The 142,569-nt window shown below is 40.7% G+C and overlaps 5 protein-coding genes and 1 pseudogene across 16 annotated transcripts; 3 read left to right on the plus strand and 3 right to left on the minus strand.

Annotated features, from left to right (window-relative positions):
- The first annotated feature begins 617 nt into the window (after positions 1-617).
- On the plus strand, positions 618-37,209 carry il16 (interleukin 16). 8 transcript variants are annotated; one of them, XM_034581637.1, is made up of 27 exons: positions 618-830; positions 7,676-7,919; positions 8,250-8,529; positions 11,860-11,999; positions 15,112-15,229; positions 17,176-17,313; positions 17,515-17,620; positions 18,673-18,821; positions 19,272-19,385; positions 19,928-20,042; positions 20,701-20,774; positions 22,272-22,518; positions 22,995-23,112; positions 23,450-23,582; positions 24,937-25,024; positions 25,466-25,689; positions 25,907-26,044; positions 26,973-27,125; positions 27,903-27,959; positions 28,824-28,917; positions 29,288-30,429; positions 31,305-31,459; positions 31,699-31,864; positions 33,900-34,001; positions 34,753-34,996; positions 35,220-35,348; positions 36,008-37,209. In XM_034581637.1, exons 1-27 carry the CDS (start codon positions 818-820, stop codon positions 36,178-36,180), a joined length of 4,854 nt encoding a protein of 1,617 aa, XP_034437528.1. In that variant the 5' UTR covers positions 618-817; the 3' UTR covers positions 36,181-37,209. The 8 variants fall into 8 exon arrangements, with proteins under 8 accessions (XP_034437528.1, XP_034437529.1, XP_034437530.1 ...); XM_034581638.1 differs by having other exon boundaries at positions 29,291-30,429; XM_034581639.1 differs by having other exon boundaries at positions 28,827-28,917.
- A 2,903-nt stretch (positions 37,210-40,112) lies between these two features.
- stard5 (StAR-related lipid transfer (START) domain containing 5) lies at positions 40,113-47,462 on the minus strand. Its single transcript, XM_034581703.1, has 6 exons — positions 46,967-47,462; positions 45,168-45,217; positions 44,802-44,934; positions 44,200-44,317; positions 41,546-41,639; positions 40,113-41,414 (listed from the first exon to the last, which is right to left on the minus strand). The coding sequence occupies exons 1-6, from the start codon at positions 47,054-47,056 to the stop codon at positions 41,264-41,266; spliced, it is 636 nt and encodes a 211-aa protein (XP_034437594.1). The 5' UTR covers positions 47,057-47,462; the 3' UTR covers positions 40,113-41,263.
- Positions 47,463-47,614: 152 nt separating this feature from the next.
- Positions 47,615-84,683, minus strand: LOC117759498 (transmembrane channel-like protein 3). Of its 2 annotated transcripts, XM_034581649.1 has the most exons (23): positions 84,261-84,683; positions 82,198-82,344; positions 74,863-74,938; positions 72,899-72,980; positions 69,301-69,407; positions 66,112-66,210; positions 65,659-65,801; positions 64,880-65,027; positions 64,657-64,700; positions 63,830-63,977; positions 62,819-62,928; positions 62,645-62,723; positions 60,999-61,262; positions 60,279-60,407; positions 56,080-56,147; positions 55,576-55,704; positions 52,292-52,402; positions 51,386-51,511; positions 50,785-50,863; positions 50,265-50,307; positions 49,879-50,152; positions 48,061-49,076; positions 47,615-48,019 (listed from the first exon to the last, which is right to left on the minus strand). In XM_034581649.1, the coding sequence occupies exons 1-22, from the start codon at positions 84,380-84,382 to the stop codon at positions 48,077-48,079; spliced, it is 3,528 nt and encodes a 1,175-aa protein (XP_034437540.1). In that variant the 5' UTR covers positions 84,383-84,683; the 3' UTR covers positions 47,615-48,019; positions 48,061-48,076. The 2 variants fall into 2 exon arrangements, with proteins under 2 accessions (XP_034437540.1, XP_034437541.1); XM_034581650.1 differs by lacking the exons at positions 72,899-72,980; positions 82,198-82,344; positions 84,261-84,683 and having other exon boundaries at positions 74,863-74,939.
- A 13,553-nt stretch (positions 84,684-98,236) lies between these two features.
- Positions 98,237-109,954, plus strand: LOC117759514 (annotated as a pseudogene).
- Positions 109,955-117,988: 8,034 nt separating this feature from the next.
- Positions 117,989-129,816, minus strand: LOC117759519 (serine/threonine-protein kinase ppk4-like). 4 transcript variants are annotated; one of them, XM_034581694.1, is made up of 4 exons: positions 128,039-129,816; positions 120,405-120,486; positions 120,096-120,319; positions 117,989-118,436 (listed from the first exon to the last, which is right to left on the minus strand). In XM_034581694.1, the coding sequence occupies exons 2-4, from the start codon at positions 120,465-120,467 to the stop codon at positions 118,292-118,294; spliced, it is 432 nt and encodes a 143-aa protein (XP_034437585.1). In that variant the 5' UTR covers positions 120,468-120,486; positions 128,039-129,816; the 3' UTR covers positions 117,989-118,291. The 4 variants fall into 3 exon arrangements, 1 of the variants encoding a protein (XP_034437585.1); XR_004613494.1 differs by lacking the exons at positions 117,989-118,436; positions 120,096-120,319; positions 120,405-120,486 and adding an exon at positions 127,495-127,543; XR_004613495.1 differs by lacking the exons at positions 117,989-118,436; positions 120,096-120,319; positions 120,405-120,486 and adding an exon at positions 127,638-127,712.
- Positions 129,817-131,342: 1,526 nt separating this feature from the next.
- On the plus strand, positions 131,343-133,694 carry LOC117759380. Its single transcript, XM_034581464.1, is given in 3 exon segments — positions 131,343-132,223; positions 132,354-133,141; positions 133,143-133,694. Coding segments are annotated over 3 exon segments (2,106 nt in total). The 5' UTR covers positions 131,343-131,457.
- The last annotated feature ends 8,875 nt before the right edge of the window (positions 133,695-142,569 follow it).

Raw genomic sequence — 142,569 nt, forward strand, 5'->3', positions numbered from 1 at the left:
GCTCATCCAGGGGGTGCATGCCCAAAAATTTGATGAACAAAGTAGTTGGACTGCTGCTGAAAATAGCCAACATTTAACTTTCCTCCATATCCTAAAGCACATACCAGACCCTCATTAAGGCTTCACCTCCCAACACAGCCTGTTTGAATGAAGTGACTTCACTCTGAGTGGTTCTCTCCATCCACTGGCTCCACCAACATCAACCTAACATCCGTATATTTACTGTCCAGTGCAAACAACACTGACCAAACTAAAAACTAGATCCATACTAATACATATAGACTCAACTGAGGGGTGTGTGTCGATGTGTAAACTGGAGTGAACCACAGAGAATCTATTCATGCAGCACACACACACGCACACACACACACACACACACACACACACACACACACACACACACACACACACACACACACACACACACACACACACACACACACACACACACAACCAAAAGACTACAACCAGTATGTGATGCAAAGTAGGTGTGAGGTCAGGCCCAGCAAACTGTGGTGTATTTTCCTCTCTGGAGCTGACTCACAGGAAAGGGGCAGTGATTTTGGGGAGCTGTGCCTCACTGAGACACAGTGTTGTGTTCTCCACAAACGAGGGGGAGGAAAAGGAGGAGGGAGACGAAGGAGGAGAAGAGGTACAGGCACGTTAACCCAGATGAATCGCAGGGAGGAATCTTTGCTCTGAGCTTTTAACCCGATGCTCAGCCTGGACCTCTGCCTGTTTGTCTGGAGTGAATTCATCCTTTGGACCTGCTGTTTGTATCTTAGGTAGAAGCTGTGGATGCTGGCTGCGAGGCAACATGATTGACTACGGTAAGTAGAAATCCCACTACTAATGTGGAGGGCAGGTTTATTAGTGCAACTCCTTAATTATCGAAACCATACGTCTCTCAGACTGGAATCCAACTTCATGTAGCCTATTAAGATGAAATGACAGGAAAGAAATAGAAAAAGTTGTTTCTGATGACATGAGTATTGTGTAACTACCAAAATTAGTTGCAGACCCAGGAAATTAAATTATGCACTTGTCCTGAGGACTAGATGTTTGAAATAATCAGTTTGTGTGTGTGTGTGTGTGCTTGTGTGTTTTTGTTTATGTGTGTGGATTCATGAATTCACGCAAACATTACATAACATTGCATATGTCCATTCTAAGGCGACCTTTATGGCCCAGATTGCCCACAGAGGCCAGTAAGAGACGGACACAGATTCCTCGCTACTCCTCCCACAGCCAATCAAAATCCCACGAGTCCAGACTTAGATACGACCACATGGTCATACACAGCCTGCCGTTGTCATTCCACAGAGTGACAACAGCAGCCAGACCCATGGAACCTCCCTTGAGTGGCCCCTGTCGGGCAAACCAACTCTGACTCTGGGATTGTCCACACTGTAAAAGTGGTGATGTGCACATTTGCAGCGTGACTGAGGCGTGCTCTTGGCTGTCATCTAGGTCCTGCTCCACCTCTCAGTCTGGAAAAAAATCCCCAGAGAAAACTGCAAACAGCACACACGTTGTTCGGCTGTGCAGCAACTCCACCCTCTGCTTTCTCTCAATCAGGTTCTGTTAGGCTGGTATTCCTGCCTTACTAATGCTACAGGCAAAAAGTATGTTTTCTCTCAGTGCACACACACACACACACACACACACACACACACACACACACACACACACACACACACACACACACACACACTATGCAAACATGTGTGTACACACTGTTTATCAAGCCTCTACCCTAAACACGCAACGTGACCCACGCTATGCTCTCTTCTCCTCCCCCAGTTTTTCTTCTACGTCCATGTCCTAATAGTGAACAGTGTTACTGCTGTGTGCCATTACATCAATAAAGTGCTGTGTGTCAGGGGAAAGTTGGACTCACCATGTACCAAAGCTGACATCACAGGAGGCAGTCAGCATCTTCAGGACTCTGAAACAAGTGCTTTTTATGAAGCTTGAAATATACACAATAACCACACACACACACACATATATATGGCCTACATGGAGGGGCTCTAAATGCTCAGAGCAGTGAGTCTCAGTGAAACAGAAGCTGTCCTCTCTGGGCCTGGATGGCACCTGATAGCATGAAGATAGGACCTGGAAACTTGGTAAAAGCCATGTACTGTATAGAGATGGATGACATGACCTCGATCACCCCCTTGGCTGGTTGCAGTATAGGTCAAAAACAAGTTAACAAGATATGATTTGGCTTAAATTATTGATTTGATGCTTAAAAAAAAAAGGTAAAGTATGATTGACATTTGAGACTGGCCCGTGATTGGTCGAGCACATGTATGGGCGGGACCTTGATACCACTCCATGACGACGACGAATGTACAAGATGGTGGAACCCATATCTGTAATATTTTTTCATTTGTATACATCAGAGGGAGGTAGCAACATGTAAAAATCTGTTGAGTTCAACTTAAAGTTAACACCAAATGTATCCCTAAGGAGCCTAGTCAGTGAAGTAGCTGTTCCCTTGATATCGATATTAATTTCAATCTGATGTCTGTCCATTAAAGAAGGAGATGAGTCAAGACGTTTAAGTTTAATGAGGGCTAACATAGTCTGCATGGCTCTGTCTAAGGTAAAAACAACATCTATCTTAACTGTGTCCATTTAATCTGGACACAGATAAAAACAATGACTTGCTCCAACTATTTCCAAGTGAAGAGCAGCCAGGCACTACATAGGGAGGTCGCCAAAAGCCTTCAACAATTATTGTGTATGGAGACCAATGTGCCGAAACCTGGGTTCACTGACTGACTCAGGTATAACCAGACGTGCAGCGGTGAACTGGGTGGAAACTGAAAGTCTCAGTAACTACGCCTGAAATCACAAGTGTTCATTTTTGAATTTCTGTGCATGTATGGATTAAACAAACAAGATGCACTCAGCAGTGCTCAATGCACAGTGAGCTTCTGAAGTATTGCTTTGTGTAATGTTAACTTGAAACCAAGTCATGCTAGCTACTCCCTCTGCTTCCAGTCTGCTTTTATGCTGAGGTGCTGAGTTTTCCTGATCTCATCATATCTCATGTTGTGTGAAAGATGCCCTTCAGGCCTCCCTGTCCTCTGTGGTGTCTAACCATTTTAGGCCTGTGGAAAATAGTATTAAGCAGAGGCGGAGAAGTAAGTGTCATTGTGTTTTTTTTCTTTTTCTGTGCAGTCTCCTGAGCAGGTTACTGTTGTCGGCATTCCAGCAGTTTATAATGGAGAACTGCTGAATAGTGCATAAGATGAATGGTCATAAAAAAGAAATGAACATTGATACATCTTGCAACTTCTTTTGCATTGGTTTAGTTGATGTGATGTATTTACAAGTGATACTTGGTTATAAGTATGTGCATAAATATAGTGAAGTCAAAGTACAACACTACCCATCATTCACTCTTCTGACAGTTTCTTTATTAGTGATGCATTTACAGAGATACAATTCAAAGGCCTTTCAACTTGGACGGTTTGTGTTGCATCACATTGCTGCTGGAAATAAAATCTACCTAAGCGACATGTTTATAGCTATAGGACAGATGCACTGCAGCTTCTGCTCAGAAGGGATGTTTCCAATGTGGCTTCGTTTGTTCAGCAGACGTAAATTAAACAATTCAAAAATAAACCACTCGTGTTTTTTGCCTATGCTGTTTAAGGCCAGACTAATTACAACCTACCACATCCATGGTCTATTTCTACTTGACTGAGTCTGATGTTACATTCTCACCATGATGAAACTATTCACAAAGTCAGCCTAACCTTTGAATGTGTGCTCAGTAGTTGACTAATGTATGTGAACTTGCCATGTCTCTATGGCACAACTTCTCCGTGATCTTTAACAAATAGCACTACACCCCTGGCTGGTTGGCTGCTTGGTGGCTGCTTGCAGATGTATTAAAGAGCAGCTCCAGAGCTTTTTCTCAATCAGATCAGTGAGAGGAGAACATTGCTGTAGTGCTACAGGTCCGACCTGATGTCATGTAAATGCACATATTCACATCTTCCAATATGTTTGAATGGTTGGTGTAGAGAAAGAAGCTGAGACTGAGTTCCATAAGTACTTCTGTAAAGGTTTTCCATCAGCTGGCAGACATCCAGCTGGAGAGCATATCAGTGTATGAGAGGGAGAGATGCAGTCTATGGGGCTTACAGGCCTCCAGCATAGAGATCATGTCTCTGTTTCCTGTCTATCTGGCCAACACAACAGCACACTAATGCCTCATAATTGCTAACACACTTCCAGGATCAGAGCCACTGATTCACCGGGAAGACAAATCTTTCTTCCATACTGTTTGCTGGAACCTGAGGGTTATTACTGATTGATTGATTTATTTGTTTATTCAGATGTCTATTTTAATTTCATTCAGCCATGCATTCCCTGCATGTGCTGCGCTGCTAACTTTTGCTGGTGCAGATGGTAAAAATCTCCTGTGGTCCAAAAGGCATTTTTCCAATCAACCTTATAATGGAGATGCCCTTAAAACTGTTGAGAGGACATATCCAACTTCAATTGAAATTGGTTCTTTCTGTAAGTAACTTTTCATTCATTGATGTTTCCAATTTTTAGAACATCCCCACAGGCCGTGAGGGAAACACTAGTGTGCTTGTGTAGTGAGCGAAACAATCCAGAAGCAAAGCCAGAGTTTAAATTCAAGTCCAGTATCCAGTTCCCTAATACATTCATTAGTTGCTGGGTTAAAGCAACTTATTATTGTTATTTTCACTGTTGCATATTTGTATTAATGTAGCAGAAACACTGGGCTTTGATTAATGAGAAGAAAGTTTGAATATGGCAACCTAGTTTAGGCAATATTTAATTATCTTCACGAAAAATGAGGATGAAAGTACATTCAGCACTGATGTTGACATTAAATACACTCAGATTAAGTCTGAGTTTAGTTAAGCCTGAACATTCTGCTTGTTTAAAAAAAAGAGATAGTAAAGCTGAGCTGCTGGATGAAGTGTTTTTTCTCTAAGTAAATGAAACTGTCCTCAATGGTTGGATTAATGTACCAAACGAGACCTGTGGATGAGGTCCTAGGGTCAGGTAGGGTAGAGCGGGTCATCCTCTTACCAGAGGGTCGGCAGTTTGATCCCAGTCTTCCCCATTCCGCATGACAAAGTGTCCTTGGGCAAGATACTGAACCCCAATAGAAAAAAGTGCTGTTCATGATGCACTATTTGAATGTGTGGGATGGGTGAAGGGCAATAAACTGTACCGTAAAGCGCTTTGAGTGGTCATCAAGTCTAGAAAAGCAGACTACACTTACTACAAATATGCAACCAATACACTCCCTCCCATCAGCCTCTCATCAACCTGACAACTGCTAGAAGCCGACTTTTCCGTGACTCGCTTACTAACTTTTAACTATCGTCTTTGCTCCAGGCATGCACAGTGAGAGCACGGGCAGAGTGTTCACAGGCAGGCAGGTCAGTTAGTGACAGACACCAGCAAATCCTTTGGACCAAATTCAATTCAATTCAATTTTAGGGTCATAAGCGCCAAATCATAATATACATTATCTCAAGGCACTTTATATAGAAGGTCAAGTCCTTCAAAATTATAGAGAAACTCAACAGTTGTCACAATTAGCAGCACTTTGGTGACTGTGGAGAGAGAAAACTCCCTAATTAGCTGGAAGAAACCTCTGGTAGAACCAGACTGAATGTGGGCGGACATCTGCCTCGACCGGTTGGGGTGAGCAGGGGAAAATGGGGAGGAGAGGAGAGGTGGGTGGAAAAAAGAGGAGAGGGGAGAGAGAGAGCAGGAACAGCATCAGATTTCAGCTCTGACTAGTTGTTATAATGAAAACAATAAGAGTAATATTTATAGTTTCCAAAATGTTCTAACCCAAACAGGACAGGTCCTGACAAAGTATCAGGTTCTGTGTTGCTTTTGGGTAAGGTATAGAAGAACTCCACAAACATTGATTATTTGCATTCTTAAGACCTACTTTACAATAAGTATCCTGTTGTGGGGCTTGCCAGGAAGTGATTAAGAAAACTGCAGCTCAAACACACTGTGCTAATTTAAGGTAATTACAGAAAAACTTGCCTGCTAGCTAATTAAACTCAGGGATTATTAGTCCACGTTTTTGTTGAATCAAATCATTTTCTTGTGGCTTGGTTCGTGTCCACAGGAACTATTGTTCTAATTATATTTTGGAAAACACGCACATAGAGAGAGAAATGTTCCTAAAGCTTCAAAGTTACAGTTTGATGTCTTTTGGTATGTCGTTTCATTTCTTGGACATAATAACTATGAGCCAGAGTTCACAGGTTTCTCATGAAGAGAAACAAATGTAAACTGACACACCACATTTGATCAAAATCCATCAACAGACATGAGAAATATTCTGAAAGTCAAATTCCACAAGAACCAGGTAAGCGGAGTAGAATAGAAAAATTGAGGATATGATATGATCTTGGGATGTATTGTGTTTTCACTGTGTTATCCAGAGTCCCATGAGATGACTGATAACATTTTGTTATTATGGGAATTGTACTTATTCACTTTCTTTGGAGAGTTACATAAGAAGAGTGATACCACTTATGTGTAAGTTAAATATGAAGCAAGAAGCTCAGGTGCTGACAAAAAGAAATCTGCCGACCTGCACGTCTGGAGCTCACTAATTGGCACATTAAATCTTGTTTGTATTCAGCAGTTGTTTTCCTTCTCTTGCCTTCTTGGATATTGACCAGCGGGACCATGGATTACTTTTACACACTCAACTGTAAACATGGTTAAACAAAATTTAAATCATGTTGTTGGTTGTATTAGATGAAATCAAAGTCTTTGGCACCTCCTTCCTGATTGAATTTGCTCACAAGTCGTGAGTTATTCTGGTTCAACATGTCCATTTACATGAAATCGGATACAGTGACCATCTTGAAAGATAAAAAAAGCCATGCTGACTGATCCCTTCCTGTACGAGGGTTCACACTTTTTCTTGAGGCTTATTACTGTAAGCCTTATCTGCTCAGCACCGCTCAAACCTTCTGAGCCAGTCAGGTTCTGACTGCAGGTGGCTGGAGGAGAAGATAACAAGATAAGGGTGCCAGACCAAAGGCCTTATGGGTTTCAGAGCCTTTGCACATTGTTTACTAAGTGTTCATCGCAAATGTGAGAGGGCATCTACACTAGCATGTATAATGCATTTGAGGGTCATCCTATAGTGCTCTCTGGAGTGTGAAGCGTTGATGTATACAGAGCATCATTCACTCCAGCCCATTAATGGGATCTAACATCATTATCTATTCTCACATAGTGTAGGTTATGTGGATCTGAACATGAACTGACCTAAGTGAGCCTCTACCACCTCATCAGCTGCTGCTTTCACTTCACTTCAGTGATTTGCCACGCCATTTTGTGTACGTGTGTGTGTGTGTGTGTGTGTGTGTGTGTGTGTGTGTGTGTGTGTGTGTGTGTGTGTGTGTGTGTGTGTGTGTGTGGAGTGTTTGTGGGTTTCTCTCAACAGTAGTCTGATTAAGCTGCAGTCATGAGGACTGAGAAAAACTCCACTTTTGTTTTTTCAAAGAAGGAAAAGAAAAAACACTTTTATCTCCGCTGAGCTCCACAATTGCCTCAGCAGTTTTTCAGAACACTTATACACACGGATGCAGTCAGACTGGCCTAACTGAATTTTCTAATTGCCCTCCAGAGCGTCCCTCTCCATTAGGCTTCGGGCCGGCTGGGAGGAGTGTGCTGGTTCCCGATCTCCCGGCACACACACATGCACACACACTGACGGCCATGCCTCAAAGATACTCCCACCAGAGGAGGAAAGCCAGCACAGCGGCTGCGAGGAGGATGGAGAGGAGACGCAGGGAACAGGGGAAAAGCAACAACAACAACCCAACTAGCAGCCACAACCACCGCTCCAAGAAGCTGGCCATGCTCTCCAGGTACCAACACCACTCAAAAGCTTACAACTAGGGCTATACAGAGTGCAAGACACATAAAGATAGGTTACTAACCTTTTAATTATAAAGCTTTATGATATCTTTTTATAGTCTAGAATAGGCTACATGTTGATTTAAATTCGCCTCATGATGACCAGAAATAGATAGAATACTTTCATATTTCTGTTTTCTGTCCTGTTGCACAGCATGTATGTTAACATCAATATTACTTGAATGGCTGCATTAACCCACTATTTTATGGTCGTGCAGGTTTACTATTTATGTGATTTCATGCCTGGAACTAACGTTCTTTCCTTAACGGTCTTTGTCCAGGTCCCTGATCCTGTGTCACTCCAAGACTAATGATGACGGCGTGGAAGAGAGGAATGCTGGGGACATGGCAGACGGGTGCAGGACGCAGGGTTCAAGCTGGAGGACAGATGTGACAGCTGGGGTTCAAACAGGGTACAGAGATACAGAGAATGGACACTGTAGGACGACCCAGCAATCAGACCTGGAGAAAAGAGGAGAGAGCAAAGCAGAACATCAGCTCCATCATACCAACACACTCAGGGAGAATAAACGGAGCATGAGGAGATCCTTCAGCATCAAGGTATGACTGCAAGAGTTGACAATAACATATATCAAATTTAAGAAGATTGGCATATGTCAGACCAGTTCACTTAAAACCCAAGTGACATAGAAAGTCAGTTGAATCCATCCATTGATAGTTATTATTTAACCCTGCTTGTGGCATTGCTCTTAGGATAGCAAGGGCAGTGTTTTGGTCAGCCCACTACTTCAGTCCAGATTGTAATATCTCAAAAACCATTGAATGCGGTGCAGACTTAAGGTTCCTACTTAAAGAATCTTACTGAGTCCTGTGATCCTCTCACTTCTCCTCTGATCTGTCCAGGGAGGGTTGACCTCGACAAATGTTGAGGCTCTATATTATGTGATATTTCTCTGAAGTATTTTGCTGAGCCACAGATCCACAGAGTTACAAAACCTATTTTATAAAAGAACTTATATAGAAAATTGGTTCATGTTAAGATGATATCTTTACGGGATGTTTGCATAAATCTTCACAAAGGATTAAAAGTAATACTTTGGAGGATAGTTGGCTTATTACAAGTCGCAAGTTTGTTCCGCTTGCCGTCATGAGAAGTTAACATTGTTGAAATCACACAAAGCTGGAGAAGAACAACCATGACCCACTAGAGTGTATACCTCTGTCAAGGCCAAACAAAGTCCTACAAATACAATAAGAGCTAAAAGGAGGAAGTCTGATCATCAGTACCAAACTGTTCTGACTCATAGATTCCAACACCATAAATAGGTTGTTTTTTAACATCAAGATCCAAATGTTATTTGCTGAGAAATTTACGAAAATGTCTAGAAAATGCTGTATTTCTCAATGTTAAATAATGTGGTACAAATAATCCTCAATCCACCCCTTTCATCAGATCCACACCAAAATGTGATGGGTTTGTCCACAGCCTATACGCTCTATCCCTCTAATAAGTTTGGTTGAAATCAGTTCGGTCAGCCTACCTTTTATCTAGAATCCTGGTGACAGTCTCAGGTAAAAACAGGACCTCAGTCAGTAATTAACAACCTTGACCACATTTTCCCTTTTGATTTGGGAGAATTTGCAAATTTTCTAAAATTTCATGTGATGCTTCACCTTTTACTTTTCGACCATTTCTACAGTACATGGCCTTTGAATTCACACAATCTTCTTGTCCTGTGACATAAACGCTTTCAACATGGGAATCTTTACCATCACCACCATCTATCCGGCCACCATCTGTCTGGCAAGAATGCAACTTTAAGCAGGATTTATTCTCTGTGTGCACGTTGAATTGTCAGTTTTTGAAATGCCCTCTGCCCTTGGAATGTGCATTTGATTAGGGACACCTTCAGAAAACACGCCTCATGAGTAAGTTCTGACCAGACCATAAACATTCAAGTCATCTATGATGCAATTAAAACAACTAATTCAAGAGAGTCTTGGAAAAATTTGTAATTTTTCATTATTGTGTTATGTGAGTTATGTTTTACAGTAATAACAACATTTTTGGCATGTTTTAGCGCACGTGGCTCCTGCAGCCTCCCAGTAAAGGGCGTTTCAGCCCTGTCAAATTACTGCGCAAAACATGTGCTGTTCAACAGGCTGTTCTGATCTGTCAGATTAATTACTATATATATATATTATATAACTATTTCCTCAATATTACTATAAACTCATATATTCAACTATTTTCATTCTTGATAGAATAATATGTAGAAAAACGTGTTTGTTGTTTATCTCCAGCCTCCAATGGTATCAGCATGCTAACACCGTGATGTACTCTGTGGAGAGTGTTGTCTAAATGTAATGATAATCACATGCCCTGTGTTGGTGTGTTAGGTTGAGAGCTGTGACTGGCCTGAATGTCAAACACTCAGACAAAGACAGGGTTTGTTGTGCTGGGTTTCTACAGCTCGCCCTCATGGCACATTCCCCTGATGTCAACAAGGGTTTGACTGTCGGTCACTTATCGCTCACCTCATAAACAATATATACTCAGAATTTATTGTGCTAAGTCAGAGGTTACTGGGAAAAGCTCCCTGCCTTAATACTTTTAATATATTAAGCATCGACAATAGAGACTGAATCATGGTGGAGACTTTACAGTTGGACTAAAGCCCAGGCTGCTAAACACCCCTAACCGAGACTGAGCTCAACAGTAATTTAATGGAGCAGTGTTTTCCTCTGGGGCTAATTCATGCCAGGTTAGACATCAATCACCTTTAATCACCTACTAGAAAGAAACAATATCATAGTAATCTTTGACAATTCAAAAAATAAATAATGAATTAAGTTTTTGTGTATAAAGATGAATATATTCATGATGTCATAAGATAAATGATTTTAAGAACACAATATTCTCCATATTGGATTTCTATGTTTCATATGATTATATGTTCACCTTTTTGAAAATGGTTGCTCCATATTCAAGTCAACTGAACACAGGTACATTCCACCAATTTGTTCAGTAATCGGGATCATGTTTTTTACCTGTATCCTCATAAGTCATAAGTCTATGAGAGCGATATGTAAATGCAATGTAAATAAAATAACTCTTGACAAGACTGTCAAAACTACTTATAGTAGTCATAATGAAAACTGTGTAAGCTTAAAACCTGTGTATTAAAAATAATACTGGTTTATTACAGTGTTTATTCTAAACTACACATCATGAATAGAGTGGAATCTGCTCAACAATCTACAGTAGTCAGTGTCTTCTGTGAATCATAAGAACAGTTCACATGAATCGCGACTCAAACACTTAGACACTACAGTCTGACTGAATAATCTGGCATCCGAGGTTACAATGACCCTCGTGAGTTATTACAAAAGCCAGTATATATACTTTTTAGTAACAGTTGAAGACATCATTTTCATGATCATCTAATGATCTGGTCACATTCTGTCCACATAAGAAGCAATCAAATATAGAATGATTATTAAAACCGGTGACTGATTTTAATGTTACGACTGATCTTTATGTGAATGGTCAATTCTTAAAGAGTTCATTCTGACCCTTTCAATAAATGTATTTTCTAGTTTCAGTCATTTCCCATAGTTTCATGGCTTCATGGTTTGACTAAAAATGCAGCAATGAAGCAATGAGCCACAACACTAAATCTGGGTAATGGGTTTTAATACTGTGGCTGATCGTTGTACATGGTCTTGTCCCATAAAGGCAACCTCCAAACACTGTGGCTCAATTCATGCACCTATAAAACTTGCTGCTGTTTTTCTTTTTCCTGGGCTTCCAACAGATGATTTATATGCTCTTAAAGCTGGCTTTATACCTACTAGCATAGAAGTTCCCTTATACTCAATGACTGTGTGTGTATATGCATGTATATGTAAATGTACGTGTTGTTACAGGAGAGCAGTATTTGGAGGATGTGTGTAGCCACAGGGCCTGCTGAGGACGTGTGTGGACCACAAATGGCAGATAACAGTGTTCAGACACAGAACAAATACACTAATGTGGAGCCAGGGAGGACTGGAGGGAACCTACACAGGTGATAAAACCCAATACCTCAACTCTAAGTGCCTTGTTTCTTAAGAATGTCCTGGAAAAGTGGTGAAAGATACACTGGGTTACATACTAACATACATTCCACTTAATGTGAAATATTTGTATCTGGATATATTATGTGGATTAAGAGAAAATGCATATTAAATCCTTATATATATATATATATATATATATATATATATATATATATATATATTTCTGTCAGAAACCCTTGGTTTAAAGTATTGTCTCTTTGACAACTCCTTCCAAGTCCAGAACTGATTACTTTCTCTACCTGAAATGCCAGCCTGCATGAAGGCCTATTTGATTTAGTGATGTAACACCTACACAAATAATGTGACTTTGCTTCGGGGCAATGATTCAGCCAAGTCATTTTCTTTTGCTGTACAACTGTATTTTATTAATCTCGATAATCAGATTTTTAAGCATGGGACAAGATCTTGTGGTTTCCCTTTCTAGTTTGACCAATCACATTTGACACTCTTAGTCCGTTTGAAGAGCAAAAGAGGTAGAACACATTCACTGAAATTCATCAGCTATCTGCCTTTTTATTTTATTTGCATTTATATGCAGATAGCTGTTAACACAGAGTAGTAAAAATGTCTTCTGCACCTAAAACACTGCAAAAGGTAGTACTGTTTGTGATAAAAGAAACTAATGGGACTATTAACAGTGTATGGTGAATCTTGGCACAGATTTCCGCTGTCTGCCCTGGAAGCCCCAAAATATAGACCATTGTACTCAGTGGCTAATTCATCCTCAGAGGATAACCAATGGGCTACGAGATTGGTGTTTTCTTACCAGAGTTTGTACTCGTACCCCCTGTATCCATGCAGTCTTCTTCAAATAATAATGGCTTTGTTTTAACACATTAAGGCTATGGCTTCTAAAGGCTGTCTGAAAACAGTCTTACAGTAAGAGAATTAGTTAGCAATGCTACTAAAAAGTCTACCGATGCCTTTAACTCTCTTTTGTTCGCTTCGCCTTGAGCATCATTGAAGAACATTGAATGTGTCCCACAGGATCTCTTCCTCTCACCTGAGACAGGCTGTGTTTGAGGATAATAGCTGAACCTTCCTAATTTGTGTTTTCACTGCAGGTATCAATCAAGTGCTTATGAACATATGTCAATGTTCAGATATCATATCCAGGTGTAGATTGCAGGTTAATACCAGGTGGAACTCTCCCACTCCTCATACATAGGAACAAGATTCCTACAATGAAAGAGACAAAACATGACTGCAAACAACACAACCATATCACTTGTGTCTCTAAAGTCGTATGATTTATTTTTCCAAAAGAAATATAACATTCACTTCAATCCGAGGCTCTGGCCCATTGGTCATTGACTGTGTAACTACTAGGCAAAGGCTGTGTACTACCAGGCTCTGTCTATGCCTGGTAGAATATACATATATATATGTATGAACTTGCCATGGCCAGGTATAAAGTCCCCAGCCGACCAGCTTTGCCTACCCTACCTACACAGATTGAAGCAAGTCCTGTAAAGTCAGCTGAGTTCAATTGGGTGTATGGCGTTTGGTGGCAATATCTTCATTTCATATTAATCCTGATGTGAGGAAAGATGCTGCTCCAGCTGTTGACTGCTGCAGCTTCTCCCATTTCTAATGTTTGGCCAAAGAACATTTGAAGGAGAAATGTTATAATCTGAATCAACTGTGTTTGTTCTGGATCAGCATCACCATTCACAAAAAATATGAGCACAAGCAGTAATGTGCATGAAATGCTCTTTCAATGAATGATATTATTCAGCAAACTGTGACAGTACATCTTCCTGCACTTCTGTGAATGCAACTACACACACACACACACGCACGCACACACACACGCACACACACACACACACACACACACACACACACACACACACACACACACACACACACACACACACAAATATATATATATATATATATATATATATATATATATTTATGTATATTGTGTATGTGACTATATCTCTGGTTTGCTATGAGAGCAGCCTTGTGTTTCTGGGCCAGAAAGGCAAAAATAGAAAATCAAAGACTGTGACAAGCAGGGCCAACAAAGTCCAGATGCGTTCAGGGCTTTTCATTTCTTATACAGCATTTGTACCATATATATACAACTCTACATTAAGTTCATTAAGTTCATTATGTTACTTTATTACATTATGTTCCTCATCATAAAGTGAGGTCTCTATTGTGATGGAAGCTTTCTGGAAGCTGGTGAAAGGAGAACTTATTTAGAAGATTTTAATGTAGACTTGATGCATCAATAAGACCAGAAGGTACAACAATAAAGAAATGCTAACAGAGTAACATGAGCAATTGTCACCCCCAAGTCTGAAGATGTCTCCCACAGCATCCCCATATATCTTCCTCTACTTCCGTCACCCATTCCAAAAGCACATCCATGAATGGCTAGAATTGCTGTCAGTCTATATGTCACATGTAGATGCTCTCATCCTATTGGATAGTCTGGAAAGTCTAAATATGCATTCCTAAATCACATTGTGTCCTTACGTCTTGCCACTGCTGAAATACGCAGAAGCGATGAAGTTGATGCCTCTCTTTCTGGAGCATCTGAGGTAGACACTACAAGGTGCTGTTGGTTGGTCCTTTATCTATAACCTGACCTTGGGTACTGATGGAGAGAAGAGAGTATGTGTGGAATTAGACAGAAACCTTTCTCTCAATGGTGTACAGATATAATGTGTAATATACATTATATGCATTATATATAGTGGCATTGACAGTAATGTGTGAGGATGGTCAAAAATTCCCCAACATCTATGACCTAATTCATTAGTCTATTGGCACTTTAACACAGGTTCCCTGTTCTTAGTTAATGACCCAGTGGTTAGAGAATGAAGACTTGCAGAATACAACATAAATAAGCTTTATAATGACTAATAAAGAGCCAACAAGCTCCTCATATGTATGTTAAAAAGCAGCTAGTTAATGGTGAAAGTGTGCCTCAATATTACGTGTTACTCCTGCTGTTTACCTGAATGTGACATGTTGCAAGGTTTTGTGGTGGAGACTTTTGGAGCTTCTCGGTTTTTCAGCTGTCTCTGTGTGTTGTCTCTCCAGAGGCTGCAGCTTCCCGAGCCCAGACAAGCTGGCACCCTTTAACGGACACTTTCTAAGTGGCAGTGCTTGGATGGAAGGGGAGGCAGTGAGGAGTGTTCACATTAAACCCTACAGTGAGGTAATGGGAGTTCACACATGAAATGGACTCAACAGTAAACACAGCACACTTAGCATGTTGTTGTTTATGTGTTGGCTAAGATGAATACTTTTTACAATGACAGTTCATCGGTGAATACAATCATCTCTGCACATACAGCTTCGACCTGCCGGTGAACGTTGGTGCACAGCTTGAGCATGAAGTATGAAGTATGAAGTAATCAAGGCATGAGTAATAATCAGTATCAAGCGTTATCGTGTGTGTGTGATCCACCCAATGATCACATACATAACCTGCGTGAGACAGGGAATCAACTCACTGTCAGTATGTTGAAGGTGACAGTGGAGTGAAGGTGTCTGCTACTATGTCGGCATGCTCTCATCCTGCAGTCAGATTCCCAGTCTTAACATTCACACATCCACGTCTTTCTATAGTTGTGAGGACTTGTATCCTAGCCCCTTACCATAACCTTAACCATCACAACTAAATGCCAAACCCTAATATAAACCTAATTCTGACCTGAACCCTAAAACCAAGTCTTAACCCTCAAACAGCCCATTGAATTTGTGAGGACCAGCCAAAATGTCCTCCAAACGTCAAAATGTCCTCACAATGATGGTATTAAACCAAAAGTGGCCCTCATAACTATAGATATACATGCGTACGCACACACACACACACACACACACACACACACACACACACACACACACACACACACACACACACACACACACAAGGCTATATATGCAGGTTTTTCAGAAGTGGAAACACATTCAAAGAATTTTTATTCAGTCAACAAAAAAAGACTAAAGTGAGAGGACAATTCAGTAAGGTTTATATAATTGTTCTACATTGTGGAATTTCAGGAAGTCTAGAAAAGACTTGGGGCATTAAAGGCATCTGACACATTCAGGAACAAAGAACCAGTCATGGGAAGTAAGGAACATGTTATGTCATTTTACAGGTCCAGTAAAATCCCCAAATTTGTCAAAATACTATTTTCAGAATAGATATCCTTAGTTAGCTTTTAAGGAGATGAACCGCTTCAGTGAGAATGAGCAGCACATGCTGTTTATGTGTTGTGTGGATATGTCATCAGAGGTGTTAGTGCTGAACCCAGCATGATGTGTTTTCTTTGCTCCTCAGCAGCCACAGGGGCTCTATATGAGTTTTTTTTTAGGTTTCAGTATTTCTGTTGCTGCTGGGCAGTGTAGAACCTTAGCATCCTGCCAGGTCTTTTGGGGTCACTTTTAAGAGGCTGTGGAAACCTGAACAGCAGAATGAAGGAGGAATGGAGAAAAAGATCAGTAGGAAAGAATGTCGAACATGTGACGACTGGGGCTCAGCTGATTCTGTTTTCAACACCGTCTGTCTGGCTCCCTCCCCAGTGACGAAATGCCAGCTTCCACATGGTTCTAGTGAACAGTTCACAATAAGACAAGCACACATAGTCAGGTAAGAGGTTGGGGGTGAAATCAGCAGACAGGAAGTGGTGAGTGCCAGACAGACAGGGTCACCATAAAAGGCTAGAGCTACAGTTGTGATGGTGGCTCAGGAAGGAGACTGGGTAGTCCACTAGTTAAAAGGTGGACGGTTCGATCCCAGTCGATCCTAGAAAAGCACATACATACATACATATATATATATATATATACAGACAGTATTTAGTATTCAGTATTCAGTATAATAGGCTGGTTCATAATATATACATACAATAATAATCAGATGGGTGTGGGGGAATTAGAATGATTGGTAAGGCTGGAAACAATGGGAGGGCAGGTGAGAGTGGCCAGGTCTGTAATAACCAGACACTCAGGCCAAGTCTACATTAATACATCTTTTTAAAATGCATCACTTCAGCTATGGAGAGAGATTTCCAGCCACTAAAACTGAGACTGAGGAAGCTTGTGTTGCTCATGTTTAGGCCACAGTTGAAATGTATCTGTGGTGTGTTCTTACTTTAGGACGTTTCCACACATGAAGACCCTGTCCATTCACTGACTAAGAGCCCACAGCACCCGGCTCTCATTTCCCCATCAGACCCAATATCATTGCCTGGGTACACAGATGAAGAACGTGTAGCCAACAACAACCACCTCAAGGTAAACCATCTTTCAAACTCTAGTGTGACCCACCTCTATATTTACAATTATGGCTTTGTTTGCATTTTTTTCTTTACTCATGCTGCAATGGCTGTGTGTGTGTGTGTGTGTGTGTGTGTGTGTGTGTGTGTGTGTGTGTGTGTGTGTGTGTGTGTGTGTGTGTGTGTGTGTGTGTGTGTGTGTGTGTGTGTGTGCGTGTAGTTACCCATCCCAGAGGTTAATGAGGAGAAATGCTGGGGAACAGAGAAGACTGAGCAGAGCCCACCAGGACAGACAGCCAGCAACAGGACACGGTCAAATTCAACCAGTGAGTACAGTTGTCCCCCCAAATGATGTAAGGAGAGAGAGGTTTAGGGTCTGTGTCATACTTGGTATACATAACGAGGCATTTTATTGGATGAGGAATTTTGACAGTTATTTCACAAATATCCGAGAGCAGAAGTTTCTCGAGAGCACACAAGCTCCCTGAGCGCGAGGAGGAGGAGTCAAAACGAGGCTCAGACCATTCTGAAACTGTCTGTGTGCACTCAGTCTGCACAGAGAAAATCAACATTTGAGGAGGAGAGAAAGCAAAAACCTTACAAAATCTGTATGTGAATTGAAAGAATAATGCTCTCAAAATACAAAACCATAATCTAAAGATAGAAAGTACTCCTTTTTTTTCACAGACACAACTACGTGCTTATGGGAAATGTTGTCCTGATTGTGAAAAGCTTATAGTTCCACTGGTGTGAGGCTAAACTGAACAGACTGTAGAGAGCAGTGTACATTAGTGACATAAAGGTGCAAACATTAAGATGGTTATTGTTCATTCTGCATGAAGATTGCAGATGTAATGTTACAACCCATCACCTCTGGGTTCATATAAAATCAGATAACTGATGACATCTTTATATTTGCATTGTTCAAATCTATAGTTTTATTGTTTTTTTAATCTTTTGAAATAATTAAGAATTAAAAATGGGTTTTTTCCTAATCAGTATAAAACTGGATTTTAGTATCTTAAAGCGTGGGTGGATACTGACTCAGCTTGAATAGACAAATAGAGTGGGTGTGGATTATAAATGGTTGTGGAGAGTGAGCTATGTCACATGGTGTATGTCACATGATTGGAGCAGCTCGAGTTGGCTGCCTGAACTAGCTCGCAAGCATCACTCCATTTATTTCAATGGAAAGTAAAGCCTGTGTAAAAGGTTGCTATATGCCACTAGATGCCATCACGTGCTAATTTGCATATTAGTGACACACATAGCAACTGCATTGACATACATCCAAAAAAGTAAAAGCAAAGAGTAAAATCTTTGTTTCCCTTAACCCTGACCCTTATCCTTGTTCTGATGATACTGTGTCTGTGACCAGGTGTTCAGCCATACTGGATCGGGGATTTGGACAGCATCATCATGAAGACCCCGGATCTGTACAGCAGTCATCCTCATGGGAGTAGTGGAATATATGGAAACAGGAAGTCTTTGTCCCAGCAGCTGGAGTTTCCTCACACCACCACACAGGTATATATATATATATATATATATATATATGACATTTTCTTTGTGTTTAACAGAAACAAAAAAGTTAAAAAAAGTTAAAATCCTCCTATAAAGACAAAGACATCAATGTTCAGCACGTAACATTGTCTTTTAGTATTTGGTTGAATTTAATCAAAGATTGTAAAAGAACACAGATAATTGACACAGGTAAGGATGTAACAACAGTAGAAGACTAGGGTTGTTTTATTATTTGATGATACATGCTCCAGCAGCTACTGCAGCTCAGTGTTATTGTATGCCAAATTGCTGTGTCTAAGCATGTCACTAGTATCATGTCACTACTTACTGGTATAAATAAATTGCCATTTTGAATGTGGTTTGTGTGTGTGTGTGTGTGTGTGTGTGTGTGTGTGTGTGTGTGTGTGTGTGTGCGTGTGCGTGTGCGTGTGCGTGTGTGTGGGTCCTCTCCAGCCTGTGCACCGTCCCTCCCGCTCTCTCAGCTCTGCCCAGCTGGTACACTCCTGCAGCAACGTGCAACAAGCCTTCATTATCTGTAATATCGTGCTGATGAAGGGCCACGGCAAGGTAGGAATCACACTCTACTGCCACCTTCTAAATCTGCTGGGTTCCCTCTGTGCTGCTCTTCATTCTGTTCTCAGCAGACCATAGTAACTGCTTAACAGACAGTATTCTTTGTGCACTACTGTCTCTGCACCAGGAGAAGTCACCTCACACACTTGTGATTTCCTGCCAAAGCTGTTACATCTTGATTTTTCATCTGCAGACACGAGACTCTTCACCCACCACAAGATTCTAGTCCTCAAGTGCAGTGTGTTAACAGCCCAATGTTTCATCAACTGGTCCACTCCATTTATATTTCACAAATACACTTTGTATGTGGTGTGAATAGTACTTTTAGCAGTTTTTAACAGCAAATCGAGCTTTAAATGTCTTCACTGTGACTCTGAGCAGACTCCATCAGCTACTTTTGACATGAACTACTATATCATCTATTTTCACTCTAGTCTCAGTCCATTTGTCATCTCGTTAAAACATGAAACCATCCCTTTAACTCTGATTGTGATGTTTCAAAATGTTATTAATAGTGTTTCTCCTGCCGTTGCCAGGGTCTGGGATTCAGTATTGTGGGCGGGAGGGACAGCATGTATGGACCAATGGGAATCTATGTGAAAACCATTTTCCATGGAGGAGCAGCCGCTGCTGATGGAAGGCTGCAGGAGGGTGAGGACAAACATGAACATGAAGCTCATACACACACTTAATAACAAGTGTCTTCACGTCATGACTGACAGGAGAAATGCCCAGAATAACAAACATCAATTCCCATATTAACCTTTAATGTTCCAGGAAAACAAAGCAAATTACAAACAAAAGACAAATCTTTAACCTGAGCTCCAAAACCATCTGTCATGTTACTGTTGGGGGGGAAGATGAATAGAGAAATCCCTCAAGAGCAATTCCTGGATGTGACACAAGGGGCACACTAAACGTACTGTATATAGGATTAGATATACATATGAACAAGAGGGAGGTGAAACCCTTTGTCACCTCTTCAGAATAGTTTTTAACATTATTAAATATGTTTAATAGGTTAGGTAATAAGTTATGAATGCTATAATAAAAATGTTGCTGACTTTCCCCTTTAATTGTCATTTGAGGTCTCAGTTGATACATGAAACCAATTGTGTAAGTTAATGTGTATGTGATTAAGGTAATTAGAATTTCACTTGAAAAGTATTTTGTGGAGTAAGACATTAAAAGTTCCCAACATATAATAATGTTGTTATGTGTTTAGATCCCTGTGTAGTGTCAGCTGGCATGTCACAGACTAGCTGTTTGGCCTTCAACACAAAGGTTGTCTGTTTGTGTGTCTGCACAGGTGATGAGATCCTGGAGCTGAACGGAGAGTCTCTTCCTGGTTTGACTCATGATGAAGCCCTGCACAAGTTCAAAGTGAGGCCACTGCATTATGACCCTATGAGCTCTATGCGTCTCAGTACAGGGTTGGCAACACAACCATGTGCTGATTTATTTATTCAGACGTTTGCAGAAAAACACTCACAATCATGCATTTAAAAACAACAGGACCACAGAAAGAAACTGCTACAATTAAAGATGACATATAAAACACTCAGTTGTTAAAATGCATTTTAGAGACCAAGTATTCAATGATGATTCTTTATTTTCTGATAATAATTATAACTTTGTCTTTCTTGATTTATAGTTTTGATAAGGAGCCTTAGTCTGACAGGGATGAATTAAGATGTATCTATTCAAATCCTTTTTAAAACACTGCGTGATTGAGTGTTTTATAATTTGTCACAATCTGTGAAAACAAATTGTACATAGACATTTTTTTTATCAAAAGGAACCACTGCTGCAGACCACAACAAAAGTCAACTCAATTTAAGTGAAATGATTTCAGATAAAAGTGTATTTTCATTTGAAACAACTAAGCAATTAAAATGAGAAATGTCTGTAATACTGTAGCTTGTAAAAAATGGTTCTGTCCAAAACCAAAACAAAATGTTTTTATTGGGTTAGCATTTTCTTAGTTTATGGCATCACATGACGTGTTTTGTATAGGTAATATGCTTAAATGTGAGAAATTAATAATTGAACATGGCGTGGTCACTAGTGTTGTTTCCAAGGAAACAGCAGCTGGATCTTTGTGGTTATTTGTTCAGTGTTAGTGTGTGCACCACGGAGAGCTCGATGTGAGCAGAGATAAACTGAGGCCTTAAAGGGATAGTTCACCCAAAATGAAAATTCACTCATTATCTACTCACCACTATGCTGATGGAGGGGTGGGTGAAGTGTTTGAGTCCACAACACACTACTGGTGTCTCGGGGGTGGTGTCAACAGCGTTGCAGCCAAATCCAATACAATGGAAGTAACTGGTGACCAATTCTTCAAATGTAAAAAAACAACAGAAAACAAAATAAAATGCCTCCATACTGCTCCTGTGGTGTCATCCAAGTGTCTGTAAGCACCAACATTCAAATTTGACTCAAAACGGCGTCATTTACACCGTGTGTTTAGCCTAAAGGTCTCATATCCTCCTCTGGAGCCGTGTTTGAGGCTTAAAGACACTTGGATGATACCACAGGAGCAGTATGGAGGCATTTTATGTTTATTTCTGTTGTTTTTTACTGTTTGAAGTATCCATCACCTTTTCTTTCAATTGTATTGGAATTGGCTGCAATGCTGTTTACCCCTGAGACTCCAAAAGTGGTGAGTAGATAATGAGTGAATTTCCATTTATGGATGAACTATCCCTTTAAAACTTGACACTTTGATTATCACGTAATCTGGTTTTAAAGCATGGTTATCCTCAAATGATCAAACCCATTTACACAAACAAAAAGGTCTGATGTGGAATAATTCTAGCAAACCAACATTTCTAAAAGCATGTAGTACTGACATGAAATATGAAATGTCTTATGCAGCAAATTAAAAAGGGTATGCTGTCTCTCGTGGTGAGGACCAGCCTACGTGTCGGGGCCCTGTGTGGTCAAGCGCAGGTGGCTCAGCTGTGCAGGTCGCGCTCCCTCAGCTCCACCACTGGCATGGCCAGGGTCAGTGCTGACATGGGAGACTTCAACTACCTCAACACCTGCAGCAACACACTGAGCGTCCCCGGTCAGCCTGCTAAACCCAGAGACCGCATCATGATGGAGATCATCCTGCACAAAGGTCAGCCCTGAAAAATCCACATACAGTTACTACAATGGGATGAGTTGCTTTTCTGAGGTTCCTCTGAGGCTTAATCTAATATTCAGTTCATTTTATTTTCCTGTCAACAAAAAAAGTTGTAATTACAGATTAACACATCAGGGAATTCACAAGAAGAGTCATTTCCTTTTGGTCCCTAATACAAGCCAAGCTCTAAAGAATGTCACATAATGCAAACATAGCACATTTTGGTTATACCCTACCTTCTTCTTAAACATCCTCATCTGTTAAACTGAAGAGAAGTTGGTCTTCACCAGGTCCTTGCGAAATTGATCCCATCACTTAAGTAACTTGTGGTGGCTGTCGATCAATCAATAAAATATGTGTTAATGGACAAAAGAACAACAGATATCAGTGGCTCTGTGTGTATGCCTAATCTCTTTTCAGGGAAACAGCATCAAGTTATTACAATAAAGCTTGATTTGCATGTGTCTCAGAGGCTGGTGTTGGTCTGGGTATTGGACTGTGCTGTGTCCCATCTGGTGACGGATGTCCAGGGATCTACATCCACACCCTCTCTCCTGGATCTGTAGCACACATGGATGGTCGACTCCGGTAAGAAAAAACTACTAGTGTTTCCCATTCAGCCTCAGTGTTAACAATACAGTGCATACAATATAATACTATTTCATTAATCCTGAGGGCAATCTGGTTTAAGGCAATTAATAGAAACATGATTTTGTATGAATGTTCACTATGTCACACTAGATCTTATATATATAAGATTATATATATATATATATAATGTAATACGATATATATTTAATGTAATGCAATGATTATACTGCTGTATACAATATGCATGTGTTTGTCAAATAGTTCCCATGTTCGTGTTTCTCCTCTCAGAGTTATTTTTTGTTTCTGTTCCTGAACTTTTGCTCGCTACCTTTAGGTGTGGAGATGAGATCATGGAGATCAACGACACTGTGGTTTACAACATGGCGCTGAATGACGTCTACACAGTCCTGAGCCAATGCACACCAGGTCCAGTCCACATCATCATCAGTCGCCATCCCGACCCTAAAGTATGCAACGCCTCCACCTCTTTTATTTCAGCCATCAGTCGATTTAATTGGCTGAAGGGGCCAAAGCCTCTGCTGGTTCACTGTTAATGTTTCTTCATGGGTGCAACTGTGGGCATCTGTGCTGCTAATGTGGATTTCCTTTCACTTCCTCCCTCATTCCACACTCCAACACATTCAGCTGGAGACTCTACACTGTGTGTGTGTGTGTGTTTGTATGTGTGTTACCTCTTTTTACATTTGCAGAATAATCAAGGATCAGATCATTACTATTCCTTTCCCGACAAATTGAATAAAAAAACACTGAAATCATGACATCGGGGACTTTAATGGTTCCTACAGCCCTGAAAATCACTAGTATGTGAGTCTAATATGTAAGAGTAGAAATCACCGCACATAAAGTACATCATACATTTATGTTGACCAATGCATCCTCAGGGAAAAGGGAGGAATTTTACACATTTTCACTCACATTTTTTCGGAACTTAAACAGATGTTTTTTGTCTTTTTGTCCCTCCATGAAAGGCTTTGAAAGCCGCTAAGGAATCAACCACAAAAAAAACATGTGACAAATTCTGAACAGAAACACAAGCTTCAGTGCACAAAAAACTAAACTACACATACGAAACACTCCACAATCTTCACAAGAAGATCATAAACTATGGTATTTAAATATATTTATATATGAATCTATATATTTAGTGTATTCAATAAATAGATTTTTTGAAAGACCCTCATTTCCTTCTGCCTTTTATTTTCTAGCTTGTTAAACTGCATCTAACATGTTGTTTAGTGATTGCTATAGTTTCAGCCTCTAATTTATTCTGAAGATGGCATCATTTTATTTTTTTTATCATTACATCAAACCCATGAAATGAGCAAAACCAACAACACGTTAGTCCATCACCGACCTGTGAGCTACTGTATTTCCAACAGTAGATTATTTCAGATGGTGCAGTACCAAATGGAAATCTTCTTATATATGAGGGTTAAGGGCAGAGGATGTCACACCATGTTAAAGCCCTATGAGACAAATTCTGATTTGTGAATATGGGCTATACAAATCAAATTTGATTGATTGATTGATATCTGGTAATATTTTGGCTTCATCACTTTTTACGCATAAAAAATGTAATGGTTTTTAGCATTTTATCAGAATTATATTGATCAAGCTCATGGACTCTAATACAATAGTGATGGTGGAAAAACTCACATTGGGAAGTTTTTGTGTGCTATTCAGGTAGAGTGAACGTGAACTCGCTTTGGGACACGACCACAACCTCAGCTCTTTATGGTGAGCAACAAGATGTTACTGTCATGTTGACATCTCCCATCCTCTGCCCTCTGTGTGTCACAGGTATCAGAGCAGCAACTGAATGATGCCATCACTCTAGCAGTGGAAAGCAGCAAACTGAGGAAGGATAAGAGCCAGTGGAGTATTGATGGTAACATATTCATTTGTCCATTATTCATTTTCAATAGTGACATGTTCCTACTCAGGCTATCTTTCATTTCCTCTGTCCTAATCCCCATCTTTTTCACTTCTGTAAAGCTGCGGAAATCACAGAACATAATTTCTTTGCATAATCCTCCACTTCCCATAATGCTGCCCAGCAGTTAGCAACCTTAGAAATTGTCCTTCCTTAAGTGACACAAAATACAAACATTAAACTCATCTTCATATGTTAATTCAGTGCAGTGGTCCTTTAGTTTTGAAAATGTTCACATTTCAAAACAGTTGTTTAGCACTGTCACGACACAGCCAGGTGGGAACCATTGGTTTGACTGTGTGGAGTGGGCATGTTCTCCCCACATTGATCAAAGTGGCTTCTTCCCACAATTCACTTGATATATGATTTACCATCGTTTGTGTTGTTCTGTCCCAGGGCTGCGCAGACTGGAGTCTTGCTCTCACAGTCGGCAGAGGTGTGAGCATTGTCTAGAGAGGAGTTTCAGTCAGCTGACGGTTCGACGAGCACAGAAGACCATGACCCGCTCCTGTAGCGATAACACCAACAGCCACCACTACAACCGCTGCCTCAACATGCACAACCTTCACAACACACACCATCAGCCATCATCACGTGTCCACAGCCTGGACACACCAAAGGTAAGCAAGCACGCCACAGGTTGTATGAACAGGTTCAAAATACAGATCAGTGAGCTCAAAGTGATTGTTGACATTTTCACATACAGTGTCTTACATAGAGTATGTGTAGATTTTTTTTTCTGTGTTGATATATTCGATTTTTAAATAAGCAAGATCATTGTCTCTAGATGTTTTCTCTTTTGATGTAGTAGTGTGTCTTATCTTCCTTGTCCTGTAGTCTGTGACAGACACGTGGTCGGACAACAGACTGTCTGTGCCCATGTATCCTGACGAGGACTATAATATCCCATACAACTCTCCTCCTGCCAATATCTCCAGTCAGCAGGCCCTGGATCTGGCCTTCAGGGGCAGCAAGGTACTCCATCCATCCATCCATCCATCCATCCATCCATCCATCCAGCCATCCATCCATCCATCCATCCATCCATCCAGCCATCCATCCAGCCAGCCAGAATGAGTTCCCCCAGCATTCTAGGCCTATAGCAGCATAACTAAAGTCGTTTTCACACATGACCTGCGGATAAAGCCCGGAAGGTTGGGTCCGGACTTTACCCCCAGTTGGCCTTTCACACATACACAAAGCAGCTTCCTGTGGTTTTCTTTAAAGACACGTTAAAAACAGCAACAAATCCCCTATCTCAGTATTACATTGCAGGAGGCAGGGCCCAGCAGGGACAAGTTCACAGCTCATCATACATTACAGTGGAAAATAGTCAATTGTCCATATCTATATAGTACTTTCTAGTCTTGATAACCACTCAAAGCCTTTTGCAGTAGTTTTGCCATTCATCTATTCACATACACATTCATACAGTGCATCAATGTGCAGCACTTCATCACACACATATACACTCATATTTGGGGTTTAGCATCTTGCCCAAGGACACAACATGCAGAATGGGGGACACTGGGTTTAAAGCTGGATAGTGGACAACCCGCTCTACCTCCTGAGTGACATCCGCCATGTAGTGGGTGAGGAAAACGGTAGTACCAAGAGTCCAGGTAATGTAATTGTGGACCACTCTGATGGACATGTGGGAATACACTGCTGAAGCCTTTACCATTTACCAGCCTGAGGGAGACTGAAACAATCGCACCGTTGTCACAGACATTAATACAGTGTGTGTGTGTGTGTGTGTGTGTGTGTGTGTGTGTGTGTGTGTGTGTGTGTGTGTGTGTGTGTGTGTGTGTGTGTGTGTGTGTGTGTGTGTGTGTATATGTGCGTGTGTGTATATGTGCGTGTGTGTATATGTGCGTGCATGTGTGTTTGTGTGTGTTTGTAGTCTAACTGCAGGATGCGTGCTGTTCCACGTCGGTACTGTTGGCCTCAGGATGTGACCAGTGAGGAGGGCTACAATGGAGACTCCAGTGGTTCTAGTCGAGGATCTCCAGTTAGAGACGAAGGACTGGAGTCTTCATCACACACCAGCTGCCAGGTACAACACTGTGACTACAGCTGCTGAACAACAGCGAGTCTGCTGTTAAAATTAGTCACTTGTGCACATTTTGCACATTTACCAGAATTTGTTTTAAAATTGTTTTTATTTTTCTATCATGATCTACTGTCTCACAATATAAGGGCTCATATTGTATCCGTCCGTTTACCCCATGACTACACAAGCATAGACTTTGGACTAACACTGTGGAAATTGACAAAAAAATCTATTGTTCTGCATTGCTTTTATACATGTGTGGCATTGCAGCATGTGTTGTTGCAGAGAGTCATACGGAAAGAAAACAAATGTATTATTACATTTGTGAGTTCTACACAAACAAATTCAACCCCGAACTAAATGTCAGAAAAGTCTGAACCAATGTCAGCCATCCATCAATACTTAGTGTGTAATTTGTGTAGGTTTCTCCTTGGCCATTAAATTGATCTATTGGGGTGGTTGTGGCTCAGGGGGTTACGCAGGTCATCCTCTAACCATATCACTTTATACCTTCCACTGTCTGAGAGACAATGATAGCTATTTGCTTTATCAAAGAGTATCTACCTACAGAGCCACAAGACCTGCATCTCCATCTCAGTGTTTTTCACTTGTCCAACACACATCAGAAGAGTGTGTGTGTGTGTGTGTGTGTGTGTGTGTGTGTGTGTGTGTGTGTGTGTGTGTGTGTGTCTTTCTGAATGTACTGGTGATATGATACTAACTTTGTTTCCTCCTGTGTACCATTCATGCTTCTCACTGCTGTCCCTCCACTGCCTGCAGCTCTTCAGCAGTATATACAAAGCCTTGCAAAAGATCCTGAGGTTACTCTTCAGGAATGTATGTGAAGTGATGGTGGCATTCAGTGTCGTCCAATAGTGAAAGCATGCTAAGTGCATTTAGCTTTTTATTATCTAATAAAACTAAACGCTTTCTGCTCAGTAATAGACAATACAGAGAATGGGGAAATTATTATAATGCTCATTGTGGTAACTGTGGAGTTTCTCTCTATAATAGTGTGAGATACTCCTAATATTGGGGAAATGTAAATCATATTTAATGAATTGAATTATAGTAACTAAAATATATAATATTATATATGTACTATTTAGGCCTCTACTCTGTAGTGTTTATATAATAATAATAATAATGATGATTCTTATTACGAATGGATTATGTTGTAAAACCCTGGATTACGCTCTATAATGTTATTTAATGTTGAGTGTCCCTGCATGACAACTGTGAGATGGTCTGGACTGCTTACTTACCACCTCACTACATGTAAGGACTTGACTGTCCATATACTTTAATGTCACTACATGTGAGGTGGTCGTGAATGTAATACTGCCATACTGTACTGGAGTGTACTGCACAGGTCCTCACTGTGCACATTAGTACGCCTCTGTGTGTGTGGGTGTGTGTTTGTGTGTGTTCATGACCTTGTAAGGAAAAGTTGTGTAAATGCATATGGTGCAGACAAAACTTTGTGTGCATGTCAGCATGAAAGCATATGCATGTTGTCTGTCGGTGTGCATCATACTTGTTGTTGAGCATGTTATGAGCCATTAAATGACTGAATCAAACAGTGTAAAAGTAGCAGATGAATGTAGATGAACGTCAGAGCGGAAGCTGGGTACATTACTGCACCTTTCTGTGGTTGCTGTTAGAGAAGCTATCGTGACACAATACTTCCTGTTTGTGTAGCAGGAAGGAGAACGAATAAGAGAACAGTTAGAGGGGAGCAAAGACGACTTCACTCATCCGGACACTGCTGCCTGCACCGACGACAGTCACATAGGTAGGTAACAATGCTACCATCTTACATTTATGTACCTGAATGTAACTTCACATATAGTTTATAGCAACAATGTGACAGCAAGCCAATCCTGGGGCCATGTTTGTTGTAAGTATGTCAGTAGAAAGTAAGTGAGGTTCCATTTCCTGTTTGAGGCAGGGCTTCTATGTGTGAGTGAATAAAACTGAATCAGGATGTGATGGTGGTGTTCATCTGAGGCCACAGCAAGTCGGTGATCACCTGTTTTAGTTACACCGGGCCTCTTCACCATATTGTTATGTGAATACACAGTAATATCTATCGAAGAATTTTTGCCATCCAAATCTCTGAAACACATTTTCTTGTCTCTAACTTTCCTACTTTCCTCTCCTGGCAGAGGATTCATCAGTGGTGCTCTGCTCACAGCCTAAAAGAGGAGCTCTGAGGAGGCAGGCTCGTATTGAACAACGCTCCCAAGAGCAGCTTCAGGATCCTTGGATTCGCCTTTCAGACACATCCCCTGAAAAACTGTCCGAGACCCACCGCCAACACGCCGCTGACAGCACACGGGCCGTCGACCTCAAGTCTGCCACCATGAGCGATGAAGAGAGCCCCGCTAAGCTCAATGGTACAGTCACAGATGTGACTTCAGATCCTCAGTCCAACATGACTCCTGAAAACACGTGTGAAACTCCAGAATCAAAGAGGGGGCCCCCGGTGGCACCCAAGCCCACCTGGTTTCGCCAGAGTCTGAGGAAAATTCGAGATGAGAAGGACCAGAAGAAGCAAGTTAAACCCGCAGAGCAGAGGCCTGCTGTGGGTTTCAGCAGAAGCTTTGCAATCAGATCTGCCTCATCTGCAGCCAACCTGTCAATCAAACAAAAGATCCACTCATTTGAGACTTTTTCCAGTCCAGAGAGTCCAGACAAGGGGGGGCATAGGAGGCCTGTGTCCCCTTCCACCTCCCTTCCTCTGGTGGAGAAGGAGGCCAGGAGGGATCATGCCCCACTTGAAGACTGTGGGAACAGCAAACATGGAATCACCAAAGAGATCCAGTCAAACCAAACTGCATGTGTTCAGGAGACAGAACACACTGTCTCCACGTCACCCTCTGCTATCACCTCCTCCTCTTCTCAAGCTTGTCTTCAAACAACAGAAAAGTCCTGTGAAGATGAACCTCCCTCTGTCCAGACAGAGACCGATCTCCCACTCACTGACTCCATCAGTGCTGATCTGGACCCTGGGATAAATGATTCTCATTCCCCTCCAGCTCATGATGACAGCAATGTCTCACCATCCAAACAGTTGTCTGAGCTAGAGAGAGTGGATCTCAGCGAGGTCCTACCCCCGGTGACATCTATTAGATCCAATCAAGAAGATGGGGAAAGTCCTCCAGAGGGTACGGAGGGGGGTGCAGCACTGAGCCAAGAAAAGCTGCAGAGCACAAGTCTGAGTGCTGGTGTCCCTACAGACAGTACCTCCCTGAGAAGCCTGGAGGGAGAGAGTTTCGGGAAAATTCTCGCCTTCAGTAACCAGGTAATCTGTCACACATGTTAGGAACTATAGTCAGAGACGTAAGGGCAGACTCACATTCCTAAACCTAGAGATCTCAGTGCCCAGGATTTGTTTCTTGTCTCCATCTTACATCACAATACCCAAACTTATCTTTTGTGTTTCCCCATTAGGATAGACAGACAAAAAATGTCCTTTTAGTGCTAAACTCATTTATTAAAAGTACTTAGTTTTCCAAACCAACTGTACACACATCAGACCTTATATGGAGGTTGATATCAGTTCATTACTGACTGTAGGCCCCTGCACTGTTATTTTCAGCTGCTAAAATTGTGGAAAACTACCTTAAAAATCAACACAATGCATGATCCAATGTTACTGACTTTATACTTTCATCAGGCAGAAGGTTTTACATCACAGTCAGCCACACATCAGCTCAGTAGTATGTGACGATATCAGTAGGTTGTAACTTTGAACTCCAACCACATTGTGACAGTAGAGGAAACTTTCAAATAGCAGCTTTAAAACAGTTGTCTCGAAAAGCTTGATTTGTCTCGATAATTATTTATAAACGTATTGCTTTTGCACAATTGGGCGGCTGTGGATCTGAAGGTAGAGAGTAGGTTGGTGGTTCGATCCCTAGATTCCTGTAGGACTCCTCTTGTGTCCTTGGGCAAGTTAATAAACCCCAATTTTCCCCAGACGGCTTTGCTTTGCAGACAGTGTATGAATGGTGTGTAGAAGTACTGTATGACTGGGTAAATGCAACTTGTACTGTAAAGCATGTTGCGTGTTCTATAAGAAAGTATAAAAATCCAGTCCATTTACTAGTGTAGTACAATGATAACTAGATTAAAATTGTCTAAAATCTCTTTTTTTGTATGTTGTTTCTATTCCAGGTTTCACAAGCATTGATGCGTTCTCTTCCCATGTACTCCGGCTCTAGTGACCCTCGCTCCCCAAACCTGCAGGACCCCTCATCAGTGGATTCTACAAACCCTGGGTGTGATCCTGCTCCTGCAGTGGACAGCAGCGACAGAGGATTCTCTGTCAGGTAAGATTTGCACTGAGAGGTATTGAAAAGGGACTCACAGAAAGCAAACTTTGTCTGTTTGAATTCATAAGGAAGTGGGTCCAGGTTAAAAAAAAAGACTTCCTGTTTAATCGGAGAAGCAGCATTTTTATCACCAACGTTTATGTTAACAGCTCAGTTGCACACTACTGGTATGCAATATGCTCAGATTTGTGTAACTGATTATAGCGTAATCTCTGTTTTTGTTTTTTTAAACGCAGCTTGGCCACACTGAGAGAGTGCACCATTGAGCGAGAGGAGGGGGGATCTCATGACGATGCAGGAGTCACTTCTGCTTCTGCTCATACTGTCATCTCAGCCATCTCTTCCCAGGAAATACAGAGGATGATCCAGGAAGTCACAATTCTGGATCAAGAGACGCTGAAGGTAAAATCTATCATGCAGTGGTGGAGAGCCTCCTGTGCTAAGGTATCTCTGGATGGTTTGATAATTTAACTATATGGTCAAAGGCCCAGATCAACCGGGTTATGAACACAGCCATGAAACCCACGGTGAACATCCCAATTCCCAGGTCAGTCTTCAGCAAACTATAACCAGACAGGCCCAAAAAAGTCATCTCATTTCCAACTCATGTCGTCTATAGTGAGTAGCAGCTCCTCCCCTCGGGCAGATGGTCCATGATTCCCTCAGTATAGGCACCACCTTCTTAAACACTACTTTGTCCCCTGTCCATTGAAGCCCTTTGGCAGAATCACTGTTATATACTGCACTATACGTTAACGAAAAATGTAATTTATTAAAATGTATTAACCTCTAATTGACAAACTCAGGGCTGTAGTCTGGATTCTAGAAATACTCAGGTTGTTTTTCAGGTAAACAAGGTTAGCCTAACCCTATTCACATTACATTAAACAAACAGGATGATGTTGATCAGTGAGCTTTACAAGGGTTGGAGGTGTTTCTTTTAACTACGGTCAGAGCCTGGTTTCTGTTTCCTTCCCTTTTTCAAGTCATCACACAGAGTTAGTCTAAACATATTTTTACCAAGGCTCCATACTCACTGATATCAATCGGAACATCTCACTCTGTGACCAAAAGTTGAAAGAGTTAGTGCAGTTTTTAAGAGAACCGTTTTAGTTTAGTTATGTTTAAAGATAAAATTGAAATACATTTGTTGGAAACAAATCCCCAAATAGGTATCAGCAACGTAAGTAGTAGGAATTAACATAACATTAACATTCAGTAACATACTGTAAATGAACTTAGATCAATATATAATTTTCTGTCTGAAAAGGAGTAGGAAGAAGCAACTTACTTGTCTTGTACTATGCCTGTTCTATATTAAATAATCTAACAAACATTAGAAATACAACTCCACTGTCCCCCTAGTGTCCACCCTGCCACTACATGCTGTTATCCTCTTCCTCTTTCTTTTTATCCTCTCATAAATTATGTCTCTGTTAATCTTATCAAACTGCTTTGTTTGATTTCATCCCACATTCTTGGTTTAAAACCTTCCATCAGTTTATATAAACTTGATTGGTTGTTTTTAGCCACCAATCATTCCGTCACAGCACAATGTGTCTCCTGGTGATGACCCAGAGTCAGGACGTCTTGCCCATCCATGGGGGATTTGTTAATATGATGAAAAACTACTGTGTTTACTTATATGTGTATATATAAGCACTGATATAATTATATCTTAGAACTTTTATGTTGTATATTCTCACATGTACCTAATATTTTACAGCGCTTATGTACTGGATTATAATATATTGTGCAGGTCACTTACTGTCTCCAATTACAGAAAATGTCACTGCCTTTAAGAAATCTATGAACAATGTGTGTGTGTTTGGCCTGAGGGAAACTTCACATGTCTCCTGGTCAAATCTCAGTTACAACTTACAACTCAAATATCCAGCCATCTGGGAGCCATTGTGTGCTCAGCATCTGCTGTATATTAACACACACACACACACACACATTCTGTTATCTGCAAACACAAGGTGTCACTGTCTGAAAAACTCTCACATGTTAAATTCCGAACAAACAGTAAGGAGCACTTTCCTGTTACATTTGGACTGAGCGAGGTATCGTGCTATATCATCAGGTTTACAACTATTGGCCCCACAGTTGATATTCATAAAAATGACTCATGCACTGTATTCATCATTCATCATATTCAAATATTTAAACAGTCACTGACACTAGTCACACAAAATTATTTTAGGCATAAAGTCATGGACGTTTTGTCTTTTCAGCAGGTGGTTATGTAGCACAACACATATGCTGCCATTTTTGTCCGGAATCTTTGGAAAAAGAAAAAGATCTCAAAAGTGACTATATTACATTTGGAAACATCTAGTAATGTAAATAAAGGCACATATTTGTGAAGGTTGCTGGATGGCTCAAAGTCCCTTCATAATAATAATACAAATTGTTGTTGTTTTTGCTACCACAGCAACTGGTGGACATCCATGTTGTGATCCTGCATAAAGAGGAGGGAGCAGGTCTGGGATTCAGCATCGCTGGAGGCTGTGACCTGGAGACCAAAGCTCTGACAGTAAGCAGCTCTCAGTACAGCTTCATACTGCTCATTTAGAGCAGGGGTGGAGGGATGTTTCCTATCAAGGACCATTTCAGTTTTGTCTTTCAAGGGTCAGACTAAATAAGTGAACACATATGCCATACCAAGCTCACTCTTGCTAGGTTTAAACTGCTTTTCTTTTGCAATTTCCTGATGATCCTTCACTAAACCACCTTCTGAATGAGGGTTTGGCCTCTTAGCAATAACCTGTCTGCACAACATTGTCCCAGTCAGAATGAGGTATTGTGAAAGCTGCTTGTTTGACACCAAACTTCTGAAGATCATTGACTTTAGCACGTGCAGCTCGGATCCAGTGTGGCTGCATGTTTCCTGCTGTTGTGACGCTGAGACTGACTTTTGCAGTCACTCATAGCACATCATGTGAGACTAGGTCTGGTTGAGCACAGGCATTGAATGTCTGAGAGATTTCTGTTCTGGTGGCATTTACTGTGTGTCAGGATGTCTCTGCTGGTGAACAGTTATTTTCTGGAATTAGGAACATCTACCCCGGACTTAGCTAAGAGTTTGATTTGACTGACTGCATTGATGTCAATAATGTGGATAAATAGAGAAACAGATAACAGATAATCACAGGCACGTCATATTCCCAAGTCTTGCACTCCAGTATCATTTACCATAAACACGTTTTAAGCCTTTATAGTGCTACGTCTAGTCTGGGCCACTGAATGTCTCTCTCTGTGACACTTGTTTATTGTCTTCTGTTCAGGTGCACAAAGTGTTTCCCAGCGGCCTGGCGGCTCAGGAGGGCACCATTCAGAAAGGAGATGAGGTGTTGTCTATAAACGGACAAACACTGCAGGGCGTCACACATGCCGATGCCACCGCTGCTATGCGTCAGGCCCGGAATCTGAAGCTGGCTGTGGTGGTCATCTGCAAGAGAGCAGAGGAGGGAGGCAGAGAGGGAGGCAGAGAGGGGGGAGGCTGCAAGAGCGAAGAGCCTAACGCTTCAGGTGAGTCATCCAAACACACACAAAGGTGCAGTCCTGACACTTTGAGACTTAATGGAATCTATAGCTTTTCTAAGGGAGGATTTTCAGTTGATGCAGACAAAAGCTGTTCACGTAGGCCTGAAAAGGTTTCTAAATTCAACCTGTTATATGCTAACTTTAATAACTATTTGTTCTAAGTACTATGAAGTTATTAAGGTTGCATTTGCCCTGTCCTGTGCTGCAGTGGAGGAGCAGGCAGCTCCGGTGAGGGTGGAGCTGGACAAAGGAGCTGGAGGAGTTGGTTTTACTCTGGAGGGAGGAAAAGGCTCAATCCATGGAGACAGGCCTTTTGTCATCAACAGGATCTTTGCAGGTACATTCATTATGAGGATATTTTAAAGAATAAGTGAGTGGGATTCAGGGCCATCTAGTGGTAATTTTGCAGATTGTACTGAACTGAATAATCTTCTGTTTCCAACAGTATAGGAGAGCCCATGGTGGCCTCCAGGTAACATTAAATTGAGAAAAGGTCCTCTATAGAGCCAGTGTCTGGTTATTCCATTCTGGGCTGCTGTAGAAACGTGGCAGTGCAACACTGGAAAATGTAAAGGACTCATTCTAATGCATCAAACACAACTTATTGTCTTAGTACTAAGACTTAAATTCTTTGAACTAATGAATACAGACTAATGAAAACAAAATAATGTATCTTACATAAAATTTCTCCAAATAACACTGGACCTTTAAAACAGAACTGAAACAACACCTGATAGGTTCAAAAGTTCAAAATCACCATGAACCAACTAACTAGAGTCTTAAAAGAGGAAAGGACATGATTAATGTTTGGTGTCAGTTCAAACTAGAAATTAACCTGTATTTAGTACTGTTTTTAGAAAAAACAAACAGGTGTGTTTAGCCAGAAAAACTAATTTGAAAAAAAAGCAGCTCTGAAACTTAGACAACATATTGAGATTATTTATGGTAATATTGTGAAAGAGGTAAAAAGTCTGTGTGTGTGTGTGTGTGTGTCAGGTGGAGCTGCGGAGCAGAGCGGTCTGCAGTGTGGAGATGAGCTGCTGCAGGTGCAGGGAAGCAGTCTGCAGGACATGACAAGGTTTGAGGCCTGGAACATGATCAAGGCTTTACCCGAGGGACCAATCACATTGGTCATCAGGAGGCGAGAGCAACAGGGAGCGACAGAATGAGACACTGTGGCTGCTGGGAGCCGCTCGCAAAGGAAAAAGAAAACATCGGAACTTGGGACACACCAATATTGGCCTTCTAACAAACTCCTAGAAATCAGGTATCAGTGTGGTCCACCTTTTATTTTTGTGTTAAGAGGTTTTTTTTACCTTCAGTAGACAATTATTTGATGATAGCTCGGAGCCTGGCCAGGCTCGCAAGTAAATAAATGATGTGCACAACACAATGACTTACTGTATTAAATCACTGAATTAACACACAAGCTAAGATCTTGTGTTTCTCCCTGCCTCAAATCTGACACAAGACTGCATGAAATCCAGACAGCTCATTTAGATCAGACTGCCCATGGCTTGACAACCGCCACTGTTAATATTAGGTCTCACTGTGTTAGGCTACACTGTGGTGAATGTGTAGCTTCTTGATTGCACTCTATGCTGGCCAGTATAGTATTACTGAAAAAAACATCCAATGTTGCATCACAAAACAGCACTGTCAGGACTAAGGTAACAGATGTGATGATAACACACAATAATAACACAATATGAAGGAATCCATTTACAGATCCAAAACACAGCTGGTAGCCTGCAGTCCACACTTGGGATGCTCCTCAGTGCAACACTCAAGTGAACACAACCAATGTCAGCTTCAGTTCCTACTGCTACAGCAACGTGACAGTGTGTAATTGAAAGATTAGAGTTCCCCTTCAACGGTTGTCCTATCATTACACATAAACATGTTTGAGGCTATTGATGCTATGTCCTGCATCATGGAAACAAGTTAAATCATTCCAGAGCCTAACACTTAGTATTATTGATTCAAAAGTCATGATTTATCTTTACTCCACAAATGAAGGAGAGTAAAAGGCTGTTTATTTGTTCATGTTCACAAGGTGGTGATGAGTCTTGGAAGGTTTCAGTTGTGTGTCTGTGTTTCAGTCCTCAGTGCTCTGCAAGACATTTGGAGCACAGGGAAAATTATTTGAATTGACTCAAACTCCTCTGTGCTTAATGAATGTATTTATGATCCACAATTTAAAAAAAAGTGCACAATATTCACACTGATGCTGTGAGCAAGTGTTCAAGGGGTTGAGAGTGCAGAGCAAGGACTTTGACAAATGTCCATTGTTTGACACCAGTATTTTATTGAAAACAGTTTCTTTACTCAGAGGAAAGCATTCATGGCAATGGTAAAAACTATTTTTCTGTAAATTGTAAGTGTTGTGCATGCAACATTTCTCCATGCTTAAAATGCCCCATTGTCAGAATTGATACACAAATATGATGCCTTAATGTGTACGTATGCAAGCCATAAGAAACAAAAGATCACAATTTACAAAAGTGATATTTATAGATGAGTCATATCTGCCATAACAAATTAAAAAGATCTTGTATAAACTTCAAAATGGGTGCAATGTTTCCTTTTCTGTTTGTATATTAAATGGTTTCACAAGTGTATGAATCATCATCAACTTCTTCTGGTATACACTTCACAAAAAGAAGACAAACAGGAATGGCCCACAAGATGCTTCTTTTGATCACTTTAATGCTGGTGAAATACAAAATTAAATGGGTAGAGAACAGTACAAGGTGAACAGCTGCATGTTAAGACAATGATGAGTAGTAGGCTCATGTGACATGGTAGACAAACGTCTGTACTGGAAAACTTTGGATTGGTGTCTGAATCTCAAGTACTAAACATAGAACTTACTCTGTATATCAGTCTAATACTTTAAATATGGCTAACTGCCATAGTGTACATGTTATAAGTCCAAAAATGTCAGTCTGGAGACGAAGCAAGTTCATCACCAGTCAGCAAATGTTAATCAAAACTGAATCATATATACATAATCATGGCATAATAACTTGCTCATCAAAAAAGGGAGATCTGCACATCACTTCTCTTAACCCGAGATGTCCACCCAACTCCATTAGAATATTGGGATTCCACGCAGAGGAATGTCATTTCATTTCATTAAGAAGACAGTGTGACCAAATACAGATGACATGGTGGAGATGTGGTCAAGAAGTCAAAGGTTCTCATTTCCCTTCCCTTTGTATTCTTCATGTATCTGTTTCTTCTAGTTCAGCAGCCACCTCTATGAGACAATATTACGTTTAAATAAAACCCTGCTGGCTCATTTTAAACAATATACACATGAAAATGCCTTTAGATCCACATGCAAGCAACATCTCAAGCACATAGGATTTGTAAATGGAAATGAGGTCTTTCATTAAGATTACTGGCTACAAGGCAAGGTAAAAAGACAATATAGGTGAGCAGGTAAAGAAGAAAACACTTTTTTAAGGAATTTTGATATAAACCAACAATAACTAAGCATGTCAAGTATACGTATTTTCATACACATGGGGGCTCTTGAGAAAGTTGGTAAACCAACAGATCACTATACAAATCAACCCCCCCCCCCCCCCCCCCAATTCTGATGCTCCTCTTCACCCCCTGACAAACTCATTTCAGACCAAGGCATTTCTTATTGCTGATCATGTTGAAGCAATCAATTGAATCCCCAAGTTATCATTCAGGAACCAATAAGAAGAGGGGGTGAAAAGAAGGCGCACGCAGCATCTTTAAAATCACAAAGTTTTCAGCATTTTCTCATTTCTTCTACCACAGTGAGCTTCAGTGATGAAGATTAAAATGATACAGTACAGGTTCTTTTTTCAAATACCTGAAAAGTACTCTGGCAGTTGTGGAAAAACTTACAGTTTGCATTTAATGTTTATGTAAATATTAAAACGTCAGGTAGCACTTTTATGATAGCAACTTAGATTTTAGGATAATAAATATAGACATGTTTTAAAACTTTTTCGTCAAGTGTTGTGAGCTATGTTGTTTGTGTGCAGGTATGTCTTTCCCCGTCTAACCTGAAAATGAGCCTTTATTTTAAAAGACCACTGACATAGACAAAGCCAATGGTTATTATTATTATTGTCTTGATTGTGCACGTCTCATATGCCTTTAGTAAAAATGAAAGAATGATCAGACATGCCCTGAGCTGGACAAGGGGACACAACACTCCATGACAATGCCCACTTCAAGTTCATTTCCCATTTCTATTCAACCACACAGAAGCCTCATTAACTGCAATGTGTAGACAGAGAGGTAGGATTATGACAAAACTCTACCCTGGAAATAGGTTACTACAAATTCTACAACATATCTCATCTTGTGAATCACCGTGTGTCTTTATCCCAAAACATACAAAATGCTTTATTGTGTTATGTGATACAGTGAGGTAACATTAATTTGTAGGTTAACTGTAGAATAAGGGTCAGTGTGTGTCGTCATTTAGGATCAGCATTCAAAATAATAGGATTTTTATGTGAGTTCTAAAGCATTAGCAAGGACGGTATCTTTTTAAAAAAAATTTTTTTAATGTTTCCGTCAGTTTGGTTTCATGTCCTCATCGGACTCAAGAAGAGTGTTGTACTGTGTCCTGTTAACTGATTAAACCTGTTTTTTCTCTCACAAAGGTGGTTTAATAATTCAGGCTTTTGCTGTAGCAGCCTGAAGAAAACAGTGGTCGTACTATAGGTGCTGATGGTGTGTGATAGCATTTCATCAAATATAATAGAGTTCTTGCTTTTGTTTGAGTCAGTATCATACTGTAACTAAACTTGGGTGGTGCTACAGTACATCAAGGCTTCAGGACCACATCTATTCCTTTACTTAACCCTGTCTTGAATAAAGTTAAATTTTGCCCTTGTTTCATTTCAGTGACCATGTTTAACATGTTGTGTTAATGGTACACGATTCAGTCACGTCTTACTTGTTCCATTGACTTGACAACAGACACCCATAGTTGCAGAAAGATGCAAATGTGACGATCTCAAGTGATTGTATGAAAAGATTAGTATTTACCAACTGAGAATGGATTTCAAAGCTGGCTACCAGAACCAATCTTGTTTAAAGGACAGTAGTGTGGGGATTGAATGTGCTTTGAACGAGAGATTCATTTGAAAGTACAAAATCACAATAGAAGAGTTGTTTCACTCTATGTTACCATTACTTGAACTCCCTACAGACACACTTAAATTAAAAGTATAAAACTATTTGAAAACTCTTATCTTCTTAAACCGTGTGTGCATTTTAGTGTCTTTCACACTTTACCAATGTCTCCTTTACACGATCCCTAGTAAAGCTCTCCAGCTTTATATGGTAACTTTTGTAAAGAGTCTTGACCCTTGTCGCTCATAATTCCGCATTAGAAATATTTCATCTTAAGAACACAGCTGAAGTGAACCATCTCTTTCTTTTACAGTATCGCCTACTGAAAATAATCATTGTATTTCACGTTAACAGTCTTATCTCACAGCATCTTCAAATGTGTGACTTTAGCAGAAAAACATCTGTGAATCGTGAGTTTTGAGAAGCTGGCTCAATGAAACTAAACGTGCATGAGGACTAAATGTGGTGAAAAAGAAAGGGAAATGCCAACAGAAACCAATGCCATGAAAAAGGGGAAACTCTTTTCTGCTTAGTAGAGCCACATCTAACATGAAGTATTCCCAATCAAAACCTCCAGCCACTTACACCATCTTTCCTGTGCTTCAGTGGAGCTCATTAAAAAGGCAGACGGCTTCTACAGTAGGTGAGTGGAGATGAACAAATCTTTAACAATTCAAGTACACAAACAACTATATGAGGTATGAGGCAGTACTGCAATCTGATACCCGCATAGGGTAAATAAGGTACATGCAACATGCATTTTTACTGCACCTTTAGCACAATTTTACAAACTATTTTCATTCTGTAAAGTAGGACAAAGTAAATTCATCCCACAGCTAGGAATGTAAAGGTAATGGGTGTTTTTTCAAATGGAAGCCCTCATCAATTTTGCCATTTTTCAGTGTAAACTGCTTTCAAAATAGGGTTTGACTGTTGAAGATTTAGAGGATTGCTCCTGCAGTAAGAGGAATATACATGAAGGGCGGGTTATATCTATTGGATTCAGTGGTCTGAGTGTTCTGACTGCTGTAGAGTTTGGAAGGTTTAAACTGGAATGGACATTTGGCCTGACCAGTTGGGAGGCCTCAAGTTTGAAGGTAGATCTCTGAACGCTTCATGTCAAAGGTCCTTGAGGGATTTCACAGCCTTGGCCAGGTTGCTGTAGAACTCTGACATGCTGGAGGGGAAGAACGAGTCGACCACGGAGCGAGGGAGGAGGCCACCCAGGTCGGTCTGGAAGAAGCTGAACACTTGGGTTTTGTTGGGCTCTCTGGAGACAGAGTGGAACAAACACACAAAGAGAAAATATAAGAACAAAGAGAAGCACAAGTAGCACAGTGAGCTCTCCAGACTCACACTGTACTTATTTAATATGGGTGTGTGTGTGTTAAGTGTACGCACCCTGAGATTGGGATACAGATGCAACCACAAGGATGGTTGAATCCTCTCACAAAGCCAGACTGGGGAGCACAGCTTGGGTGAGTCACATTGGTGGCTGTTTGAAAACACACATTACAATTAAAGCAACCGTTTGCCTCCTGGGAAACACTAATTTGCTTTATCACTGAGTTAGGTGAGACGATTGATATCACTGTCATGTGTGTCAGTATAAAACTACAGCTGCTGTCTCCTACAAGGCAGTTATTTGCTGACAGGTGGGAATACAGTCCACTGGGACAAGAAACACAGATTACCTAAGAGCACTTTACCACCAGGAGTAAACTGTGACGAATGTTTACAGCAGAGCTTTTAGCATTCATCTTTGGTGGCTCTTTTGAATCAGTTTGGGTCACCTATGACTTTGTTCCCAACTTTTCTGAAAAAGGCAGTACTTCCATTTCCTGTAAGTGGCTAAATAATACAGTTTGCTGCTTGAGCTAGTGGTTAATAATCATCATCCTTTATGGGAAAATATTCATATATCATTACTCTCTAAAAGGCCTGGAGATTAAGTGTGTTGTGATGAAATACAGATCAAAAAATAATTCAAATACAGCACAGACATAGTTTGGATAGTTCATCCAAAAATCAAAAGTCACTCATTATCTACTCCTCACTATGCCGATGGAGGGGTGGGTGTGTGTTTGTGTCCACAAAGCACTTTAGGAGTTTCAGGGGTAAACAGTGTTTCTTCTTCAAACGTAATAAAACAACAGAAAAAACATAACATGCCACCATACTGCTCGTGTGGTGTCATCCAAGGGTCCGCAAGCCCCGACATTCATATTCGACTCGAAACAAGGTCATTTACACTGTGTTTTAAGCCAAAACTTAGCCGTACGATGGTGTGCACGAGGGTCCGTGAATTCACCTCGTATAAAGATATCAGAGGACATTTAGGCTTAAAACACGGTGTAAATTATGCCTTTTTGAGTAGAATATGAATGTCGGGGCTTGCAGACACTTAGATGACACCACAGGAGCAGTATGGAGGCATTTTATGTTTTCTCTGTTCTTTTATTACATCTGAAGAAGAGGTCGCGATTGACTTCAATTGTATTGGATTCGGCTGCAACGCTGTTTACCCCTGAAAAGTGTGTTGTGGACTCAAACACTTCACCCACCCCTCCATCGACATAGTGGTGAGTAGATAATGAGTGAATTTACATTTTTCTGTGAACTATCCCTCTAATGTGACCCTAAAATATCAGAGGTTGATATTAGTGGTTCCAGATGCTTAAAAGACAGATTATTCAGCATATATGTCCACAAACACAAATGATCCTCAGTGAATGTTTCCCATCTTAATATCTATTGCTTTCTTATGTTATTAATAAGGGATTTTCCACTTTTGTATTATTTGGATTTATTTAACTCCATCTTGATCTTTTTAATCTTTATAGAAAAAAAAGGATAATGGGAAATGTTATCATTAGCAGTGGAACTAATGGCTAGACTTGCAGATGTTAGTACAAGGTTGTAATAAACCAGATTGTCCTTTGAAATTAGTCTTTAACCTGTAGCATCAGGTTTGCAGTCTACTAATAAAACCAAAGTTTAGTTGCAACTCGGCCCTTGATGACACTTGCAGCAAACTGTGACAACTAGGGCACTCTGGGACATAGGACATACTATATGCCATTACTATGCTTATTATAGCCATTGTTTCACCGGAATTAATTTTAAGAAAACCGGTAAAAGCAAAGCATTAAGTCACATTGTAACAGAGCACTAAGTGTCACTACAACATCCAGAAAAAGCACGTACGCCACTTCTCACACAAACGTTGGGATTTATAAAAACAAACTTGAAGGGAGAATGGGCTTCCACGCTAACTCTGACCTATGTGACAAACATTTTGGAGACGGGGAAAGTGGCGATGAAGACGTGAGGTGGTGAACTGAAGCAGATTATTGATCCACTTCATCATTAACGTTTCCAGGTGGACTGTGATTTATAAAGTGGACATTCCCTTCGGGTGTGCATGCACACGGTTTTATAAATCAGATTTTTTATGCGTACACCATTTTCGGCTTTTGTCTGCACGTACACTTTTAGTATGAATCCTAAGCACTGTTCTATAAATGAGGCCCCAGGACACTACACGAGTCTGTGACATAATGTTGGAACATGCTACTGCTCATTGTTTAAACCAGTATTTACCTGTTCAAATGGTGGTTGTTACTGTCTTTTCAGTAATCTCTGACCTTTAGTCCTCCAAACAGAAGGCCCATGGTTCAAAGCCCAAAAATATGTAACAACCTTTCGACTGTTTGGGAAACAAACACTTCAAACGGACTCCTGCAGTGGACATCCAGCTTAAACGTACCCATTTGTCTCTCAGCTAATTTATTTTCCCTAGATATATTTGATTGAAGTCATATCTGCAGAAGTAGATTAAAGCATTAACCACTTAAAAAAGAGAAATAAGGGAAATTGGTCAATGTGTAGTCTGTTTAGTATGTTCAGACCTCTAGTGTACCCTCAGTAAACAGTGAATTGCAACAAAATCACTGAAAGTAAAGAGAGTTCAGTTCCTGCCGTGTCACATGAATCTTAGAAAGTAGAAAAACAAAGCAAGCAAGTAGAGTAGACAAGAATGGGTCATTACGCACCATTTGATGAAATGGTGCCATCTTCGAATTGCTCAACTAAAATAACATCTACAAAGTCTCGTGGAGCTATGATACCCATAGCTGCTGAGGGCGTGACTGTTCGGCAGATGGAGGTGCCCTGTGCAAGAGTGGGAGACAAGGGAACGTAATCAAAGTCTGAGCCGAACAAACCAAAAGCAAAAATGGAAATCACCTCAGGTATAAGGTAATGTATGAGTTTAAAGCTGCACTGCGTTACTCAGATTACAGTAGACCACACATGATGTAATTTATCCAATTGAGTAGATTGAGAATGGTAACGGGCAAAACACTGGAAGAAGAGACAAGAAAAAGGTAGATAAAATATTAAATGTTTTTTGATATAAAGTGACCTGGCTGTCATGCTATTAGCCGTATGTTTTATTTGGTCACATCACATTGGCAGATTTCTAGGTACTCCAGTACAGGTGTTGCCATATGAAGCCACCAACATGTTAAGGTCACGTAGTGCAGCTTTAATATAATCCAGACATTCTGTGATGCATGGAATGAGAGTTGGTTTCACTGATTCAGAATGGTAGTGACATAACATCCTTTCATCAGAAATGAGATAGTTAGCTCACCTCTGAGATTTGTTCCAGAAGCTCAAACTTTTTGACGTTGTTGTCCCATTTAACTCGGCGCCCATTGGGCACTGGCTTCAGGCACTCCCACACCTTCTCCAGGCTGCCGCTGACAATCCCCTCCCCCTTATAACTGACATGGAGGTCAGATGACAGGACACAGTCAGGAAAGCAGATTGTTAAGGCATGACTCTGCTGTAAAATTAGATTCATACGTTCTCAGACAGGCTAAAGACTTTACCCCTGCACACAGATAAACAGTCCCCACAACTTATTCATGAAAAAAAAAAGTATATTAATGAAGAAAATCAAAGTTCCGTTTTACTGCCATATACTAATGAGAAAGACAAAGTTGAGGTTACTCACACATTCCCAGGGAACTCTGATGAGGGGCGCCAAGACACCACCACGTCATTCTGCCAAATAAAACAGTACATGATCAGTGTGTAACATTTGCCTTTGTATGGTGAACAACCTTGGTAAATGATGTTTCCTCTGATAAGCTGCAGATCTCAAAACAACCAAATAAACTAATACAGTATGTGATTTTAACCTCTTACTTCAGAGCTAGTGTGCCAGTCTCAGCTGATGTGAACTGTCTGCAGACACTGAGCAGCAGTGGCTGACTGCTGTCCAGCATCGTTGGCACTAGTCAGCCTTTAATGCCACTTACCTGTTGCCAATTAAATGTGTTCATTCAGAGTCAGTGTTGGTGTAGGGCTGAATGAGTTCTGTCAAGACATGACATGAGGACATATTGATCTCTGAATATTTGGAATGACAAGCTTTACACTCAGTGACCAATTTTTTAGGAACACCAAACTAAAATTGGGTAGTTCCTCCCTGTGCTCTGGTTTCCACCGGATGCTAGAAACTGTCTCTGAAAATCGACTCTATGTTGACATGTCCACATCACATTCATTAATTCACGCGCATGAAACCACTTTGAGACTTTGACCTTGTGACATGGAGCATTATCCTGCTGGAAGTGTCCATTAGAAGCTGGTAAACTGTGGCTATAAAGGGAGGAACATGTTCAGCAACAATACTCAGATAAACTGTGACACTTAAACCATGTTTACCATCATCATCACACCACCAGCAACACTGTTGACAAAAGGCAGGTTGTCTCTATGGATCCATGCTGTTGACTTCAGATTGTGACTCTAAATTCAATAAACCAGGCTACGTTAGTCAATCTTCAGTGTTGTTGAGTCTGTATCACTGCAGCCTCACTTTCTGAAACCTGATGTGTTCTCTTCTGTTGTAGAACCATCAAGGTTCATCATGTTGTTCATCCTGAGATGCTTCTCTGCTCACCACAGTTGTTAAGAGACATTATCTGAGTTACTGTAACCTTTCTGTCACCTCAAACCAGTCTGACCTTTCTCCTCTTAATGTTCTCATCCACATTATAAACATCGCAATGCTGCCATGTGACTGGCTGATTGGATAATTGCATGCATTAGCCAGTGTACAGGTGCTCTGTGAGAGCCTTTTCAAACATTAGAATCAATAGTCAAGACATCTGAATCAGTTAACTAAGGTAAATGGTCTGTATTTATATTGAGCTTTTCTATAGTCTTGACCACTTAAAGCTGAGAATAGCTCAGACATTAAAGTTCTATTAAAACAATGGTATGACAGAGTTATAACACTCTGAATCCTAAATCTATATTATTATCATTATATATTGTAGACAAAGTAGACCCTCACTCACTGGCATCACTGACTGACACTCAATGGCCACAAAGTTGACTGTGTCAACAAATACAAAAACTGTAGACTTAGTGGAAGATGTATTTTATGCTTGTGTCTGTTTTACTGTCCCCTATATGAGTGTGAGTGTGTGTGTGTCTGAGTGAACATCTGCTTACCCTAATAATAGTCTTGTTTAAAAAGTTTCCATTTTGAAGTGGTTCACAATCTATTTCACGAATTGATTGAATTAAACATGCATTTGCTTGGTGTGATCTGTGGAGCTGGATCCATTGAGTAAAGACTCAGTTTGGCAGCAGCCTGTAACGTCATGCTGGCTGCCCGTGTAACATCATAACACGCCATCCTCACGGCAGCCTCCTATTGGCTCACGGTGCCACTGGACACCATGTATCAAGCAAGTGGATTTAAATGGTTCACATCAGACAATAGCAGCGAACACTTACAGACTTCTTACAGACTTTCCACCCGGACTCGTCCTTCTTGTAGCTCATCAAGCAGTCAGCCGCCGTCTTCGCCTTATCTTTGTAATCCATGGTAGTGGGTGAAAGTTGACGTCGCTAACTCGCTTCGACCGACTAGCGGGCGTTAAAGCGGCCAAACGATCGGTCGTTACACGGGCTGTGGGTCCTCAGTGGAGATGAAGCCGTCGGTCGCTGAGCTGTGCCTCAGCTCCAGGTCAGACAGTAGAACCCGGTCAGGTGAGCGAGGACCGCCGCTACACAGCTCGCGCTAGCCAAAAATCAATGAATGAGATACGCTATGTAAACACGCATCGTTAAGAGACGAGCAGCTAGCGACGCAAATGTACGTGAATAAAAACACAACTCTACTGACAGTACAACTTTGGCTACCCTGAGACTACGTGTGAACCCCGGTGTGCAAACCATAAAACCCCAAAGTATCTGGAAGAATTCCCTGAAATCTGAGAATCCGAGTCGCCAAATCATCTAGAAATTATGAACTTCCGGTTACAACTTTCAAAACAAGACGAGTATTCAAAATCACATGCGTCCTTGGAAACGTATCATGCACCTGTGTGACCATTCTCCTATACTTTCAATAGTGTCCGGGGATTTAAGCAGATATTGTGCAAACAACCTGAGCAAAGCGCAACGGCGAATGAAGCCACACGTTTCACACGTTTTATTTTGAAGGTCAAGGCGGCCGACTCTTTCCTGTAATCTGGTTGGCTTCACGCACCTGCGCCTGGCGACCTCGCTTGTTGCAGCAGAGCATGCTGGGACTTGTAGTGGTCACTTCAATGCAGGTGTTCATTCACTGTACAAGACGATCAATGAGTTTCTATAGAGAGGGTTTTATTGTGATAGCACGGGAAGGAAGTGGGGCGACCACTACTATAACTTATAATATATATTATGTTACATAATCAGCTGTATCAAAATGATACAAGACCACATTCATAGGAGTAAGAAATCACATCTATAATACTGTCTGTGCTTTAAATGCAGTGTTTTAACACATCGTAGCATATACTTTATATCTCAGATATTTGGAAAACCATTTTAACAGGAGACATCATTTAAGTAAAGATGTCATACATTGGAGCAGACCAGGTCATTTGACTCAGTGACATTTAGATCAAAGCTGGTCTTGGACTTCTTTTTGGCCAGCTTTCCCTGCCTGGCATCAGATTTGAGATAGCGCTCCTTGTTGTGGATGACTTGTATGTATTGGTCAGTGCTGCTGTTCTGCTGGTCACTGCTGGAGGCCAGGGAGGCTGAGTCCGACTCTGTCACAGGGGTATCCAGCTTCGGCCTCGTCTTGGGCTTCATGTGAGATTCTGTGAGCCTGGTCCTGGCTGGGGACGGACAGTGTCTTCCTGGGGAATGGATGTGACGCCTGGTTCGCACAAGAAGATGGTCCGCTCCTTTCACATTGGCCTGGGGCCGTGAATGTGACTCTATATCCCTCCAGGCTATTTCTCCTCCGCCATCCTCCTCGTCGTCCTCTTCTTGTGCTCCATATCTTCCTCGAGCTGCGTGGCTGTCTTTAGCCATGGATACGTGGCTTTCCACACGGTCACCGACGTAGAAGTGCGCTGGCTGGTGGAGGTCAGAGAGGGAATGAGGCCGATGAGCCTGTGACATCCTTCTCCTGCTTTTTCCTTCTCCCTCCTCCTCCTCCTCTTCCTCCTCACTCAGATGCTGCTGTGATGGGTGGGCCCGGTGAGGATGTAGCTGGTGGTGAGTGGTGCGGGGCATGTAGCGTTTGATGTTGCGTGGGTACAGTTCCAGGATCTCTGCAGGCTCCTCCATGAGGTAATGTCGAGGGATCCGAGTGGCTGAGCGCAGCAGCTTCTTCCTGGGCTCGTGCTCATTGACAATCACGTAGCGAGTATGACCACGGCGTCCTCCATAACTCTGTGCAGCAATGAACCCAGAAGCCTCGACAGGATGTATTGAGCGTACGGTCTTCCTGTACAGGGGGTCAGAGTGGATGTTGTCAGAATACCGAGCTGGGGGATTGTACGCCATGTGATGGTAGGACTTAGACCTACAGGATCCACTAGGGCCACTAAGAAATGGTGGGGGCCTGTTTTGAGAAAGGACAACACATAAGAATCAGTTTATATGATTATAATTTTGTATTGACATTAATATTATGTTTTCATAGCATAATGCTTTAATAAAGCATGGACTGATTTGAAATGTCTGCACTGCATTGGCACACACAATCTCGTAATCTTGACAAAATTAAAGCAGACAAGATGTTTGTGTTGTTTACTGTGATGTGTAATTAAACAGGTTTCAAAAAGTGTTAATGAACTGAAATGAAAGAAAATCAATGGTTGCATGTTTTGTGTATTGGTCATAGCAGTGATATAATGTATATGCAGTTTGAACAAAAATGGTCTTCAACATGCAAAACGGAAAAATAAATACTGGTATGTTCCATTAAAGCCAAACTGCAGCAGGTTTAACCTGTTCATGCCAAAAACATTCACACGACTTACAAGTTACACTGCTTTCCACAGAACATTTTTGTTGTTAGGATGAAAAACAAACTGAGACAGCAGTAAGAAAAGTCTTCACTGAAACCCAGGTTAATGCTAAATAAGCACAAACTATTCATGTTTTTTACATAATAATCAAGAACATATTAAATCATGATAGATTTTATTTCTAAAATAAGAGTTCAATTTATTGAAAATAATCTCAGTAGCAGAAAAAAAAAAAATCAAATTCTTCCTGCTCATTAGCCCTGTTCTTTACTAATTAAATTAAACAGAATCAAAATCAATAAAAGGGCACTTCAATCCATCACGTAAATGGTCAGCTGCTGTTTTAAGTCAACAAGCTTGGTTAAATCAATAAACTATATAAGTGTGTGAGACCTGTTAGGGATATGCTCCAGCCTGTGTTTGGGCAGTATGGTCACTGTTGGACTTCTGCCAGATCCAGCCCCACTTCCTCTGCTCAGGTCCGCCCGAGATGCCGATTGGGTGATGGTGCGGATGCTGTTTCCGCGACGAACAGGCGACTGAAAGTTTGTGACACTGCCATTCCTTCGGGGGGATGGCGTGTGGATGGAGGCCTCTTGGCTCGTGATGTCACTCTCCTGCTGGTCCAGGTTTTGGTCGGCAGCAGCCTCTGGAGCCTGCAGTCTTGCTAAGGAAGGGTTAAATGTCACAGTATCAGCATAAGGGCAACTGTTGGTGATGTCAAGACTCTTGAAGAGATTATGACCCACACAAGAGACCTGACACAACACCAGAAATACCTGCAGCCATCTGAAAGACTTTCTTCTTGTCGTCAGTTCGCTCCTGAAGAGATGGAAGAAAAATTCCACATTTAAGAAAATGGTTACACCAGTGAATATCACTCTGTCATGTTAACTTTGGCACTCAACAGGACGAGAGTTTTTTTATTCATAGTTATTTTATTCTTAAAAATTAAGTTTATTTAATTATGATCATTATTGACGATTATTTTTTTCTGTCAATGGACCAATCACAAACATTTTTACGATGAGACAGTTTCTCATGTTTATTTTTGAACTGGAAACGTCTCACTGGAAACTGAACCAATGGGTGTATATATATATATATGACTCCAAATACATTCTTCTCAGTTGCATTTTGCAGCTATATATATATAGCTGCAAAATGCAACTGAGAAGAATGTATTTGTACTGCAGCTATATATATATAGCTGCAAAATGCAACTGAGAAGAATGTATTTGGAGTCATATAGAAAATAAAAGGTGACCTACTCGAGGAGTTCAGTCATTAGAAACTCACAGTCTGGAGCTGCATCCTCAGCTGGTTGTTGGTGAATTTGAGGGATCTGGCTATGGCTTGGAGATAATATATCAGCATGCTGAAAAACACACAAGGACAATTCAGAAATCAAGTTGGCAGGTTAATTTGCAGTCATTTGCACATAAAGGGCCTATCTTAAATCCAGCACAAAGCAGCATCAAGCGTGACACAATTCCATTGCCCAATTTGTTTTTACATTTCTTTTTTTTTGTTTAAATAGCAAGTGCTCTTGTACCCGTTTGAGAAAATGGACTTGTTGGACATGCTGGTCTTCAAGTGAGGTGTAGTCCGCCACATTGTTATCCTGAGGCAGCAGAAGCCTTTGACCAACAAAAACCTGGTCTGAAGGGAGTAGTCACTATTGTGAAAACTACCTGGCAAACTAGCTGGCAAATCACCCCTCTTTATATTTGTCCATCAAGATGCAAACTCACCTGGCTTTTAAAGAGAATGGGACATTGCACTCTGATTGGTTTACTGTTATACACACCCCTGATTGATTAAGAGACAAAGTGCAATGCTTTTGAACCATGCACTTAGATTGTTTAAATTGTGGGTGTGTGTGTGTGTACAGTCTCACAACAGCAGCAGCAGTGCTGGCAGCACTACAACAGGGCTGGTGACGTAATTCATCACGTTACTGAACCACAGGGGAAAGTCACTGGCCACTGTCTCAGAGATGATGTCATAAATCTTCTCTTGACCACTGCAACAAAAACAAAATCACTTGTAATTATGTTAACATGTGGAAAAAACATAAACACAACTCCAACCACCAACATCACCTTGGCATCATATCTGCTGCCTCTTACCAACAACTTGCCATGTTACCCTCACTGCCAAATACAAAAGCTGAGATCCCATATCAGCTTGAGGGCAGGTACTTTGTGACCTGAGTGTGAAACACTCACAACAAACGCCTGCTCTATTAAATAAAGACACAGCACATTTAAAACACATTAAAATGCCCATGGCACATCTTGAAAATGTCGGTATAGGGAATGTCTCCCAACTCCCACACACGGTCCTCCAGTATCACGTCAATAAATCTGTTAAACCTTGCAAAAGTCGATACAGTACATTGATGTGTACATATAACGATGGTTTAGTTACAGAATGTGTGTGACATAGGCAATGAGTTTATTTTTGTAAAATACAAAGACAGGATGCAACTGACACAGACCTAATATATTAAAATCATTATATTATATTCTAAATGTTTGGCATATATTCCAGAAAATGAGGAGAAACTATTGAAAATTAGTCTTTGGGCTAAGACTGGCACATGTTAAAAAGACAAGAAAAGACAAGAAAAAAAAGCCCAATAACCTTTGAGATTCTGTGACATATGATTCAGTGTAAAAGTGATTCTAAACAGCTTAAAATCAGCTGGACAGCTTGATGCCATGTTAGCCTTAGTCCATGTTAGCAAACTGAGTTTCATTGACAAGGAACTCATGTCATCGCAGTAAATAAAAGTGTTTACCTGAATGGTCCACAATGCTGCGATGGTCTGTATCTGACTATGGCAAAGATAGTGGGCAGCATGCACAGAAACAGCATGAAAAGCAGCATAGCCAGGTAGAAGTTGTTTGATCTGAAAAAAGGTAAGGCAAAAAGAACATGGAAGAAAGAACAGTTTTATTATTTCTATTATTTTCCAACCTTTGGTCTAGAGCTGCTTTAAAAGCCCTCTGCTGAAATTCAAGTTTATATGATAACATGTTTCCATCCACTCCTATGATAAACTGGGTGTGCTAACTCCTTTTCACTAGTTGTCATGACTCCTCTTGCTGCCCTGTTTATTGTCGCTCTCTATTTGCCCACCAGATGTCCTCATACCCTTTCTCAGTTGCACAACCTCCTCACCTGTCTCTCACCCAGTCTTCACTCCCACAACCACCTCATCTGTTTCTCATCTCATTATAATCAGCTCACAGTACATATTTCCCCCTAGTCACTTGTCATTGTGTTTAGCATGTTTTTGTTTTCTTGCCACCCTCCTCTTTTGTGCGTGTACCTGTTAGCCTGCTTGTCAGCTTCTATCATCACCATCTACTTCAGTAAAAATAACTGAACATTTTCAGCCTGTCCGTCTGTGTCTGCATTTCCTCCTTCCTGTGAGATCGTTTCTTTTCAATTTTAAGTTGTTACTGACCTCCATACATCGTCCTACCATAGGACAGATGGTATTCATACTGTTGAAGTTGAAGCATCACAGTGACATGTTTATAGATATAATAGATATAAATTGAATACAGGTATAGGCAACTGAATGTGTAAAGATCTATTATATATAAAATAGATCTGTTCTCAATTACCTGGAAAAAATTCTCAACTCAATGCCATGACAGTAAATATTATGTCATTATTATCCTGTGTGTGTGTGTGTGTGTGTGTGTGTGTGTGTGTGTGTGTGTGTGTGTGTGTGTGTGTGTGTGTGTGTGTGTGTGTGTGTGTGTGTTTGAAAACAATAACTCAACAAAGCATGTACATATTTTCATCACACTTAGTGGGATATAATATTACTTGGGAGGATAATTGCAGATGATTAACTTTTATGACATATGGTCTGAAACACACATATTCCAAGATATTTCCACAAATAATTGAGAGACAATCTGCAGCTTAATATAAATATCATATGATAAGTGACATCACAATGGAGTCAGAAAATTGCTTCAAACATAGTTCAAAAATGCATTTTTCCACAAAGCTCTGCATCCTATAGGACTACAGACACGACCTAAAGCTTATTTAGATCAAAAATGGAAATTATTTTGGTTGGAATTATGTCATCATGACATCACTATTACGTAAAAAAAATGAAGCAATTGAAGCAATGACATTGTCACAAAATAAGAATATCAGCATTGACTGATTGGCTGTATATACAGTGTGTGCAGGGTATATATAGCCTCTCCGATGCTTGTCATTAATACGTTGCTTCACTGTTATATTAATGTGTTATAAACATACTAAAAACATGATTGAGCCTGAGCCAGAAAGTTACGTCAAGTATCCTGTTTTAGTTCCTGCATTTCTCATTTTGTTCTACTGACACTAGACTACTTCATTAATAAAGAAAGATCACCACATTATGACCAACAGAAATACTGTCAGTGTTAAACACATTTAAGTGTCTCAGCACTGTAATTATAAGCAAAAACCTTTTTTTATCATCAGCAATGTGTCAGTATCAATCTCTGTCTTCTCCAGGAGAACTGCATTTAATGGCTCACATTAAATGGGCTCTCAGCTGCATGAGTGTGTGTGTGTGTGTGTGTGTATGGCTGCTTGGACTTTTCACCACATCTGGGACTGACTGATAAGGACTGAAAGAGCCACTGACAGCCTTGTTACATAAATCAGAGTGGGTTGAGCACTGCAGGCCTGTATATCAGTGTGTACGTATGCATATAATGCACCATAGGACGACACACTGATTTGTCACTATCGCAGCAGAGCAGGAAAATGGAAACAAGAAATAGCTTGAAAAACCAGGATAGATGCGTGTATGTGTAATGATGCTGATTCAGCTTCATCAAAGCATGGAGAGTTCAGTCATGAGGATGGAGTGTGTGACGCAAGAGAAATGGTGGACATAAAATGACCTGTCTTTTTGTTCTGTGATTGTGTGTAAGCTTTAAGACAACTATAGAATTCCATACATTCCTCCTCTGTCCATGTGTATATGATTATGCCTGTTTTTCACCTTTCTCTTTTAAGTCATTAACCATAGACATACATTAAAATATATTATATGTGTCATTGTCCAATGGTTCATATGTCAATGTCGCTCCAATATTAGACCGGACAAAACTAACCTGACTACTAACAATCATATGATAAAAACACATTTAATATTGAGATTATACAGGATCCAAGAGCATTTAGTTCAAGTAACCTAACACTGAAACACACTCTTCTCTTCAGCATCTAGCAGGGATTATATAGTAACTATAGATTCTAAGTAAAACTTGATTCTACACCATATAGATCATATTGACCATAATGATGATTGGATGAAATTCAAACGTTACCAAGCTTTTTGTTCAACCAAACTGCAGCTCCCCTGATGTCAAAATTTGAGAAAAAAAGTCTAAATGTTTTTAATGAGCATAAAGTGATAGTTGAAAAAATAAATTGTATTCTTAAAAAACCTTGGATTTAATGCCATTAATTAACCACATTATTAGAAATTATTGTACAAATTTAATTCTAGACCTTAGAATTTGCCCTTAATACTGTACATTATGACTTTATCATTGTGACACATATAGCTCCTCAAAAGCTCTGCTGATCCAGGACTAAGCTTACTTTCAATTACTCAGTTAGAATCTAGTGAATTCATCTGCAAATAAGGCCACAAGGCACAGAGAACACAACTATAATAATAATAATAATATTAATGTAACCTTTCAGTCCAGTCACCACTGGTTGTGTGATAGGGTTAGATAGTTACATAATTTGACTTTACGGGAAATTTGAAATGAGACTAAAATGTCTCTTGCACTCTTATGGAAATAAACATAATCACATGTTCCTACATGTCTGTTAGCGTGTTAGTCAGTAAAGTTCAGACTAATCATATCTTTTATATTAATTCTTCATTTATCTGCGGTGCTAATCATTGTTAAACAATTAGCCTGCATGCAGTTTAGGTAAGATGCTGAGCAATAGGGGTAATCAGTATATTCGAAAAGTTAACATTTTTTAGTGTGACCAGAAACAGAAAAAAATACACGTGTGTGTGTGTGTGTGTCAGACCTAGAGGCTCGGAACACCTGCTGGTGTGGAACATTACAGGTGAGGACGGCCCAGCTCCTCAGATACATCAGACCAATCAGCTTCATCACGTTGAAGGCAGGAAGACAGGGAGAGAAAAACGCTCCCATCCTGGGTGGAAGGATTACAAAAGTCAGTACACACACACACACACACACACACACACACACACACACACACTCGCTGGGGTCACAGTCCATATAAAACCCATTATATCCAGTGGCTCATTGTTTCATTTCATTTCATTGTGTTCATTGTTGCAAGACGACGTCTCTGAAATGAGCTGAGGAAATATAGTCGATCCAGACACGGAGGTGTAATGAAGAGATCATGGAGGGCCACAGTCCTTTAAATAGGGTCAGGGAGACATACCAGCAGAAGCCATACTATTAATGCTGAATTAGATCCTCTATTACACACACCACGACAAGGTAGTGCTGATATAGTAAAACTGTCTGGAAAGATGTCCTCATTTTTCAGACCTACCAGATCATTCCTTGGTTGTAAATCAGATGCAAGACATTCTCAGCTATTTTGAATTCTCCATATTCAGGCTGAGGAAAGACAGAAAAAAGCACGAGTGTGGTGTAGTTTATGTTGTTTATTTAAACACAAATCTTTCAGATATTAAAACAGGTTCATGTCAAAATATCATTTCCTCAGTATTTGTGGCATGGATAGAAAAAAGTAAAAAAAATACTCTCAGGATAAGAAAAAATGGAACACTGGTACAGTTAGGAGCGTATGAGCTAACCAAAGTAAACATATTTTGTTCTGTACCCAAGCAGAATTTAAACACAGAGTTGACACTGTTATTTGAAATTTTTGTAGCGACCCAAAGGAAATTTTTCTAAAATTATGTAGAATATTTAAGTTTGATGGAATTGTAGCAAAAAAGCAAAAAAGATATTGAGGTTCATACACAAATCTAATTAGTTCTTAACCAATACATACAAGTGATTTAACAGGATGTTCTATATTCACTATTATATTATATTACATTATATTCTTATGTCTGGAAAAAAACCCTCAAAAGTAATTTGAGAACAAAACAACTATGTGCATGTTCATGTGAGCCTTTTTTTCATAAGTCAATTTTTTCCGTCAGAGTACGTCACAATGAAAGAATTTGGTTCGTCCAGTTTTACATGTCAACATTTTTCACGTTTTTAAGCTCAAAGAGAGTAGAGAATTAAAAGTCACTCAGGAGAAAATTCCCCTCGGGAGTGCTGAGTTTGTTCTATAATCAGTGTCGTCTAATATCCAGGCCAATGTGTTTCTGTTCAACACCTTGTAACAAAAAAGACATTGAAGACATTATTAGCATCAGACAGCAATAAATGGGACAGAAATTAAAAGGGAAACGAATGTGCTATATGCTGAAGAAAGGCAGTCTACCTATATGAGAAAATTCTAACCTTGATAAAAATCACTGTGCAGGGCCGGGTTTTTTCTGATAGCAGTGCTAAATTGCAAATTAAAGTATAGGTAACTTATATATACAAAAATAAATAAAACCTTACCCAACTACACTAAGTAAACACTAAATAACAGTTTCAGTGCTTAATACAGCAAAATACTCCAGCTCCAAACTCATCTTGAATTTTCTCCCCAGCACCAGGGCCAGGACATCCACTCTACCAGCTGATGTGCTTCACATGGGCTCACAATAATGTTATGAGTTGGAGACATGTGTGTTGCCACCAGAGTTAAATGTAATGTTAGTACTAGACATGTGCTGTGATGTTACCTGTAAAAGGGACAAATACATCAGTACATAGTTCAGGCATTGAAGTCTATGTTGTGATCTGGGACCTGTACTAGTTCAAGTTACCCAGCTGAACTCACGATGCTGGTCAACTCGATAAGTCAACCCAGGTTTTCCTACTCTAAATATGGCGCGTGCACATAAAAGGGGCAGTGTTAACTGTTTATGACCAATCACAGACATGGACAAGTGTACAGCAGAGTATACACATTTCACAACGAGGATCAAACTGTTATATTAGAAAAATACGAGGGCTACAAACACATTATCCAGACTAGAAAAGTCAATGTTTTTATAGTAAAACTGTCCTATCATTAGGGCAAGAATAGATCTGACTATAATTTAATTTGTGTTTCCATTGTATTAATGTGTTATTTACATGTATTCTCCTTGTGTACGACACTTTTAGCCTTATTCTTTCAGGTGCAACCCTGGTTGGTTCAAGCGCACCTGAGAATAAAATAAAAAATAAATATATGTTGGGACCTAGCATTTGTGAACTACAGTTCGGCCTACATGTTTAGTCAAATCCTGACCACATGTTTCTTTGTTCTGGACGAAGGAGAGCCTCCAGAACTCAGTCTCCTAGGGTGCTTCATCTTCACACTGAGGTGTGAAAACTGACCATGGACACAACTATCAACCACTATTGGTCACTCTGGGCCCCATGACCCATGAGGTCCAAAAGGCAAGAGAGCCTACCGAAGAACTTCAGCACAAGAGCTGCATCGCACAGCAGAACCACAACAACAGGAGCCACAAACCAGCAAGACGACTTCACTGGACTTCAAACAGCACATCAACCTTTTTCATGGACTGGTAACACAACTGGGCTTAAAAATTATACTAGGCTAAGCAAAGACTGTTTATTCTAATCCCTGTGATGTTTATAAGTTTGATTTGTGTTGCTGTGATATTTTGGTTATAAGTTATTTGAAAATTAATGTTAGTTATGTTATGCTCTTCACAGTCTTTCTTTGCATGCAACTAACTACTTTCTCTAACATGGCACCAACACACACACACACACACACACACACACACACACACACACACACACACACACACACACACACACACACACACACACACACACACACACACACACACACACACACCTCCCCACACATCTCCCTGACCTTAGCCACATGTTGTAAACATTCCAGAGGTCCTGTCTTCATAGTGGCCAGCCGCCATTTTGAAAGCACACTCACTCACACAGACACACACACATGCATACTCACATACACATATTTATATAGTAAGTACACTTTTAGTAATTTGAAGATACTTTATTATCTTCATGATAAATGTTTTTCTTTCACAAATGTTGTCTTCTCTGCCGTGTGTCAGTTGTCTGTTGTTTACAGACAACTGACACACGGCTGATCTGCGGCCAGCGCAGCCAGTGAGTCCAGATAGTTCGGGGATCGACAGTGAAGACTGCGAGATCGACCGGTAGATCGCGATCGACGGGTTGGCGACCACTGATCTATATGGTAATTTTGGTTATAGTTATTAATCTAATTATTAATCAGAGTTCCAAATTTGTAGTGAGTACTTTCATGAGACTTAATCAATACATTTGCTATCTCTCCCTTCCTTTGAAGGGTGGTGCCCCGAGGTAGCTTTAATTATTTAATATTCATATTTTTAATATGAATATTCAATATTTTTCTGATAACCAAATTTATTGAATGCCCAAAGGCAGACCATTTAATGGTGTCATGCTTAATGTATGATATGCACAACATAATGGTGCCCCGTGTGAGGACCGTGTGAGTACAGTTGGCAATAATTCATAATTATGCAATATAATATTTTTCATTTTGGGCCAATGCTAGAAATAAGTGGAATCATGAACTTTTCAGTCAAGCCAAAGGTTTGAATTCAATTCCACTAGTCTGCCACTGGAGTAGACATTCAACTGCACTTACAAACAAGTTAATTGTGGTGAAATTTAATTTATTCATAAATTAACTGATTATTAATAATTAATTATTCATAACTACCACTTTAAGTCTCATAGTGTTACGCTAAGAGATTGCTATCTTTGCTAATAACTCCAGTTGAATATTCTTTGTTGAAATTTTAAGAATTTCTTTTAACATTTGAATAACACATATTCAATGTTAACTGGTCAAGCTGTAAAATGTCCTGTAACTGTTAAGTACTGTAATTAAGACATAGCATGCCACCGGCCCTATGTAACAGAGCTTGTACCTGACAAAAGAACAATACAAAAGTTAAAATAAAGAAAAGACTATTAACATGTAAAATGTTTAGATGTCAGGCTTTTATCCTGGTTGATCTCTTATGTTCAACTTAACCTGTTCCGGAGCAGGTTAGCCGTTAGCCAGCATAAGTTACCGTGGTGATTTACCCTGATAAGAAGTGAATGAGCTTCGAAGGACTGAAAACTCAGTTAACCTGAAGTTACCCCGATAACCACAAATCCCACTGGTCTGGTAGGTTCCGGCCATGAAGGAACTGGTGCCTGATTGACACTGGAATCCGTGCTCAACCTTATCGATGAGTGCCAGTAATTTAGATTGCTTGTCCACTTAAGAATGAATCTATTCACACAACTGGCTCCTGCATGAAGCATAATGTGTTTTGAGAGCAATAATGGGACTTAACAGAGACTTTTTTGGTTTAGAAGAGAAGCCCACAGGGTACCTTTAAAGGGAGAGTTCAACATTTAGTGTGACTGTCAGCATCTGGTAAGCTTAGCTTCTCAAAAAGATTTGAAGCAAGGTGCACCAGTAAGCCTGCCTACCAGCACCTCTAATACTCCCTAAATAACACATTAGACAGTATGTCATTTACTTATTCTGCACAAAAAAACATAGTTAAACTTTTTAGTCTGGTAACTGATTAATGAAAGAACTTTAAAACACAAAACTGCACAACTTACAAACTTGCTCTCTAAATCCCAGCAGCAGCAGTCACTCAGGTAGCGGACCACCAAACCTCTGATGAAGTCAATGAGCAGAATACTGGCCACAGTGAAGATCATGTCAATGATGGACAGCTTCAGCATCTCCTGGTGACACACCACAGACAAACGCATGTCACATCATATACATATGCTAACAGTGTGCTGTTCATCTCATTATTCACCACTCAAGCCTAAAAGCTTCTGTTTGGTTCTGTGCTTTATAATTTACAGACTGATAAAGCGATATCCTCATGTCTATATTTTTGCTGGGAATCTTTAGCTCAGTGAATCGGCCTTGATGCACATTTACTTTTCGTTAGCAGGTCAAATTTGGACCTCAAACCTGCTAAATTAAAGGAATTTCAAAACCAATCAGATCAAAGTCACTGAAACAGCATTTTGACAAGAGAACACATTCAGATCACAAGAGACGGTGTGCAATCTGTCTGTGTACAGCAAACATCTTCATTTTAAAGGCAGCATTGACAGAAACACAGACATTTTGTAAATCGTTTTTTAAATAAAGTCACTTTAGATAAAGTCCTTACTCTAACACACATCTGAGTTGTACGACTTCTTAAGATAGGTTAGAATTTGTTTGACCTTTTCAACTTTTCCAGGACCTACTTTCTGTTGATGAAAAGTGAGATTTACCACATGCATGAAATATGGTGTGTAATGATCACAAGACAGAACCTGTCCAACGTAGGTCTCCCAGCATGGGTCCTGCTGGGAGCGGGTGTTCCTCTCAAACAGAGCTGTCTGGTTGGGGACAGTCCCAGAGACGCTCCGGCTGCTGTTGGTGACTTCCAGCACCGTGGCGATGGTCGCTATGGTGCTGTTGCGATGTTCAGACAAAGAGATCTCAGACACCAGGGTAGAGAGGCTGTCTATCTCGGGCTGAGAGATGGTGGCCAGGAACGAACTGGAGTCAGACCAGTTACCTGTGCTCACTTGAATCTGGATAACAAACATGGTACCACATACAGTCTGGCATGTGATAGCAACTTTGAGATGCAAAATCAGTAACACAAGATTAGGCATATCAGTCAATGCAGAGCTTGAGACAAGGTGTTGGGTGTATACTGGTGTGACAGACTAGCTTTTTGTCTTTATGCTAAGCTAACAATGTCCCGACTACAGCTTTGCACTTAACACACAGATATGAGATTATACCTCTTTTTATCTCTCACTAAGAAAAAGTACAAATCATAATCTACAGTATTAACAAACGAAATCATACAGTGTAACATGGTTTCCCTCATATTAATTAGTCATAGATTAGACTGTAGCCATGGTTTTTGTATGTAATCACTTTGGATTTTTGTAGTTTAAAGTAGTGGTAGCAGCTAATAAGGGGCGCTGGTGCACCACCCCCTCCATCATCCTGAGACAAAAAAGCCTATATAAAAATGTTAAACATTGTTTGAATACATAATAGTTTAATTGTAAAATACTCCTGGTAGACCGTAAGAGCCTGTGAGCATTCAATATACGTTGTTTTCAAATTGTACTTGGTTAATTTTTAAGTCTTTTATTGCTTCCCCTGTTTGCTTTTTGTGAGACCTAAAACTCTCTCTGAAAAATGCACATGATATCTAAAGCTGCTTTCAGATATGCACTGAACTCCACAGATCCTCTGTATTTTCTCCGGAGACAGTGCATGTGTGAACACAAATCTCCAAGCGAGGTCCTGCGCAGTTTCTGCAGACTTTCTCTGCCTGCTTCCCCCGGCTAAATAATGAGGATTTGTTGGTGTTGTGAACGCGTCTGTGCAGAGAACCTCACGCTGCAGTGTGCATGTATGAAAGGCAGACTACGGGTAAACTCCGTAACCAATTCTTTTATCCGAAGGTCATGTCTGAAAACGGCCAGATTAACGCTGTGAAGAAATTTCTTCAATTTTGCCACATACATTCACTTGGACCCAAACATAACCTGACACAATGAATCAATTAATATGGACAAAGGTCAAGGTGGCAGTGAAAACAAAAGACCTTTTTGGTCATAACTTAGGAATTTATACCATGAAAAAATCCCCTAATATCTTTTATTAAGTTCCTTCAAAGTGTTCACATGATATGAGTGTAAATTTCAACTTGACTGGCTTGTGGAAGTATAAGACCACCAGGCAGCAGGTCTAATGTAATTTCAATTTGGGACAACTAACAAGCGGGATTGTTACAACATGCCCCTACTGACTGCGTTTACATTACAGCCACATCTCATGAGTGGAGTGGATTTTAGCATTAGTGTAAAGATGATGGACAGAACTTAGAAAGTAAGCCCCAGGTTTTCAGAAAAATAAATACATTTTATTTTTCTATATCTACTATACTCACAGCAGAGCTCATAATGTTGACTTTATCAAGGAGGGCAATAATTAGGCTGTAGAGATTGCCCAGGTATAAAACCAGCACTCTGTAAACACATGAAAATACGATTAATGTTCAGTAAGGCCTGTAATATATGATATAGTGTGTCAATTAATGCTCTGTGTCTGGTTGTTGGAGTACCTGGCCAGCTGGAATCGCAGCGAGGTTCGTGGGTGGTACATCTCCAGCTGAGCCACGAGCTCAAAGGCAGACGGAGCAATCATGGTGATGAGAGAAACGACCACACTCACCTGAACAGAGGGTTGACATGAGAGACACTAACATGAGTTAGTCCAGTATCCTTCATTTAGAGGAGATTCACCAAACTTTGGAAAGTCTTCATTTTCTACCTCAAGGAGCCCGTGTTTTTCACCCCTGTCTGTTTGATTGTTGGTTGGTTTATATGTTTGTTTGTAAGCAAGATTACACAAAAACTACTGACAGATTTTCAAGGAAACTGGTGGAAGGATGCGGTATGGGCAGAGGTGGAAATTAACAAAGTAGAAATACTTTGCTACAGTACTTGATTTTCCTGCCAACTTGTTACTTTTACTTGCTAGCCTACATCTTAACAAAAATATCTGTACGCCTCTACTCCTGACATTTTCAAAACAGGTTTGTTACTTTCAGTTAAATTCATTAGAAGGGAATTATTCGTTATTTTGTTTATTTTGCATCATTGAGTGCCACATTCCTAACATCAGGACAGATTTTAAACTAAATGGAGAATAGCACAGAAAAGACGATTCCTTTTTGTCTATCTATCAGTGCATATCCCGTACAACACACGGAACACGCCAAAAAAACATATCAAGATTAAACAGACAAGAGGAGCCTCAACTGTGGTGAAGTGCAGTGCATGTGTCCATGAAGGAAAGGGAAGAATATGTATACAACTATGTATGTGTGTATGTATTTATTTAAATGTATGTATGTACAGTATGTGTACATATGTATGTGTGTTTGTGTGTATGCATGCATGATAGAACAGCAGGTTGATAGAAGAGCAGGCTCTTTGAAGTAAATGTAAAGATGACACTGACAGATGGAAGCTTCTCCACTGTCATTGATTTCTTGGAAGTGTATTATATGCTGGATAATCTAATCAACCTAATGATGCTGAGGATGATGATGTCCGCTCTGCTCTGCTACCTCATTCTTCTCCCACAGCGTCAGCTCTGGCTTCTCCTGCTCCAGCTTCTGAGAACGGTCCACCACAAAGTAGATGATGTAGATGCTGCCAGCCAGAGACAGCAGCACCAGGATGTTGGCTAAGATGCGCAGACTAATCAGAACTGCCCTTAAAACACACAGAAACACAATGATCGGATTGAGAGCACACATTTCATCCATGAAAACCTGGAAGTTCCCAGAAATTCGTAATAGACAGCTGCGAAACTCTGCTCATGTTAGAGCTATGCTCTCATTTGCTGCTTCTGTTGCCACCGTAACTGTTCAAGTAGCCTTTCAAAGCCCCACCTCTACCCCACCTTAGCCAAGGGGGGCAGATATTGTTCCTTTATGTGGGTGGTGATGAGGACAGAGGTGCGCATCTTTTACTTTCACATAATCATCTACTCCACTCAAGCTGACTGACTTGTCGCACATAAATAGTAATGAAACATTTTATTAATAAATAACACATTTTGTTAAAATGTATTATTTATGAATGAAATATGAATCCATCAGTGATTTTTATTTGTTCATTTAAAGATTTATTAATACATTTGTAAAGACATTTTTGAATGCATAGTTTTATTGTAAAATGAGTTATTAATTAAACAAGACACTTATTTTCATACCTTTTGTCAAAGCTTTTAACTTTAGTTGTGATGTGTGTGAAAAGTGTATAAACATGCTGGGTGCTGTAAATTAGCAGGACTGATTAAAGGGGAAAGAAGCACCGAGGCTAATGAAGTCACTACTCAAGAGCAAGTGCAAAAAACATGCAAAAACACAAATAAAATAAATACACCTACAAACTTGTGTCCTTCTTCTTTTCTTGCTCCTCGACAATGGCCTCCTGTGCAGGAAAACATTTTATTTTTTTATGGAAAACTGCTGACAATCACAGTGTATAAAGTCAAGTAATCTAAAATATAAGAGTAACTGCTTGAAGGGTGATTCAATCTATATGTAGGAGTACCTACATATGTTCATTTCACTGAGTATGTAGTTTGAGTGTCTTTGTGTTTTTCTGACCCTGATGTTGTTGACAATGGCGGCTCCCTTGCTCTCTGCAGCTTCTGGGTTTCCTATCAAGTAATCCCAGGCACAGAAAACCCTCCAGCAAAACGTGAAGTTCTCATCAGAGGCACTGGCCAAACTCAGACGAGAGTTCTTGGCCATTCTGCAAAATCAGGGCAGGAGATATGTTTAGGATAGTGATGTAACCAGGTAACCAGTCAGTTGACCAGTCCAACACTTCAGAACAGGATAATGGCTTGGTTTCCAAGGAATTTGAGGACATAGTTGATCCCAAGAGAAACAAATATTCTGTGACATCCCTTCCTCTGGCATCATTATCACAATATATTTATATTTCTGGTCTACACATAAAATATAGTATCAATATCTATCCTAATGGGTAGATTGCTGTGGTTTTACAAAGCATGGTTTGTTGTTTCAGAAATACATTATTGACCTAAATTGAATTTTTCCAGGACAAAGCCACTGCTTACTCCTCTACTATGAGCAGATCTGATGTTTGCAGTGATCCATATAAAATAAATGATTTCACTACTTAATTATTTTACAATCAATGCTGGTGCAGCCTGGTCATTAGACTATCTTATTAATTTCTGATTGCTGATTATGCTGCTGTCAGCAACTATCTCCTTTCAGTGAGTGTGACACATCACACTACATAATCTGATATAAATCAGACCTGATCTGAAAACTTCATGAATTCAGCCTTTCATAATATTTTGTCATATAATCATTACCACATCAGAGTGAGTTGCAAAGAGCAGGATGATTACCTTCTTAACAGAATGATGAAACTGTAGGCAAAGACAGCCATCCCAACTAGGAAGTAGGCGAGGGGCAACCGGTACCCAGCACTGCCAATTTTTCTCACCCTGCCATAGTAACCATAGAATAACACAGAGTACTGCAGGTAGCCCTGTGGAGATCAAACCGATACAACACATGTTGTCAACAAACCCAAGGAGGTACAGCACATGATGACATGACATGAAGGTCAACTACATCCAGAGTATGATTCATTATTGGTCTTAATTTAATTGTATAAAGGGATTTTTGTGATGATGGAATAATGATATAAATAATATTTACTATTCTAACTGTGAAAGTGGAGGAGGTTAAATAGGCAATAAGGGCCAGGAGGCAATAAAGTAATGTTTGAATAATGGCTCATTCTGTCTGTGTGTAATATGTTATTGACAGAATAATAAAAGGAGAGAGAGGCTTGCCCCAAGAGACCAGATGGTGTCCAAGTCCTGGGCTGAGGCCAGATGCTCCTTGGGGATAGTTTTACTCCTTGTGGTTCCAAATGGTGCTCCAGCCAGCAGCTAGTTCACACAAACACAACAATTTCAAGTATTATTATGATGAATAAATTAAAGCTCTTTTTTATGTTCGGAGAGAATAACAATTGCCTTTATTTATCAAACACACATAGAAACCACCCGCACCACGTGTGAGTCATAAAATGTTCGTATTTCACTAATCACAGCATAAGAATGAGTGGGCACAGATACATATGGTGGCTGAAAACAACCCTCATTTAACTATTTCATGCCCATATGTTCACGGTTCAAAGCAGTTACCACTGGAGTTTACAACATGATGGTGTGTGATATGGACGTCTCCAACCTAAACAACAAAACAAGTTCTGCTGCAGTGTTTCTATTTGACAGCCTGGAAAGTGGCATGAGAGGACCTGCAGTGTGGAATCACTGATGTAGACAGTGTTGGGGTGAATATTAAAACTCCATATTATAAATAGAATATTTTATATCCAGACAGCTCTAAGTTACAGAGACAACCAAACATTAACATTATATCTACGAGCAGTTTAGAGTCTCGAATGACTCTGAGAAAACCCACTCTCACACAGGGAGTCACACACACAAAGTCTACACAGGAAAGCCTTGTTCAGCCAATCGTTCTTAAACCTTCTCGCTGTGAGACAACAGTGCTAACCTCTGCACTGTTTATACCTAATATATACACATAGTCATCCTGAAAATAAGGCCCTGGGTGCTACAACAAAATGAAACAGCTTCTAGTCTTTCCCTAAAAAGGACGTGAACGCAGGAGGTGTAGGAAACAAATTGCAACCTCAGCTGTAGCCCAACAGTGCCCTTAGATTAAAACAAGTCTTATATCTAAAGCCATATTGCATTTCTCAGCTTCACATTGGTTGTAATTACAGTTTTCTAGCACTATTTGTTAACATACAGCAACTGAAAAAGGCCTACACCCCTATGAAACCACATTTAAATCCACTAAATTCTGATTCTTATTTGAATCTCATGAAATTACACACTCTCACTGATACCAACCCCCTTACTATGTCTGAATTGTTTCATCAAGATTCACACGTAATTGTGAAACTCGCAATGTTAAAAAAGTGAAAATAAAATCCTTGATCTGCACCAAAAAGTAATGGGTTCTTCCCTGACCCCTAGAGCAGCACGTTTTGTGGTATCTGTCCTGTAGTTTTTGCGTAATCCTGTTAACTAACAAACAAAATCAGATGAAAACAGAACCTCCTTGTCCGAAGTTGTACAAAAGGAGAATATCTTCGGTGGACTGACCCTCCATTTCCTTCTTGGTCACACAATCAGCCACACGACACAAGCTTGACACAATGTCATTATGTTTGATGTCGGATGATATTTCTCACTAAGCAGAGGTGAGATAAAGGTTGGATGTAAAAAAAGAAGACAGTGGAGAGTAAGTCCAAAAAAACGCAGGAGGGAGAGAGGGAGAGGTGTAGAAGAAATACACATAGTGATAAAATTAGGTATGGGGAATGATGCGATAAGTCATGTCTGTGGAAATCGCTGGTGTCTCCACTTCAGAGACAAACATAAATCCTGCACCATCTTTTGTTCTCGTCTACAGTTTATACTTTAGCTGGGGCTGCTGGAAAATCCCCAGGCTACAAACCCAAATATGAGGAAATACGGATGCTCTAATCAGCACTAATGATTATATGAACAAAACATTTCCAGAGGTAAAGTCAAGAAAGAATATGGTTAAATATACAGTGCTCCAAGTGTTACATATCACTGTCAAAGTAATAGGCCTGAAAGTTGTTTTTCTATTGTGTAGCTTTTGCATTTGTGAAATGTCTCGCCCGTTGTAATTTTCACATTAGGCTATTAATTCATGCTGTGCCAGACATTTTATGTCTTAATAAAAATAACAGTACATTTCAGCCATTTATTTATGTTGCATACACATTGATTCATTTATACATTTATTATTTTAGGTATTTATTTCTCAATCTATCAAAGGTATTCTAACATTACCATTATACCCCAGCTTAGCTTTTATCTTTAAATAGTTACACTGACACTTACACAAACTAAGCTGAAGCTACTGGCCAATTATTCCTTCACAAAGTGCCTCGTTCTCGACAGGTTTAATTTCCTTTTTTTTCTCCAGTGTTTTATTTTCCTTTCAGATATTTCATAGGCTTAAATAGAAGCTCAGTTCGAACCCCGTCTCCCCCATTACACAGACCATTAACCATTTTATGTTGCAATGTTTACTTTCAATTCAGTGTCAACTGTCCGCCTTTTTCTCTCATCAATCTAATATATAAAAGTGAGAAAATGAATCTGTAAACCCCAATTTTTCATTTTTTATAGTTATTTTTTCCATTTTAGATTTTTCTTGTTTTGATTTAAAACTGTATCATGTTTGTTTATTTGTGGTTGTGTTTTTGGTGACGCCAAAGCACGAACTGCTTGAACATACACAGATAATATTAGATGAAGTATCTGCCTATACTTCCTGCATTCAGCTTCCCCCCACTCTGCACATCCAAATCAATCATTTACAGCTGGAAATTCATTGGCAGGTACTAGAAAAAAGAAAATACAGATAGTAGCCACGCTACTGTTGTTGTTGTTGGTTTGTTTGTTTTGCTTTTGAAGCAGAAGCTGAAGACTGAGCAGAGACCCGAGTCCTCATGGCTCCTGACTGACTAGCCACGATAATGTATGTCCACCCACGTACTTGTTGTATGTGAATAGGCAATGCAAATTGCATTTAAGCTTGTTTTTACTGTGGTCACAATTCATACCTGACCACCCCCGGAGGTGGTTAGGCCAATTAGAATCAGAATCTGTCTTCAATGCGTCTCTTTCGCATATATACCTGTACTTTCATGTGGTCCAGCTCTATCAGATAATAGTCTGATGACCCAAAACCTATTGTAATACAGGTGTAAAAGGTATTAATTGTGAATAGAGGGATCTTTAGTGACATGTTCACACTGTTGTGAATAGAATTTGAAGAAAATAGAGGGACTGCTCTTGACATAAAACATAAACCAGTAAATCATTATTTACAATAATAAATATATGACGGGCAGAATTATACATGGTTGTTCATATAGGATGCAATGTCAGAGACATGCTGACCTCTGGTAGAACAATGAAGGCTCCAGTCATGATGGTGAGGACTATGTTGATCCCAAACAACCAGCGCAGGAAGATAAAGTAGGAAGCCACGCCCGACCCAAAGTGACCTCAAAGAGACAGAAAAACATACATTTTGTAAACACTTTATATACAGTCCTTCAATGGCATGCAATTTTATTTTAATGAAAATAATCGGCTCTAATGCAACTTACAAAACATACCATGGCCATATTTATAAATAAAAAAAAGTTCAGTTCAGACAGACATGTTCATCGCGAGTTGATTTCCAAATATCAATACATTTTTGGTTTTGGCAGGGGTTGGAAGGAAGCAAATACATTATGAACACATTTGACTTCTAATTGTAATCACAGATAGAGGGCGCACCTCAAAACGCAAGCGGTCTGTGGCAAGGTCAACTGTCATCACATGTTGAAGTCTGTTTTGCTGGGTCTCCACCACAGCAACACACCTCGGACAGAGACATGATGAGCTGCCATAAAAGAAAACTGGACCTGGACAGCTGTGTCTTCCAGGCAAGATGACAAACTTTTTTCGCCATTCAAAGGCAAACCTATGTTTGTTAACTACTTTATTGTCTTATTCTTGAGACTACCCAGTTTTGCATAGCTTCATGCACTGACTGAAAAGGGAGATTTTCATCACTAAACAGGGCCGGACATCTGGTTTTTAATGCAGTGATGTGCAGTATGTCAGTGTAATGACAAGACTCATACCCACCCTGTGCCTCTGCAACCTGGCCCAATGCCTGATGGGCCGTGGAAAAGACTTGGACTCAATATTGTTAGGCTCGTCGATACAGCTGTTGCTGCCTGCAGATATCACTCTGACTGACTACTATTCTAAGCGTCCTGAACTTTCACATACTTCCACTACTGAGAACGTTACACACTTCCTGGCCACTGTCTTTAGTCGTTATGGTAACCCAGAGATGTTGTCACAGATAACGATCCACAGTTCACATCTGAGGTTTTGCCTCCTTCCTGCATGACTGAGGGATAATCCATAGCAGAACTTCAGTTTACTACTCAGCAGCTAATGGAGCTGTTGAGAGGGATCATTGTGCCCTCAGAAGATGCATTCAATGTAAAATCCAACAGTCACAACCTTTAATTGTAATGGACTGGTTCCAGGTGTACCATGCTACACCACCCTAAGTCCTTGTATGGCAGAAAAATGGGTACTAAGCTGAACATTCTTCCCTTGCTCGCCATGCAGTCCAGAGACAACAGGAAAAGATGCAGCGCTACACTGATGGTAAATGCATTGCATGCATAGGCTACCTTCTTTTCAACCAGGAGAGAGAGTGAGGATAAGGAAGCCTCATCGTGTACCTAAAGCACACCCCAGATTCACTTCCCTAGAAACTAGGCCCAAACACTTTCTTGCTGAGTGATGGAAAGATCTGGAAGGCCTCCCACCTTGCTCACCTTCCCTCTGTGGCTGGACAAAACTCTGAAATGTCTCGACCACCACAAGGTCATGTTAATCATCAGCCCTCTCACAAAGAGCCTCATGTTAAATACAAACCAAAGTGGCACAAGGACTACATTATGCCATAAGTTGCACTATATTATGAAGGCTGAGATGTTTGGCTGTAGTTTTGTTACTGTTGAAATGGTTACTATGGTTTGAAGTATTAGTGGTAATGCACTTTACACATTTTGAAAGTGAATACTTTTTACTTTTATGTGCATTGTATATGTTAAATGTGTCTGTGGCACATGTCGATGCCAACGGGGTCTCCCCAAAACAGCCAGAGACAAACCATTCAGGCTTCAACATTTTATTTCAGAACAGGCACCAACATAAATTCAAAACTCAAACTTGCCTGCAGTTACTGCTGGCGTCCAGCTTTTCAGCTCAGCTGTGTCTGTCTCTCCTTCATGAGCTTCACTCTACATGTCTCTTCCCATGTGTCTCTCTGGCAGCTCCGCCGCTGCCTTTTGAACCAGAGGATCAATCAGCCAACAGCCCTCATCTGCACTGATGAATCATCTGGTACGTGGAGGTGCTCTCTGTGCCCACAGTGCCTTTACATGGACTTACATTCTGTCATTACTCTTTTTACTCTAAAAGCACTAAAAGAGCACATTTCTGTTTGATTACTTAAGACAATTATAGTCTTGCCTGCTAAGGTAAGTAAGATTCTACTTAAATTTGACTTTCTCTTTACTAATAACACTTGTTTGATCTGAGATATTTTACAACGAGAGGGAGGTGTTGTGTTCTGACATTCTAATTGTGTTCTGACATTCTAACTTCTGCTACTTCACCACTAGTCGGCACCTTTGTAGAACAAGTTCTAGTTGAGATGTTGTACACAGAGAGTTAGAGTAGAGAGAGAATACAAGATGCTGCCTACAGAGTGTACGCTATAAGTAAACAGTGTGTTACTTCATTGTCTTATTCTTGAGACCACCCAACACTACAGGAGAACTGCCAGAGCCACTATCAGAAAGGAAAGGAAAACTACATAGACAAAAAATCATTTTTGCTATGGATGAATCCTTATTCTGTTTCTCTTGAGCTTGTTAAAGCATAGAAGCCCTTGTCAGATGAACATTGTAGGGACATGCGGTAGAGATGGCTAAAGCTTTGGAGATGATAACATGACAAAGACCTGTGAAACAGTCTCTCTGTACCATTACATATTGATGAGAGGAATCATTGAAAATCAAAACATTGGGGGAAATCTAAAACAAGTAATGCACGACTGCAAGTACTTTTTTTCGGATATATGTTTATAGATATAGAGTATAGATGTGATCGATGTTACATGAATATACACACTGAAACTAGTGTACTTGCATGATACTACCAAGGTCAGGATTATTTCAACCTTGTTAAAAGTGCACAGGGGCTTTGACAAGCTTTAAGCTTTTCTGACACCATCAATGCAAAGAAGACCTGTCTTAAATCCTGTCTTAATTTGATTTTACAGAAGGCCCTCTGTGCCAACACTGAACTTTAGCCATTTCATGGATTTAGTGACCAAAGTTACCAATATCAATGAGGCCGACCCAGGGACCGGACCAGGACCAAGCTGGCTGCAGGTGCTCTCAGAGCCACCTCCACGCCTACAAACCAATGCTTATTCAAAGAAATGCACTACAAACATGACTTTTTTCACCTGGTGTCAGTGTTAACTTTTGCACCATTATTGAATTATAATCTTGAGACCTATTGCACTGATATAATGTTCTATCACACAGGAATGTGTTTTGTTTTTGTATTAAAGTTCATTACTTAATGCATTTGAATATTCATTGCTGGTGTATATTTAGTTGTTTTGATTGAATTTGTCAGCAATTTAATAGCCACTAAATTTGGGTAATTGAGAGATTACTACAGGTGAAGGTTCATGGTCACACATGGTCTGGTCCACTGGCAGTAAAGATACAAATTTGGTGTCCCTCTCCATCATCAAAGTTGCCCATCCCTGAGTTAAGAACTTATAGCTGAGAGTAGGAGGGTTTGAAACACCCCTGGATACCACTGACTTTTACAAACAGCATAAATTATGATTATCAGTGATGTTAATTTAATTTTCTCTGCAGAAAAACAGACAACTCACTTTCAATTTTCTTGATCCTCACTTCCCAGGGAATGAACAGAACCACAATGTTGTACAGTACACGGGAAAGTTTCTTCAGCAGCTGCAAGAGAAATAGGAGTAGGACCAGTGTTAAAAAAAGATACATTTAAAAAGACACACTGAGACACTTCTGACAGCACATTACTATCTATTCCATTACTCATATCTAATAACTATATAGACTTGAAGCAATGATTTAAAAAAAACATGGTGACAGAGATTAATAACAATTTAAGATGTTGACATTTGTTTTGTGATTGTGTTTGATGATACAATCAGAACTGAGATGGTTATTAATTAAGATAAGGTCAGGCAGACCAATGACTCTGATTGTTGATTAACTGGGAGCCAAACTGTAGAATTAATACCATATCAGCAGACCGCTCACTAAAAGTCAATTTATTCTAATGGAGCTTGAGCAGCCTGAACATTTTAATTAAACTGAGCTATAATAACAGGCTATAAATTCACTCATGCTGCTGTGGTGCAGCTGCACAGCTCTTTCTCTCTGCCCTTCCCATATGTGTGTATGTAATACAGACATACAGATCTGCAGTGTGTGTGTGTGTGTGTGTGTGTGTGCGTGTGTGTGTGTGTGTGTGTGTGTGTGTGTGTGTGTGTGTTCAGCCCACAAGCTTAGTAAAAATCTGAACTCAGCAGGCTGTACAAAAGAAATCCAACATGTTTTATTATTCTGGATCTGCATGGTCAAGTTACTGCAGTGCAGTGAAATGACACTAAGATGCTCCTCTCAGCACACAGTCAGACAGAGTACACAGAGTTGTGGCCCTACAGTACAAAGCATATATTTCACTGAAGTTGCCCACAGTGACACACTGTAGGAAAGAGGATATCAGTAGAGTCAGAGCAGAGCCATCTTTGTTGGTTTGTCCACTGAGAGGTTATGTTTTCATCCAGATGGATTAACACAGAACTGTGTAGAGGGATGCCGTAGGGGTCAGGAAAGAAACTATTACATTTTCAGTGCATATGAGAGAAAGAACTACATTACATGCCACTGGCAGGTACATGCACAACTGCAGCCGAAACTATGAGGTCTGACTGTCACGGCTGTGACGACAGCCCTAGTGTGTGAGTGCGCATGCAATTAAGAATGATGAAAATAGCACTGCAAACAGCTACAGAAATAGTGCTGCACACAGCTACACCAGTGTAGAGGTATCTTACGTTACTATGAGAACTGTGAATTGTTTTCATTCATTATAAAATTGTGGCAGGACAATTCTGAATTCGGTGGGCTGCCACAGTCTATAATAAATGGAAACACTGCTTCGACATGGTGAGATAGGGCATTAGTCTTGATGGAGGTATACCTTCTCAGAGTGCCCTTCTAGTTTCATGTTAGCACCAGTGTTCTGATCCTGATTACTCTGTTCTGATCCATCTTTGTTGTGTTGTTAATAAAAACGGACTCTGTGGCTGCTTTAGACTTGGACAGGATAGGTTCCTTCCATAGTGTGCCTTGGCCATCCTTTGACATGACATGGCCACTGTGCTGAGTAGATCTACAAAAGCTCTCAGGAGCACAAGAATTATTCTAAACCAATTAACAATGAAGAAACTATTCAGGAGTCACCCCCCGATCAGCTAGCATCCAGTCACTTTAGGTCAAAGTCAGTTTGTTTCTTTGGTTTATACATATGCAGAGAAGAAAATAAAAGCTAAAAAAAAAGTTAAAATATACCACATTATACAAGTGATACGTGGCAGAATCACAATGCAATTCGGCAGCACATGATGTCACCACTTTTAAAGTGAATGAGTAGTGTTCCGGTTGAATACTCCGGCATAATTTATATGCGAGTCCTGCTGTAGTATTAGTATGGTATAGTATTATATGGTATAATATTATGTATTAGGTATTAGTACATTGTTGAAGAAATGTGAGAGTGGATGACACTGAATGAATAGTATGTACGTACATCAGCTCCTGCAGTCTGGTAGCCTCTGGTTCTGGTCAGTCGGCCCTCATACTTCAGAACAATCTCTCTGGCCTGCCTAGGAAACACACACACACACACACACACACACACACACACACACACACACACACACACACACACACACACACACACACACACACACACACACACACACACACACACACACACACACACACACACACACACACAGGTAAGGGTGGTATCTTTATGACATATGAAGACTCCTGTTTATATATACAGGCTACATGCTCTGCTGACCTCATCACTTCTTGACAAATGTTGGGTTGCATAACTCTCATAGTGGACCCACTATCTGCATATGAATAACAAAAATGTCTGTCTCTCTGTCTGTCTGTCTCTCTGTCTGTCTGCCAGTCTATATGTGGAATGCAGATCTCGCACACTGTTCATCCAAAAGGCTTCAAACTAGGTATGTGAAAAAGTGCTGTGAAAGTGCAGTGCCCCGTTTGGTGCAATGTGGACACATGGTTCCTTCAGTATTAATATAAATAAATTATAAAAATGCTTTATAGGGAGTGGAATTACAGAGCTTTTATTTTGACAGGTTGTGAACTTGGGTCTGAAGATTGTGTCGATTGCTTAACAGACCTCTGAAAGAGCTGACATGAAAGAGCTGACATGTAATGCATTTCGATAAATCAACACAACATCAGCACACAAAAAGTGACAGTATATTGTAGAACCTGGTTCACTAATGTCAAGGAATAATTCTCAAGTAGAAGCAGTAGTAGAAGTAGTTACCACAGGCCAAGCAACAGGCATGTTTAGAATGGGGACTACACTATTACTGAGAAACAATTTAGTTTTTGTGTCTGTAAAATTGCTGCAGGAAACAGTGCTGTCAGGCGCACAGCGTGCACTGGAGACCACCTAAATAAATACATTGTGGTCACCTTTTAAACTTTCCAAATTATGTCAAGGGGGGAGAGGTTAGGATACCACTGACTGTCGTGATCAATTTTGCAAGGTGTGCAGTAATCAGTCAAATTACTGTAAACATATAAATACTGTGGTGACACCATGCTATGTTATGGATGCACTGGCGCTGCTAGAGGAAGATGTGAGTAGTGGGATTGTTCAGGAAGCATGAAGACCTCCTGTCCTGTGATGATGACTGGCTAAATAGCAGATTTAGATCCCCTACAGCTGTGCTTTTGGATCTATGTGCTGAAGTGCATCCAGTAGACAGGCCATCCTAATGGAGCTGGGCCAGCCCAGTACAAATGCAAGTACTAACCAATCTGGATTTCTGGCAGCCAGCTATTTACAGTGAAAATTGCCAATGATTGATGATATGATTGAAAATAAATAGTGTTAACCTTTCTGTCTAAAGCCCCTTTTTATACTAATATAATCATGTAAAATTCTATAGGATATCACAGTTATTTAATAATGCCTGCAGTTTTGTATGGGATTATTGAAACAAGTCATCACTTGATCATGTTTGCTGAGAATATCAATTGACTCCACTCATATTAAGGGCTTAATGTGATTCCACTAACCATCACTTTGTCACTAATTTGTTTATGCAAATTGAGTGTTCAATAAATATACTTTGATGTGGTCCTAACAAATCTGGTAGCTGAATGACCTGCTTCAACACATTTCAGGATAAAAAGGTCCTTTACACTATCTTGTATGGGTAAAAAAATTATCAAAAAGCTAAAGTGATCCTAATTTTAGATATACCTTGTTCTCAGCTCAGCTTATCTTGCGGTAAACATCAAGATGCACCATTATGAATAATCACTTGGTACACCATGAAAGCTTCTAATTGGTGTTTGCAACATTGCTATGTCTTGGATGACACCACACGAGCAGTATGGAGGTATGTTATGTTTTTTCTGTTGTTTTATTAAGTCTGAAGAAGCACTCACCATTGACTTCAATTGTATTGGATTCTGCTGCAACAAAGTTTAACCCTGAAACTCCAGAAGTGTTTTGTGGACTTAAACACTTCACCCACCCCTCCATCGGCATAGTGGTGAGTAGATAATGAGTGACTATCCCTTTAATGCCAAAGTTGACCAAATTTACCAGCAACTGACTCCTTACTCCTCCTATAGTCCATCCTCTCTGCTTCTCTCAGTCCCTCCCTCTCATTCACTTTCAAGTTTCAATCTTCCCTCTGCTGTTGAAATTTCTGACCTCATTCAGAAATCCAAGCCATTTACCTGACAGTTAAACCCTATTCCTACTGTCCTAGTCAAAGCCTGCCTACCCTCTCTGGCCTCCCTAATAACTGTCATCATACATTCCTCCCTCACCTCTGGTCTTATTCCCTCATCTTTCAAATCAGCTGCAATAACTCCCATACTTAAGAAACCTGGTTCAGACCCCAACAATTTCAATAACTTTCATCCTATTTCTAACTTACCTTTTCTTTCCAAAATCCTTGAAAAACAGCTGATCTCAGATCCATGCTCACCTATCTCACAATAACCTTTTTAAACAAATCCAGTCTGGTTTCCACCCCCTCCATAGTACAGAAACAACCGTGGTAAAAATCACCAATGACCTCCTCACGGCAGCTGACTCCGGACTGTTTCTCATTAATGTTTTTAATTCTAATCCTAATTGATCTGACAGCAGCCTTTGACACCATCTCTCACCAGATTCTCCTCAGACTAGCCTCCATTGGCTTCACCAACACACCCTTGGATTGGTTTGAATCATACGTCTCTTGCCACACTCAATTCATCCAACTTAAATCTTTCAAATCCCACCAATTTCCAGGACCTACAGGTGTTCCCCAGGGTTTTGTCCTGGGGCTGCTTCTGTTTTTCATATACTTACTTCCTCTTGGCCATATCTTCCGTAAATTTAAGATACATTTTTGCATTGCAATGCGGATGACACCCAACTCTACCTTTCCACCAAACCTACCTCCATCCTCCCGTCAACCTCCCTCTCTGATTGCCTACAAGAAATCAAATCCTGGTTCTCTTGTAATTTCAAACTCAACAGTGATAAAACCGAAGTTCTCCTTATTGGCACCAAATCCACCAAAACAAAATCAGACAGTTTTTCCTTCAGTATTGATCATTCTCTAGTTTCTCCCTCCCCTCAGGTTAAGACGCTGGGTGTCATCCTTGACAACACACTATCTTTCCAAGCTCACATCAATAATGTTACCCGGTCCGGATACTTCCATCTACGTAACATTATTCACCTCCGCCGTCCTTCACACCCAACAGCGCCGCCAATCTCCTTTCACTAAATGCCTACTATTGAAAACTGAATACTGTGGTTTTAAGATTTTAAAATCATTGTTTACCTTGATTCCTCTTAAACCAGTTACAGCAGATTGCACTCATTAAAATAAATTGCCTTAAGTAATTATGCAGCTTTACAGCCCATAAGACAGTGAAACCAGCCCATCCTGTCACAGCACAGGGGACAATTCAGAGGGCTATATGATCCATGTTGTAATTAATGCAGCCGTTCAACGTGCACTTGACACACTCCTTACCCATGGAGAGCAACTGTAGCTTTTAGAGTTGGAGAATAGACATGGTTTATCTTATGATATCATGTTTTCAGTTAGGCTGAGGTTTTTGTCAACAAACTCAAATTTGTCAAGTGCAGATAAAAATGATTTGTAATGTGAAATGTGAGCTGCTGCAGTCGGAGCAATCCCAGACATTCAGTTTGAGATTAAAACGGTTAGAAAAATGCAGACTTCACTTTTTCCGGTACTAACTGCCACTATAAAACCTGTTATCCATGGCACATACTCAGCACATCTTAAGCTCTCTATCTGCTGTCGTTCTCTCTGGCTCGGCCTGCACATCTACCAGTCCAATTACATGTGGTCAAATTTAGATGGCAGCCTTCACAGTTAGTGTGTAATCACACGTTCTGTCTGTATATGAAATGCATATCTCACTCTCGTGTATTCTGAGTGATCCTGAGTGCAGAGTAAAATTTTGTGTGATTTGGACACACATCTGACACGTCAAACTACCACTTATAACCATCCCCAGTTCCTTTTGATATTAATTATTTTTATCTCAGCATATTGGACTGAGCACAGACAAACAGAACAGCTGCTGATCTCTGTCAATGGCAACAACATTCACAGAATCATTTCCTGTTTGGCAATTTGTTTGTTTTGTAGCTACAATGCTTTATATTGAGCTGATTTACATAGCTTTTGTTTTTTTAAGTTTTGAACTCTGGTCTGAAGATTGTGTCGATTGCTTTAGAGACCTCTGAAACAGCTTCAATTTAATTCAATTCAATTGTATTGGTACAGCGCTAAATCATAATTTACATTATCTTTACATCGTAAGGTTGACATGTAATATATAAAGCACCAGTTCAATACATAATTTAAACTATTATATAAGCCACACTTGTGAACAGTAATAAAGCAAATTCAGTTTCATTTCATAAAAAACATTGACATTTCGCTACAGAAAAACGAGGTAGAATGAGCACAAAGTTTTTCAACTTCACTCTGCACCATAGACTGTTTGTAAAAAGCTCTGCACACAACGTCCAGCACACAAACAATACAAATTGACAGTATATTATAGAAGTGTTAGAGGAGGACTCACTACTGATAAGGAATAATTCTGAAGTAGCTCCACAGCATTAACGCAGGCCAAAAAAAAAAGTCAGGTTTAAACAGGCACAGTGGGCTGGTAAAATGTGACCTAGTCGTGCTCTAATCTGGACACAGACTTGTGTACTGTGCGTGCAGTTGCATCTTGTGGGTCATTTCCTGTCTCAGAATTGGAGAGTCAGCTCGTTTTCCAGAAGTAACAGTCTTCACTGTAAGGAGACAAATAATGTTGTTTTTTTCAGTATTTCCCTGTCCTCTAGTGGGTTGTCTGCCTCCAGTGGGCTGACAAAGCTGCAGTAGGCGAGGTGTCAGAGGCACCTGTGGACGGAGAATGAGACATTATTAATGTTGAAAATAAAAACTTACATTCTATTATATATATGATAAATGGTCTGTATTCATATAATGCTTTCCTTGTCTTGATGACCACTCAAAGTGCTTTACAGTACGATTCACTCACACATAAATACTGTACATCAATTTGGGGGTTCAGTGTCTTGCCCAAGGACACTGAGGCACGTGGAACGGGGGAGACGGGGATTGAATTGCAAACCTTCGCCAACCTTCCGGTTAGAGGACAACCCGCTTTACATCCTGATCCTGTGTGATTAAATAAAATCGAGTTGTGCTTTACTGTAATGCATTTAATGTTAAGTGTTTGTTAATGATGTTACCAGGTAGTTAGCAACATACTTTAGTAACTACTTGTACTAATTGTAAGATAGCGTTGACTTTCATATTCTTTTGCTTTTTGCTAGATATTTTCCACGTCTATGCGCATTCTTTCAAGTGCACCCAAACACAGTAATATACAATTGAGTTAGTCAGCGAACATGTAATGTAGAGAAATAGTAACAATAACAATGTTACTTACCACTGCTTCAGTCTTGGTTGTGAATTTCCGGGACTACCAGCTCCTCTCTGTCAAACTCGTACGGTTCGAAATTCACCTTTGTTGTTTTTAGTTTTAGCAGCTTGGCCTGTACCTGACTTCTGCTTATACTCAGTAGGCATGACACATGCGATACGCGCTGGAAGCAGTTGACCAATGACAAGAGACTGGACCAGCTGGCCAATCAGAGCAGACTGGGAGTTTTTTTGCGAGGGGGGGCAGGATCTCAAACAGAGCGTTTCTGACAGAGAGCCAGAGCAGCGCTGCAGCAATGGACAGAATGAATAAACTAAAGCGCTTTTTGAACTTTAGAACCTGTCAACATCTTCAAGTAATAACCCACATTATAATTATGAACAACAAAAACTAGTAGGCTTTAATTTGCCTGCCGTAATCAAAAAAGCTGTACTTGAAAACCTGAGAACAAATCCTGGATACAAAAACATTGCTAAATGCATACAGGGGATTTAGGAACGGTTGTTGAATAAGGCCCAGTAATAGTCAAGTTAAGAGCTATGTAAAGTAAAGAGGTTTATCTGTCATCTGCCTGATCTACCCAGCTCTGGGTGTCTCTAAGGATTAGGTAAAGCCAAGGATCCAATCAATGTAAACAATATGTAGGAATAATGACGAATATTAGTACATGCTAGACATTCACTATGAAAACAGTCATTGATTTTCCTACAAAAACCTCACATAGCAGCTATAAATGGTTGTGTGTATAGGCACTTGCTCCAGTTTTTTTTTCTTTTTCTAAAAAATGAAGCATAGACCTTACCACATTCTCATGTGAAATCAAAGTCTTAGTACACTCACTGTGCACCACACACAACTGGCACATTGTGTGCTGGAGAAAATGTTGACAGCAAACATTCTCCCAAAATGAATTTTGCAAATAATTTTGTAATTGAAGCATAGCTCTTTACAAATTATGTAAAATGTCTGTACATAAAGGACATGACATGAAGGTTCCCAAAATTGAGGCCAAAACGTGTGGATCAATCCAAATAAATCACGTCCATTAACTTCCTCCCAGAACTGTTATAGGTAATTCCAATCCCACTGATGTATGTTCAAGTGTTCATGTTTCTGATAAGTTTGGTTTGAATTAGTTATTTGATGCTATACAAACAAAGTGGGACATCATGATTGACAGCTTAGACTGACTTGCAAGTTTTCAAATCAGCAGGACCTTAATACTGCAGCTCCACTCCCCCAAATGATGTCATCAGTGCAAAATGGCAGCACCACTATCTGGGATATTTTAGCTTCATTTTTGTACAGTGGGAGGGGGAGACGTGTCGTCCATCTGAATATACAATCACAGATCCTGCCCGAGTTGTGATATAATAACATACTGAATGCACCTTTACCACCTCTAATTCTGTAAATAGGCTAGATAAGTGAGACCTAAAACTCAAGTTGAAAAATAACTAGGTAAGTATCACTATATAAGTGATATTGTGCAGAAAAAGCTGCTGCAACAATCAGTCCAGGACAGGTTAACAGTTACTTTCTTCGACACTAATTCATGTTTTCCTAAAGCCTTGTTGATTAATGGATGTGTTTCAGTGACAGTATGAGACACAGTCATCATACCTTCTTGAGAGTTTAGTGGGTGAACTGCTGAGGGTCTGGTGCACTTGCTTTAAAATCCATGACATTTAATTTCTCAAGAAATTAAATTAAGAAAATATATCCTGTGTCAAAAATACAGTGTGCGTGTGTGTGTGTGTGTGTGTGTGTGTGTGTGTGTTCAAGAGCAGAACAGAAGGGACAAATTTAACTACCAGTCTGCAGATACACAAGAAACAATAAAACAGAGGGGTACTTTAGAACTTTGAGCTTGCGTCTCATTGGCCAGGGTCTGGTCCGGATATTGGCGATGATCTCCTTCTGGTACTGAATGTTCTGGAACATTTCCTCTGGGTCATTGCTGTCCACCCGCTCATCCTCTTTATCTTCATCATCTGAGGAGCTGCAGTATAGGACAAAGGGGACAATGAAAACTGGTCACTTCATGACACTGTGTAGGAAAGATAAATAAAGAATGTTATCAGGATATTTTATGCTTGGCTTATTTGGTTTGTCTTATGATGCATTCATACCAAACGCAAAGTGAATTTTTCGCATCACGTTACTCGCGCAATTTGTGCTGCAGGATCAGGGCACAGTCACACATAGGTGAATTTAAAGTGAATATTAGAGGTCAAAGTTCACCATAGTTGGACTCCAGACAAAGCCACACTGAAATTTGCCTGTCCACAGAAAGTGATTGCTTTATTCACCCCTGGCTCGCACAGAAGGGAAGTGAACAGAAAGCAAAGGTTCAACTCTGTAATATTCATGCACACATTGCTCTGGGAATTTCACAGTCTTCTCCAGGAGCTACGTCTGGATGACTGCCTTTTCCACAGCTACCTGAGGCTGAACAGTGGCCAGTTTGATCCCCTGCTCGCTCGTGTAGGTGGCAACAAGTTTCAAAGACAATCAAAGCTCTGACTTCTTCATCAGAGCCCTTGTGCTTTATCGTTTGCAGATCCAGGATCACTGCGGCAGCATTGTGGATCGTGATCATGGTTGCAGCCACATCACGGATGTGGATCGTGGAGGCAGCTGTTCGTGGATTATAATTGCAACTAGATTGCTTAGATATAAAATATGCCTACTCATATATACGACTATTATTGGCAATACCTCTATCATTACAATTGTCATTACTCCTCCCCCCATCTCGGTCAAACATTTTCTCTCAAAAATTGACACACCTCTCCAATTAACCCGATTCTGATTTATTTTAAATACAGTCTTTTCTCATTAATGTTGTAAATATTGTTATTTTGTTCACATCCTCTGTTCCAGGCAAAATCTATTAAACATCCTGGGAGAGGGATCCCTCACTTGTGGCTCTATCTGAGGTTTCTATGTTTTTTTCCTATAGGGTTTTGTTTTAATAGTTTTCCTATAGTCTTGCTGAGGGTTAAGAGCAAAGGAAGTGACACCAGAGACAAATTGTGATTTGTGAATTATTTGTGAATCACGAGGGAAGGACTGTTAGGCGGTGACAACAATGCAGATATATTTTCACTATCTGAGCAGGCAAAGTCTGAATTGTGGGCATATCAAAGATACATACAGAACATACTGCTCTATAAATTGGTAAACATTCCATTGTAATAATCAATCCATAACTTTGACAATTTATTATAATTAAAAAATGTATAATATTAAAATATGACCAAAATGAGGATGAAGGTTGATCATAGGACCAAAGTGTGTGAAAAACCTTTGACTACAAGGATAACAAAAAATATATTACACCGCCTTTCATCTGATGTGTAAAATCTTAGAAACTAAAAGAAAGAATTAGAAAACTAGATAGGAAGAATAATTTCTCTATGTTTTTTTTACTTCCTTATTTCCTACTGTATTTGTACTATTTTCTGTGCTTTTGGTCTCTGTAACATATACGTTTCTCCATAAAAATAAACATAAGTCTTGCAGAGGGCAGCAGTTTAAGTGACCTCTGACTGGACTTGTCTTATAATTATCTAAATAAATGAGATGAAGTGGGGACAATAATTTCTGACGGAATTTGGTGAAGCATTAAAAAAAGTCTAAACAGGATAAAGAGTCACCACTTGTGACTTGATATAGTCCATGGAGGGCAATACATAGTAACACAGCACAAAGTACACTTTATAGTTTTTCCTGACTATTTGATTAAGAAGTGACTAATTGTATAACCTACATGATGTAATTTAAAGCTCAGAAAGATGACAGCCATAAAGAGAGGGAGAAAGAGTGAGATGGACGGGAGCGGAGCAGATGGGCTTCCCAGAAATCCTGATAAAAGTGCACCTGAAGAAGTGAAAGCAGACGGAGCAAACTCACCCCTGCTGGTGGTCCTGGTACGCTGAATAAATCCTCCTGGAGTTCTTTCTGATACTCTTGTGTCTCTTGGCTGCAGACAGAGACCTGCTGCTGCCAACTAAAGAATCAGACACTGTGCTCATGTTGTCTCTGCTCAGAGTGCCAGAGCAAGACTGAGGTCATGGAATCAGCGTGTGAGCAGAAACTGCCTGCTTCTCAGGCTGACTGGACTGGTGTGTCTGTGTTGGGGCAACCTGCTGCTCTGGAGCCCCAGTGGAACATCCCAGACCACATCAGTACAGATTGAAACACACCCACTCTGGCCAATCACAGGCAAACTGACTGCTTAAAGAGACAGCACCATCAGTTTTCATATTGACATATTTTTCACGTACTGTATTTACCTATTCCACAAACATCTGTCTGTTTGTTTGTTGAATGCACATCTTGCAAACCGTTATCAACTTCACACTTGGCATGTGTATTCTTAGTGGTCTAGGTAAGTGCAGTGCCAAGCTTGGTGCGATTTGGACAAACGATAACAGGCAAACAGCACTGCAGTCAGTGGAGGCGGGGCTTAACAGTCAGTCTATGAACTGAACATTTCAGATAAATTACAACAGTAGCTGACAACTGGTGGCCCGAAGGTCAACACTGGCCCGTCGACAATAGTATATGTCCTGCCAGATCATTTTGATAATAATGGGTATCGGGGGGTGCAGTTCTCCGGCAGTAACATTCAAAGAAGCACTTAAGAAATTTCTCTACAAAGTAAAAGCATGTTTTAATGCTGCAATGCTTTATATCCAGCTGAATTACAGAGCTTTGGTTTTGAAAAATTGTGAACTTGGGTCTGAAGATTGTGCTGATTTCTTAACAGACCTCTGATATATCCAACATGCATGTATTACAAATAACAGCAGTTAAGTAAATCATTCCAACTAATATATAAACCATACAAGTGAACAGTAATAAAACAAATTCTGTGAATTAGGTGCAAAAATATTTTCTGGTTGATCATAGCTCGTATCACAGTTTCAAAAATAAGCCTGCAGTACCACAGGTCAAGGAAACTGTTCATTCTAAACAGGCAGGTTTCGAAAACAGACACTGAACTAGTGTATTTAACTACAACATATTTAGATTAAGTTTCAGTGTATTGTTATGTATTAAAGGCAAATAAGATATAACATTATGATTCTCTTCAAATAGATTATTTAATGTTAGAATACAATCCTGAAATATTAATTTGCTGAAGAAGTTGTGTTCTTAGAACATACTGTAAGTGCTATAGTTAATACCTGGTGAAAAGAGAGAGATCTCAGGGCAAAATCATTTTCTGTTTGTTCTTGCTAACTTTTCCAGGATTACCAACCCTAGCTTTAACTATATGAATCAAAATAAGCTAGCTAGCTCAGTGAGCTGCTGTAACTGACCAGTACTAGCATGTTTCTGGCTATTGCAACCTTCTTTCCAGTTAGATCAAATGAATCATGGGCGTACCCACCATTGAGGTATGTAAGGTTCACATCTCAGTATTTTAATCCAAGCTGTATATGATGTTAGTCATGAAATACTTGCCACTACATCCTCTGTATGTTGCCTTTAAACTTTTTGTGTAGGCCTATATGAGTTGTGACATTTTTTTGGGAAAGATAAGTTAATATATTCTAACTTGAGTTTTCTTTTAATTTTAAAAACAGAAAAAGGAAAATCTTTAAAAATCTTCGGCCTTTCATTTAATCAAACAATCAAGTCGTATTTGTATAGCCCATTTTCACAAATCACAATTTGTCTCATATAGGGCTTAACAAGGGGGGACATCCTCTGCCCTTAATACTTAGCAACAGTGAAGAAAAACTACCAAAAAGAACCCATCTAGCAAGAACAAAAAAAAAGTAGAAACCTCAGAGAGAGCCACATCTGAGGGATCCCTCTTCCAGAAGAAGTGCAATAGACGCCAATATAGCAGAGCACATTATCCCATGCAAATGTTATGCCTTAATTTAAGGTATTTAATGTTTTTACTCAATGTCTGGTTTGACGCAGCAGCACTCGTAATCCAAAACAAATTTCTTCCACGGGAGACAATAAAGGAACCATAACATTAAAATAAGAATATTTAACATTGATGGAAAAAAGAAAAGAGATGAAGGGAGCAGTAATGACAGATTTAATGACAGCAGTATGTTCAAGATCATGACCCACCAATCATGATCATCACGATCTCTGTGGTTATGTCTTTACATTTCCTGCATTATCTTACTCAAATGCTAGCTTGCAAAATTGTTAGCCTCTGTGCAGCATCAGCAGTGTTCAAATGACTTAACCACTTGAATGCAAAGGACACCATGTCCTCGTCTCCCCAGCATGAGATCACTAGTTCCCATTGAAGGAAGCAATGCTCAGCACAATGATTAATCAACAAACTGAATCCACTACAGTGTGATACACATTTTACTAGACGGGTAATATCTGCACCAAAACATTCCTTTCTGCACAGACATGAAAGAGAAAAAGAAAGACGGAAGGTGTTGAAGCTGAGAAAAGGTAGTAGGTACACTGCAAAAAGTCTAATATGCATAAGATTAAATATGCTCAATAAGGCAATACATTGTATTAGATTTAGCTGATTTTGATTTCATCGTACCAGTAATTTTTACTTTTTTTTTTTTTTTTCTGTTGGCAGATAATTTTGTATATTCTAAGTAATACTATCCCCAATATCATAACCTTTCTTGCTTTGAGAGCTGATCCTGTGCTGTTTAACACAAACTGCAATCTCTGGCATAAAACACCAAACCCCTCTCTAGAAATCCTGTGCTGAGATCTTTATTAATGCCATTAAAAACAATGTGTAACTATTTCTGTGCCAGGCAGATACAAAGAGACTTATGCAACCTTTCATTACTATCAGCCTTGATTACTGCAATGCTCTCATTTCTATATAAATAAGCTACAGACTAATCAGAATGCATCAGCATCTGTTTACAGTATGTCTTAGGTTGACTTTGACCATCTGAAACTGTTTTCATTCTAATGATATGATCATATTAATTACATTCATTTATATTCTTATGTCGTTTCAACCAATCCAGCACTACTATTGTTAGGCTCAGTGAAGCCAGAACTTATAAAAATATCTTGGATATGCTGAACTTGTTGAGGTTTTAGAGTTAATGCAAGGGTAACAAGCAAAGTGTCTAAACTCCATATTCGTCTTTCTCAATTGGGAGCATATACATCCACATGAAATATTTAGACTCACTGGCCAGTAGTTCATAATATATCAGTCTCTAGAACAATGTGTTGTAGTAAATGTACTGAACTTCACAAAAAGTAACTAAAACATATCCTCTTTTTCTCTGGTAAATATAGTAATTTGTTAATTAATGCTCTTATTCATCCATAATATGTCTGAATGGGGCTTTTTTGGCCACAGTGATAGTGTGATGTGCCTTATGTTCACTTGGCTCCTGACTGTTACATTATAATTGGAGCTGAGGGGGAAGAGGGACTGTGGAGCTGGAGAAGACCTTGAAGCTCCGACAGATGTCGCTTGCAGCTGTGTGACTGGACTCTGAGGAGTATTTCTGATCTGATGCATTGTTCTACGTGGAGACCAGAAAACCCCTAACTACAGATGTACAACCTGGACACTCAGCTCAGACAGACCCCTGGAGCGGCTAAGCAGCAATAGCAAGTGCAGGAGCACAAAGCCTGCAGTTAAACACCAAAGTAAGATTGCCTGCAGGGTGCTGCCTTTTAAAGCACATTGCTGTTGGATATTTAACCCTGACATGTCATCTATTCATCTTTGCCTTTGAATGATCAGAGCCTCTGTATATATACTGGGTAAGAGGCACATGACTAAAGGCCTGTTCTCACCAGCAGCTTTCACTGAGGTCTCATGGATCTCATTGTACAGATACCTTTGAGGTTTATCAAATGTAAGGAGCTCTGGTTCACAGGCACCTCCTGCTGTCAGTTATCATCATGTAACATACATTTCTGGTTCTGTTTTTTAGAACATATCAAGCTTAACGCTACAGCCATATAGTACTACGTTTTAAGTTAATGGCATTTTCAAACTGTCAATCTCTGTGCTAGTGTGCACAGGAATTGCTCAAATTATCTCCACGTGTGCCATTGTAAAATGCAGAATTTAACAGCTGTTAGCATTGACAACAGTATGGACCAAAAATTATACCAAAAAACCATCAAACAAAATATGTTTTACAAATTCCCTACCATTTATTTGCAAATACAAAACACCATTAACAGAATAATACACGTTGTTTTGCAAAGACAAAACAGCCCTGAAAAAAATATATACATATAAACATTACATATATCTAATACATGTTTCAGAAACAAATACCCCTCTGTATTTCACACAAGTACAAAAGAATGTGTCCTACATGTACAAAAAGATAATTCCTACATGTACAAAAATGTATGCACTACAGGTACATAAATATATCCCATTAAGACCAAAAAATATCACGTGAATTTGTTTTGAGTCATTTACCCTCCAGGCCTCAACATCAGCTGGTGCTGTGAGCCAATTAACAGATACCAGAAAGTCGAGGGCAAAGAGATTGAACACAACTGCCACCATCCATGGCCGGCACCAGGATTGTTTTCCCTACCTTTACTATGGGGGAGCTGGACCATTACTTTGAGTGGCTAAGGAAATAATACATTTCAGAGTTCCTTTAAAAGGACATTTTCCCTTTCCCTATAAAATCACATATGGCACACAGAATTTGAATAACAAACTATTAGGGACCACAAGGAAATGACAAAACGTCTTTCAGCACCGGACAGCGCCCATGCAGCCACAATTCATAAAACAAACAAATTTAAAAACAAAATCAATAAAGAGTTTTTTTGGCCATATACATAAACAGACAACTGTGCAGTTGTAATAATGGTTCAGGAAAAAAATCACAAAATCTGAAATTAAATCAAGAATATCCAAAGTGCTGCCTCAACAACAACTGTGAGCACGTGCTTTAAACATTTTTGTAAACTGGCTATCAGCACTACATACAGGCACACTATATATACATGCACCTACATGAGAAGAGGATATGGAACCTTTACGGTCTGAGTATCATTGAGGCGCTGCTGCTGCATGATTCACTTGTGCTCTGTGTGATTGTGTCTCAGAGTTGTAGTTCTGGACCACACGTGTAAGCTGAGCCTTTTGATGACCACATCTGTCTTTGTACAGCTGCAAGGACCAACCAGAGGAGACTGTTATCTCTGACCTTGCTGAGCATTAGAAGTTGTCCAACCAGTCACACCCACGAGTCCCATCAGCTATAAATGATAAGAGTTGTGGTTGTTGTACAAGTACCACACTCTTTTCTTCTTGATGCCAGTTATACAATGTGCTCCTATTGTTTGATGTGTGTTTTCTGAGGTTCATTGTGGATCCATCTGTGAGGAGCCCATCAGCCATTACAGTTAAAATAGATTATTAACCGCCTTTACAGTAAATGATAGATTTGTGTGTCAGCAACCTTTTCTCAATGCTCCTGAGAGAACAGCAATCATTTCAAAGTGCATTTTCCTTGTGAAGGTGATATGATGAGAGCTTTGCTCACAGCGCTGTGCGAGGCTGTTAGTCCACACTGAATCCCTAAAATAAATGCCTGCATCATAATGACCAGTGGGAATTAGATTGTGTCTGGGCCACCATTTTTACCACGTTTTGTATGATCTGAAAGGAAATGTGAAAAATACATTTACACATAATATACATTTATAGTTCCTATTTACTTATTTACTGCGGTCCTGGTTCGATATTCAACATGCTCTGCATATTTAATCAAATCATATTTTGTTATATTTCTTTCATATACCCAAAGTTTGTAATTATATTTTGTTGCAAGAACTGTCAGTATCTATCTATCCTTATTTTCTCCTGCAACAGAGACCATTAGAGATGGTAATCACATGATTGTTTGAGCTTTGTGGTGAACTACTGAGAAGTGTCAAAATAAAAATAATTGTTGCCAGTCAGAGGATGTAAACAAAACATTTTGTTCACACAGCTAAACGAATGAGACCACATGTGTTCAGGATCACCTCCCGATATGGTCTGAATGATCAGCTCTAAAATGTGTCGTGCATCTTTGGTGTGTCCATCCCTGAATTTAGAGTTCACCAAGACACGGTGATATAAAAATCATTCTGTGTGGAAGATACCCAATTCTGAAGTCCTTCTAAGAAGATGCTGTAATTTGATCCTGTTACAGGGACTGAGCACATGTTCGTGTCAGCAGCTAATTGTGACCTTGAGCGGAGAGGTCTCAGTGCTTTGATTCTTCCAGAAACCAAACTGAAGCTCTTTAAGGATTGAAGCTGCTTGGACACTGTGCCGTGCTTCAACTTACTGTTACTTATCACATGTTACTCACTGATTACACCTCAAGAGCTGTTTTTTTTGTTGCTTTGCTCATTTGTGAATGTCATGTTCATGGGGCTCTACCTGCATCATATTGCATTTTGATAATACAACACAATCTGTGACAAGAATCCTGACAGCACCGAAGGAATGTTTCATTGAGATTGTTAAGAAATAATTCAGTCTTACAATAACAAAACTGGAAACAATTTGAACACACATCTATAAAAAACAAATGTTAATGGTCATTAACTTGACACTAATGCAGATGCATCATTTATGTATTAGGCAAACATGCTGCACTTAAGGGAGGGACCTCAATCTGAATAAAGTGCAGCTGGGAGGTGACACATTATAGCTGCAGCTGTGCAAAGACATCTGTGAAAACACACCAGGTGATACAAACAAACCAATAAAATGTAGTGAGCGTGCTGATGTGCACATATCATTTTACAAGCCCTGTTAATCAGTGAGGCATTAAACAATTATAGTGCCGCCTACTGCTGATGATAAAAGGCACAGCTAAATCTTATCCGCCCACGTGTGCACTGTGCAGACACTCAACCAAGAGGCATCTTTGATGCAGTTTTATGGTGCTCTCTAGTGGCTCTGTGACGTAATACTGGCAGTGAAGACACTGCAATTATTGTTAAATATTCCTGAACAGATACATTTAAGTTTTAAGAATTAAAGATGTAGTTTATTATTTACCTTTACTTACCACACCCCTTGAGGAGACATCAAAATTTGAAGGATGAATCAAACATATTTCTTACCTATTGGTAAGAAAAATGGTTGACGAGCCAGGAAAGAGGCAATGTGAAAGTGCAAGTCGCAGGTGTCAGTCAAAGGTAACCACCATCAAGCTCTGGTCAAATCAGGTGCCGCCAGCTGCAACTCTACTTACAAGGACCACACATGACTGATGATGAGAAGGTAACCGTTCAGATTGTAAAGATGTGGTAATTTCATCAAGATAAATGTTTGGAAATCTGCTCTGATGTTTTTGGAGATTTGAAGATCTACCTGCCAGGTCGATGTCAGTCATTGTTCTGAGAAGAGGACTCTTACCTCAGCAAACCCTCAGAGTAGAAATGTAATTCTTGTTTCACCTAGTTTACTTGAAGGTAAAGCTGAAAACATCATATTGATATCAACATGTTTTATGGGACATTTTATAGTGTTTGTTTATTTCTATAAACGATATGCACATGTTCTAAAGTAAGGTACAGAAGACCCTTTATGATCAATTTTGCAAAAAACAATGATTCTCTAGCATCTTTGGCTCAAACAGCAAAAGTCCAGTCTAGATGAAAGGAAAGGGCAAAGGAAGATGCTGTTGGATTTATGTTTGTCAGTGACATGCAGAAATAAGCAATTTCCCCACGCATGACTTATTCCTATCAATCATTCCAATGGCCCCAATCGTACTGGTGTGTTTAATGTGGCTGACATTTCTTCTCTTACACTTCCCCCCTTTATCTTACCTCTATGGAGTGACTTATATCACCTAACAGCAAACATTATGGATGGTGTGTCAGATTTAATGTTTGTGCTGTTTTATGCTTTTAAGACTGTTACACTAAGTTATTACTAATTTTTTCATAACTTTATATACCATGCTTTTTCAGTTTCTGTGTTATATATTCTATAAGTGTGTTATCTAGATTGTTTGTATGAAAAGGGTCTGCAAAAAATCCCCACAGACAATGCTGCTTCTAAAGCTCCTCAACACCGCAACAGTACTTCTGCTCATACTTCCTAACAAAGCCAGGTAGAGCAAGAGTGAAGGCTGACATTTCACCGGGAGCAGTTGACAAATAACAACAGACCGGGCCAGTTGACCAATCAGAGCAGACATGGGCTTTGTTGGGAGGGAGGTCATAAAGAGACAGGAGCTCCAACCATCCAAGTGTTTCAGACAGAGGCTGAAAAGAGGAGCTGCAGCAATGGGCCGTGTGATAGAGTGATGTGTTTTCATTTGATTGTATCAGCTTGACAGTCAGTTAACCATCTGAAGACTGAAATCACCAGTCGCTAAGTGCCACCTCTGACGTCATCACTCCACATATTGCAGAACTTAAAAAAATATAAAATCAGATATTAGCCAATATTTTTTTCATCTTTAATGAAGGTCAATGCAATTTACTTCAATTGATTACATATTCCGTGTCTAACAAGTCTATAGTGCATATATCTCTCCCACTGTGCGTTGGAGTTGAAATCATATCAACACTTGCAATTTTTGCCGACCTCAATATTGCCCGTTTGCTTACTGAAGCAACCAGTGTTGGATCATGTCATCACCGACCTATCCGAGAGTTCATTCATCCATGTTTACCACAGGAACACACTTTCCATGTGCTGGATTGAACTGAATTGTGTTTAGCTTGTGAGCGGGACTGAAACAGACTTTCTACATATACAGATTTAACTCTGGACGCTGAGACTGTGGGGCTAAAAATGTCTTAAAATGACAATATTATCGTTTATCGCCATTATTTCTGGGGACAATATATCATCCGAGCAAAAATAGTTAGACAGGCCTCTGTGTGTGTGTGTGTGTGTGTGTGCGTGCGTGTGCGATTGGTTTGGTATGTGTGGTAGCTGTGTCTCAATTTAGGGGGTTGTTGTTTATTGAGACAGTTGTAGATGACATGAACGTACCGGGTTTTCCAATTCTGTGAGCTGTGTGCTGCTCTGATCCTGGTCTGGTGAGAACTGTGTGCTCTCCCTCCATCTGTGCATCCATTTCCTGTCAACTATGCCCCTATACAGCCCTGTGCATCTAATGACCGCCACCAAGTGTCCAAAAATAATACTGCAGGTTATCTAACCAAAATAATATGACATGCCAACAATAAACGAATATGGCTCCTACAGTGTCCTTCCAGCCCAGAGCAACAGAGGAAACACCGTGTGGATCCTTCCCAGCACAACATATCTCATGATTCATTCCGCTTCCGTGAGGTAATGGCGGCAAAAAGCGAGGCAAAAACTTCAAGGAGAATTTATTTTTAAATATATGTACTCAACCAAAGAGCCAATGATACACAAGTTAAAATAAAACGTATTTTAAACATTTTTAATCAACCTTAGAACTTTTTTTGTCCCTGGTGACGCTATCGGAAGACCAGAACATCTCATTTCTTTTCAGCCAACAAGGTGTACCTGGCCATAGACTGGGTCCTCCGCAGGATGTGGCCGCTGAATTGAGACACAGTCTAAGTGTTTTGCCTGTCCGTACCACCTGAATTAAATTTTCCTGAAACCTACCAGATCATAGTTTACCCTGCCGTTTTGATCATCAGCGTATCTGTGCAGCCTATCCCCGTGCCACCAGGCTTCCTCTATAGCACGCCACTGTGCTCAGCCAAACAACAGGGCATGCCACGCAAAACACAACGACTTCACCTGAAACTTCCTGATCCAGAAACATCCACCGTAAAACTGTTTGAAAATCATTCATTAAAACTTGCTGAGTGGCATTATGTAGGCGTGCAAACTTCTCACCTTTCGCCTGTGGTAGTTGGGTGCGATCAGCGTCGGCTGCAGGAGTGAGATGTGGTGGTGATGTGGGGTCGGGGAAAGTTGCCAAGGAGCGAGTCTGATTGTGCACAGGGGTTCTGTGGCAACCACGGCACTATTTATTGAGAGTAGCAGACAACTGGACAAAAAGGAGTTTTAAGGAGTTTTTTGCTGCTAGCGTTTACAGAAACGAGCCTGACTTCCATTCAACATGTTGGATATGATAGAGCTGATGTGTTCTGATAATTATTTTATATTGGTTAATATTACATTTGGGATAATGAAATTGATCCTAGATCAGCAATTAAATGCAACTTTGGCCTTGAGTTTATTGCATACTTAATTATATAGTAGGGGAGAACAGGGTAAGGTGAACACTTTTTACGTTTTAAACAGTCATGGCCAGAAAATCACTAATTTTAATTTAATAATAATAAAGTGTTAATTATCTGGTCCATGTTTTACTATCATCCTTCTAAATCGGTTTTCTTCTATATTTGGATCAAAGCTTGCTCATGCATGCATTTCAGGATGTAAACATAAGGTTTATTATATCTGTTGAAAGAAGAGATTGTGACTTGGTGTGTACTGTTGACTGTTAGGATAGATCTGGTTACTGCCACTGTTCTCTGTTAAATATAAAATACAGGTTACAAAATATATTTACCGATAATGTCTAACCTAAAAAAACAAAACATTTGTCCTATGGCTTACTAAAGAACTGTATATTGTGTGCTAACATTGCATGTTCCTATTCTGCAAGACTAAAAGTCTCCTATGACATCTGAATATGTTGGTGAATTTGCAAAACTCCCCCAGGCATTTGGTGAGAGGTTTTCAGGACATGATAAGTCGACACAAGGTCGTGAACACATTTGCTAAGCTGTTTAATGTGGATCCAGCCTGAAACGCCAAAGACCACATCAAACTCATTTTTTTCATAATTTCTGTGTCACACTAATGTTCAAGTGTCTTTTTTTCTAGTAAGTTTTGTTTTAATTATTTATTTAATTGGATAAAAACGGGATGAGACGCCATGATTGACAGCTGACTCTGACTTGTACATCCTCCGATCATTAGTGCAGAGACTTTGGCACCAAAGGATGGCAATGTTTGTATCTAGGGTATTTTAGCTTAATTTCCTGACAGGGGGCAGTGGTGGACATTGTCTTTCTTCATGTACAGTCTATGGTATCAACACATATCTTGTTTTTTGCACTTGAATGTAATTACAAGGAAAGCCTTGAATGTAACCTTCAATATTTTACACAGCAACTCCTTTAAATCTGTTGACACCAAGCAATTAAGCTCAAGTAAATATTTTTCTTAATTCTACTTTTATTTGTTTTTGTCTTCTGTTTTCTTACATACTCTGGATGCAAACAAAAAGCTCAGCTACTGCACTGGGCGTTTGCTGGAGAGTTTCAATCAGCTGAAAACTCTTGGCTCCAACAAACAGGGTCTCTTGTATGGAGTCCCAGTTAGCATCAAAACATGTTTTGCTTATACACTGTGTGCACAATTATTAGGCAAGTGAGTATTTTGACCATATCATCATTTCTATGCATATTTTCCAACTCCAAGCTGTATAAACTTGAATGCCTATTGGATTTAAGCATATCAGGTGATGTGTAGTTGTGTAATGAGGGAGGGTGTGGCCTAAGGAGATCAACACCCTATATCAAGGTGTGCATAATTATTAGGCAGCTTCTTTTCCTCAGGCAAAATGAGCCAAAAAAGAGATTTAACTGACTCTGAAAAGTCAAAAATTGTAAAAAAAAGTCTTTCAGAGGGATGCAGCACTCTTGAAATTGCTAAGATATTGGGGCGTGATCACAGAACAAACGTTTTGTTGCAAATAGTCAACAGGGTCGCAAGAAACGTGTTGAGAAAAAAAGATGCAAATTAACTGCCAAAGATTTGAGAAGAATCAAACGTGAAGCTACCAGGAACCCATTATCCTCCAGTGCTGTCATATTCCAGAACTGCAACCTACCTGGAGTGCCCAGAAGTACAAGGTGTTCAGTGCTCAGAACTGAAACCCGACCACCACTGAACAAGACACAGAAGTTGAAACGTCAATACTGGGCCAAAAAATATCTGAAGACAGATTTTTCAAAGGTTTTATGGACTGATGAGATGAGAGTGACTCTTGACGGACCAGATGGATGGGCCCGTGGCTGGATCAGTAACGGGCACAGAGCTCCACTTTGACTCAGACGCGAGCAAGGTGGAGGTGGGGTACTGGTATGGGCTGGTATTATTAAAGATGAGCTAGTTGGACCTTTTCGGGTTGAAGATGGACTCAAAATCAATTCCCAAACCTACTGCCAGTTTTTAGAAGACACTTTCTTCAAGCAGTGGTACAGGAAAAAGTCTGCATCTTTCAAGAAGACCATGATTTGTATGCAGGACAATGCTGCATCGCATGCATCAAAGTACTCCACTGCATGGCTAGCCAGTAAAGCCTTAAAGATGAAAGAATAATGACATGGCCCCCTTCCTCACCTGAACTAAACCCTATTGAGAACTTGTGGGCCCTTCTTAAACAGGAGATTTACAGTGAAGGAAAACAGTACACCTCTCTGAACAGTGTCTGGGAGGCTGTGGTTGCTGCTGCACAAAAAGTTGATCGTCAACAGATCAAGAAACTGACCGAATCCATGAATGGAAGGCTTATTACTGTTATTGAAAAGAAGGGTGGCTATATTGGTCACTGATTTTTTTTTTTAAATGTCAGAAATGTTTATTTGTAAATTTTGAGTTGTTTGTTTATTATTCTCACTTTAACAGATGAAAATAAACAAGTGAGATGGGAACATTTTCGTTTTTCATTTAGTTGCATAATAATTCTGCACACTAATAGTTGCCCTATAATTGTGCACACATAGATATTCTCCTAAGAAAGCCAAAACCTCAATTTTACTTTCTTAAATATTCAGGTTTGAGGTTTATTAACATTTTGGATTGACCGAGAGCACTGTAGTTGTTCAATAATAAAATGAATCCTCAAAAATACAACTTGCCTAATAATTGTGCACACAGTGTAAGGTAATTTGTGATAATGAATTATTACAGTTAATCAACAGTAATATGCTCTACAAAGCTCAAGTTGATCTGCTGTTATCTTAACATTGCTCTCTTTGTCTTGTCTTCATTTAATGAACACAAGAATCATGACCAGCCCCTCCGGAAGGACGGTATGCTTGTTGAAGTTCTGAAGAGACAAGGAGTTATTCCCTTTGTGAAAACCAACTTACCTCAAGCCCTACTTAAGTAAATCGTTCCTCAACCCAGTTGTTAAGTGATAAAGTGGTGACACTGTGTCACACACACACTCATGCAGTTGTGTACTTTGGTGCTCCATGGCCTAGGGTGAACCTTCTCTGAGAGGACCTTCTTCAACCTGAGGAGATTTCCCTTTTCCTTAAACTTGGATGAGAGTACATCAAACAACAAAAATGTTGGTCTTAATTTAAGATACATGCAATCATTTCTATTGTCTTTGTTCCATTTCCACTAACTTGCAGTTTTAATCTTATAATATTACATTACATTAGGGTTGTACAATATGGCAAAAAAATTATGACCAATTATGGTCATGGTTAAAACAATAATAATACAAGTTAACCTCATGGAAACTTAACTGAAATATTAATAATAATAATAACAACAACAACAAGGGCTACGTTGTAGCACTAACGGGCCCGAGCACAGGCATTTTGAAGCCTGTTGCGGTCGGTGGAGAGAGCGATCAATAGGGCCTCCCACCGTTCGGTGCTCGGGCCCTAATTAGTTGCTTTTAATTGATAAGTGGTTTTATATCATTATAGACAGTAAGATAGATGAAATATTGCTGCCAATTCAGATGTAAACTAAACCCTCTATAATTACGATAATTGCTCCTATATATATGTTGATATGTATGTATATATGTGCTTTTTTCAAAGTTATAGATCGTGTGTGTGTGTTTTTTGTGTTATAGATTCTGTCAGTACATTTCCATAGATATGTTCCCTGCACTAATAGTTTGTTTTAATGGTGTAGTTCATTTGTGCATCGCTCCAGAGAACGAAGTTGCCCTGTGAACTTCAGGAAGCCATAATGAAATGGGAGAAGTTAAAGCCTCCGGAGCCAGATGATCCCATGTGCTGCTGCGAGTGTGATATCTACCAGTACGGATGCTGCTCTGACTGTGAAGATCTGGACGAGGCCTTTAACAGGTTAGAAGAAGTATGACCTTTAATGAGACACAAAAGGGTCACAAGGTGATTTACAGACATCAAATACAATTTAGATGGAATTCTCAATATCATATTTTAGCCAGAATTGTTCCAAAAGCTAAAAAAAGTACTTGTTAGAATAAAACCATGTAAATAACCATGCATGGTGATTATGACAGATGAGTGACAGCATCAGTTGCAGCAGGTCAGTTTACAGCACCACAGGAAACATTGCACATGGGAGATTTTTTGTGAACAAGCTCAGCTAAAATATCCTTTGGGATAATGGGGGTTACATATCTCTGACTCGGTTATTTTGGGCATCAAGGACTCAAAGGTTTTGGAATCCCTGCTTTAGTACAATAAACTTCAGGCCGAGTGAAGAAATGTCCCAGGGCCCCAGATCCTTCTGAGACTTCATGTTGCAATGTATTTAATCATAAATTCATTTTATTTTATCCATTTATTTATCTTTTTACAGTTTATTTAAAACCAAACACGTGTGACATCACACCAAAGCACAATATTAAAATTACAGGGTCTGACCCTTCTAATAAGAAAACATGTGATTTTTCCTCATATCATCTTATTAGTTTGATCAATGAAAGTGTATTAGCATCATTCCTAATTAAGTTTTTTTATTTTCAAGTGTTTGTAACTCTGCCTGAATGTGTGCGCTGCAGGTGGCTGAGACACAAACCCCCTCACAGCGGATGTCACTCTCCTGTTCTCGGGGCCCTGATTGACAACCTGGAGATCTCCATGATCCCGGCCCTGGTGCTGCTCCGGGCCGCAGCGCTGCACTACCTGCTGGGCATCATCATCCTGACAGCTCTGCCTGGTCCTCTGGTACTACTACGCTACGCACCGCAAGAGGAGACGCACCCTCTTCTTCCTTACTCTGGCGCTGTTCTCTCTGGCCTACATGTATTACCTCTTCATCACAGAGATTCTACCGCGTGGGGACGTCAGCCATCTGCAGCTGTGCACTGTGACTGCTGGGACGATCCTCACCATCGGATCTCTCATTCACACCAAGAGAGCCCCAGGGTTTCACACCACCTCCTATCACAGCCAGAGTGAGGAGGTTAACAAGGACTCTACACATCTTAATGGATCCATCCAATCAGCGGCCTCCTCCTCCTCTCCTCCTGCCCTGACAGAAAAGTGGAGCAGATGCTCTGTGTGCAAAACAATGCGACCCCCGCGGGCCGGACACTGTCGAACCTGTGGATCCTGCGCCAAGCGTCTGGACCACCACTGTGTCTGGTGGGTTGGATTTGATATTATAACATCTTTATACTTCTTTGAATTGTACATTCACACCACATCATGAAAGTGAATATTGAATTATGACAGATTAGATAACTGCCCTGTAATTACACAACAACGTTCATGTCTTGAGCAAAGACTCCTACTGTACCCACTGGTTTCCTCAGGGCCGTGCACAGACATTTTGGGGAGCGGGGGCTCAAGTGAAAAAGTCTTTGCATCCAAAGATTGATTTTTAAATGGAAACTGCTCCCAACAAAAATGTCTTGAAATGTAAACTTGAACTAGAAAACTGGTAAACTGGGATCTGTCTCAGGCCAACCAGGAAGACAGGGTGTCTATTTGTTTGTGAGCTTTATCAGACACTTTCCTGAACTGCACACTGCCAAGAACATTAAAGATGATGATGTCAGTTTTATAAATCTCTTTATACCTCATGCAGTTTCTGAATTGTTTCATTGTCTGCAATAGACTTACAACCTCAAAGACAAAAGAATAAAATGGATATATGATGTTAATCTTCCTGTTTATTATTCACACTTACTATATAGATAGAAACTCCAGAACCAACCATGATATACTGTGAGTATACTGAATCTATTACCACCAAACTAGAATAACCCACATGATAGTCTGAAGTTTACATTTGAAAGACTATTGAATATTTCCTGGTCAAATACTACATCTACTGAGTTATTTTAAATACAGCAGGTATATGGAGCCAACATATCCAGGTCAGCTTGGGTCTCACAGATCTTTGTCTTGTGGGTCTGTGCTGTGTGTTTGTGTTGAGATGTTGAGGTGTTGCAGGATAAACAGCTGTGTCGGACAGGCAAACCACCGCAGTTTCCTGCTGACCCTCTTGGTGTTCGTGCTGCCTCTCTGTATGGGATCAGTTTGGTGCTTTGCAGCATCTGTCCTCGGCAGTATGTCATGACGGCTCTCTTCTACTGCCCCATCTCATCAGTATTTGATTGTGGGAAACAGTTAATAGAAGATTCTATTTGGACATTTTTGACTACTTATTTAAATGTAAAGTAACGTAACTAACGCTAAGTAATGTAAAGTTACATAACTAACGCTAAGTAAGGTAAAGTTACGTAACTAACGTAATTTGTTACGTAATTTGCGTAAAGTTAATGGAGCAGTGTGAGGGGAGAATGATGGATGGAGGAGAAAGGGAAAGAGGGAAGAGGGAAGTTGGGTGAGAGGTCGGAGTGAAGATGGTGATGAATGAAGAGAAGTGAGTAAAACATCTCAGCTCAGTCGGAGGCAGCGATCTGATTCTTGGTGAAGCAGTTTGCGTAACGTTCATCACTTATTCATTTGGATTTAATGGGTTTCAAATGAAGATTATATCCACTACAGTATGTTGGGAAAGCTGAGTCTGTGTGCTCCCTTAATGAGATTCTTTTTATGGATCCCTCAAACTAACAAAATGCTATAAATTCTATCAGTTAAACGTATGATTCTAATGCTTGAATGAATGATATAGTTTCTTCAATAGTAAAATTTAATGTTAAAGGAAAAGAGTGATATTATAACTAATATTTTCCCTTTAATGTCAAACTGGCAAATGAAGATTTCACCCTCAGATGTCATGGCCACACCCAATTAATTCACATCACCGTAAGGGAATTGGAGAATGTGCTGAAGAAAATGGGAAATGTTGCGTGTAACTGCGAAGAGTTTATGCAAACAGGTTCTTAAACTGTCCACCAGGGAAATCCGAAAAAGCATCAAGTCAATCATTTTAGATTGGAAAGAGAAATCCCCAAGGATATATTCACTTGTACGACCGGATCAGTGTTACTTTGGAATAGATGAGGACTTCGTCCTGAAGAACATGAAAGACATCCTTCCACAGTTTTTCTGTCACATTTTATCGAATGACTCAAGAATTTACTGTGAGAGCTTATGTGAATTCAGCCGGTTAATTGCTCGAGAGATAGTGAGCAAAATAAACAATCGCATAAGCATGATGCTTTCAGACACTCCTGAGGGAAGGTGTGATATTCCAGAAACTTTAAACGCAATGATCGTTCTAATTAGCAATATAACAAATTGCTTGCACCTGAAAATGTGCCAGTGCGTGGTGCAGCAAGGAGAAGGCAACACAACTGCCCTCCTACTGGACAGCCAGGAGGGGGAAACACAAATGGTCATAAGCAAAGACAGCTGTGACATAGTTTACTCTACATCACAGAAAGCAGTGATGGATATCCTGGTGGACACTTCATCCACCACCAGCAGTCAAGCAGAAGACCAGGACCTTCATGAGGACAGGAGTGACCAAGTCAGACGTGTCTCACATCTGAGAAACTCAGAGCAGAGAGGGAAATCTGATGATGGAAATTCTGATGATAGAAATGTTGAAGATGGAAATTCTGGAGATGAATGTTCAGATGATGGAAATTCTGACGCTGAAGAGGATTCAGATGTTATTACACATAGCCTTCGTTTTGGCAGAACCGCTGTCCCTTGTCTTTCTGAGCCAGCAAAACTATCAGATTATCACAAAAGTCCCACACTGGTCGCCACTTCATCCATCAACCAGTGTGATGAAGAAGACCAGGACCCTCAAGAGGACATGGATGAAGAATTCAGGGTCATCTCACATCTCAGGGATTCAGAGGAGAGTTTGAATGCTGATGATGGGAATTCTGGAGATGAATCTTCAGATTATGGAAATTCTGATGATGGAAATTATAGAGATGAATCTTCAGATGATGGAAATGCTGATGACGAATTTTCAGATGACGGAAGTGGTGATGATGGAAATTCTGATGCTAAGGAGGATTCAGATCATATTACACAAAGCTCTCGTTTGGGCAAAACTACTGTCAAGCCAAGGCTGGCTTCTGAAGTCCGGCATCCTTGTGAGCCAAGAGGGATGTCAACGCAGAACTTAGCTCACATACAGATGGGCTTGGTTATTACGCGGCTTGTATTCTATACCATAAAGAAGGCCAAAGTATCAATGAGTCTGATAGATTCGACATTATTATCAAAAATCTTTTAGAGAAGGCAGAGCAGCAGATCAATCCCAGTAAAACGAGCGTAACCACATTTAAAAATGTTGACAAGATCCACAAGGCTGTGTTCAAAGAACTGGTTAAGAAAATTGGCACTGCGAAGGAGATTCTAAAAGTCATGGAGACACAGCTGGCTGACTCCGTCTTCATTGACGTCTTGAGGATTCAATTGACGTCACCTAAAAAGAAAGGATCAGGTTCTTCTCATCCATGGGCAAATTCTTGAGGAAGAGATTTAGGGACCTGATCGACTCAAATCCCAAATAAAGAGTGCTACCTTGCATGTGTATTATAACAGATTGCACGTTTGGTTGGTGGGCGTTTTGCTGGTGATCTAGTAACAATACGTGTAAATGTGTAAATGATTACAGGTGCAAACATGGTGGAGGCAGTAGTATTTAAATGAGTAATTTATTTATTAAGGAAAATGTCAAATTCAATGGATTTTCAAAAGCAGCACTGTTTACGTTGTTAATGCTATGTCGTTGTGTGTCGCACTGTCACTGAAATAAAGAAGATAAAGTTTGATATGAAAATGAATACAATTTGGTCACAGCCAGTCAACGTCTGACTGTGAGTCAAGTCTTGTGTTGTACTGAGCGCACAAAATGCTGACAACTCACTTTTCATGATGTTTAAATACCAGCATTGTAAACTCTGGAGTGCGTGTGTGTGTGTGAACTCGCTCCTGGTATTTCACGTGATGACCAATACGATGATGATTAAAAAAAACAAAACGGAATTTTGCTTTTGCTTCATCATCTATTTGACTCAAAACGGGAACAAAATGTACTGAATCAGGTGTATTGAAGAAGACTTGAAACTAAAGATTGAGACAGTGCAATTTTTCTTTGATAATGGAGAAAGGGGTTACTACTAGAAGTAGGACGACCACAAATGTGATGGAAGACAGCCGAAGCAGCTCCCCGGGCCTGTCCTCACCTGACGAGGAAAACTCCGAAGCTAGCCTGCGAAGCATTCTCAACAAAGTCCGGGACTTCAGAAGAGATAACAGGGTACAACTCACTGACATCAAACACGAATTAAAGAGAGCAAACGACAGACTGGACGAGGCAGAGGGGAGAATTGAAGAAACTGAGACCGTGCTTCAAGCAACATCAACGCTAATCAAGCGGCTAATGCAGCGTCAAGCTAACCTGGAAGCGAGGCTGATAGACCAGGAGGGGCGGGCACGCAGGGATAACTTAAGGATTTACGGTATACCCAAAGACAGAGAGGGCACCGACATGGCTGGTTTTCTGGATAACCTGCTGAAAGACGCGCTCGACCTGCCCCGTGACAGAGACCTCAGGTTCAAGTTCGGGAGCTACCGGATGAAGGAAGAGGTGCTCCGAAGAGCTTGGCAGAAAAAAGAAGTGTTTTTCAACAATGATCGCTTCTACGTTGACCATGACTTCCCCCCACGAGGTGCTTAAGAAACGCAGTGAATACACCGAAGCCAAGAAAGTCCTGAAAGAAAAACGAATAAAGTTCCAGACACCGTACCCCGCAAGGATGCAGGTCTTCTACGAGAATGGCACCCGGCTATTCCAGGATGCTGCAGAAGCGACGAGGGACATGGCCTCACAAGGGTTTCCAGTCACGGTGGTGAAGTCCTCTGCTGCTCCGGACCAAGAGGAGACCCGGCTCCTGTCTGAATGGCAGGTGGCGGGGAGACGGCGTGACCGGAGTGGAGAGCAGGAACCCGGCGCAGCGGACGGCTCCACACAATCCAAAAACACCCAGCGCTCTCAATACAAGGATAAACTACAAGAATTCAGAAAGCGATCCCCTTCGACAAGAGACTGATGATTCTTCATAGAAATTCAGATAAGTAGTAACTGACTCGAGCGATACTCATTCTGGTTACTTGCCCGGAAGACTGCCATGGCGTTTAAAACAGGCAATTACTCCTACAGTTTTATTTTCTGTCAAATTAAAGGAGTCGGGACTTGTTAATTGGCTTGTTATCCATGGTTTGATTTAGTTCAACTTTGTTTAGATCTGCGCTACCATGAAGCCACACTTTAGGGCCCCACCACTGACACGAAGTGGGTCTTTCCCTTATGGGGACTTTGACTTTAAAAAGTCCTTTAAGGCTCATTTGAATCGAGCCTCTACACTGGAAACAACTGTTATAAACCGTTTCGGTGATGTTCCGTTAAAAAACGTTTCCTCTTTTTGTTTGTATTGTGTTTGTTCCTTGGGAGAGATATTTTTAGTGTACAACTTTTGTGGCATCAGGGATATCAGTAGAGGTCTTTTTGTGCTAATCGAAGCTGGAAACTATGAATGAGAACGTTCTAAAAGTTATCTCATTTAATGTGAAAGGGATTTTAAACCCAGCAATGAGAAGTCAAATACTATCAAAAATGAAAAGGGAAAAGGCACATGTGTTCTTACAAGAGACACACCTCAGCCCATCAGAACATGAAAAATTGAAGAGAATGGGGTTTTCAAGGGTATATTACTCATTCTATAAATCAGGCCGTAAGAGAGGGGTAGCAATTTGAATATCCCAAAAAGTATCATTTGAACATCTGTCAAAGGTAACAGACAAAGAAGGGAGATATATAATAGTCTCTGGAAAAATAGATGGCGGTTCATTGACATTATGTAACATTTATGCCCCCCCTGGAAGTGATTTTGTTTTCTACAGAAATATATTTGATTTAATGATAGGGGCACCGGGAATTGTCATAGGTGGTGGAGATTGGAACCTAGAAAACTAGATTCATCAAAAAACGTAATGACTACTCCATTGCATAGAAGAGTTAACGCTCTAATTGCAGAGTTGGGCATACTAGATCTATGGAGAGACTTTTACCCATCTGGCCGTGATTACACTTTCTACTCATGCCCCCATGATACGTACTCAAGGATAGACTATTTTTTTGTGTTGAAAAGAGATCGCCATAGAATGTATAGCTGTGATATTGGAAGTATAAATGTATCTGATCATGCACCTCTGTCCTGCACTGTACTTATAAGCCACAAAGTTGGAAAAACACTGTGGAGGTTAAATACAAGTACTCTAAACAACCCACAATTTAAGATCCAAATGAGAAAGGAAATAAAAACGTATCTTGAAGAAAATGATAACAGGGAGGTTGATTCAGCTATAGTATGGGATGCCTTAAAAGCAGTCATCAGGGGGAGAATTATATCTTACTGTGCCCATGAAAAGAAAGAAAAACAATTAAGACTAATAAACCTTAATAAAGAATTAAAAGATCTTGAGACACAGCATAAGAGAGAACAAAAAACTAATGTGCTGATAAAAATAAAGAAAGTAAGAAACAAAATAAATATATTACACTCACAGGAAATTGAAAAGAAAATTATATTTACAAAACAGAAATATTATGAGTCAGGCCCAAAATCAGCAAAACTTCTGGCGAGAAAACTGCAAAAACAGCAAGCGGACAGAACTATATACAAGATAAGGGACCCAGTTTCTAAATCTATAAACTATTAACAAGATGAAATACAAAGAGCGTTTAAAAAGTACTATAAATCTCTGTATACGCAACCACATCTAGAGAGCGAGCAACAAATTGGCAAATTCCTCAATTCACTCAATCTGCCTGTTCTATCAGAAGAACAAAATCAGATATTGACAGCAGCGGTAACTGAGAAAGAATTGAATAGCGCTATCTCTATTAAAGCTAATAAATCACCCGGTCCGGATGGCCTTCCTTCAGAGTGGTATAAGACATTTCGATTTGAGTTAGTGCCAAGCCTCCTTAGGGCCTGCAACACAACCTTAACAGACGCCAAAATGCCTCCATCTTGGAGTGAGGCAGTGATCTCCGTTATCCACAAAGAAGGAAAGGACAAACTGGAATGTGGATCTTATAGACCAATCTCGGTGTTGAACGTTGACTACAAATTATACACAACCATACTTGCTAAAAGACTGGAAAACATCCTTCCTCAACTTGTACATAATGACCAAACTGGATTTATCTCACAAAGAGAAACCCACGATAACATCAGGCGATCGTTGCACATATTAAATCATATCCAACAGAACAATCTTGAAGCCTACCTAATCAGTTTGGATGCTGAGAAGGCCTTTGACTCAGTTAGCTGGCCTTTCTTATATAAAGTCCTTGAAAGATTTGGCATGCATAACAGTTTTATCAAGGGCATTCGTACGCTCTATGCTAAACCATCGGCCTGGATAAAAATAAACGGGTATCTCTCAGATACCATTATATTGGAACGCGGATCAAGACAGGGGTGCCCAATTTCCCCATTACTTTTCGCACTTTATATAGAACCTCTCGCACAGTGGATATGACAGACGGAAAGTATTAAAGGCATCTGCATAAATGGAGAAGACCACAAGGTAGCATTGTACGCCGATGATATCCTGATCTATTTAAGTACCCCCTCAAACTCTTTTTCAGAATTAATGAACCTGCTAGAAACATTTGGTAGATATGCAGGATATAAACTAAATCTGCAAAAAACACAAATTTGGACTTTTAGCTCTACGCCTCCAAAAAATATTAGACAAATTTCATTTTAACTGGGACCAGAGTTCATTGAAATATTTAGGAATACACTTACCGAAAAATATCTCAACACTGGCAGTGATAAATTATGCCCCCCTCCTAACAAAAATTAAAGATGACATACACAGATGGAACTCTATTTCTTTCCTCAGTCTCAGCCATAGAATTGACTCTGTAAAAATTAACATTCTCCCACGATATCTCTTCCTATTTCAAGCACTTCCAGCAGAAAATCCCTCAATACAATTTTCCGAACTGAATAAAATGATTTCAAGATTTATCTGGCAAGGGAAAAAACCCAGGGTTAAATTTAAAACTCTACAACTCCCAAAGGAGCAAGGAGGAATGGGTCTACCTAATTTTAAGGATTATTTCTACGCTGCCCAGACTAAACCCTTAATTAACATATGTACCCCAAATTTTTGTTCCAGATGGAAAGACATTGAACTCTCCATCATGGAGGATCCCCCAATTCATGTAGTATTGGCACATACAAATTTGGGAAAACTCATAGACAATGTGCAAAATCCATGGATCAAATTCCAATTAAAAATCTGGAATACAATTAAAGGAGAATATAAGCTAGATCATAAACTACAAATACTTCAGTGGTGTGCTTATGATCCTGGGTTCAAGCCAAATGAAATTGACTATAGATTTAAATTTTGGATTCGAAAAGGTATAACGACATTCTATTCCCTTACAGAAAAGGGGCAATTAAAGGACTTTGAACACCTGAGGAAAATATATTGTCTTGAAAAATCGGAATTTTATAGGTACCTCCAGATACGCAGTTATTTTGAGCATAACATTAGAAACAGAACAGACCTTGCTGACCCAATATTGAGAATATTTCTTGGTGCCCACCAAAATGATTCAAATAAAGGAGTTATTTCGAGATTCTACAAAGGCCTCATGACAAAAAAATCCCACACTGCTGAATGTGTTAGAGAAAAATGGGAAAGAGAAGGTGGCCTCTCAATATCAAATGAGGACTGGTTGGATGTATGTAAATTCCAGTGGGAATGCACCAACTCTAACGTGTGGCGGGAATTTGGGTGGAAGTGTGTTATTCGTTTCTTTATTACACTGAAGCAGAAAGCACGTTTTGCTGGAGGGGAGCCCACATGTTGGAGACAATGTGGGTCTCGGGAAGCAAATCACTGGCATATATTCTGGGATTGTCCAGTGATAAAACCTTTCTGGGCAGAGTTTCATAAAGCATTAAAAAGCATTCTTAATACTGACCTGCCCCTGCAATTTACAACATTATTTTTAGTAAATGTTGATTCCCAAACAAGGTGCCCAGATAAATATATGATTGGCATACTAATAACCGCTTGTAAAAAAGTGCTTACAAGGCGCTGGCTGCTTCCTGGGCCCCCCACGATACAGGAGTGGATAGATATAGTAAATGACATTTATGTTATGGAAAGGATTACTTTTTCCCTTCGTCTTCGGAAAACTGTGTTCATTCAATTATGGAACAAATGGGTGAGATATGTAAAACCCTTAAAGCCAGATTTTGTGGAGGTATTGAATGAATGACCCTGTAATGTTGCCTTAATTTAGCAAGCCTCATCGACCTCTATCCCATTCTCTCCCAAGTCACCCCCTAGCATTTTGTTGTTGTTGTTGTTTTTTTTGTGTTGTTTTTAATTCACTTATTTGTTTTTTCTCTTTTGATCTGTGCTTATTGTCTACATGTACACACTATACCTCTCCCAAAATGTACAAAGTTACCCAATTTTGAAAAAGATTGACAGCAGAAGAAAGAAAATTGCCCTTGGGCTGATGTATGTTTTTGAAAACAACTGTCAAAAGATAAAGAATATAAAAAAAAAAAAGTTACGTAAAGTAACGTAAAGTAACTGGGGACTCGTCATCGACACAGAGAGTATTCTCGTGGCTTCTGTCAGAACTGGGTTGAGTTCTCAGTAAGTAAGTAACGTAAAGTTACGTAACTAACGCAGTTACGTAAAGTAACATAACGTACAGTAAAGTAACATAACGTAAAGTAAAGCAATGTAAGGTAACGTAAACTAACGTAAAGTAAATTAATGTAATGTAGCGTAAACTAACGTTACGTAATGTCGAGTAACGTAAAGTAACATAACATAAAGTAAAGTAATTGTTTTATTTTTCCTCTTTATAGATGGGTTTTTTTCATTATAAATTCATTATTAATCTTTCCTCCCTCCTCTTTTATAACGTGCTTTTCAAATGAAAATGGGCCAATGGTTTATTTGTAACGAGAAAAACTTTTTTCTTGAAACAAAATACTATTTTATGCTTTAATCTTGCACTCATCATTTCTTTGTTTTCACAGCTCAGCACTTTGCTTCACGTGTGCGTGGTACAGCAGCATTGTAACAGGTGGACTGCTTTACCTCTTAGTGGTGCAAGTTAGAAATATCAGCTTCAACGTGACGGAGCGGGAGGCTCAGCTGGCTCTGAGGAACAAAACGGGCCAGAGCTGCCTGTGGGGACTCGTCATCGACACAGGAGAGTATTCTCGTGGCTTCTGTCAGAACTGGGTTGAGTTCCTCACCGTGACAGATGCTTCAGTCTCTCCTCGCTCCAGCCTCACTGACTTGGTCTAGTTTCACTTTATACTTTATCCTGATCACAGACTGTTAATGCAGCATGTCTGAAGAACTTCATCTCTAGTATTTCCTTGGATTTGTCAGCTGATGACTTCCAATGCTCACTGCATTCCACCCTCTTTAATATCAAACATCACAAACTGTCTTTAACTCGGAAATAAGTTGCAGGGGAATTATCAAGTGTTGGTAAGTGTTAAAGGGGAATCTAAATTAGTGGGAACGTGTCTTACTTATGGGAACACAAAGTGTGTCCCCATAATGCAAATCATTACATGTTAAAGGGGACATAGCATGCAAATTCCACTTTGTTAGTGCTTCTACACGTTAATGTGGGTATCTGGCATGTCTACCAACCCAAAAACTCTGGGAAAAAAACACTCGCGCATTTTGTTATGGTTCCTCTAAGTCAGAAACGTCATGCTTGAGTGACTGGAATGAGCTTCCTGTGTATTGTGACGACACAATACACAGGAAGTCTCCCTACATGGCCTTGGCCCACCCTCCACCTCATCCCCCCCGCCCCCCCACACTCGTTACGCCGGCTGTTCACACGGGACGCGCATTTCTCCACGCTGGTCAGCCCGCGATTCTGCTTTCTCCGCTTGTTGTTGTACCCGTTGAATGTCGGGGTTCGGGGGTAAATGATGGTCTTCATAGCCCCCCCCCACCCCTCTCTTTCTCTCTCTGTCTGTCTGCTTGTGTGCTTGTAGTGGATGGGCAGAGGGGGACATTTAATTATGTGATTGGGAAAATTAAAACTCCAGGACAACAGAAGGGGAATACAAAGTATGGGATGCATATTTGATAATTTATATCATATAAAATATGTAATTTATATCGTTTAAAATCATGGGGGGAGAGGAGGGAGGGGGGAGCTGGCTCATTAGCATTTAAAGGAACAGGCACTCAAAACAGGTCACTCTGTGGAGGGCTGTTTTAGACAGGGTAAAAAGGGTGCTGTTTTAAATGATCCTTGTGGTATTTTGACCAAAGTATGTTACAGACATTTCATTAAGACCCCAAGGAACCATATCAACTTGTGGTAAAATGGGCATACAATGTCCCCTTTAACTGTTTCAAAAAGTACACACTACATGTTTGTTGAATTGTCTCTTTATGAAATGAAGGTGCAGGCACTGCCATGTTATTTTACATATGTCTGTACCTGCACAAATTTAACATATCATCTGCTGTCTGACTGATTTCTATTTTGACAACTTGTCTGTTTGAAAATGAAATAGGAAAATAATAAAAAACGTCTGTGTAGATGTCATCAGGCCGGGACTCTTGTCTTACATGTCTAGTTTGGACTCTGGACTCGATTGGACCAAATATGTCAGAGATACAGAACCTCGTGTTTTGATGGCGTATAATCAAACTTTGACGCCACGCCACGGTCACACAGTGTGACGAAAAATCAATCTTTGAGGTAGTTTTCATCTCCATCTTGTTGTGATGACACACATCTCCATATGAAGTTGATCTGATGAAAGCCCTGGGACAAGTACATCAAAGTAAAAATGTGGGAAATGGCCAATATGGCCACTAAAGTCAAAATGGCGGGCTTCCTGTTGCTTTTTTCCAATTGCACCTCTGACCTTTTTTGTTTGTCTGGTCATGATACACCTGGGCTACGATTTTTGTAAAGATCGGTGAAAGCTAACTGAGGGGCTTTTCCTTAGATGGCGCTGTTGAACCATTTTTCCACGCCCATTTCAAATTACTCCAGAATACAATTACTTTTTGGGGTTTTGAATTCCCTGCAAACTTTGGTAACAATTTGAGCATGTCTAGGCCCCGAAAAAGCCCCAAAAGGGAAATACAAATCCCTCGAAATACAATAGGGCCTCCCACCGGAGGTGCTCGGGCCCTAACTAGGGCTACGTTGTAGCACTAACGGGCCCGAGCACAGGCATTTTCAAGCCTGTTGCGGTTAGTGGAGAGAGCGATCAATGACCAAGCGCACATCTCCGCGTTACATGCATTTTGCGCACTGCGGCAAGGATAAACTCTTCACTTCCTGCGTCCGTCACGTGTTGCTAATTGCTCATTACGGTACAGGCTATCAATTGCACATCACACTGTGAAAATTTTATGTAAATCGAATGATAGTTGTAAAACAAAGCGTACTTCCTGTTGCCAGTAGGTGGCGCCATCACTATTATTACATACAGACTAATAGATCTGTTCAAGTAGGGGCTCTGATGTAGCATGAGCAATTTTGTGTCAATTGGACAATGTTACAACAACTTCACACTGATCAGTAGGTGGAGCTATGACCCCGAACTAATATTAATATATGGATGTGTTCAGGTCAGGATTGTGATTATAGGTCAGTAGTTCGGAGCCGGTTGGATACTGCAGGGTGGATTTACAAAGTACTTCCTGTTTCATGGCGAATCAGTAGGTGGCGCTATGACACCGAGGAAATATTGACACATAGAGCTGTTCAGGCTTGGTCTCTAATCATTTGACAGAAGTTTGGTAGTGATAGGACTATGCACACTGGAGTTATGACAACATCGTGTCCTTTGGCGAAGGATGATCCTTCGCCGCACCGCAATGTTTACATGGTTTATGGAAATGTCACAATTCTGACCATGGTCAAATGACTTGACTGAGCTCATTTGAGCTGTATATTGTAAAGCAGCCAGGAGCAGTGCTTCAAAGTATAAAACATGTAACTTCCTGTAGCCAGCAGGTGGCGCTGTGATTTTAAGTCATGATTTCTGTGTAGATGTCATCAGGCCGGGACTCTTGTCTTACATGTCTAGTTTGGACTCGATTGGACCATGTATGTCCGAGATACAGAACCTCGTGTTTTAATGGCGTGTAATCAAACTTTGATGCCACGCCACGGTCACACCGTGTGATGAAATCAAATATACCAAGGTAGTTTATATCTCCATCTTGTTTAGATGACACTCACCTCAATATGAAGTTGATCTGATGAAAGCCGTACGACAAGTACGTCAAAGTAAAAATGTGGAAAATGGCCATAGCTAGATCAACAAAATAAAACAAGAAATTAGCTAGCCAGAAAAGAAGCTAGCTAGCTAACAGCTAGTTACTATTGTACATATTCTCTTTCTCACTAGTAATGGATTGTAAAATAAGACTTATAATGCATATCAGATGTGCAAAAGCAGCTGTGAAATGTATGAAAAGGTGTTCCGTGGTGAATACAGTATACTGTATGGGTCATATTGACCCATGTGTGTAAAAGTGATGTAGAAATACAGTGTTTGTTCATAAAGTAAGAAAGAGAAACGGAAAATAATGATTTGTGGCATCAAAAAACAAGATATATAATTAATTCTTTGAATATTAAATGATAAAAGTGTACAAACACCAGGTTGATTATGGTAGAGAAAGCAGCTACTAACTATGACAGTGATTCATAGTTAGTAGCTGCTGAAGAATTTCAGCAGATAATTTAAAGTCTGTCTTGAAAAGTGCAATGGATTAAAGTATGTACAAACACACCTGATGAGGCTGTGAGAATATAATCTAAACCTACCTATCTGATTCACCTCTGAAAGAAATATCACTGAGAATAAAAGCTATACTGATCTGCTTTAACTTATTGTGGGTTGGCCTAATTTAAGTTCACTTTCTTCTTTCAATTCGTCAATCATGCTTCCAAGACGAAGCTACCGTTGACTTGTGAAATGATGCACATAGTTACAACAGTAACAACCAACTTTTTGTTGGAGCACAGAGAGAGTGCAGATACAACAAATCCCTACTCAGTGAGGCTACATCTTCTTTCTACTTCAGCTCAGAGGAATAACACATAGAGGAACAACTGCTAACGCTTTAGAGCAACGGTGAAACAAGAATAGGTTGTGCATCATTGCAGGGTGGGCAGTAGCATCACATGAACACAACAAAACAAGATAAAACATTTCTTACAATCATATTTTTACATGTTTGGATAGATCAAGTATTTTTGAGTATAGTATTAAAAAAGAGAAACGTTTTAAGAACAATACAAAATCTCAAGAAGCTAAAATGACTCTAAACTAATTTTCTTATATATTTTTTTCGTTTGAGTGTTTTAATCAGTGTGATGGAAATCAGAATCAGAATTCGTTTTATTGCCAAGTATATTTACACATACAGGAAATTGCCATGGTGTGGTTGGTGCCTTTGGACATAAAAACAACAAATCGGACATAAAACAACAATATATACAGAAAAAAAACACAACAGGTTATGTTATGGGCACGTGCGGTGCTAAGGTGCAGTGATTGATTCCGGGATAGTGCCAATAATATATAAGTTATAAGTTATGTGCGGGGGGGGGCAGAGTCAGTGTGATGCAGGGGGCTTGTTTGTGAGCCCCACTGCCATGGGGAAAAAACTGTTCAGGTGGCGCGAGGTTTTGGTCTTGATGGCCCGGAACCTTTTTCCAGATGGGAGTCTCTGGAATAGGTGGTGGCCGGGATGGGAAGGATCAGCAATGATCTTGCCTGCTCTCTTCCTGGTCCTGGAGTGGAACAGGTGTAGGAGAGCCGGCAGGTCACAGCCGATGACCTTCTCAGCTGACCGAATGATCCGCTGCAGTCTGCCCTTGTCCTTGGCAGTGGAGGCAGCGAACCAGACGGTGATTGATGCAGTGAGGATGGACTCAATGATGGCCGTGTAGAACTCGACCATCACTTTCTGCGGCATGTTGAATTTCTTCAGTTGCCGCAGGAAGAACATCCTCTGCTGGGCCTTCTTGATGATGGTGGTGATGTTCTCAGCCCACCTCAGGTCCTGTGCAATTATAGTCCCCAGGAATCTGAAAGACTCCACTGTTTTAACTGGGGAGTCGCACATGGTGAGGGGGGCGGTTTGGGCTGGGCTCCTCCTGAAGTCTGCTATCATCTCTACAGTTTTCAGCTTGAGGAATCCATCTTGAGGTTTGAAAATAATGAAATTCCCAGACTGGAGTTGCCTTTGAGTCTTTTTAATAGTAAGCTCTGCAGAGTTTACACAACAAACACGAGTGCTCAAAATGGAACTGGCCCCAAGTTCACAAAAGCCAGAACTTATACAAAGAGGAGTTTCATAAAACAATATGAAAAAAAGACATGAAATCATCATCTGTGTCTATCTGCTGTGTCTGTCCGCTGTAGCAAACTCCCTGTTTGTCAAGGTCACAGCAGTGAGACACCTGGTCAGTTGAATTTTCTGTTACATCAGTCAACTTAAATTGCAGCCTAAAAATATTAATTTGTTTTCAAACTGCCTGTTCAAATAGTCTCTATTAATGGTGCAGTTTCATTATCCATTCGGAGTCTGTCCAGGTTTGTTCTACTGGACTAGATACCGCTAGTTGGCGCAGTAAAAGTGTTGAGATTCTTGAACTGCAAGGCCGACGTGTTCTTCATAGTTTACGGGTTCCACTTCTTGTCAGTTGGAGCCTAGTGCCTTTTTGGGTGTGAACATTTCCTTCAGGGGATTCTCTAAATTCCATCCTTGCCTTATGGTGAATTTATAACTCATCCAAAGAGATGAGGAAACAGTGATATCAGATCATCGCTGGCTGCATCATGGGGACTGCAAACAGAGAAATGGAATAATATTACGAAGAAAATCCTGAATATACAGTAGACCAGTAACTTCTAAACCTTTGGCTTGTGGCCTCTTAAAAAGTATCACTGTCTATTAGCACTACCTTATCATCAGTTGCATGATGCCAACTGGTTACCTCTGCCAAGGAGCTTATGGTTTTGCCCCTGGCCATTTGCTTGTTTGTTGGTTGGTTTGTGTGTTTGTCAGCAGGATTACACAAAATCTACTGAACAGATTCCTTGAGACTTGGCGGAAGGATGGGACATGGGTGAATAGAGAGCCCATTCAATGTTGGTGCAGATCTAGATAAAGGGGTGGATCCATTAACGTTTCTCCCCTTTCTATAACATTGTGTTTTTTGGACATTTTCACAGACTTCCCATGGAATATGACAAAAATCTGGCATATTGAGGGGATTGATGGGCCTGTACCCAAAATTATCCAGTAACTAAAATAAAAAGAGATAAGAGGATATTTTTATATAATTATATTATATAGATAATTATTTCTAGCAATAATTCATATAACAGTGGCAACGAACCGATATATGTGCAGACATATAGTCAACAACTACGTGCAATGTTAAGGTTAAAGTTAGTTCAACTAATACAAATAAATTAATAAAACAGTGGGGAAAAAGTCATTGAATAAATGCACTCAATATCTAGGGATGCACCGATATGGAAATTCTTGGCCGATACCGATACCGATATTTAAAACAACAATCTAGCCGATACCGATATTTGTTTATTACTTGAATAATATGAAAAACAGAAAAAGTGACAAGTGTAATTTTAGATGCCATGTTGAAATCCTTGGTGGTATTACCCCCTCTTGAAATGTCGGCTGAACATGTCTTTCTCTGAGACAGTGAAGAAATCCCACACAGCCGACGCTGCCGACATTGTCTCTGCTGTTTGTATGTAGTACCTGTTGCGCATGTGCACACCGGACCCGCATTTCTCCGCGCCGGTCAGCCCGCGATTCTCCGCTTGTTGTTGTATGTAACCCGTTCAATGTCGGGTGTCGGGGGTAAATGACGTATTCTCCAAGCAAGCCTTTAGCCCCCCCCCCCTCTCTCTTTTTATCTATATGACTGCTTGTGTGGCTGTAGTGGATGGGCAGAGGGGGACATTTAATTATGTGATTGGGAAAATTGGGAAAATTAAAACTCCAGGACAACAGAAGGGGATGCGTATTTGATCATTTATATCATATAAAATATGTCATTTATATCGTTTAAAATCATTTTTCAGTCTGTTTCCTGGCGTGATACGCTCGCTCGCACGCCGAAACCATCGGTGAAGGGCGCTGGCGCGGCGCATCGCACCATGTGAACCGCACAAAGGTTTAACAGGGGGGTGGATGGGAGGCGCCTGGCTTTCCTTGGCGCGGCGCTTCAGCGCCCGGTGTAAACCCGGCGTCAGTGTACCATAATCTGGATGCTAGATTGGCAGGCTGCAGAAAACATACCAATGAACATCGGCCAATGTTATCGGTGAAAGTCAAGTTTATTACCGATACGCCGATGGCAGTAAACGAGGCGAATATCGGCCGCTACCGATATACGGCCGATACATCGGTGCACCACTATCAATAAATAATAGTTTTTTTCCATTAAATTAAATCTATCACTAAATAAATCCTTGTTTGGATGATTGAAATCCTAAAATGTTTCCAAATACTTATTTGTCAAAATCCCAATCGAATGAACATATTTTACTCATTTGTAAATTCACCTTAAAAGTGGAGGTGAATGGAGTTGTGCTCAGGGAGGGGACGGAAAATTTAGTTGTAAAAAATCTCAATATCACTGTTTTGAGTTTATTCATCCTTTTAACTTACTAGTTCTCCTGGAGGTTTCCCATGAAGCGGAGTAATCCCAGTATGTTTTCTGGATTCACAGAAGAGCATCATATACAATATGTTGCAGACAACGTCGACCACAATGTGGCAACCATTGATGGTACTGGGACGTTCCATGGAATGGGTATAATAGCTTGTATTACACCAGGAATGCAACAAAACAAACCTGTTCCAAAGATCCAAGTGACTGCTGCAGATATTGCTGCGGTTGGTCGCATAAACATTCAGTACTTTAAGATTCCTCCTATACGTGAACCTATTGTGTATCAGCCACTGGCTCTGTTGCCAGCAGATAACAAAACATCACAGCTGGATGTTTTGTGGAAGACATCCCTACTTCTTCACTCTCAAAGGCCATCATGGTCTGGTATGATGCAGATGCTGCATCTAGGTGAACACCCTGGGAGAGCTTCAGTAACATTCCTTCCAATGATTGATCTTGATCCCAGTGATGAATCCTGCATATACTCAACATTGAGGTTTGTGGCAACTCAAGCTCTGCAGTATGATGTGACCCCTGTTCTGACGTTCGACCAACCCCTTTTCTGGAAAGCCTTGACCATTATCCAGTCTCAGCCAAGCAACAATGAACTCAGGCGAATAGGCCTCAGGCTTGGGGGATTTCACATGCAAATGAGCTTCATATTCGATTAGTGTATAGCTCATTTGCATATTACAATTCATTTTCAAAGAAACTTGTAATACAAAAAATGTTACTTTTCATGGGTACTTTCATTGTGTAAAGTTTCATTTTGATAGGAGTAAAGGAAAAAAATATCCCCATTGGGGTGTATTGTTGCCTGGCCTTATTGGCACACATCTCGGATTGATGAGAATTTAACATATTTCCTCAACTAGGATTTCTTAGGACTTTTAGTATGTTGTTCTGGACACCTCATAGAAATGATCTAAGCTGCAAAAATTTTTTTTACAATTAGTCTGTCGTAAAACGCTACTTTGCCTGGACTAAAAGGGACTTTGTTAGAACAAAGTGGTGGGGCTTCAAAAGATGAATTTCAAGTTGCAATCACCTTAGTTTTCCACTGATTGTAGAAAACACCCTCAGCACATTCATCCAGAATCGAAATCAACTCCTGGTTAACTTTTTGTCGGCTTGCCACCTCCTTCTTGTTTACAACCTGCCTCAAGTATTCTACTTTCCTGAGAAAAAAAGAGAAGCTTGCAAATTTAGACTGCATGCTTTACAAAATGTGATGTGCCTGCATGTGATGAACAGCCATGACACTTATGACACTACATACATTAAATGATGTATCCCAATGAATATCCTTGAGTGTGTGTGCTGTGACAGTGCTGTCAAGTCAAATATTAAAATTTTCCAATACTCTCATTTAGCCTATGCCCAAAAATGTCGATCAAAAGACATTCACATCATTTTCGGAGATAGTATGTATTCAATTTCCTTATTATTAGAAAATATTGACATGCTAATATCTTAAACTAAGATGATGGCCATGGTAAAGATTTTACCTCCTTGGAATCACCATGTTAACATTAAACTGGAAGAGCCACAGTGTCTGAAAACAGCCACTGTATGTAAACCTTTAAAGGGGACATAGCATGCAAATTCCACTTTGTTAGTGCTTCTACAGGTTAATGTGGGTATCTGGCATGTCTACCAACCCAAAAACTCTGGGGAAAAAACACTTGCGCGTTTTGTTATAGTTCCTCTAAGTCAGAAACGTCATGCTTGAGCGACTCGATTGAGCTTCCTGGGTTTTGTGTCGTAACAAGGTACTGGAAGTCTCCCTACATGACCTTGGCCCACCCCCCCGTCCCCCCACACTCGTTATGCCGGGTTTACACCGGAGGCAGCGAGGCAGCGCAGCGCCGTTCCCAAGCACGCAGCCGCCTGGCTGTTCACACGGGACGAGCATTTCTCCGCTGGTCAGCCCGCGATTCACTCACATGTGGCATTTGTCTGGATCGTTGGGACTGGGAGGCTGCAGCAGCTGCTCGGGCGCGACCGCTCACTCTCCCGTGCGTGAGCTGGAATTTGTGTCAGCGCCACACAGCCAGCAGTGTGGAAGACTTCCGCAGTGTTCAGCTCTACTGTAACCCCCGAACCCCGACATTCAACAGGTACAACAACAAGCGGAGAAAGCAGAATCGCGGGCTGACCTTATATATACAGTCTATGGGGCTGACCAGCGCGGAGAAATGCTCGTCCCGTGTGAACAGCCAGGCGGCTGCGCACTTGAGAACGGCGCTGCGCTGCCTCGCAGCGGTCTTCCACACAGCCAGCAGTGTGGAAGACTTCCGCAGTGTTCAGCGCTACTGTACGCCGGGTTACAGTAGTTACGCCGGGGTACACCGGACGCGGAAGCGCCGCTGCGAGGCAGCGCAGCGCCGTTCTCCAGCACGCAGCCGCCTGGCTGTTCACACGGGATGTGCATTTCTCCGCGCTGGTCAGCCCCATAGACTGTATATATAAGGTCAGCCCGCGATTCTGCTTTCTCCGCTTGTTGTTGTACCCGTTGAATGTCGGGGTTCGGGGGTAAATGATGGTCTTCATAGCCCCCCCCCACCTCTCTTTCTCTCTCTGTCTGTCTGCTTGTGTGCTTGTAGTGGATGGGCTGTTTTAGACAGGGTAAAAAGGGTGCTGTTTTAAATGATCCTTGTGGTATTTTGACCAAAGTATGTTACAGACATTTCATTAAGACCCCAAGGAACCATATCAACTTGTGGTAAAATGGGCATGCTATGTCCCCTTTAAGTCAGCACTGTGCTAGCTCTAAAACATAAATCTGCAGCATCTGAATAATCTGAGATAACTGGCTATGACAAAAGAGATTTTACTTTGTGCTGGTCCAGAAGAAGGGATGACTCAAGCACTCCTCCACTCTGGGTCTGTTCTGTGGTTCTTTATCGATCATCCTCTCGATGAGATCCTTTGCCACCACATCTTGAACGTGGTCCAACGTATACTTCCCCTCTAGAATGTTTGACATAAGCTTCCAGCGTTCACCACCAAAAGGATGGTGTCCACTGGAGAGGATGAAATAAATCAGCATTCCTGCCACCTGAAAAGTCAGCAAAGCAGTTTAATCAACAAAATATTTAGTTTCACTTAATCATAAAGAGAATACATGCAACACAAATACTAACCTGTATATCTGTGCTCGATTTGTATCGTATGTTACCATCTTCTTTTAAACTCTCTGTGGCCATCCAGCCTACTGTTCCTGCACTGCATGTGTGACATAGACTGTATATATAATGGACGTAGGGTCCGTGACGTCACCCGTTGGTTTCTGAAGAGTGAAAATTAAGCTAGTAGTAGGCGTTCACCCGTTCAGCCATCTTGCCGGTGCTGACTCCTCCTAGTTCCTGGCTAACCAATAAATGGGCAAAGAGGAGGAGCGCGAGTGAAGACTGACAGCTGAGCCACGCCCGCAGAGCTCAACGTTACCTGGTTAGCTCAGGCTAAGGAGCTAGGCTACATGCTACCCGCGGCTGCTAACCGGCTAGCGCTGCGGTGTTGTTGCTTCAGGATGGTCGCGATGTTTACAACAAACTCACTAGAGGTAAGTAACCTTGAAACTACACAACAACAAAACCTATTGCTTTATCTATTATCATAATCATTTGCTTACATGCCTCAAGTGGTTTTTAATATGTAATTGTTATAAAAGGTACCGTTTATTTAACAGATTGAAGCAAATTAACTACACTACTACAGTCGTGTTTGGTTGTGACTTGATTTTAATAAGTTAATATGAATACGCTACATGTGTAAGTTGCATGTGATAGTAACTATATGTTTCACAAATGTTGTGATACATGCTGGTATAACCACCATTACTATTGCCACCTTGTTTATTTAGCCTGTTATGGAATTTACAGTGAATTAGACAGTTTAGATATGATTATAATCTCCACACACCACTGTTGGTTCTCATATTTATTATATAATTATGTTTTCACACAGAGAAGTGGAGGGACTTGATGTGGACTGTTATCAACAGCTCTGTGGGAGATTATCACCTTGAATATTACAGATGAGGTAGAAAGACATTTGATCTATTTGTACAATGTTTTATTTCTTTCAGTACATTACATTTCATTTAGCTGATGCTTTATCCAAAGCGACTTACAATATGTGCATTTAACCATGAGGGTACAAACCCAGAGCCCAGTACATTGGTTCTGTCTGAAATCTGTGGAGCTTCCACCTGCTGAACACAGAATAAACTGTAAGAACCAGTCTTTGCTGGAACATACACAACATAAAACATCCTTTATAGTGAGTTTCTTCTTTACATTAGATGAAGCACTGCAGCACCTGATGTCCTCAGCATCCACTGTGGCAGCAGCAACATGGTGGAGATCAGCAGCTTCAGGCTGGTCAACATGAGGACGACCTGCACCAGCTTCATCTGCACAACACTTCATGTTTTCCTCCCTTAACTAAAGATGGCCTGCAACTGTTTAGAGTTGGCAGTCATTGCTAAGTGTCATGGATAATAGAGTTAATTTCTATATTCATTATGGTTGGTTAAAAAAATGAACACTTATCAGAACAATGTTTATCTTTTACTTTCTGATTTGATACACTTTAGATAAAAACCCAGTGTTTTATTTTTCTTCTTTGCCATAAGAGACAGAACACAGTCAGCACAGCTGTGTCCTTCAGGCTTGTCCGTCACTAATAAAATGACAGGAAACATAAAAGTATGGCATTATTGTAGAGGAAGTGTTACTTATGAACAAAGTTTGTATCCTTATTTTCTGTGGATATTCAACTATGTATTTGAATATGGTTTTGGATTAAACAGTGCACTACCAAGACAATGAATGTACAGTATGGAGTTCTTCCACATTAATAGTATTGCATTTATAATTTAATGCATTATGTATTATGTGCAATACTTTGCTTTGATTGTTTGTAAGTTATGAAAACAGGTCTGTACCTGGAGTCAGTGTTGAAGTGATGACCCTCAGTGTTCAGTCTGGTTGGATTCCAGTTGTGTCTCATGTTGGACATCCACAGGTGCAGGCTGTCTGAGTCACCTAGAGGAACATTCAACACAAATACACAGATATGTAAAGTCATACATGTGCCAGTTTAACTCCTTAACAGACTTTTACATGGTAAAAATAAAAGTTTATTACTTCAAAGTTCATCAGATCATAATCATTTCAGCTTAGGAAATAGGTGGTGGACATCAGCCTCAGGTTCTCTATGTGACTGTCTATTCTAGTAAAGTTACACTTCCTATAATTTATTTATGTGACAGAAAAATACATTATTCTGCATGTCCACTTATTTAACACAATAATTCAGTAAAGTCTGCCTAAGATTAACGATGTAAAAACTGAATGTAGCCGACAGGTTTAGTTTTCACTAACACGTTACAACACATCAACACCAATACTCTGAATAAAGAGCTTTAGGAGACGTAATGCTACTTTAAACAGCTGCTCTTAAAATGCAGATGTGACTTTAAATACTCACGTTTCAGTTGATCACAGTAAATCTGTTTCTGCAGAATAATAATCTGTGTAATGTAGTCAAGTCAAATGGGTTGGCGAGTGAAACAACTTTACATAACATTAGATATCTTACGTGGTGGAGCTTATTCTCCAAACACACACAGTCGCCTGTCTCGGTTCATGTCGGTAATAACTCCCGTACGGTCCCGTTAGCATCGCCATTACTGCTGGTATCTTGCCTGCAGGCTAGCGGAGCTAAGCTAACAAGCCAGGTACAGAGACACCGATACCTGCTCATCACTACTAACACTAACACATACATAAAATAAACTTTACTTACCACAGAAACGGGAGCGCAGACGTCTTTAAGTTCTCCGTCCGGGGAACAAGCCGAACATCAAACCGTATTATTCATCCGATATGTGAGTGAAACCTCTCCACAGACTCAGGTCCTGTTCGGTGACGGGGGTTAGCCTGTTAGCCTGTTAGCTCAGGTGAAGCCGAGCAGGCAACAGGCTAGGAGCTGGAGTCGCGAGCTAACGGTGACGTCACCTGTCCATCAAGTGATAATTATTCATAATATCAAACCTCTATATAATTTAAACGAGTGAGTTAGAAAAAAATTCACCCCCCTCAGAGTTGTCATGAAGGAAGAACTAAGTGATTGAGACTAAAACCGTTTTTTGAACCATGCTGTAAACAGGTTTAATTCTGCTCTAAAGTCGGGCTTTTTAACATGGGAGTCAATGGGAATTGACTCCTTCTTGGAGCCAGCCTCAAGTGGCCACCCAGTGAACTGCAGCTTTTTGCACTTCCGTATTGGCCTCATCGCTCAGCCCGGGATGTTGCCCCTTGGTACACACCAGAGAGAACACTGTTGCGTCAAAGAGAACACACACATCCAAGATAACTAAGCAGCTAGTCTGACATCATAGCACCAGGCTTTCCAACAAGCCACGCCCCCAAATATTGACTGTTGCTATAGCAGCGGTAGCTACCTTGGGAAGCCATGGGTTCTTTTGACTTCATGTGACTCTGCACCGCACTGATTTAACGTGATGCATGCTGGTTAGAAATTTTGTCTGACTTTTACCAGCGCTGCAAAACATCACCATGTCACATGACCTTAAAATATTGTGGGAGCGAGTCAGCTGCAATCAGACCGTGCAGTTGTTCTCCTTCAGCTGCAGCACCTGGGTGCATAAAAAAGTACATAAAATGACGGAAACTATCGTTGTTAAACTTTATTCAACATTCAACGGCCGCAGTAAACACCAGAACATGTGCAAACTGCATCATCATTATAACATCTGTCAAAACCACGCATGTTCACAGTAAGACAAGCTGGAGGGTTTTACTTTACATTTCTTCTTCACCCCTTTAAAAGTCCTCTCATAATTTGTCATTAGGGTACAGATTTTATTGCTGCAGCCGGAGGAACTGTACTGTGATCACTCTGCAAGGACTCGGCAAGGAGCTGCCTTTGGGCAATCAAAAACACACATTCATTTTTTAACATCTGCTGTGGAGAAAGAGTCACTTTGCTGAAAATCTTTGTTCAAAAGCCTTCAAATGTCGCAGGCAACGACAATTAAAATGGAAATGGGAATCTGTGGGGGACTAAAGACTAAAACTTATCCAAGTTACACACTTTCATTCTGGTAATCTGGGAACAAGATTCTTGATTAAAAAGGTTTGGAGAAGGCGTTGCACAGTCTGGAGAAGAACCTGCTGATGGCGCTGGATCTTGATGGTGGTGTCACAAGCAGATCTTTGACGACAGAGACAATATATTTGTCCAGTGTTGGGTCTTCCATTTCCAATTCTAACAGCACACTTACAACCCCGTGCCACTTTTTGCAGATTTTTTTGAAAACGGCTTTGTCAAGTTGTTTCATCATTTTTGGGGTGATCTCAAAATCTTCATCCTTGATTTCGACCCATATGTTTTCGAGTAGACGCTCGATGATGGTGTTTGGTGATCTGAGAGTGTTCGACAACTTTGCTTTAGCAAAGATCCTCGAAACCAGCTTCAGAACAATTATCCTGATGGGTAATTTCCTTCCTTCCACTGTTGGTTCTTGCTCTTCTCTGTATTCTTCACTGAATTCGGGAGTGGTCACCTTGCTTTCTGAGCCAGACCCGTTACCAGGTGCCGAAGGCAGACTGGCCCCACCGATCGGGCCCTCTGACACAGCTTTTTCTAAACTATGTGTTATCACCGTGGAAGTGAGAGTTTCTGACTGTGTGTGAAGCCACCACCTCATTACTCCAAGGAAACACCACACAATGGCAAGGATGTCAGCTGATATTATAGCACGTGGCGGACAAACCGTTATGCTTGTGCACCGTGGTTGTGAGGCTTTTGGTCGTGAGGTCATCTTAAATCTCATCCTATCTATGTGATTGTTTAGGATATTATTCAGCTCGTTGGTTAACTCGAGGGTTTCACCACTGAAAATATCATCCATCCATTGAGACCCATTCTGCCCCTGCTGTATCTCACCAACTGCTGTTGGAAGCAGAGCGTCAATATCACTCGTAACAGATTGCATTGACTGCCTACCCAAAACCTTGTCAAAGGCCGGGTTGTAAAGGCTGTCAAAGTATTTGTTATTCAATCTGCCCACAATACGACAAATGGACGCTTGGGCAAACTGCTTTGCAGCGATTGTCCTAATCCTTTCAGACACTTTCTTCAGAGAGGGTGTGCTCTGGGCTGTTTCTGGATCATCTTTGTTTTGCGACATGATTTCATCCACAATCACCTCAGCAACGTCATCTGCAACATTCTTAATCTCCAGAGTGGAGCCAGATTCCAACTGATCATAATCATAGTCGGATATTTCATCGTTAGTAGATTCTGTGTATTGAGAGACCTCCTCCTTAATGATCTCCTGGACAGTTGTGGATGTTGCAGACAGAAGACTTTCCCTGTCTTCTGAGATTGTCTTCTGGGATGAGGATGATGACTGACTGTCATCTTCATTGACCAGTTGGTAGACCTTCTTTTTGCTCTTAGAAGGTGCACACATACGTTTCAGATTCCTCATGAGTCCCTTGATCATTTTGCCGGCCTGTTGAATCATACCTTGTAGTCTTTTTGGAGGTGTGACACGAGGAGTAGTTGCCTTCACACTGTCCACACCCATGGAAAGGACAGAGTTGACACACTCTGCAATCTCTTTAGCAGTCAACTGGGTCAAATTCTCTGAACTTACAAGATTGATTTCATCTGGAACGTCAAGAGCCTGAGCAAAAACCTGAGGAAGTGTGTTGCCCAAAGAGCAAATCACACTCTTCTCAGACACAGGCACAGCTGTGCTCTCAAGATCCTTTAGGATGGATTGTGTCATCAAAATGACAATTTCCAGCAGTTTCTCTCCGAGTATGGTCATTGTGGCCACATCAGGTTTGCCTTTTTTCGAAAGATTCCATTGTTCTGATGTCATGCCTTGGAAAAAGGACGTCACAATGGGCAGAATGCTGTCGATGTCCATCTTCATGTTTCTGATATTGTTTTTCAATACTTCTCTTATTGGCTTAGTTTTTAAAAATCGTACTATTCCTGTCGGAAGTGCTCTCTCTGTTCTCTGTGTACTACCCCTACCATACACTGATCAACTAGGACAAAGGAGATATCAGAAATGAGATTATAGCACACACCAAAGGGAACACACACACCAAAGAGAACTTGGTGCTAAAGCCTGGTGCTATGATGTCAGACTAGCTGCTTAGTTCTCTTTGATGTGTGTGTGTACTGAATGTAGCCGACAGGTTTAGTTTTCACTAACACGTTACAACACATCAACACCAATACTCTGAATAAAGAGCTTTAGGAGACGTAATGCTACTTTAAACAGCTGCTCTTAAAATGCAGATGTGACTTTAAATACTCACGTTTCAGTTGATCACAGTAAATCTGTTTCTGCAGAATAATAATCTGTGTAACGTAGTCAAGTCAAATGGGTTGGCGAGTGAAACAACTTTACATAACATTAGATATCTTACGTGGTGGAGCTTATTCTCCAAACACACACAGCCGCCTGTCTCGGTTCATGTCGGTAATAACTCCCGTACGGTCCCGTTAGCATCGCCATTACTGCTGGTATCTTGCCTGCAGGCTAGCGGAGCTAAGCTAACAAGCCAGGTACAGAGACACCGATACCTGCTCATCACTACTAACACTAACACATACATAAAATAAACTTTACTTACCACAGAAACGGGAGCGCAGACGTCTTTAAGTTCTCCGTCCGGGGAACAAGCCGAACATCAAACCGTATTATTCATCCGATATGTGAGTGAAACCTCTCCACAGACTCAGGTCCTGTTCGGTGAAGGGGGTTAGCCTGTTAGCCTGTTAGCTCAGGTGAAGCCGAGCAGGCAACAGGCTAGGAGCTGGAGTCGCGAGCTAACGGTGACGTCACCTGTCCATCAAGTGATAATTATTCATAATATCAAACCTCTATATAATTTAAACGAGTGAGTTAGAAAAAAATTCACCCCCCTCAGAGTTGTCATGAAGGAAGAACTAAGTGATTGAGACTAAAACCGTTTTTTGAACCAGGCTGTAAACAGGTTTAATTCTGCTCTAAAGTCGGGCTTTTTAACATGGGAGTCAATGGGAATTGACTCCTTCTTGGAGCCAGCCTCAAGTGGCCACCCAGTGAACTGCAGCTTTTTGCACTTCCGTATTGGCCTCATCGCTCAGCCCGGGATGTTGCCCCTTGGTGTGTGATAAGTACTTTGGTCTTTTGACAAAAGTCTGCTCATGCCAAAACCAGCTAATCTTGTCCTTCCGTTCACATCTGTGAGATAAATGGAGTAGATTGATGCAGTGAAAATAAATCTGTTGGACCACATAAATTCAAATATTGAGTGAATTTTCTTTTGTTATGCTTCGTAAGCATGTTGACGATGTTTTTAACACGTGATGGATGGTGGCATAGACATAGAAGGTCCCGAAGAAGATGTCAACTTGGAAAGACAAGATCCAATTAGCTTTTGACCATGAGGGCCGACGCTGGTGTCTCTAAATAAAAGCATGCATTTTACGCAGTTGAATTTATACATAATATTCTACATCCTGATGCTCTACCCTGATGCCACCCATCACCTGAATGCTTCGGACATTTTCCTGTTCTCTGACCTGACATGTCTGACACGAATAATCTCCTGTCTGTATGTGAAAGGCAAAGTCTGTAGAATGTCAGGACTCAGTTGTCCTGACATTGTCCAGAGTTAATGTTTGAAAACAGCTTCAGTGAATTACATTGTTCTATATATTTGTCTCCTTTACTTACCGATCAAAACATTTTGTGGTGTGAGATCTCGGTGGAGAATTTGTGGCTCTTGACAATGAAGTGTCCTTAAACTGTGAAGGACGTCAGAGACAAGTACCTCTGGACGCAGACTGCCATCATTGCTTCTGATATATTCTTCCAGGGTGTATTCACAAAGTTGAAGACAAAGATATCCAAAGTGCTCATCTTCTGCAAAGTCAACACATTTCACAACACAGCTATCGTACAGTTTTGGATGTCGCAGAAGTAACTCCTCATTCTTCAGCACTTGATAGTTGGTTTTAGACATTCTCTTAATTGCAATTTCATAGCCATCACTTCCTCTCAGCCCCAAGAAGACCTCAGCACCATCGCTCCCATTCGCTATGCGAAAGTCAACATCATTGATGTAAGCAATGCTCCCAATTCTGGTGACTTTACTTTCATCAGTATTTAAGCAGTGTACAAGCCTCTCTAATTTTTCCCTCCACCTCTTGCTAATTGGTAGCCAGTTGTGTGTTCCCGATGCTTCACCCTGGAACTGCTGGATCAGTTGAAGCACTGCAAACTTCATCATTTGGGTCTTGGGTCTTTTCTGGCTTCTTCTTCTTCTTCTTTTTCCTTGCCCCTTCACACTCCCCGTTTAGTTTGCTCAAATGAGCTTTCAGTCGTCTGAGCACTTCTTTCAGCTCGGCATTCATTGTCATATCTGCAGATGCCAGTATGTCCTCTGGCACTGATGTTATCCCCGCTGATGTAAAGATGCTAACAGCATGTTCAACAGACAGCAAGTTTCCAACTATGCCATACGTGTAGACTCGGATGTCAGCGGAGTATTGATCCCTGACAAAAGGAGCAACTGTCCTGCACAACTTCTCAATAAAACTGGGCTGCCAGCCATTTGTGACTTGTGTTTTCTGTGTTATCACATATAGTGTTGACTGAACAGCTTCTAACAGCTTAATATCAGGTCTCTCTTTGTAGCTAAGTCTTTCCAATAGTTGTGGGATGATAACCAGTGCTTGCTCAACTGGTATCTGCTCCATTGTGCAAAAGACTGCATGTAAACTCTTTATCGAACAATGTACATGTTCCTGATGAATCTTTGGAAGGCGACTCACTGCCCCTGTAATGAAGGAGTTCAAATTTCCAGTTTCTTTCAGCCATTTGATGCTTTCTCTGCGGTATTTGTCTTCATCTTTCCCAGTAACAGAAAAGAGAATTTCAATCATGGTCAGATGAGTCTGAGGATCAACCCATAGCATACGACTGTCAAAAGTTCTAAACACTTCTTCTGGTTTTTGTCCGTGTAGCACAGCAATTTTCAGTTCCACAAAATCCCTTAATTTGGAGCAAAGTTCATCTCCACTGGAAGCCAACCTAAAAGTTGTCTGAGGTATTTTATGATTAAAAGAATGATTTTCAGGTTTAGTCGAATGTATCAAGTTTACCGGTGCACCAGCAGAGAGGAGCTCTTTCATGACATCATCCCTGTCAAAAATGCCAGCTATTTGCAGAGGTGTGATTGGCTGTGGAAACCGTCCGTTTGGATCAGCGCCTGCATCAAGTAATATCCTTGCACAAATTGCCGGTGCGTTGTACAGTCCAAGGTAATGCAAAGGTGTCAAGATCTTTTGGGAAAGGGCATTTGGATCGCCATTCTCCTTTAGAAGGTAAATGCCAATATCCCTCTTTTGATATACAACAGCAGCAATCAGTGGGGTTATAAAATCACCCAACTCAGTGCAGGGGAACAGTTCATCAATGTCATTGTCCCTCAGTAATTTTTTGAGACTCTTGAGGTCCATTTCCCACCACTGTATTAAGATGGATTACCTCCCCCAAGGAGGTTATGATTTGGTTGCTGGGTTAGTTGGTCAGCAGGATTATGCACAAACTACTTAGCGGTTTTCCACGAAATTTGGTGGAAGGATGTGACAGGTCAAGAAAAAACAATTAAATTCAGGCACAGATTTCTTTAACATTGCAAGACAGAATTTTTTTTGACATTTTCCCCAATTTCCCAGGATCTTGATGAAAAAAACAATCCGGTCTAGTTAGGGGACTGGTATCAAGGACCGTGTGCAACTTGGTGCAGTTTGACTGAATTTAAGCGGACAGTTTGGCCTTGGCATAGGTACACGTTCTATTGAGAGCCATTTCAGTTCAAAACTGAGAACAATTACATCAGAAAGTGGCTACATGGATGCAAGCCCTTCCCTCAGTTTAACAAACCGTTCCCCTGGTTTAACAAACTGTGCCCTCAGTTTAACAAACCACTTGACGCATGTAAGCATATGTAGTATGATTATGATACATCAGGGGTGTCCAAACTTTTTGCAAAGAGGGCCAGATTTGATAAAGTGAAGATGCCCGGGGGAACAATAGTTCCTTCTGATGTTTTTTAACCACAAAAGTTGCATGCAAATATACACTGCTATAGAACAATAAATAAATAAATAAAAATTCATTGTCACAATTATCTTTATTTTTCAAATGGTAATGTTATTCTGTATGCTATACAGACTCACTGTGCTGTACCTTGTGTACTGCAATGACGGGAAGGACACGACATGACAGGTACTGCAGACAATGGCTGCAGCTCGCTTTAATGCCCAAAACATTTATATCTGGAGAGTCAGATAACATTGAACTGTATGGAATACATTACATTTCCATGAGTTAGATAAAAATCTTTGCCTCATGGTCATTTTAAACAGGAGTTCAAAACACTCAATTTCAGATTGATCAAGAAACCGATAACTTGCTGACACTAATGTGAAGGGTGATGTTGAGATCTGAATTTCACTAAAGAGGGCAGGTCTGGTTTGAGGGCAGTGGTTGAGATGCGTAAAATGTCACGTAAGTGGGAGTCACTCAGTCTTGACCTCAATCGGTTCTTGTTTAAGTTCATGACAGAGAATGTCTGCTCACACAAATATGTTGAGCCGAATAAGCTCAGCATTTTCTTAGCAAATGTTCGCATTTCTAGAAATCTGCCTTTATCCAGCTGCCCGTAAAAGTCAACAAGAGAAAGCTGCAGGTGTTTGGCGCGCCACTCATCGTCACACTGCAGTTCAATGAGCTCCAGCTGCAGCTGTGGAGGAGCGTCATCAGGGTCCACGGAGAAGGGAGAAGAGAAAAGAGAAAAGCAACATGTCCTTTTCAATAAATGGAGCGACGCCGGCGAGCTAGTTCTGGCAGGCAACTCGAGCTGCGCTGTTTCAATCGTGTGACACTCATCATGTGACATACATCATGTGACACACTTCATGTGACATACATCATGTGACATACTTCACTCACCACTACCATCTACAGTACTCATCCACCTCATTAGGCGGTCTATTTAAGCAGAGGGAATTCCCATCCCTCTCTCTGCTTCCTAACTACTACGCAGTATCACAGACAATTGTCTCAGCGTTCCAGCATACCTACTTATGAGATTGTTATCCTACCTCCTGGTTCTGTCGATCGCCATGTCTCTTGCCATCTCTGATTCTGAGTTTGAGGCTCAGTCCTCAGAGGAAGACGTCGGACTCATCCCTGAAACCCAGGTTCCCTCCGTCGAGGTTCAATCCGAGAACGATTCTGACACCCAATGTCAGCGCCGAAGCTCCCGCGTCACCCGCAAACGTCTCGCCGGGTGGCCCATTCACCGCATTTTGGAAGAATTGTATGTTCGTAAGATTTCAGTTCCAGCTGGCCTCAACCACGAGGAACTCTTCAATTACCTTTTGACTCAAGATAATCCGACTGATGACGCGCACCGCAGCTCAAACGCCGAGAATCCAGTCAGCGCTCCTCCAAAAGGTAAAGGCAAAGCTCCAGCAAAGAAGCGCGGTGCTCCACCATCCTCTCTTAAAACCGCCGACAATATACCATCAAAAAAGCAGAAGACACCAGAACACGGTCCATCCGCCGAAGCATCCATCCTGTCCACTCTACGAGAAATGAAATCGTCTCTAAACGTTATAAATACAAGAATTCAAACTTTAGAAGTAAACGTCGCCTTCCCCATGGGCAATGCAAATAATCCCGGACCATCCTCGGCTACTTCCTGGCCGGCGCAAGCGTGCGTACTTCCGACTGACGTCACACCTCAAAGGACATTGGGAACTGCAGTTCCAGCCCCAACCGTGGGCACCAAGTTCTTCCCTCCAGCAGCAGCAATTTCTGATTCCCTCAGGAACCACATTCTAACAGGTAATCTGTCACATCATTCTGCATACACTTATAAACAGGGAGGAGAGAAGAATTAAATAAACAAATAAATAAAAGGGGTACACTCAGTGAGTAAATGATGCCACTCCCATTTTGTTGTTTGTTTTGGCAGGCCATGATGTTAATCTTGTGAAGATAATATTATCTGGTTCGGAAACTGCTGATAAGAGATACGTGGATTGTGGGGAGTTTTCCGTTGTTTTAAAAGACAGCGACCCCAGACTGTCAAAAACACTAACCTTGGCTGAATTCAACGTTGCCTTCGGTATCTTCAGAGACACTATATGTGAGGTTTATCCACTACGGAGAGAGGAACTTGATACCTATCTAGCCATTATTTCAGAAAAACGTCTCATCATCGACCTCTCAGCTCCTCACAATTCTACAATTCCCAGTATAAACAGCCTAATTCCCAAAGAACCCTTTTCTTTATTCTACGCTGCCATCGACAACGCAATACAGATGATTAAGTTAGCAGGTGTCGGTGCATGGCTAGGAAAGGCCGACATTACCGATGCCTTCAAAGTCCTTCCACTTCACCCCTCTCAATGGCACCTTTTTTGTATTAAATGGAATTCAAAGTTTTATTATTCCGTCAAATTGACATTCGGTTGCCGCAGTAGCCCCTCCATTTTTAACACTCTCTCAGAAGCACTATGCTGGATTCTTTACAACTCGTACAAACTCCCGTTCGTCCTACATCTTTTGGACAATTTCCTAGTCATAGACTTTCCCTCATCACCACCAGCTCGCAACATCTCTGCAATTAGGAACCTTTTCAGCGAGTTAGGTGTTCCTCTCTCAGAAGAGAAAACAATAGGCCCGTCCACCCACCTGGATTTTCTCGGTATAACCCTTGACAGCTTACTCATGCAGGCATCTCTGCCACAAGAAAAAATTGTCTCGCATCAGAGCAGCTATTAAATTCCGGTCGACTAATGCCATTATCACTAAAAGAGATCTTTTATCTCTGTTAGGCCACCCGAATTTCGCGATGCGCATAATTCCACATGGTCACTCGTTCATATCCCGCTTAATTGAATTGGCTTATTCCGTCCAAAATCTAAATGATCTGGTGGTTCTAGATGAAGGTTGTCAAGCAGATCTGCGCTTCTGGTCCTTGTTATGCGAAGAATGGAATGGTATTTCATTCTTTTATAATGACTTTGTGGAATCTTCAGATTCCATCCAGTTCTTTACCGATGCCGCCCCTTCTGTTGGTTTTGGGGGATTTTATAATAACGAATGGTTCGCAGATGTCTGGCCAACTGAAATCCATTGCCTCAATGACGAATCCAAATCCACAGCCCTTTATGAGCTCTACCTCATCGTCGTGGCTTGCACTCTATGGGGAAAAAGTTGGGCTAGGAAACAAATTACCGTATTCTGTGACAATGCAGCAACGGTAGAAATCATCAATAAGGGCTGCTCAAAAACACTCCAAAACGGATAGATTTAGTCAAGGCACTCTAATTTACATTGCAAAAAATAATACTTCTTTCTGCCCCTTCTCTTCCATGACAATTTCTGCATCACCGCTTCCAAACCCATCGATTGGCACCTCTCTTCACCATCGATGGCCGCAAACCCATGACGAGATCCTGGTTTTCTACTATGCTTCATGATCTGGTCCGGAGCTGTGGCCTACCACCCGAACATTACTCTCCTCACTCATTAAGAATTGGTGCAGCGACGACTGCAGCTCTACATCTGCCTGCCGCCACTCTTAAATCCCTGGGCCGCTGGTCATCCTCTGCATACCAACGCTACGTCAGGTTCCAAAAGATCATGAGTTCCTGCCCCCTTGAGCCTGAATAATGTGTATATCTGTTCCGATGTAAAATCCTATTCATTGCAAATCTGGCGGTTGCTGGGTTTAGAGCATTCGATCCGCTGGTTATTCACTGTTACATGCTTCTGAGGATCCACATTCACATGGTAGTACATTCCCCTCTAACCTTATGCAGTGTCACTAAGTAGTATATTCTCCCGCAGGCCAATGCGCCTACAGAGAATGGCCACACCGCGGCAGTGAATGGCGCACATAACAGTTTTCACTAGGTAGTATATTCTCCCACAGGGCAATGCGCCAACGGAGAATGGCCACACCGCGGCGGTGAATGGCGCACATAACAGTTTTCACTAGGTAGTATATTCTCCCGCAGGCCAATGCGCCAACGGAGAATGGCCACACCGCGGCGGTGAATGGCGCACATAACAGTTTTCACTAGGTAGTATATTCTCCCGCAGGCCAATGCGCCTACGGAGAATGGCCACACGGCGGTGGTGAATGGCGCACATAACAGTTTTCACTAGGTAGTATATTCTCCCGCAGGCCAATGCGCCTACGGAGAATGGCCACACCGCGGCGGTGAATGGCGCACAGAACAGTTTCCACTAGGTAGTATATTCTCCCGCAGGCCAATGCGCCTACGGAGAATGGCCATACCGCGGCGGCGAATGGCACACACATAGCAGATACCGATCCAACCGTCAGGCTCCGAATTTGCAGTTTTGGGGGGGTTACAGTATTAGCTCATCACTCCCATCATTCCTGTGTATCATATGGGGGAGTGATTAAGTCGGAGCCTAGACGCCAAACACTAAACCTGTTCTACTGTTGAATAAACAAACATTCAAACGTGAGTTGTCTGACTGAACTGCAAAATCCTGAAAGCGTTTGTTGAATTCCACAGAAAGAGATGCGATAGCTGTTGCATAACTCTTCATTTGCACACCAATGTTAGTCCTTTCAATTACCTCTTTCAAAGCTGTGAAGTGCGCGGTGCAGGGCTCTGTTTGGGACAAGTGTCTTTGGAAAAGTTGCAGTTTTGTTCTAAAGGCCTTGACGTGAGCGTATAGCTGGCTCACCACTGCATCTCGTCCTTGAAGATTAACATTCAGCCCATTCAGATGCTTCATTATGTCAACCAAAAAAGCCAAATCAGCCAGCCATACAGGATCGGACAATTCTTCCATCGGCTGCCCCTTTTCACCCAAAAAAATTATAATTTCCTCTCTGAGAGAGAAAAATCTCTGCATTGCGGACCCCCGACTTAGCCACCTCACATCGTTGTGATATATTACATCTCCATATTCAGCTCGGATGTCAAGCAAGAACTGCTGAAACTGTCGGTGGTGTAGAGCTTTAGCGCGAATAGAATTGATTGCCTTTACAACTGGTTTCATAACATGATCACATTTGAGATGTTTGGCACAGAGAGCCTGCTGGTGAATTATACAGTGGAGTTTTATAGCGTTACCTCCTTCTTCGCTGACTTTTTTGCGGATCAGTGTGGACAATCCACGTCGCTCACCAACCATGGCAGGCGCACCATCGGTAATGATCCCAGAAACTTTACTCCATGGTAGTTTCATCAACAGCTGAACAAAGAGAAGCGAATAGATCCGTTCCTCTGGTTTGGTCTTTAAGGCTTTGGAGGTCAAGCAGCTCCTCTGTTACGTTCACGTTAAAAAAATCAAGAGCTGTGCAGTGTCAGAAGCATCGGTGCTTTCATCGCAGGCTAATGAGAAATAATCAAAAGTCACTCCCCTGTCCCTCAGTTGTCTCTGAATATCTGACGATATGTCCTCGACTCTCCGTGCCAGTGTTACGTGCCAGGCAAACATTCATAAATTCTTGCTTCTTCTCGGGGCAAATGTTCTCCACCATTTTCATGACACAGTCCTTGATAAATGTACCTTCAGTAAAAGATTTGCCATGTTTAGCTATTAACATGGCCACTTCGTAGCTTGCTTTGGTGATATTTTCCTTTGACTCACAGGCCCGCGTGAAGAATCTCTGTTGTGATGCCAGAGCAGCTTGCAGGTGCTTCACTTTTTCAGCGCGGTCACTCCCTGTTAGCTTGTCATTTTTTTAGCATGTTTAGTCTGGTAGTGTCTCTTTACGTTGAAATCCTTAAACAAAGCAACCTTCTCTTCACAAATGAGACAAATACAATTGCCTCGATTTTCTGTGAAAAAGTACTGTAATTCCCATCTCTCTTGAAATCGGCGGCCCTCAGTGTCAACTTTCCTCTTTTTCTGTGCAGTCGCCATGGTAGAAATGAGCGGAGAAGGGGGCGCGGCAAGGAAGCAGAGCCAGATAGCATTAAAGTGATGCTGCCACAATGTGGTGAAAAGAGGAATTACATTTTAAAAATGTATGATTTATTTATTCTGTTTGACAGTGCTAGCGGGCCACATACCATTATATTTTTAGAATTTGCCGCGGGCCAATAAAAAATCCCGGGCTGCAGTTGGCCCGCGGGCCGGAGTTTGGACACCCCTGTACTACATAAATCAATAGGTTGTGTTCTTCACCTTTATATACAGTCTATGTTTTTACCTGAAACCTAGGGGTGTGTGATATATATCGTCTATGATAATGTCTTAATTGTTGTTTTAACGATGTGCGAGCTCACGTTATCGACATAATGATGATTCATGAAGATGCGCATCTTTCGGTCTGTCGATAACAATCAAAGCCCTGTTGGAACAAATGAGTGGATTCCGAAAGTGAAACACTGGAGTGCTTTTACTTTGAAACGGGTTCGGAAAGTGTTGTAAATACATTTGTGTCATAAACAGATAAACATTTTGGTTCACAGCAGAATAAACAGAGAAAATGATCTTACCTGAGTTTTAATGTTTATCTGATGAATTTATGTCACAAACAAATGTTTGTAACACTTTCTGTATGCCTTTTCAAAATAAAAGCACTCCAGCGTTTCTGTTAATGGAATCCATTCCCTTGTTTAAAAGTTTTTTTTTGAGATACTGAGATACACAACCTCGTGTTTTGATGGCGTGTAATCAAACTTTGACGTCACGCCACGGTCACACCGTGTGACAAAAACACGAAATTCGAGGTAGTTTATATCTCCATATTGTTGAGATGACACTCACCTCAATATGAAGTTGATCTGATGAAAGCCCTGGGACAACTTCGTCAAAGTAAAAATGTGGAAAATGGCCACTAAATCCCAAATGGCGGGCTTCCTGTTGTGTTTTTCACAATGCACCTCTAGACTTTTTTGTGCGTCTGGTCACGATACACAGGTGTTCCGATTTTTGTGAAGATCGGTGAAAGCTAACTGAGGGGCTTTTCCTTAGATGGCGCTGTTGAGCCATTTTTCCACGCCCATTTCAAATGACTCCAGAATACAATTACTTTTTGGGGTTTTGAATTCCCTGCAAACTTTGGTAACAATTTGAGCATGTCTAGGCCCTGAAAAAGCCCCAAAAGGGAAATACAAATCCTTCGAAATACAATAGGGCCTCCCACCAGAGGTGCTCGGGCCCTAATAACATATATCATACATAATAATCCTCTAGATGCCAAAAAGCACTAGTAATTGCTCAACTCATTTATACATTGGCTCTAGGCCTGGTGAAATTTAGATGATTTAGTTTTAACAAATTTAACAGATTTAACAAAACACGGTGGAGACAGTACAGCAGGGAAGTACGTTTCAGACTAGACTCTACTCTGCAGACACAGCTGAGCTCTGCTGCTCCACATTTCTCTGCATCTGACACTGTTAAGAGCTGGAAATATAATGCTTTTAAATGTTTAAAAGCCATTGACAACATAATTAGGGCCCGAGCACCTCCGGTGGGAGGCCCTATTGTATTTCGAAGGATTTGTATTTCCCTTTTGGGGCTTTTTCAAGGCCTAGACATGCTCAAATTGTTACCAAAGTAGGTACATTATCTCCATCGATTTGACATCCAACCTCTTCCTTGTCTTCAATGACAAGGAATTTACTTTTTTTATGCTTTCTTTTTGTATACAGACGTTCCTGACAATGTAATGTCAAAGTAAAGTGTAAAAAATCAGGCCCATTGACGACAAGTGGCCAATGGAGAGCGACTGGTCTTAAAGGAAAAGTTTTTTCAAAAGCTGTACAAAATACCAAATAACACGACCACTGAGGTTGACAAAATGATAGAACTGAACATTAGCATTTAGAAAGGTTTAATTCAATTCATTTTGATTGCACTGGAATATCTAATGTCAGATAAAATCTTATTTGAAAGCAGTTTACTTAAGTTTGATCAAAATGCTAATTCTTGGTCAGGACCAAAGTAAATTGTTTCTGTTGTCCAGAGCTTGAATCAACTAAATGCTAACTAAAATAAAATGAGTGAGGTTGACTTCGCTATCAGTGCCTTTTTACCTAATGACTAAGATTCAATTTAAAAATGTCTGAAAGCTGATAATTCACTGTCCCCTGAATGCTACTGTCACAATGGCTTGGACATGTTATGTTCATCAGCACCCCTAGATGTCAGTAGAGAGCTATGTATGGTTTATCCTCAGCCATCTGCATGTGATGTAAAAATAAGACTGATGTTTGTGGATTAACCTCTAAAGTATTTTTATTATTGAATATTTATCATGAATAGCAAGTAGATTCAGCATGCCAACGCTCCTGATGCAGATGAGCCATGCATGTTCAAACAGACTGCATTTACTGTGGACACACTGTGAACACATGAAAGAGAGTTGAGGGAGTCGGAGGCGAGTGCCAGTGAACTCACTGTGAACTCTGCCTCTCATGTATCCTCAGCTTTCTGAATGAACACTTAAAAGGAGTTCTGAGATAACACACTTCATGTTAGTGACTGACTGATTCATCTTCACAGAAAACTCCTACTTTTGATCACTATTTTCATTGTTTATTATAGTTATACAACATAAGAGTTCCACAATATATGAAAATACTTCAGAATTCAGATGTGTTATAGATGGACGTGGCCACACTGTCAGGAATTCCCATTAGGTCTGGTCAGGGCACCAACAAGAGTGTCCAAGAGCTTTTGGGCAGCTGCTGGGAAGGTGTTCCAAGGAGCCTCTTCTACAACAATGGGGACAGGAAGGTGTTCCAACTCTTGCCCCAGATATGTAGGTTTGCTAGACTGGGTAGGCCATGTTAGACTCCCAGTCCCCAAACCAGAGTCAGAACACTGATATTCAGTAACGACAGGGGATGTATTACTCACACAAAGCAGTGAAAAAATGACAGTAAACTGAAGTGACTATTATTCAGGGTGAGCCCAGGCCAAAACAACCAACCAAAGAATCTATCTCCTCAAAGAAAAGTGCTGGTTAAACCTACTGAAAAACAAAACAAATAAACCAATGAAAAATCGAAGGTTATTAAATTATGGTCTGATAGAATCGGATTACGTGGAAGTACTATTAGATGTTCAATTTTGACACCGTATGATACTACAAGGTCAAGTGTGTGGTTACAACAATGAGTAGGTTGGTGTACACACTGACTGAAACCAGTTGAGTCTAGTACTGAAATAAATGCTGCGCTAAGGCTATCATTATAGTTGTCAACATGAATATTAAATTCACCAACAATAATCATTTTATCAGTTTTTAGGACTAAGTTTGATTTAAAAAAAACAGAATAAGCCCCAGGAGCACGGTAAACTACAGCAAATATGATTGGCTGTTGGTATTTCTTGGATGGGTGTGGAAGAACAAGACTTTCAAATTAGTTGTAGCTTAGTCCATACAGTTCAATCTTGAACTGTATGGAGCCCTACTGATGTGTGTTTCCTCTATATTTTACAGGAGCTGAGGGCCTAAGGTGGTGGAGGCTGGTGTTTTTGGTGGCGGTTTCTCCTGTGTGCTGTGCTATTCACCCCTAATCCGGTTTTCCACTATAGCGTGTGTGTGTGTGTGAGGATGTGTGTGCATGTGTGATCGGGGTGACTCTCCTAGGGATACCACTCCTCCTTCACTAGCCTGCCTCTACACTGGTAAGCCTCAACCCCTTGTGATGGCTCTTTTAATGATTTAAATTGTGATTTGAAATAACAATATTATTTTTGGATGGAACCACTTCTCACTCCTTAGTATACTGAACCGGATTTCCTTATGGTTATTAATATTGGTTGGAAGTAATTAATATTCCCTGGATTCCTATCCCAGGGTGGCGTTGTGGACTTCTTCATGATTGTACTATTTAAATGTTACTTTAGACTTGTCAATCACAAAACTTCACTTCATTTGCCACATTCTGGCATTGTCGGCAGGATTTACTTTTGAGAGCAGAGACAGGTGATGGACACAAGTGCAATAGATGCTGCGTGTAGCTGAACCCATCAACAAAATAACAATATTGACAACGTTAGTCCAGATGTAAATTCAAAATCAAGTAGACCGCCAAACTGTTTACCTAAACTCCACATCCCTACCAGTTGAAGAAATTGTCTGGACAACGTGAAGGCCCCTTGGCCTCTGGCCTCCTTTTTTTGTTTGTGTTTGGATTAGAGTGATGCTGGACACCTGAGTTGATGTAAATGCTTCACTCTATGTATGAGCGCTTGAGCAGTCACTCTCTCACTCCTATATACCTTATCAGTGCATCATATATCAGCAAGTAGCATCATGTGGTGATGACAAAGATGATACCCAACCCGAAAGCCTGAATGAATGGCGCAGAATCAGACGTAATAAAACAGAAAAAACACAACTTGCCTCCATACTGCTTGTGTGGTGTCATCCAGGTGTCAACAAGCCCCAACATTCATATTTGACTTTTAAGCCTAAATGTCCACTACTGGAAGTGGCGATGCTAGCGTATGTAGCCACACGATGGTGTGCTCGAGGGTCCGTGAATGCACCTCGGAAAATGCTATCAGAGGAAATTTAGGCTAAAAATTTTACGTTCAGGATGTGTTTTGTCCAATCAAAAAGGTGGCACGAAGATGAGATGAGGAACTGGAGAGCGACTGATTCACTCGCAGAGTCCCGTCAGCGAGGAGGTGATCAGCGAATAAGCTGCAGGTGCGGGGGTAAGCTGTCACTGGCAACGCCTCTGCCGAGTCCTCTGAGGTAGAATGGCAGACACCTGCAGAGGGGAGAACACACAAGGGAAGGGGGGGGACACTTGGGGGCACAGAGGAGCTGTGACAAAAAACACAGAATAAATGACATAGTTTCGAGTCAAATATGAATGTCGGAACTTGCGGACACTTGGATGACACCACACGAGCAGTATGGAGGCATGTTATGTTTTCTCTGTTCTTTTATTACGTCTGAAGAAGAGGTCGCAGTTGACTTCAATTGTAGATGTAGCCCGATGCGCGCTCCCTCCCTGCCGCTGCAGGGCGCTTTTTCCTGCTTTAATGGCGCGCTGGTCACTAGGCGACGTCATGCGCTACCGTATTTAAGGAAGCGGCTGTGCATAGCTCGCCCTCCTTCCGTTTCCGCTCGTCTCCTGTGGGTCTTTGGGTTGGCGTGGACGAAGTAGTTTCGTTGCCGTGGCGGAGTTTGGTGTTTGGTGCAACAGCCAGGGCCCCACATCCCCTTATACGCAGTGTGACTGACTGCTGGCGTGGGATTGCTCCGCCGGGGACCTTTGGGGCGCAGTTGTGGGTCTGCTTGCTTGATTCAGCTACGGCTGTGGAGACTCTCACCCTCCGGGTTGCTGTGGCTGTACCTTAGCTTGAAGGAGCAGGGTGAGGCCCTGCTCCTTCGTCGGCCGTCATTGGCCACCACGCTTCAGACGGCCCTGCTGTTCTGGCTTGTATGGAACTGTTCTAGCTTGTATGGAATTGTTCTGGCTGATACGACACTGTTCTGGCTGAAAAGGCACTGTTCTAACTGTTAAAGACTGTCCTGGCTCTGAAGGAAGTGTGCAGCTTTTAAAGAAGTGTTATCTCTCTTTCACTGTGGCTCTCCACGCGTAGTTGAGTTGAAGCGTGGAGTGACCACCTCGGAGGGACGCCTAACTTTTAGTAACATTCAATCCAATTTACATTGTTGTTTATATTGGTTTGTATTTGGTTTATTTTGTTGTTTTGTTGTTATTCACCAGCATTTGATTTAACACTGATATGTTTTAATTATCTTTTTATTGTTGGTCAGGTGCTGTGGGCCTGAGGCGGCGACCCAATCCCTGGTGGTGGCGTTTTCTTCACAACCCGTTTTGTTGGTTTGCAGTGTCATGGGTGGTTAGTTTATTAATCCTTCCCTTTTTCCTTTGGTTCTCGTCGCCGTGGTAAGTCCCAGCCCTGTCCTTGTGTTGATCTTGTCTGAAGTGTTTTATTTCATATGTTAATTTGTGTTCTGTTTGTTTGTTTCATTTTGCTTTTTGTTGGTTTATGCATTTGAGTTTAATAAAGTTATTTTCTACGAGTAAAACACGTCTCTTGCCCTGTGATATACCCAAACCTGTGCTGTTGCACACACAACAGTTTAGTTATTTCCTGGAGGTGAAATTCCCCAGGTGGCGTTGTTGCAATCCCTCATTATCCCCGCTTTCCCTCACGCTACATATAGGATTCGGCTGCAACGCTGT

Source organism: Hippoglossus hippoglossus, chromosome 3 (assembly GCF_009819705.1).
Source record: "Hippoglossus hippoglossus isolate fHipHip1 chromosome 3, fHipHip1.pri, whole genome shotgun sequence".
In the NCBI taxonomy this organism is placed as follows: Eukaryota; Metazoa; Chordata; class Actinopteri; order Pleuronectiformes; family Pleuronectidae; genus Hippoglossus; species Hippoglossus hippoglossus.

Excerpts from the sequence above, each read along its gene's own strand:
- il16 (XM_034581637.1), top strand. Across the intron at positions 20,775-22,271 it reads AAGCCCTGCACAAGTTCAAA|CAAATTAAAAAGGGTATGCT; the intron begins GTGAGGCCACTG and ends TGTCTTATGCAG. Across the intron at positions 23,113-23,449 it reads CACATGGATGGTCGACTCCG|GTGTGGAGATGAGATCATGG; the intron begins GTAAGAAAAAAC and ends CGCTACCTTTAG.
- stard5 (XM_034581703.1), bottom strand. The coding sequence starts at position 47,056 with ATGGATTACAAAGATAAGGCGAAGACGGCGGCTGACTGCTTGATGAGC. Across the intron at positions 45,218-46,966 it reads GGAAAGTCTGTAAGAAGTCT|AATGACGTGGTGGTGTCTTG; the intron begins GTAAGTGTTCGC and ends TTTATTTGGCAG. Across the intron at positions 41,415-41,545 it reads ATCTGTATCCCAATCTCAGG|AGAGCCCAACAAAACCCAAG; the intron begins GTGCGTACACTT and ends CTCTGTCTCCAG.
- LOC117759498 (XM_034581649.1), bottom strand. The coding sequence starts at position 84,382 with ATGAGCACAGTGTCTGATTCTTTAGTTGGCAGCAGCAGGTCTCTGTCT. Across the intron at positions 55,705-56,079 it reads TACAACCAAGGAATGATCTG|GATGGGAGCGTTTTTCTCTC; the intron begins GTAGGTCTGAAA and ends CCTTCCACCCAG. Across the intron at positions 49,077-49,878 it reads CTGGAGCATATCCCTAACAG|GCCCCCACCATTTCTTAGTG; the intron begins GTCTCACACACT and ends TTCTCAAAACAG.
- LOC117759519 (XM_034581694.1), bottom strand. The coding sequence starts at position 120,467 with ATGGCCACAGAGAGTTTAAAAGAAGATGGTAACATACGATACAAATCG. Across the intron at positions 120,320-120,404 it reads AATCGAGCACAGATATACAG|GTGGCAGGAATGCTGATTTA; the intron begins GTTAGTATTTGT and ends CTGACTTTTCAG. Across the intron at positions 118,437-120,095 it reads TTCTTCTGGACCAGCACAAA|GAAAGTAGAATACTTGAGGC; the intron begins GTAAAATCTCTT and ends TTTTTTTCTCAG.